At 38.5% G+C, this 144,179-nt stretch overlaps 1 protein-coding gene and 1 pseudogene across 2 annotated transcripts; one reads left to right on the forward strand and one right to left on the reverse strand.

Annotated features, from left to right (window-relative positions):
- The first annotated feature begins 2,594 nt into the window (after positions 1-2,594).
- Positions 2,595-101,659, forward strand: Arhgap20 (Rho GTPase activating protein 20). 2 transcript variants are annotated; one of them, XM_004666431.3, is made up of 15 exons: positions 2,595-2,778; positions 23,692-23,774; positions 49,443-49,607; positions 55,399-55,548; positions 65,684-65,725; positions 66,642-66,726; positions 68,061-68,138; positions 70,020-70,086; positions 72,416-72,604; positions 80,084-80,262; positions 81,368-81,529; positions 84,268-84,377; positions 95,051-95,240; positions 96,345-96,459; positions 97,717-101,659. In XM_004666431.3, exons 1-15 carry the CDS (start codon positions 2,674-2,676, stop codon positions 99,564-99,566), a joined length of 3,570 nt encoding a protein of 1,189 aa, XP_004666488.3. In that variant the 5' UTR covers positions 2,595-2,673; the 3' UTR covers positions 99,567-101,659. The 2 variants fall into 2 exon arrangements, with proteins under 2 accessions (XP_004666488.3, XP_045001149.1); XM_045145214.1 differs by lacking the exon at positions 55,399-55,548.
- On the reverse strand, positions 60,713-62,968 carry LOC105944627 (annotated as a pseudogene).
- Positions 101,660-144,179: the final 42,520 nt, after the last annotated feature.

The raw sequence follows: 144,179 nt of genomic DNA on the forward strand, positions 1-144,179 counted from the left end.
GCTACTTTGAACCACTACTAACATCCACTGGCTTTTTTGCCACCTGTAAAAATGGGTAAAAAAGGAAATCCACCTGATAGGATTATCATAAAAATAAAAGTGAAGTATATGTGTAAATTGCTTAAAATACCATCTGGCATAAAGTAATTATGCAATAAATGTTTTGTGCTGTTGCTAAAGATGCACTTGACCTTGTAGATTTCTCAAAATCGGGCATTTTCTATGCACTGGGTACTAGATGTTTAGGTATAAAGTAATAAATGTTAGAAATATAGAAGGAAAACTTCCCAGGCAATGAGAGTATCAAGTTCGAGGTCATGACAGTGTGGAAAGTTAAAGTGAGTTCTTAGAAGTATGAAGAATTCAGTGGGCTAAGAGCTGAAGAGGGGAGAGAGATTCAAGAGAAAGAAATGAGGGGTGGGGTCTCAAATCGTAGCGCAGCTTTTCATAGTATGGCATTTGAATTTCTTCTATAACATGGAATAAAATAAGGGTTATAGGAGAAAAGTGATGTAATCCGATTTGTGTTTTGAATATATTACATTCGTGATATACTAGGCCAACTTAATTTTATTGAGTGAGTCATACCTCAAAACTTCTAATGAGGGAGGGGTGGGACAGTTTACATGCAAACCAAAACTAATGGACTGGGAATAAAAACAAAAAGAAGTGAAAGTGGATATATTTTTCATATAGGCAGTAAAACAATACTTTGATTAGGAGCACAAGGCATGCATTACAAAAAGAAAGAAAGGAAGGAAGGAAGGAAGGAAGGAAGGGAGGGAGGGAGGGAGGGAGGGAGGGAGGGAGGGAGGGAGGGAGGAAGGAAGGAAAAGAAAAGAAAAGAAAAGAAAGAAAGGCTTCATAAGAAATGAGACTCTGAGTGAAAACCAACTCTAGCTATCCCTATTGAATATTTCTCATATCCATTCATTGTATGCTTAATCAATTCACTTAATTAACAAATGTGTACTGTCAACACTGCTTTAGATATTGGGATTCAACTGAGAACAAAGACAAAATTCCTGCCCTGTGGAAGCTTACATTTCTCTGAGATACAGAAGATAAACAAATATAGTACGTTACATGAAATATTAATATGTAGATTAAGAAAAATTAGGGATGTCCATATACAATAGTAATTTAAAGAAGCTTGCAAGCCATGAGATGATGTATTCAACAATAAATGAGAGAGGCTGTCTAACCCTCTGTAGGGCAAAATACATAATAAACTATGGTGGGTGCAAAGTGGGGTAGCTGCACACAGGCCTTGGTTGTTACATCATCTAGATGTAAATACAATTATTTATGTAAGATTTATTAAATTTCTGTGGACATAGCTTGAAATGAGCTGGAACATTATCTCACGATTATTTCCACAACAAATTCTGGGGTTTGGGTTGTTGGTATAGGGGGTGGGGTGTGCTTTGGACAGCATCCCCACTTGGAACAGAGCCCCCAGAGTTCTATTCTTCTATAACCTACCCCAATGACAGTGGAACCTGGCAGGAACCTCACTTTCTTTTATTTTTTCTCACAAAAACAAAACAACCTAGTATCACGGAATGGTGTCCAGTAATCGGCTGCCTAGTTTTCCTCCGTCCTGATTCCAAGGGAAGAATGCCACCTACCGAATCATTCACACCAGCAAACCAGTATTGCAAAGCTCAAGCACTCCCCAACTCATCCAGGGTCGGCTCCAAATCCCCTCCCTCTGATTATTCCTTGGCCTTAAAAGAACGCCACGATTTGAGCTGGCAGGAAGTTATGCTCTCAGGGCAGATATCTGATAAACGCTTCCACATATTGTCGCCTTCTAGGTAGCTAAGCCAAATTTCAGAGTCCTCTGTGCCTGCGTTTTCCTTTGAATTGCGCTTTCGCGTTCTGAATGCCCCGAGTCCCCTGCAGCCTGCAGAGAGCGAGAACCGCGGGCGCAAACGTGCTGGGGTGCTGACGGCGGGGGTCACCCGGACGGGCCAGCTTAAGCGCTCAGAGATCGCCCTAGAGGTCAAGCGATGCTATGCGGCTTCCAAATTTGTACCCGAGCGGTACGCGGTGACGTCCAACTGCATCCCCCACCTCCGGGCCTCGGGCGGGCCGTGGGGGTGGGGGCTCCCCTCCGCTGTGGGCTGGAAGCGAGGCCGGAATCACTGCAACTCCTCCGCGTGGGCTACAGCGGCGCCTTTCCCGCGGGCGGGCGCGTGTCCGTGCGCGCTGAGGTCCCCAGTGTGTGACCAGGGCCGGTGGGCGAGCTCCCACGGACAGAGCGCGCTCCGAGTAGCGGACCGAGGTCAGTGGGCCGCCAGGAGCTCTCGGCGTCTATGTGCAGAAAGGCCGCTAACCGCGCGGCCGGCGGAGGGCGGCGGGGGGCGGGCCCGCGGTGGCGCCCCGCGCCGAGGGGCGGGCCCTGAGGCTGGGCGGGCCGTGGCGCGGACGGCCAGGCGCGCGGGCGGTCGCCGCGGTATTCGCCTCGGGCCGCGGAGCGCGGCGCAGCTCCAGGCAGGCGCGGCGGCGGTGCATGGCCCCGACGGGAGGCGCGCCGGCCGCTCGCGGAGCGCGGCGTGCTCCCTGAGCGCGGCGGCCCGGGGCCTCGAGGGTCGCTCGGTCCTCGCCCCGCCGTCATGCGCGCCTAAGCCTCCTTCCTGGGCTGGGATTGACGCGCAGGTTTTCTTCATGGAAGCGATGTCGCCCCAACAGGATGCTCTAGGGGGACAGCCGGGGCGCTCGGCATCCCTGACGGGAATGTCTCGGATCGCCGGAGGCTCGGGCACCAAGAAGGTGAGGACGCTGGGCTCAGAGAGACCCCTGTTGCCTCGAGCCCCCACGCCGCAGCCCCCACGCCGCGCGCGCCAGCCCTCCCTCGGTCAGGCCCCGCGAGCCCATCGTGGCGCCGGGGATGTAACGGTGGTGGTCCCCCCGGGGCGCCGTCCCACAGGGTTCCCCGCCTGTCCCGGCGCGCTGCCCGCGGGTCACCCCGCACGCCCACTGAGCCACCCGGCCAGTTGCTGGTGTCGGGTGTGAACCGCTCTCTCAGCTGACCCCGCAGCCTCGCTCTGCTCCGTCTCCATCCGCGCCACATCCGCAGCGGGCTTCTGTGGGTCCGGGAGGGCGGTCCTGGGTTGGGGTGCTGGGGGCTCGCCTCTCCGCGGCCCCCGCGCTGTGGGTGTCCTTGACGAGGTCAGCCCCGCAGGCACCGCGCTGGGCGGCGTCCGCGGGCGAACGTGAAGGTAGGAGGCCGAGCTGCTGCGCCCGCGGGCCCCACTCCCTCACCTGGGCGCGCGGGTGGGGCCGGGCTCCGCGGCAGCTGCGGGGTCCAGGTGCCCTGCATGCCAGTGGGATGCATGGGGTGGGGGTCGAAGGTGAAGAGCCCATTGAGAAGGGCGGATGTCTAGGTCCACACCTCGGAACATGGAGGTTCGTTTGGGCCTAGAGCTAGGCAGGTGGGTTTGTCTTTGGGAGAATCGTGGCTGGTGAGGGGGAGGGCCACGCTTGGTTCACTGCTGGTCTCAGCTCCTGGGGACCAGCGCGGGGCTGGAGAGGCGACCGTGGGCGAGCGTGGGGGCGGCGCCCTTGTTCCTTGTCAAGGCTGGAGGACCGATAACTGGCAACAACTTGTAGCGTCCGCTTCCGATAATGCGGCGGCGGTGCGCAGGGAGGGTTTTGATGGAGGTGGGGTGTCTCTGGAACAGTTCCCTGAGCAAGTGCACGTGGACTTGAGCTGCCTTGCTCGGCTGGTGGCCTCTGGCAGGAACTGATTGGGATGTGCTTAAGCCCTGTCTGCCTCTTCTGCCTGCCTTCAAGCACAGAAACCTGGCCATTTTTGTTCCTTGTGGTTCCTTTGGAGCTTTTCTGGGAGTAAGTTGCAATGAAAGGAATCAACATCTTGGCTCTTCCTGTAGAGATCTACAAGGCACTGCATTGCTACAAATAGAAACTCAAGGGGCTACACAGGATTCCCTGCTTGTCGGGGATTTTAGGGCCTTTCATAAATTTTCACACTAGGGCCAGATGAAAGAGAGGTGAGATGGGTGTGCCAGGTATGGAAATGTGTGGGAGATTTCCAGAACCTTCACTGTGAAGCAGAGCCACCCAGGGCTGTCTGTGGACTTGATGTATGGGCTGTCCTGCCAGCTCAGCCTTTGGCAGCTGCTGTTTGTCCTTGTTCCTTTTCTTCCTCCTTCATCAGTGGACAGTGTGTGTGTCTGTCATCAGATCTTTCCAAATAAAAGGTGAAATCACTAGGTTAGTGGTACAGTTAGTATGGTGAATGAACATTAAGTAATTGGTAGAGATATAAAGCATTTTCTATTTTGGTAAACTTAAAAGAATTGAGGGGGGGCTGGAGAGATGGCCTAGCGGTTAAGCGCTTGCCTATGAAGCCTAAGGACCCCGGTTCGAGGCTCGGTTCCCCAGGTCCCACGTTAGCCAGATGCACAAGGGGGCGCACGCGTCTGGAGTTCGTTTGCAGAGGCTGGAAGCCCTGGCGCGCCCATTCTCTCTCTCTCCCTCTATCTGTCTTTCTCTCTGTGTCTGTCGTTCTCAAATAAATAAATAAATAAATAAAAAGAATTGAGGGACTGGAAATGCTTGCATGCAAAGCCTAAGGACCCTTGTTTGACTCCCTAGAACCCACGTAAGCCAGATGCACATGGTGGTGCATGTATCTGGAGTTCGTTTGCAGTAGTGCACCCATTCTGTCTCTCTCTGCCACACTATGCATCTCTCTCTCACTCAAATAAATATTAAATAACTCCTTTAAAAAAAAGAATTGGGAAAACATCAGTGATATGTTTTTCTTGAAGTGTGCCCCACCCCCTCGCTGATTAAGCCTGCTGATAAAGGGAGGAAGCATTACAGAATTGCTCCATCATTTGTCAAGTGGTATTTGTCCTTTCTCCTATGCACTTGACGACTCATCACAGCCCAGCTCAAAGATGGTGTTCTTCATTAGAAAACATAGTGGGCAACATTGCCATTCTATTGCTTAACTTTCCAATTGAGATTGTTGGGGAAAAAAATGTGAAATTGAGTACATAATGGCATATCATAGGCACATCAGTGTTAGCACTTACTGTGAATTTTCCTACCTCTATAATTCAAAACAATGAGTTTCAGTTGTTCAAGTGAAAATCTAGGATTGAGTTTCAACTCCTTTCCTCACTTGGAGCAAACAATCCATCAGAACAGCTGCTATATCTCCTTAGTGTCTTGAATTTCTCCACTCCATCTCCACTGCTGTCACTGCAGTCCAGACCAAGCCACCACCATCTCTTATTGTACCTGTGCAGAAATTCTGTCTTACCCTTTCTCATCCTTCAGTGACTCGATCTCCTTTTGCAGAACCAGTGATCTTTGTTTAAAAAAAAAAAAAAAAAAAAGTGAATTGCTCATGTTACCTGCCTGCTTACCATTCTGAAGGGGCTTTCTATCACATTTATAATAAAATCCTTGTTCCCGTCTTCTCCAACATATCTCTCTTGCCCCACTTCCCACCCCACTGTTGCTTGGATGTTCCTCAAGCCATGTGGGCCTTTTTTTCATTCCTATTTTGAGGCCTCAGTGTTGTCATTCTCTGTACTTGCTCCAGTTTTTTGTTTTTTTTTTTTCCATATAGTATCTTAGATCCTCACAGAGGCTTGGCCTTACTAGGAAAAGGAAGTCACTCTTCATTCATGCTCTGAGCCTTATGCTTTATTATAATTCTAACATTGTACTTTGCCTAATATTTTCTTATTGTTTCTTATCAGTTACCTGAATCCCTTGCAAGATTTATGAAAACTATGACAATGGATATGTTCTCAGCTGACTTTTCAGTACCACAGTGGTGCCTGTTATGTATTAACTATTTCATAAGCACTGGTCAAGGTATGTAGAGCAAAGAACTGGACTGATATGGCCCCTGTACTCAGAATTTATAGTTTAGAAAAGGACCAATAAACCTTTTAAAGAACCAGATAGTAAATATTTTTGTTCTGCAGGCAGTATGGTCTCTGTTGCAGGTCTTTACCTCTTCTGTTATAGTACCTAAGGCACATAAACAATATGTAAGTGAATGTACTCAGCTATGTTCCAACTAAACTTTATTTATTAAAAAATGCAGTAAGCTTTACAGGCAAGCCCCTTAACCACTAAGCAATCTGTTATAGTCAGGTTCATATTGTTGGCAGAAAACACCCAACCAAGAGCGGCTTGTGGGAAAAGGGGGTTTATTTTGGCTAACAGACTTGAGAGGAAGCTCCATGATGGCAGGGGAAAACAATGGCATGAGCAGAAGGTGGACAACATTACCTGACCAACATCAGATGGCAAACAGCAACAGGAGAGTGTGCCAAACACTGGCAAGAGGAAGCTATAGCTGTTAACACCCATAAGCCCACTTCCAACAGTACACTGCCTCCAACAGGCTTTAATTTCCAAATTGCCATCAGCTGGGGAGACTAGCCTCCAGCACACCTAAGTTTATCAGGGACACCTGAATCAAACCACCACACCATCTCTCCAGGTTCTATTCCTTAGGATCCACATAAGCCAGATGCACAGGTAGTACATGAATCTAGAGTTTCTATGCAGTGGCTAGAGACCCAGATGTGCCCATAGTCATTCTCTCTCTCTTCCTCCCTTCTTCCCTCTCTACCTCCCTCTCTCTCTCTCTCCCCCCTTCCCTCCCTCCCTTTCCCTCTTTCTGCCTGTAAAAATAATACTTTTAAAAATGCAGTAGATTATATAAATAAATAACAGTGTTTTGAACCATAGTCCACAGCAGTGGTGCTGAGTGGACTTGGTGATATAGTGTCTAGTTCAGTAGCCATTAGCAACATGTCTTTTGAGGTCTTAAAATGTGGCTACTACTGCAAGTGAAAAACTGAGTATTTTAACAGCTTCATCGAGGAAGTATGATAAAAAATAATTACACAAACCTAAGATTTGTAATTCTGAACGTTTGTTATAAGGATGTACCTGCCTATGAAACTTCTACTTTCTCAAGCAATCACCTGCCTGTTTTATGTTATTATAGGTTCATATTTTTCAAGAACTTAAGTGAACTCATGTTTTATATCATGTTTTGTATGCTTTAGTTTGCTTGATACCATTTTTGACCTCTATGTTTGTGTTGGTACTTTTCATTTGTAAAATGTTTAGCATACACAAGTTTGCAAACACAAGACTGCAGTCTTTTGGGCATTGAATGACTTGGTCATAATTAGGTGTATACTTAACTTTTCTATTTTTATTTTATTTTTTTGGTTTATTTTTATTTATTTATTTGAGAGCGACAGACAAGAGAAAGAGGCAGAGAGAGAGAGAGAATGGGTGTGCCAGGGCCTCCAGCCACTGCAGACGAATTCCAGACGTGTGCGCCCCCTTGTGCATCTGGCTAACGTGGGTCCTGGGGAATCGAGCCTCGAACCGGGGTCCTTAGGCTTCACAGACAAGCGCTTAACTGCTAAACCATCTCTCCAGTCCATATACTTAACTTTTAAAAGAACTGTTCAGTTCTTTTCCCAAGGTGATTTTCCATTTCCACTAGCAATATTTGAAAATCCAATTTCTCCAAATTTTTGCCAACACTTTTTGTGGTCTGCCCTTTTGTTTATAAATTCTAGTGGTTTGTGTTTGTACATCCTTGATGACTGCACAGTTTTTCATGTGCTTGTAATCTATTATATTATCTTTAGGGGAATGTGTACTTAAATATTGTATCTAGTTTTCAATGGATTGTTATAGTTCTTTATTATTGAATTTTGAGAGTAATTTATGTATTCTGAATTCAAATCCTTTATCAGATGTCATTTGCAAATTGTGTTTTCTGTCTGTAACCTTTATTTATAATCTTTCAAAGAATAAAATCTCTCTTTTTTGGTCCAGAGGAAGAGGCAAAAACAGTGGAAAATTTTAATAAATAGTCATGTTATTAAAGAAACAAGCATGACCCTTATATGGATCAATATGGATGTTAAGCTAGACCACTCAGTAGTAGGCTTTTCAGGATGGACTTTTTGAAAGTGATCCTTAACTCTTTCATAGATGAAAAAGATCAGGCTGTAAAAAGATTTCAGAAAGTAAGAGTAGCATTAAGTTCAAAGGTCCTCAGTTTGAGGAATGAGTGTATAGGGGCTCTATAAAAAATTAGACTCTTTACTTTCTAGTTACATTTATTATTTTAACCTCAGGTAGAGCTGTTTACTTGGATGACTTACCTTTGCTGTTTATGGTATTTGATTATTTCTAAAAGAAAAATCAAATTCACTATGAGAAGAATAAGATTTTCTATCACTGAGATGCTACAAGAGAATATCCAATAATTGTGCAGTGACCCTTAGAAATGGGACTCTGATAGATAGTATTAGCATATAGACAGTATTTTAAATTCTACTGGAATAATACATTCTTGGAGATATCCATATTTGTACTATACAGTTTTGGTACAGTCAAAGCATGTATTAAAATTACTTCAGTTCTAGGGTGACTTGTGTCAGATTCAAACACACTGACCTTTTGACTTCACTTAATAGCTAAAAAGTGTTTAACTAGGTGAGTGCTGGGGTAAGGAAGAGAGGCTTATAGCCAGTCCAGAGAAAATTTTGTTTGAAATAGCTTTGGTAATTTAAAATACGGAAGTTGCTGTTATAAACACCATCCTGTCTTTGTGTTGTGCATTCTCTAAGTCTAAATCTGTTTTTTAACACCTCATGGCACAACTTCCTCCTTAAGGGTTGTCTTTGACCAAGTCTAGTATGTCTAGTACTGGGCCTTGAATGCAACATCTTAATAATAACCTTGAGGCTGGGGAGATGGCTCAGAGGTTAAAGGCGAAAGCCTGTCAGCTCAGTTGATGTCCCTAGTACTGACATAAAATCAGTTGCACAAAGTAGCACAGAAGTCTGGAGTTCCTTTGCATTGGCAAGAAACCCTGGCATTCATTCTCCTTCATTCTCTCTCTTTCATCTTCCTTCTTCCTTGCCTTTCTCATGCTTGTAAATAAATACAATAAAATAATAAATTTTATGTTATTCTTTAATGCTAAGAAAAGCCATGCTCATAGTTAAGCTATATCCTACTTCCTACTGAGCCATCTCTGCTATTAGTCACAAAACGAATTCTGAAACACCAGGTATGTACATGTGTACACACACACACACACACACAGCCACCCCTTTGGCTTGAGAAGCAAAGACAGAAAGGTGGGCAGAGATAGAAGGGGTGCACCAGAACTTCCTGCTACTCCAAATGAACTCCAGATGCTTGCAACACTCTGTGCATCTGGCTTTATGTGGGTACTGGGGAATCAAACATGGACCTTTAGACTGCCAGCAAGCACCTAAAACGCTGATCCATCTTTCCTCCGCCATAAGATTCTTTTGTTAAATTCACTGTAGCTACTAGGTAAATGTTAGGTAAACATTGACTAATAGTGACAGTCAGTGAAGCTATCACTGCTTTGGTACCTTTCTGGATTTTTATGCCTTTATGTTTTCAGTTTTTGCTGTTTATGAAAGAAAGCAAGCATATTTAAGGGGCACTTGAGCCAGGCCTGATTTCTGAGCCAATGCCCAACCTTGCCTACTCTTGGAAAGCTTAATATATACTCATATTCAGGATTATATTTCAAAGTTGTATGTGGGTGCATTGACTCCTGTCCATCATAATTCTGCTGAGGAAAAGAAAAACATTCATGTCCAGAGTTATTCTTAAAATAAGAGCACAATAATCCATTTTAAAATGGCAAGAAGAAAAGTTACCCTTGTCAAGGTAAAGCTCATGTGTTAAAAGTGAATAAATGGTGGTTTGGTGCAGTATTTTATCTTTATGGATTTGTCTAAAAGGTATTTAATTTTAATATTAATTTGAGGCTAAAACAGGCAGCTATAAATCACAGACTGAAAACTCACAAACCACAGATACCTAAATAGCTTGTGCAGCTGTTGTTATTAATTCAGAAATGAAGATTGTCATGCAGTAATTCTTTCCCATGAGTTCAGTATTCTTCCAGGTTATAATTTGGTGAAAAGTCAGTAAGACAAAAGGTGGAAACATTTTGTCTTATAGTACCACACATAACTTACCAAAAGCATGTAACATACTTTGGTTGCCATAAAAATATGTTATACACTATGAAGTATTACAAAAAAGATCTGTGTAATGTCAAAGTTATATATGTGTGTATACATACACATGTGATGCATATAGTGCTTTAAGGGCATATGTATATTATTTTTGTGATTCAATAGAGTTTCATGAAATGTACTTCTGTATTTCCATAGACTGGAGAAAACATTTGTTTTCCTGTTATTTCTGTTGGTATCTCAAGTGTTCAAGATTATAGAATTCTATAGGTCCTGATGTGTACAAGAACCATGCAGAGAGAGAGGCTATATATGGAAGTAGTAATTATGACAGCTGTCTGAAACAAACTAAGTTGGGGTTAGTCTTTCTTGTCTGCTCTTGTGTGCCACAATGAGGGAGGCAAGTAAAGGATCAAGGATAACTGTCTTCTGTTGTCCACTCGTAATGCAGCTTGTAGGCAATACAGCCCTGCTTACATTTTGTCATACTTTCTTTAGGAAAAGTTTAAGTTAGACTCATCCAGCAAGCAAAAGAAGTAGCCCCATCAGCACTGTGTGTCAGTAGTGTGCTGAGCAGCCTTGACCTAATTTTGACAGACACCTAATTTTGACAGTCACATGGCACAACTGAAATGTAAAACCTGTTTTGAGCTGTCTGGGTGCTTGTGTGTGGGCTCTTCAAATGGAATGTCTCTGTAACCACATTAGCTCCCATGTCAGTGATCTGGAAAACCCAACTTCTTGATAGCCTTTTACTTTCTTTATTTCCCAGGGACATGATCTATACTAAGGAAACTGCATATATTCTCTCTTCTACCTCTTTAGTTCCTTTGAATGTTACCTTTAATGGTGACTGTTACTAGGGTTAGCTATAGACCTGGATCTGTCTTTTGTCCTCATTTGATAACCTTTGGACCTTTAAAAATATTTTTATTTATATTTATTTGCAATCAGAGAGAGAATAGAGATAGAGACCCACAGAAGAAAGGGAGGGAAGGAGGGAAAGAGGAGAGGGAAGAAATGGCATGCCAGGGTCTCCAGCCTGTGCAAATAAACTCCACTCCATGTGTATACACCAATGCATCTGGTTTATCTGGGTACTGGCAAATCAAACCCAGTTGTTAGGCTTTGCAGGCAAGTGCTTTAACTGCTAGGCAACCTCTCCAGCCCTTCTTTGGAAGTTTTAATCTGTATTTCCTTTGGATTTGACCAGAATACCCTTTCCCTCTGCATGTAGGAAATGAAAGACTACTGTAAGGTGCCACTTCCCAGTCATCACCGTATATCTCATTCTTCAACCCCTTGGCTCTCAGACAGGTGGTGTCCTGTGTATATCAGAGTGTGCCATGATTGTACAAATAATACCATTTTGTGTGGGCCACTATGTGAAAAACCAAGGTGGTAAGGCATTCTTAGGCAGAGAGCATTGAGATTAAGCCTATGGATTTAAGTTCTGCTGAGAGAGACTCATGACCATAGGCTGACAGGTGAATTTGCTAAAGAAGGTAATCCAGCCAGGCCCATCATAATGATAGTCCAGGTTCCCTAAGGGATTAGGTTGGAGGCAGAGGAACAAAGATACATTCATTCACAAGGTAAATTCTAATAGCGTGTATTTATTCACACATAGAACTTTAAATCTTATAGGCATGTTCCATTATCACAGTGCATTTTACTTCAGAAGCATTTGCTATGTATGTTTTCCTTTGTGGTGGGCAGAGCAGGTACCTCCATTTTAAAGAGAATCTGAGGAATTACACCTAGAACCAGGCCCCATACTTAAGGTCCATTATCTGCTAGCCTCAGGGCCCATTCTATGACATTATATAGATTCTTATGTTTGTTGTTATCAGTTTGTACTTATCTCATGGAAAGAGGAAAGAGCCACACATAAAAATGTTTCTAAAGCTTGGAAAGAATTTTAATCTGTTCATTGTAGTATGTACTGTAATGATATTTGTTTTTATTTTTATTTTATTATTTTTATTTTTATTTATTTATTTATTTATATTTAGTTTTCCGAGATAGGGTCTCACTCTAGCTCAGGTTGATCTGGAATTCACAATGTAATCTCAGAGTGGCTTTGAACTCATGGCAATCCTCCTACCTCTGCCTCCCAAGTGCTGGGATTAAAGGCGTGTACTAGCACACCCGGCTAACACTTATTTTAATTAAATGTTCAAAATGATCTGGATGGAACTTTGAGAGTGAACAGATTATACTTATCATAGGCCAAACTGACAATAGAGGGAAGCTTCAGCTTACCCTGTGGTGGAAATCTTGTGGTAATCAGAACCAGAAGCAAGGTGCAAAGTTAAAAATAATTCTTTTTCTCTTACAGAGCCAATATTTTGAGCTATAATTGTTCAGTGGCTTGAGCTTGTCCCCACAAATAAATACTTGAGGCATGCAGGGAAGACAAATGGTTTACTGGTCACTAGGTTGCACAGACTAGCCACAAAAAAAAAAACAAATAAGACTTAAAGAAGCCACTTTGTAAATTTAAGTATTTTTTTTAGCCTTGAACATCTATAGTTCTTTAAAATCTTTCGTCAAAGTTCATATCTTAGTACTGTGCTTATTAACATTAAAGGCTTTAAAGTGACTTTAGTACCATTTCAGTAAAATTTGATTGAAATGATTGGATTTTATTTCAAAACAAACTGTGAAAAATTGCATTCCCTGTCTTTCATCATGTTGCTTTCTTTAGATATACTTTATTTTCCTTTAATTGTTATGATAGCTAAAAATGACCATATACAGACTTGAAAGCTGAACAAGACAATGCTGTATCTCTTAGTTGACATGAAATTAAATTATAATGAGTCTTAATGAACGTTTTTATAAAAGTATTTTGTGAGTTACTAAAATAAAAATGCAGAGATTTGAAAATTAGTTATCGGTTCATATTTCCCTACATAAGTTTCATTTGTTAAAAAGAAACCTTATATTAAATGACATTAATTCATTAACTCAATACATAGTCCTTGATGATCTATTATATGAAATCCTAAACAGGGTCCGGGAGAAGTAGGGGAGAGATAGTGGAAAACCATAATGGGCAGGTGAGCCAATTCCTCAAATCTCTGAGGCATGTAAGTAAAAAATGATTAAACATTTTGTACAAAAATCATATCAGCAGTTTTACATTTTTTATATATTTACTTCAAATAATTGTTACAAAAAGATGAACCAGTGTTCTGAGATAGAGCCTGGTTTAGCAGTCAGGTAGTTAATATTTTGTTTTGTTCTTGTTTTTAACAGACTAAAATACCTTATAATTCACTCATTTATCATGCATAATTTATTGACTTTAAGATTACTTATGGAATTGTGCATCCATTGCCACAATTAAGTAGTTTTAGAGCATTTTTATTACCTCATAAAGGAGCACCACACCTCTTAGTCATCTCTCAATTCTCAAATCTCCCCAAACTCTGGACAAGTACGAATCTATATTAAATCTTTATACATTCACTTATTCTGGACATCTTATATAAATGAAATCATATGGCATCTGGTCTTTTGTGACTGTTTTATCTGAATTAGCATAATGTTTTCAGGGTTCAATTTTGTCATTGCATATACTAGAGTTTCATTTCTTTTATTACCAAGTAATATTTAATGTAAAGATAGACCACATTTTACTTATTTATCTTCCTTTCAGCATACTTTAGTGTTGTTTCCATGCGTTAATATTATGGATAATATTGCTATGAATATTCAGTTTTTTGAAGGCAGGTCTCATTTTAGACCAGGCTAGCCTTGAAGTCAGGATGATCCCCCTACCTTAGCCTCCTGAGTGCTGGGGTTAAAGGTGTGTGCCACTACCCCGACCATGTGTGTAAGTTTTTATGTAGATATATGTTTTTATTTCTCTTGAGTGTAGACCTAGGTGTGGAATTACAGGATCATACGTGTAGAAATGCTATGTTTAATCATTTTGGATCTTCTAAATGTTTTTTATAGTAGCTGTACTAACATAGAATTGACATTAGCATACAAAAATTCAATTTCTCCACGTCTTTACCAGTAAATTATTTTTCTTGTGTGTGAAGTAGTGCACATTAGACTTTTATTTCAATTTCCCCAATGACTATTAATGTTGAACAATTGTGTTTTTGAGGGGGTGGGGAGAAAGCCACTGCAAATAAACTTCAGACATGTGTGCCCCTTTGGCACCTGTGCAACATTGTGTGCTTGCATCACTGTGTGTCTGGCTATGTGGGACCTGGAGCCAAGCACCTGAGCTGCTAAGCCATCTTTCCAGCCCTTGAACAGTATTTTTCATGGGCTGTTTATGTGTCTTCTTTGGAGAAATGGATATTCAGATCTTTCACCTGTTTTTTAATTGGGTAATTTGCCCCTATTATTGAGATATAATAGAACTTTACATATTCTACATTAAAGTGACTCATCAGATACATGATTTGCATTTCTTTTCATTGTGTGAGCTATCCTTTCACTTTCTTTAAAGTGTCTTTTCAAGTATATAAGTTTTCAATCTTAACAGTGTCCAATTTGTCTATATTTGCTGTTGTTGCCTGTGCTTTGGGTTTAATGAATAGAAATCATTGATTGTTTTATCCATAATAGCCAGTATTTTAGTAAGATTTTTATAGTTTTAACTCTTATGTCTTTAGTCAGGTTTAAGTTAATTTGCATACATGGTATGGGTTAGAAGCCCAATTCTATTCCTGTAAGTACAATTATCCAGTTGGTAACAAGTAATTAACCTTTACTATATCATCAGTCAGACATTTACTAAGTACCACAAAGTGATGTTACTGTGTGTTTAGAATGCAGTTTACACAGGTTTGTTCCTGACTATCCAGTTCCCTAGAAGATACCTGCATTTCCAAACAATATCCAAGAAGGGTTCTTAAAGGCAAAATTCCTTCCTCCCTTTCCTTTCTTGCCTTCAATTCTCAGATGAGATTGCATGTATGAAGACCATGCTTGTTCTTTGTCTTTCTACATGTGGGTTTCAGCATTGTTGCAATTACTTTCTCAATGTTGAAAAACACCCAAGCAGAAGCAGCTTATAGTAGGAAAGGCTTTATTTCAGGCTTATAGAATTCAGGGAAAGCAGAAGTTGGCTCACTTCCATAGATGCATTACAGGGAGACACCACCAAACAGCTAGCAAACATGAATCACTAAGAGCTCAAACTGCTTCTGGCCACACACCTAGTGGGGCTAGACTATAAGATCTTCCCTTAGTGACACCTCATCCCAGCAGGGCTCTTCCCACTGGAGACTAATGTTGCAAACTTAATCTTAATCAGAAATTCCTGAGGCACATTCAAACCACTAAATTCTGTCCCTTGTCCCCCAGACTCACGATGATCTCACAATGTAAATTGTATTCTCTCCAACTTCAGAGTTCCTCATAGTCTTTACCAACTTTAACATTGTTCAAAAGTTCCAAGTCTTTTCTGAGAATTAAGACTGTCTCTTAACTGTGAGTCCCATAAAATCAAAACTTGCATTTTTCATATCTTTCAATTATGTACATTCTGCCAAGCCTACCAGTCCATTCATTCTAAATTAAACCTTGATCAAACTCTCAGAGAATGGGTGGAAGAATGAAACCAGCCTTTAACCAGTAGCCCATTTCCCTCAAAATTCTTTCCTTCCCCTTTGAAAGTTCATAAGCCAAGGCTTCACAGTCCATAATTCTCTCTGAATTTAACATTTTCAGACTTTCAGTAGAATCATCCATCAAGCTCTGCTTACAGCACTACAAGATTTCTCCAGTCCAAAGTACCAAGTCCTTCCACATTACTCTAGCATACAAATTCCAAAAGACCAAAGCCCACATGGTCAGGTTCATCATAGCAGCAATTCCTCTCTCAGTACCACTTTTTTGTTGAGTTACTTTCTCATTGCTTATAAAAACACTTGACTGGAAGCAGGGTATGGGAGTAAATGTTTTATTTGAGGCTTACAGAGTCCAGTGGAAACACCATCAATGGTGGAAAAAGCTGGCTTACTTTCATGGATGCACAACAGAGAGGCACCAACAAACAGCCAGAGCTTAAATTGCTTCTCTTCACACACCTAGCAGAGCTGGACTACAAGATCTGCCCCCAGTGCAACCTCCTTAGCAGGGCTCCACCCACTGGGGACTCAAGTTGTAAGTTCAATCTTAACCAAAAATTCCTGAAGCTATGGGGGACATACATTCACATTCCAACCACCACAAGCATGGTGGTTTTGATGTGGTGAATAATAAAATTCTAACACTCCTTTTGTTTGAGTATATACTGTATGCCAGGCATTATACTAAGCTTTTGCAATGCAACATAACAGTAAATCACTGTTAATGGAGGAAGGGAAGTTTGGAAAAGAGATAAGTTCATATTTTCTAAAAAGCAACAGGAAGATAAATAAAAAGTCACTTAACTGAGGCAAGTATGATAAGTAAGATATAAATGTAGACAGTTGCATGTATAATAAATACAACTGCATAAAAGTGGTTTGAGGTAGAAATCATCTTGCAGATTAGTGGGCAATGCTTTGAAATATAAGCTATAAACTAAATTACAAGCTTTTGGTTCTCCTCTTTATTTGTGACCTCTATCCACTTACTTTTGGGCAGTGTGTGTGAGCGTGTGTGGGGGGGGGGAAGAGAGAGAAAGAGAGAGAGAGAGAGAGAGAGAGGGAAGGGGAGAGAGAGAAGGAGGGAGACAGGGTTTTACATAGCTGATGATAATTCTCAACTTCTGAGCCTCCAACCTTTACCTCACAAGTGCTGGAATTACAGGTGTGTGCCACCCCACCCAGTTTATGAAGAGTTGGGGATCCACAACAAGGCTCTGTATGTGCTAGGCAAGTACTCTACCAACTGAGCTACACCCATAGACTTTTGACCAACCAATTAAATATAGCTTCAGAGAAGGTAGCATAATCAATCAAAGATATAGTGTCTCTATAATGTGCACATTATACTTCTAATAAGTTATAATTTGTAAAAAAAGTTTTTAAAATTTGATTGCTATTCTCTTTTGTAGAACCACTAAATTCAGTGGTTCTACAGTGAAGTAGACATATTACTTCCTGTTTATTTGAATTTTAGCACACAAAATTCGTGTTATATTTTGGGCTGCTTAACACAGTGTAGATGGTATGATATCAAGATCATGTCCATAATATTAATGCAGATGCTTTTTTATCTTTTGTATCTTAATGTGTAGTTTATCCATTGCTTTTGCTTATGTATGTGGTGCATGCACAGGAACGTGCTCATGCTGCACCTCGTGCCCTCACTCTGGAGCAAGGTGTATTCATTCCCTGAGTGGCGAAAGCTGGTGTCTGGCTCCATTGCTCTTCCACCCATTTTTATTTGACCCAGAGTTTCTTACTGATCCTGTAGCTTGCTGGTCCTTTTTTGTGCTTAATTGATTCTTGCATTTCTGCTCCCCACAAAAATGAGGTTACAGATGCACATGGTCATGCCCAACTGTTTATGTGGGTCCTGAGATTCCAACTCGGCTAGTCTCTCAGGTTTCCACTGGCCCTTACTCTTTTTTTTTTTTTTTTAATTTATTAGTTTTCTTTTCAGTAAATACAGGCAGTTTGGTACCATTATTTAGGCTCATCTGTGATCTACCCCCTCCCATTAGACCCTTCTTGTTAATGAAAATGGGTCGTGCATTGTGGAGTTAGCCCCCAGTTATTGGTATGATAAATGTCTCTGCAAATCATGACCCAACATGTGACTCTGACATTCTTTCCGCCCCCTCTTCTGCAAAATTTCCCTGAGCCATGTTGGGTTCATTTTTGGTCTGCTTCAGTGCTGAGGTGTTGGGGGCCTCTGAGGCTCTGGCTCTCTGATTTGGTAGGAGTTGATTTTTCTCTGTGTTGGTCTCCTTCCCCTTTGTGCTGGTATCTGGTTCATCAGGAAAACATCACCCTTGCTTATTTCGCCAGTTGTCCTTAGTTTCAGTTGGGCCCCTTTTGAGGTATGTTGGGGCAGCTCTCTTCTTAGGATCTGCATCTATCTGGAAAAGAGAAGCAGATTCTCCAACGGAGAGTAAGTTAGCACCCAGAAAATTGAGATAACACTTACTTTTTTTTTAAAATTTTTTATTTATTTATTTGAGAGCAACAGACACAGAGAGAAAGACAGATAGAGGGAGAGAGAGAGAATGGGTGCGCCAGGGCTTCCAGCCTCTGCAAACGAACTCCAGACGCATGCGCCCCCTTGTGCATCTGGCTAACGTGGGACCTGGGGAACCGAGCCTCGAACCGAGGTCCTTAGGCTTCACAGGCAAGTGCTTGACCGCTAAGCCATCTCTCCAGCCCAACACTTACTTTTTTGATAGACAGTATGGTAGGTTTAGGCCCTCTTATACCCCGTGATTGATGGTAGCTTGATATTGTAGAGTGGGCTTGTGTTTGGGTATGGTTCTGACTTGTTTCCCAGCTCCAGCTAAGGGTCTAGTACCACTGAGTGGATCAGTTAGCCAAATCAAGAGCAATTGATTCCTCACCATGGCTGTGTACCACTATTGCACTTGTGTGGGCATCACATCCGGTTATTTGCTGCTAATTAGGTTAAACAATGTGTTGCTTGGACAGATCTTGGTCATTTTCCCCAGTCGCCTACGTAGCGCCTTCTGGCACTAGACACGCTGACTGTCTGGGGACTGACTCTCTCCTAGCTTCCAGCCATGTCATTCCATTTTAGGCGTCAGCTGTGTATGGAGTCTTCAGCAATAGGGTCTTACCACTGGCCTTTGGTGGGTCATCAAGTACTCTGACAGAAGTCTGTCATTGTTTTGGGAAACCTTGTAGGTTTCTCTGATCAAAAGCTTATTGTGGATGGTAGGCCCAAGCTGGAAGTGGCGGTTACAGGTCAGTGTCCACTAAGAAATTGAGGAAAAAGATAACTAATATACAAGAGTTAGAGAGGAGAGAGATAGAGGGGAGAGGGGGAGAGGGAGGGAGGGAAGATGTAGGAGATTTAGGTCAGTTTTGATCCTACCCTCTCCAGTGTCTTGTGGTTCCGGTGTTTCCTGTAAGGGTCTAGTGAAGGTTCAGCCATTTGGTCTGTCTTTTAGGAAGTAGAATTTTATGGTACCATTGCCGTTTGGGTCCGGATTACTGTTTTCCACCCTTTGATTCCCTCCCCGCCCTCCCATCCATCTTATTGTCTAGTCCATGAGGTGCTTGCTGGGTATGTAAGGCATCTTGGGCAGATTCAGGTTAGGTGTTGCAGATGAGTGAGACTATGTGTCGATTTTTTTTCTGTGATTGGGTAAGTTCGCTGAGAATGATCTGTTCCAGGTTCAACCATTTTTCCTCAAATTTCTTTATGTCGTTTTTTCTTACTGCTGTATAGAATTCCATTGTGTAGATATACCACATCTTTGTTATCCATTCTTCTAATGATGGACATCTGGGTTGATTCCAGCTTTTAGCTATTACGAATTGAGCTGCTACAAACATGGTTGAGCAAATCTCTCTGGCTTTTGGTTTGAAGGTTTTAGGGTAGATGCCCAGTAATGGTATAACTGGGTCTGTTGGTATTTCTATAGCCAGCTTTTTCAGGAGTTTCCATATTGCTTTCCAAAGTGGTTGTACCGTCCTGCATTCCCACCAACAGTGATTGAGTGTCCCTGCTTCTCCACATCCTCGCCAGCATTTATTTTCATTTGACCTTTTGATGTTGGCTATCCTTACTGGGGTAAGGTGGAATCTCATAGTTGTTTTAATTTGCATTTCTCTGATGATTAGGGATGATGAACATTTTCTTAGGTGTGTGTTTGGCATTTGTATCTCTTCCTCTGTGAATTGCCTGTTTAACCTGTGCCCCATTTTGTGAGTTGGGTATTTGTCTTCTTATTGTTTAGACTTTTGAGTTCTTTGTAAATTCTAGAGATAAGGCCTCTATCAGTTGGATAACCTGCAAATATTTTCTCCCATTCTGTGGGTATTCTATTGGCTTTGCTTATTATATGCTTATCTGTAAAGAAACTCTTCAGCTTCATATGATCCCAATGATTGAGTGACTGTTTAAGAACTTGAGCCACTGGGGTTTTATTCAGGAAGTCTTTTTCCATTCCTATATCATGGAAAGTACTTCCTAAATTTTTTTCCAGTAGTTTTCGAGTTTCTGGTCTTATGTTGAGGTCTTTGATCCATTTGGATTTGAGTGTTGTGCATGGTGAAATGTGTGGATCAAGTTTTAGTTTCCTGCATGTGGTTATCCAGTTTGTCCAGCACCATTTGTTGAAGATGCTATCTTTTTTCCAGTCTATATTGTTTGGGCCTTTGTCGAATATCAAGTAGCTATAGTTGCTTTGGCCCTTACTCTTGTATAGGAAGTGTTCTTAACCACTGAACCATCTCTCCAACTTATGTTTATTCATTTTTATAAAAGAATTACCTTTTTAAAATATTTTGTCCCCCAATGGCATACACTTCTTTCAATGCCATCTAGATATAAACAACAAACACTTTGGAATTCTGCAAAATAGAATGGAATTACACACTGGATAGTGATTTTTAAACTACAAGGAAAAATACACATTGTTGGAAATTTGCCTCCTCTTTTCTATGAAGCAAAAAAAATCATAATTAACCCTGTCACAGAAGAGAAATTTGAGGTGGTAGTTTAAACATAAGCTCCCCCTGTTCTGATAAATCTGTAGAGAAATCAAGAGTATCATCTCTTTCAATGTATTTTATTTTATATAGTGTTATAGCCAAGTAAAACTTAAAGTCCTCTTGCTTGAGTAAAGATCAGTGAACTTGTTTTAAATTTATCATTGGACCTTTGTTCCATGAGTAAGAGAGATCTGTGTATTTTGAATAAATTCTTAAATTTATATGTTTCAGTTGTATCAGCTCCTCCTAAGATTTTTCATTACAAACAACATAAAATCCTTTAAATCTTAAATGCATTCTGTATATGTTTATTACTAATCCAGGAAAAATATCAGAAGTAGAAAGGACCTAAGAAACTATGTAGTACAAATTTTCTCATTTTGTAAACAGTATAAGCCAGAAACAGTGATTGCATTGCCTTGAGTTGCTGCTTTCATTAGAGGTAAAGTAATTCTGAGTACAAATGATAGGACCTTAAATGTGAAAAAAAAAAAATAGTATTCTCCTCGAAATCTATCACTTGCTCATTAATATAGATGAACTGGTTAAGGTGGGTGCAATCAATATTTGCCCCCTTATATATCTGAAAGTTTTATATTATTCAGAAACACAGTCTAATCAGTGTGTATACAAGTGATCTATATCATTTCCATGAATATTCCTATTTTTACAGTACCTTTACAAAGGAATATTTATCACCATTCCTTAATTATTCATTCTCATATTGAACACCTATCACTCAGATTTTCCTACATAATGAGTTTTCTTAATTCATGAATTCTTAAGTAATCTATTTTTGAGGACTTCAAAGCTCTCTGAAATTGAATGATAAAAAGTTCATAACTTTTCTCGAATATCTACCATGAAGGTTAACCTAGATTCTTAATTCTATAGCTCTATCCCCATTCTCTAATATCTCATCTTCCATGTGGATACTCATTTTCCTATGTAGTACTGCATTAATTTAGAAAATATTGCTATTTCCAAATGAAGAATATCACTGTTTTTTCATAAACTTTCTTTTCTAAACTTTAATTAATTTTATGGCTAACCTTTGAATCTGTTCTAAATTCTTCATAAAGCTGAATGCCAAGGAGCTCAGAATTAAAAGGCATCTATAAAGAGAGCACTTCTATAGGACTTTGATCTGCTGGTGGTGATGTCACAGGGATGGAAGAAACAGAAGGAAAGCTGGTGATAGAAGCCCAGGAATATACCACCCAAGACATATTAGGCAAATGCTCAAGGTCAAGACAGGTAGAAAATAAGGGGTTCAGGTAAAACTTAACAAGATTTGATATATTTCATATTTCAAAGTAAAAAAAAAAAGTTTCCCAAATAAAGGGAATTGGTATTAGAAAGAAAACTCAAAGCTGGACCTGAAAAAGAAATAGGATACTGCAAAAAAAAAAAAAAAAAAAAAGTATCTGAAACCCAGCTTGACACATATGAAAAGTGTCCCCTTTCTTGGTAAAATTATTCCCATCTTTCATGAGGCTGTTAATGTAGGAAGATATTGGTATACCTTAAAATAGAAATATTTGTCTCCGAGTTTCCTTTCTGCCTACAACCTCTTCAGTCACAGTAGCCTCAGAATGGTGGGTTCCTGGGCTTCTGAGGGATGTGAGTAATGGAAACAAAAACCTTGAATGCTTTATTATATGAACAAGGTTATTGACTCTTTAGAGTTGGAAAGATTAGACTTGAGATTCTGATGCCAACTATGTACTATTTGTATGTAAGTAAAGTACCAAATATATACAGAAAATTTTTATACATGTAACTTTGGCTATATAACTGAGTCATGGTAAATAACACTCAATTGAGGTATTTAATACTCTGTTTCTTAATTCACATATTTCTTGTCCTTTGTTAATGTCAGCTGTGTTGAGATGTGGGCATATAGTTACCATGTGAGTGAAAAGAGGGCAATACTGATAGAGGTCAGAGAAACATTACATAATTTATGGGATTAGGATTATGCCAAAGAAGTACAGTGACCCACTAGAATCTAGATGTTCTTCAACTCCTAGGTTTTACTAGCTAGTAAGTGGTTTAGTATTCTTATGACTCATATAATGGGTCATTGATACTGAGCCAGAACATTAGTTTTACTTGGTTCTTAATTAGAGCAGTATCCATAGCCCATGCTTACCTGGCCCAAGCCCTTAGGCACTGAGGAAGACCTGTGGCTAGGGTCAGGTGAGAGGATATAGCAGGAAGAAGGGCTATGTTGGTGTGGTCTGAACTTTAATCATTGTTGCCTTTTATTTTTAATTTACTCATCAATATCTAGAAACGGGCCTTGTGAGTATCTATAGCTATTTTAGTGGTTAATCTTAAACTTAGATAGTAATCCTCTGGAAAACTCAAGTTGGATCAGACCTTATCTACTACAGATTTCTGAGTATTGAAAATAAAGTACCTGAAGTATCCACTTTGTCTTGATCACGTAAAGAATAATTTTTTAAATCTTTTTTTCAGTCACAGTAAATAAGTCTACTTGGAAGAATAAATTCCCAAATGTGTCAACATTTAATTTTAAAATAATATTTAAGGGTTGACTAAACATTTATTAAGATTCTAGTCACTATGCCTTGGCTTTAACTAGTTTTCCTCTCTTGTACCTGACCTCTTGTAATCCTTTCTTCCATTGACACCTAGTTGAAGTAGAGAAAGAAGTATGCCCTTGACATTTTGGGATATGAATGTGATAATTACTGTCTAGCCTTGAACATTAGGACCTAATATGTAATAAGACTTACAGTTAAAATGGTGTTTTCCAGATATTCTTATCAACCTTCACCTTCTTTATTGCGTGACCATAAAAACGCTGCCTCTTCTGTGTTCTGATGTGTATTCTCCTATCTTAGATCTTATGGTTTCAGCTCCATAATGAGTTATAGGATCCTTATTAGTCAATACAAAACTTGCTGAATCAGATTGAAAATCAACATTTGATTACCTTACAAGTCATCTGGTCTTCATTTTGATATTTTTTTCCTCAACAGAAAATGAAAACACTAGCAGAAAGGAGGAGGAGTGCTCCATCCCTTATCCTGGATAAAGCCTTGCAAAAACGGCCTAGTACCAGGTAAACACAAAGCCATATGTACATTTATATTTAGGTGTGGCACCAGCATTTTTCTGTTTAATAATATGATTCATGAAGTTATTTAATAAGACCTTTACTGGCTTTAGAGATTCAAGATGCCTTTTGATTTGGTATTTATAGTAAATTACTTTAAAACTGATTCAGAAGTGAATCAAATCTAACACAACTTACAGGCTTCATGTTGTCAAAGTTTATTTATATAATTAGAAATCCTAATGATGAAAAATGAATTTTGGCCATACTCCAAATTTGCTTGTTTTTTTTTTTTAATCATTACCTGTGCATGGGTAAGGTGATGTATTTTGTTTTTTATTAATTTAGGTGTGAATAAACATAGTCATTCTAACATTATTTTAAAATGAAAGATTGAATTATCTATTATAATGGCCATTTCATTTATTGGACTACTTTGTCTGTGAAGTTGGTTTTTTTTTGTTTTGTTTTGTTTTTTTTTTTTTGGTTTTTCAAGATAGGGTCTCACTCTAGCCCAGGCTGACCTGGAATTCACTATGGAGTCTCAGGGTGGCCTCAAAATCACAGTGTCCTCCTACCTCTGCCTCCCAAGTGCTGGGATTAAAGGTGTGTGCCACCACGCTCATCTCTATGAAGGTTTTAAGGTATTTTATAATGTGTGCAAATATAGTAGATATTCAATTTAGTGATTAATTTATTCATTCATTGGGTGTGCATGTGTTTGTGTGTGCATAGGTGTGCATGCATGTGTGCATGTGTACATAGAAGCCAGAGGACCACCTCGGATGCCATTCCTCTCAGACACTATACAGATTTTTATTGAAACAGTGTCTCTCATTAGCCTGGAGCTTGCCAAGTAGTTTATACTAACTGGCAAATGAGTCCCAGAGATCAACCTTTTCCTACTTCTCAAGTTCTGGTATTACAACAGTGCCTAGTTTTTGTACATTGTTTCTAGGAATTGAACGTGAGTCCTTATGCTTGTAAGGCAAGCACTTTGCAAACTAAGCCACCTCTCTATCCTCTCATTTATTTTTAAATATTATTTTAACTCAGGAATAGAACGGCTGGTAGGATATCATTATTGTTTTGGGCTTGATGCTCCCTTCCTTTTTGGAGCTGAAAGCTAAGGAGTACCTCTGGCCTTTCATGACTGACTTAACCTAAGAACTGTTGAGAGAAATAAAAGGAAGCAAAAAAGAGTAGTTGTTACCACCATTGAGAATTTGCTGATGGTGGTTAAGAAACAGTGGTCTCTCACACCAACTTTTCTGGCTTTGACTTCTTGCAAGGTCTGAGAACTTTGGCAAGGTACTTAACCTCTTCAGGCCTAAATTTCCTCATTTGTAAAATGAAGGATGACTTATCGAAAGAGATACTGTTATAATGTAGTTTATATATTATTATTTTCATATGAGTTTTGCCAAGAAGTTTCTAACATATGCAAATTAATGTGTTTCCTGTCCTGTAATTTCTGAAATCTATGTGATTCAAGATTAGGTCTTGTTTGTCCATTTTGACTTAAGTGAAGGGCCAGTGTTTTCTACTTTTCTAAATCTTTATGTTCATTGTATAAATATTAGTTGAGTTGAATTCATAATAACTTACTTCCCCTAGCTAGGTAGGTTAGCCTTCTTTTGGAGTGGAAAGGAGGAAAGGAGCCCATGGCTTCCCCCAGACAATGTAAAGCAGTCAGTGTTACAAACCACCCAAAGAAATGTAAAATCTTGAATAATCAGATATCCGATGTAGGTTGACTTACTGTGCCTCTCAGCCCCCTGCTCCTAGTTTAAGAGAAGACACAGAAGTAGTAGTGTAATAGTGCTCTGGTACTGTGTGTCCTTGATAGACTTGCCTATCATTTCTATAACTGGGTCTTTTCTTTATCTGTCATTGATCTGACAGAATTGGAGTGGAGCATAAAGTTGTCCAAATCTTTCATATTCTTTCCAACCAGCCTCCAGTTCTAAAACTTTGTGTTTTAAAATTTTAATCAATAATTTAGTAACATGAAAAATTAAAATGGTAAGAATGTTCCTTGAGAAGTCTTCCTTTTTTCATGTAGTATTTTTATTTTTTGCACTTACCTTGTAAATTCCATGAAATAAATGTTGTATCTATATGAAAAAAAAAAATGCAGGGAAGTCAAGTTAGAGTCTTTCCATATCCCAGGTTGACCTGAAATTTACAATGTAATTTCAGGCTAGCCTCCAGCTCATGGCAATCCTCCTACCTCTGCCTCCTGAGTGCTGGAATTAAAGGTGTGTGCTACCACACAGTGCATAAAATTGTTTTTATTTACACCATCTCTTCTGAGACACTTATGTAACTTTTAACTTATCTCACATTGTGTCATACGACTGAAAAGATTGAATATTTGTCTATATGGGATCTTTGTTTTTGTTTGCCCAATATCATCCTTTTCATGTTTCTTATTATTGATATACACCCTTTGTCTTATTTCATCTTACTTTGGATCCAAATCAATCTATATAACCAATAGGTTTTGGTGAAAGTGGTGTGTTTATTCTGAGATTAGGTTATAAAAGACAGATTTTTCTTTTTTCCATCTTGACTGCTCTCAGATTCTTCTCCAATTATTTGTTTGGTGGGGGGAGGACCACATAAGAATCGTCCTATAGGGAAACACACAAGAGAAGGAACTTGGGAAATTCTCCCTCTTCTTTTTAAGAGAATTGAGAGGAAACATTATTTCTTAGTAAAATATTTAGTAGAAATTGATCAGTGAACCATCTAGGGATTGAGTTTTCTTCCTGAGAGTGGTTTAAATTACAATGTAGGTCTGGAGAGATGGCTTAGCAGTTAAGGCCCTTGCTTGTAAAGCCAAATGACCCAGGTTCTACTCCACAGGACTCATGTAAGCCAGATGCACAAGGGAGTGGAGGCATCTGGAGTTCATTTGCAATAGCTAGAGGCTCTGGCATGCTCCTTCTCTCCCTCCCTCCCCCCCCCACCTGCCTATTTCTTTTCTTTTTTTTATTTTTTGATTTTTCGAGGTAGGGTCTCACTCTAGCTCAGGCTGACCTTTCACTGTATAGTCTCAGGGTAGCCTCAAACTCATGGCAATCCTCTTATCTCTGCCTCCCAAGTGCTGGGATTAAAGGCGTGTGGGCACCACGCCCGGCTACCTGCCTATTTCTTTATCTCTCAAATAAATAAAAACATAGTGTAAAAAACTTACAATGCTAATTTCTTGAATAGTTAATATGTAGTATTACTGGATTTTTAAATTCTTCCTTGAGTCATTTTTTATGTATTTTTTGAGAATGTGCCCATTTCATCTTAATTGCCAACCTAGGACCATGTTACGCATAATATTCTTTTTGTTTTTAGGTATTTAAAGTATGTAAGAAATATAAAAACTTACTTGTTCATTATGATTGACAGTCTCCAAATTATCTGAAAGCATAGACATAGAAAGTTGTTCATAGTGAGTTTCTCTAGATAATAGAATCTCTAATTGTTCATTTTGATTTATTTATTTCAAAGTGACAGGGAGAGAGGGAGAGAAAGAGATGGATAGAGAGGAAATGGGTACACCAGGGCTTCCAGCCACTGCAAACGAACTCCAGACACATGCGCCCCCTTGTGCATCTGGCTAATGTGGTTCCTGGGGAATCAAGCCTCGAACTGGGGTCCTTAGGCTTCGCAGGCAAGCGCTTAACCACTAAGCCATCTTTCCAGCCCATGTCATTTTCTTTTAACATAGAATGGTTCCTGCAACATTTTTAAAGAAACTAGCCCTACAATTTAGATTTGTCTACAAAATAGCCAACATATTAATTATCTGTTTTGTGTCACAAAGTATCCTATGTTTAGCATGTTAAAACAAGAAGTATTTGTTATCTCACATAGTCTCTGAGGTAGAAGTAGTTTGGATGATCTCTCTTGTGGTCAGCCAAGATGTCAGTTAGTACTGTGGTCATCAGGAGGTTGATTGAAGATAGAGGAACAACTACTAAGAATGAACATTCATGTGGCTGCTAAAAAGAACTTCCAATTTTTGTCATAGTAGCCAACTTCCCCCACAATAGGATATCCAGAGAAAGACACACACACACACACACACACACACACATGTGCATATGCACATACATGATGAATACTATGGTTTTTATAGCCTAATGTTAGAAGCTTTTGGTACAAGAACCGACTCTACTACAGAGATGGAATGGAATATGTAGGAGCATGAACACAGTAAGCAGATACTGTGGCATCGTGACTTGACAGCTTCCAACCACAGCTGATATTCTGCATTTGTCTTATCTTCATGTATACTGTCATTTAACTTGTTCCTCTGTTCCTTCCATGTTTCTTACAGACTGGAAATTATGTCTATATTTTTAAATTTCACCAAATAATCATGTCTTCAAATGACTTCTGATATTTCTCAGGGCAGAGTGCTTTTTCACAAGTATAATGCCCTGAGTTTAATCCTCAGTAAAAAAGTAAAGCATTTCTAGTTGGAAAGACTTTTCAAAAAATATTTGTATTGATCTTTCAACAGCCTTTTCACTTTATGAATGAAAAATGTAAGACTGAGAAAGACTGAATGACTGAAGCCAAATGGCAAGGGAATATTAGAACAGAGTTGGGGGTCCTTTTTCTCATATCTGGACTTAAAATACAATAAATGCAAAAGAGACCAACATAATAATGCACAGAACTTTTATAAAGAGACTATCAATAGCTTTTGCTTATTTTCTATGGCATTGAAAATATTCACCTGGAAGTGGATAATTTTCAATTCTGATAGGAATGACCTCTGGGGAAAGGCCATAATATTTGTTCCTAAGGATTATGTTCCTAGAAATAACCACTCCATCTCTCTGTGTAGGAGGTAGTGTAGGACCACTGTGTGGGGGCTGGATATATTGGCTTCCTATCACCAACATCTAATGAAAATAATATGAAAAAAGTCTGACCTGCCAACACTTTGCACCTGTCCCTAAGTTAAGCTTGAACATCCAACTCCTTTTAAAAAGTGGCAGAAGCCAGGCATGGTGGCACATGCCTTTAATCCCAGCACTCCGGATGCAGAGGTAGGAGGATTACCATGAGTTCAAGGCCACCCTGAGATTACAGAGACTACATAGTTAATTCCAGGTCATCCTGAGCCAGAGTGAGACCCTACCTCAAAAAACAAACAAACAACAACAACAAAAAAAAAAAAAAGGTGGCAGAAGACCAATGCTAGCCCTTGCCTTACTATGTTATTATTTATTTACTTTTCCTGTTCTCACACTTCTGTGATAGGTCATGACAATTCTCTCTTCTAACTTGTCACATAACTAAAGGTCCTCCACTCTGAAAACAAATATCTCCTAGGGTAATGATTCTCAAAAGTGTGGTCCTGCCAACAAAAGTATCTGCATCACCTGGCAACATGGTTTTTTTGTTTGTTTTTTTGTTTTTTGTAAAATCTGTGATAGGATCCTGCCTCATTACTGAACCCAAAATTCCGGAACCAATAGCACATTCTGTGTTTTCACAACTCCTGAATGTGGTTCTGATGCAACCACTGACCTAGATCATTCTGTATGCAAAGCCAGCCTTAGGAAGCCTCAGCTAGATGGGTTAGCCCAGGAAATTAAATATATAGTTAAATTCTCAACAGTAATGGGTGATCAATTCCCATGGGTCTTTGTGATTTTTAAACAACTGAGAGCTGCTGGTAGTTCAAGTAATCAATAGTCTAAGGCTTAAATGTTGTAGGCATGCATTGGACCTTAGTTTTCAGTATAGAAATTAAGTCTTGCTGAAAAAAGTACAATGACTCACTAAAATTTTGTTATATAAACCTGAGTTTAACTCTGCCCTGTAACTAACTAAGAATGATTTTGGCATATCCCTTTTTTTATCCTCTTTCCCTCCCACATAGAGGCAGTGAAACAGATGAAATTGGTAGTTCTTCCTACTTGATAAGTATAAATTGTTACTTACTGTTTCTAAATAAGAGGAATCTCTAGAACTGCTCATAAATACGCATTCTAGTTTTGTGGTTGTAAAATAATAACTACCACATTTTGAGAGAGAAAATCCCTGATAAATAGACATTAATATTTAGATTTGACAAGATGGCTAAATGCAGCTTAAAGAACTGATGGAATTGCCCAAAGCCGTACAGCTCTGAAGTGGCAAACCAAATTTCAAACTCAGATCTGCCTGACCTAAATTGTTGCTCTTAACCTTCATCTCCTGGAATGCCATCCACACATTTCAGGCCTACACACACCTAAGATCTCTTGACTTCTCTTTATCTGCATCTGTGCTTGAGAAAGTGATGCCTTGTGGTACTTTTCCTTACAAGCTTTTCCTTTCTTCTCTCTCCACATTGACCCACTTCCTTACACTAAATTACCACCATGAGTTTTATTTAAGTTACATATCTCTTAGCACAAATCAGCAGTAATTTTTTTCTCTCTCTCAGTGCCCAGTGACTACCTCATAGATGATCCTAGTTCTTATTTGTCCTAATAACTTAAGCCCAGATTCTATTTCCCTTCTTATAATCTTAAAAGTTCTGTAGTGGACTTAATCAAAAGGAAATAAAGTTAACTCAGATTAAATGACTAAGGATTGAAAAAAAAAAAAAACTTAAATGGTCAGTCACTACTGCTCTCTTTAATAGAATTCCCAAGAGACTATCACTCCCACCTGAACAGTAAACAAGGCCACATAGTCTTTAAAATCATAACTTTTCTAGAACTCATTAGTTTAAGAAAGCATTTGTAAAACAACCTGCAAATAGAATCACCTAAGATAACTCTTCTGAAGAGAGAGAGGACTCAGACTTTGGAAGTTTGTTTACCTTTGGAAGAGCACAGGAGGTGAAAGTTTAAAGCAAGTAAAAAATAAATAAAAAGTAATGGATTTCTTGAGACTCCACCAGCTGTATGCCCAAGTATATGTTTTTATTTATTTATCTTTTTTTTGCAAGGAGAGAGAGAGAGAGAATGGGCACGTCAATGCCTCTAGCCACTGCAAATGAACTCCAGATGCATGTGCCCCCTTGTGCATCTGGCTTACATGGGTCCTGGGGAATTGAACCTAGGTCCTTTGGCTTTGCAGGCAAATGCCTTAACTGCTGAGCCATCTCTCCAGCCCCCAAGTATTTGTTTAATGTAACTTGGATCCCACAACAATAAAGGGGGTTTACATTAACATGGAAGCCATTTTCTATGGCCTCTTCCAAAAAAAAAGGGCAATTATTCACAAGAGGAAAGAAAAACCATCTCAGTAACAAGCAAAATTTGATTAGCTATCTCTGCAAGACGGGTGTGAAGCACTGCCATCTTCCTCAGAGAATACTCCTCACAAAGCCACAACCTTAACATTCACAAAGGAGAGGTAGTCAACCTTCTCCCAGGTAAACTTCCACTTGTTCCTGGGAACTAGTAGCTTTTGAAGAAGGAATTCCTTCCCTCAGCACAGGAGTCCAAGAACTAGCCACTGCTTCTCAACCCTTTTCATCCCAAGATCCTGTGCCAGTGTAAAGAAGAGATCTGCTGACCCTCAAGAGGAGTTGAAAACTCTTACCAAGAACTTCTACAGCTGTGAGCAGAGTTGCCAGGTCTGGGAGTTTAGAGGAGTAGGGATATGAGAAGCTTATCTTTCAGATGCCCGAGTGCACAGTCTGAATAAAGAAAACCAGTAATTCTGGACTGAAGCAATTGCTTAGTGGCTAAGGCACTTGTCTATGAAGCCCAAGGATGCAGGTTCAATTCTCCAGGTCCTACATAAGCTAGATGCACAAAATGGCACATGCATCTGGAGTTTGCTTGTATTTGCCAGAGGTCCTGGTGTGCCCATTCTCTCTTTCTCTTTCTGTCTCTAATAAATAAATAAAAATAATTTTTTAAAAGAAAAGAAACCAGTAATCCTGAGAAAAGTCAGTGGAAAATTTCCATTGTGAAACACAATGTGGTGGGATTCCAGAAGAGAAAGATGTGATAGAAGAGAAGGAAGAGTTGGTTATACTGTTTCAGGAAGCAGAAAAATGATGGATGCTGGTGTTCAGGTGTTCAGCTCACCTTCTTCATTTTGTACAGTGTATGAGGCCCAGTCCATGGAATAGTGGTGTCCTCACTTAGGGTGGGACTGGCTGCATCATTTAACCTAATCTGGAAATCTCCTTCCAGACAAACCCAGAGGTTTGTTTCCATTGTAATTCTAAATCTTATCAAGTTCAAAATTTAGTCATCATAAATGATAATGAAACTCCAAACTTCTACTTAAAGATTCTTTCTAACCCTCTGTAATCCCTAGATTTAAAAACTGCTGAAGGGCTGGAGAGATGGCTTAGCAGTTAAGGTGTTTGCTTGCAAAGCCAAAGGATCCTGGTTCTATTCTCCAGGACCCATATAAGCCATATGTACAATGTGGCACATGTATCTGGAGTTCATTTGCAGTGGCTGGAGGCCCTGGTGTGCTCATTCTCTCTATCCATCTCTCTCTCTCTCTTTTTCTCTCTCTCAAGTAAATAAAGATAAAGTATTTAAAAACTGCTGAAGTTTAAGTGCAATGTAATGTTATTGGTAGTAGAATTGGTAGCACACTTTGTTGCTAATTTCTCTTTGGAAGCAGGCCTCTATGACTGGAAACTTTGCTGTAACCCTGGTGTGAAAATGGTCAGAGTCCTTTATGGCACTGCACTAAAATGTTCAGTCTGGAAATAGTCAGGTCCACATGTGTTGTTGCTCAGCTCCACCAACACAACAAAGATGCATTGCACACTTTCTGCTTTGTTAGGGAATGATGTCAACTCTGTGAAAAATTACTTAAATTGTGGCTTAGTTTTAGCTGAACTGTTGATTTTTATTTTACCCAGCTTTTAATATATAGGCTTCACACATTAACATTAACCAGCATTTATTTGTAAGTGTTTATTACTAACATTTTTAGAAGACTGAGTAAAATATAAACCAAGACACCTGTTACTTAACATTGTGAGATCATTATGGTTAAAGTTGACAACTTACGCATCAGGGAAATACATGTGAGAATAAAGAAATGACTTTTAATATGTTATATTATGGTTCCTAATGACTGATAGCCAATTGATGAGTACCTTAATGTCTCCTGGTTTTCTTTAGTTCATTTTGGACTTTATTCAGAAACCATCATGCCTGTGTTTCTAACTATGTATTTTATAAAAGGCAAAAGTGAAATATTTCTTTTCACCTGAGGGTTTTAGTGTTTCAAAATCAATTTAAGCATCTTAGCATATGCTGTTGTATGTGTGTACACAGCTTTTGAGAGGGGTGAATCTGAGAATCTATGGGCTTGGGCAAGAAAGGCAATTGACTCAGATTATTTCTAATACTTTTAGCCTTTTCATGTTTGTCAGGGTACTTTAATAATTTGAAAAAATTTCCTGCCAATATGAACTGATTTGCATGAAATCAAATACCTTTTCAGAATTCTCTCTACCTTTTCTATTCTTACTTAGAATCTCTAAGTAAGAAATTTCAGAACTATAGGATACATTGTAACTATAATCCTGTAGAAGCACATAGTTACATGGGTCTTCCCGACCAAGAGAGCTATTCTAGTTGCCCTGTGCTTCACCAGGCTACTGTAGCTATGGAGATCATCAGCCCAAGAGAGAAAACCTCAACAAATCTTTCTTCCACCCCACCATAGCCTCAGGTATTTTTGATTAAGCTTTTATAGCTGGTAGTGTCTGGGGGAGGTGGAGCCTTGCTATAGGAGTTATATTCCTGTGGCTAGATTTTAGGATTGAAGAGTTCAGCCCTATTATGTGTTCAGAGCCAGCTTGCACTTGATATTCTATCTGTGCTGTGGATGTATGCTGAAGTGAGCCAGTTTTCTCCATACTGATGAAGCCTCCCTTTGAAACTGTAAGACTTAAATAAACCCTTTCCTCCCGTAAACTGCTTCTGCTCAGATGTTTCGACCCAAGAAAAGAAAAGGTAACTGCTGCAATATGCAAAATATATATAACAGCCATAATTCAGATGCTAATATATCCAGGCTACAGTGATTTTTGTTTGTTTGTTTGTTTTTGAGGTAGGACCTTACTCTGGCACATGCTGACCTGGGATTTGCTATGTAGTTTCAGAGTGGCCTTAAACTCACAGCAATCCTCCACCTTTGCCTCCTGAGTGCTGGGATTAAAGGTGTGTGCCACCACGCCCAGCTCTCCAGTGATATTTGTAAGGTGTTTTTTTTTTTTTTTTTGTGTGTGTGTGTGTGTGTGTGTGTGTGTGTATATATATAATTTGTTTTCAGGGAGGAAAAAAATATCAAGTAATGTGGATGATTTAAGCAAAAACTATGAAATTTCATGTGTCCTCAGTATCCTTTTAGCACATATGTTCACTGAAACCTCCTCTAACCAGAGAAATAGGAAAATGGGGATCCTTTATAGAATAAAACTAGAAGAAGACACTACCAGACTGCTGCTTCTAGTCAGCTGTTCTGCCTAATTCAAAGCCTGCTTGCTTTAGGTGTCAGGGACCACTGTTCCATGACTGACTTTGTAGTAAATGGTTTCATGGTCTTTAGCAGAGACACTGATCTTTTTATGCTGCAGTTTTCCTCTTGTGCTCACTAATTCTAAAATACTGAGGTCCTGACTGACTCCGTGAAGCTTTTTCTGATCTCGTGTCTGCCCCTCCCCTTACCCCTTACCTTCCCACTTTACCACGTGAAGGTGCTTTCTGTACTAACTCCCTGATTGTTTGGGTTCTCTTTTCACTTTTAATGTTGTATCATTCCATATCTAATTATAACACCTTTGTTACATATTGATGGCAATCAACATGGGCCTGCACAATTTAGGGAATTTTTGTTTGGTTTTCTAATTTGGTGGCATTGAAATGAAATTAAAGGTGTTAAGATTGTAGTGGGTAAAAACAGTTAATTAAAATTCCAGGTCTTTACAATATACAGTGATATCATGCCATCTAGATATTTGCATGAGGTGAACAGCAGAGCAGAGATGTCAAGGATACATGAAGCTATCCTCTCCAATATGAAATACTTCTTATAAATTATAACTATGTTTATCTGCTATAGTAAAATAAACAGCAATTGGAGCTTTGTCAATATCTCTTCTATATGATGGCCAAGCATACTTTATTAGCATGTCCTTGAATTTGGAAAATTCTATATTTTTATAATTTTATTTGACATATTTCAAATAATTTCCCCCAAAATTATATATAGTGACTTGCATATAAGATGATGCCAACAAAAAACCAAATTGGAATTATTTCTTTACAAATACCCATAAGAATTGTTTTGGAATAATTTTTTTAATAAATACTGATCAGAAAGAAGGACTTGGAGTCTACATAGTTTATGTGGAAATCAGCTAAAATATCCTTAAAATACAGAGGGAGTCACCAGTAACTACTGCCATACATTCTTGGTGAGAATGCACAGAGATAGCTATGGTAGTAAAGCTCAGTAGTTCTTTAGTAATCAGCATTGAATTACCATACAGTCCTGTAATTCTACTGTGAAACACATCTTTAAAAACAGATATTTGAAAAGAAATATATACATGAATTTTCACAATAGTACTATTTACACTAGACAAAAATTACAAACAACCCAAATATATCTCTGCTAAGGAACTGACCTAACAATTGGTATAGCCATACAGTGTGACATATTTGACAATAAAAATGAATGGAACACTGAGGCACAAAATAGTATATGCATGAACCTTGAAACTATTATTGCTAGGCTAAAGAAACCAATCATTGTATGATATAAAATATCCAGTGTAGGCAGACCCATAGAGAAAGAAAGATGCTATAGTTGGAAGGACCTGCATGCAGGGACAGAGTTGATAGAAATGATGCTTACCAGGTTCAGGATTTCCTTTGTAGGTAATAAAAACAGGAACTAGATATTGATAATGGTTGCACATCATGAATATTGTAAATAATACTGAATTGATGCATTGTAAAATGATTAACATGGGGAATTTTCTCTTAGGCATATGAAGCTTAATTTTGTACAACAGTGTAAAAAAAAATCACAGACTTAATGCTTTTTAGGGCCCAGGGAAGTGCAGCATACAGAAATGGCAAAGGAATGTGGTGAACTGAGAGTATTCAAAAGCAAATGGTGTTTGAGAACTCTGTGTGGGACCCAAACAAACTAGGTCTGCGAGCTCTGATTTTCCACTTCTACTAGAAATAGATCTAAGCAAATAGTCCCAAAGTTTCATTTCATGAATAGAGAGTAAATCAAACATATTTATCTCATTGTTGCCAATTAACATAATGCCTACGAAACATTTATAGATGCTTAACAGATATTTGTTGGATTAAAAAAATAAAATAAATAAACCAGGTCTGGTGGCATAGGTCTATAATCTCAGCTACTCTGGAGACTGAGGCAGGAGAATCACAATTTTAAGGACAGGCTAGGCAACTTAGTGAGACCCTATCTCAAAATAAAATGTAAGAGGATAACTGAGAGGATATGTTCAGGTGTAAAGCGCTTGCCTGGTATGCCCAAAGCCGTAGGTTCAGTTGCCAGCATGGCAAAAGAAAAGGGGGGGGATTAGATAAATGAAGATTGAGTGGGGAAGCTTACACTCATCTTGGCGAATTGTCTTCATATTACCCCTAAGCCAGTTAATTAATTTACATTTTAATAGTCTTTGTTGGCAATAATATTAAGTGAGTTTTCTATCCTTTTTTTTTTCTCATGGTGGCCTTGAGTGCAACAATTCTTGCCCAAGAATACTGTAACGGTTGCCTCATAGTCCCCTTTCCTCTAAGGTTCTCCTCTTTCTTTTTTTTTTTAAAAAATTTAATTTATTAGTTTTCATTTCAGTGAATACAGGCAGTTTGGTACCATTATTTAGGCTCATCTGTGATCTACCCCCTCCCATTAGACCCTCCTTGTTAATGAAAATGGGTCGTGCATTGTGGAGTTAGCCCCCAGTTATTAGTATGATAAATGTCTCTGCAAATCATGACCCAACATGTAACTCTGACATTCTTTCCGCCCCCTCTTCCGCAAGATTTCCCTGAGCCATGTTGGGTTCATTTTTGGTCTGCTTCAGTGCTGAGGTGTTGGGGGCCTCTGAGGCTTTGGCTCTCTGATTTGGTAGGAGTTGATTTTTCTCTGCGTTGATCTCCTTCCCCTTTGTGCTGGTATCCGGTTCACAGGAAAACGTCACCCTTGCTTATTTCGCCAGTTGTCCTTAGTTTCAGTTGGGCCCCTTTTGAGGTATGTTGGGGCAGCTCTCTTCTTAGGATCTGCATCTATCTGGAAAAGAGAAGCAGATTCTCCAACGGAGAGTAAGTTAGCACCCGGAAAATTGAGATAACACTTACTTTTTTGATAGACAGTTTGATAGGTGTAGGCCCTCTTATACCCCGTGATTGATGGTAGCTTGATATTGTAGAGTGAGCTTGTGTTTGGGTATGGTTCTGACTTGTTTCCCAGCTCCAGCTAAGGGTCTAGTACCACTGAGTGGATCAGTTAGCCAAATCAAGAGCAATTGATTCCTCACCATGGCTGTGTACCACTATTGCACTTGTGTGGGCATCACATCCGGTTATTTGTTGCTAATTAGGTTAAACAATGTGTTGCTTGGACAGATCTTGGTCTTTTCCCCCAGTCGCCTATGTAGCACCTGCTGGCACTAGACACGCTGACTGTCTGGGGACTGACTCTCTCCTGGCTTCCAGCCGTGTCATTCCATTTTACGCGTCAGCTGTGTATGGAGTCTTCAGCAATAGGGTCTTATTACTGGCCTTTGGTGGGTCATCAAGTACTCTGACAGAAGTCTGTCATTGTTTTGGGAAACCTTGTAGGTTCCTCTGATCAAAAGCTCATTGTGGATGGTAGGCCCAAGCTGGAAGTGGGGGTTACAGGTCAGTGTCCACTGAGAAATTGAGGAAAAAGATAACTAATATACAAGAGTTAGAGAGGAGAGAGATAGAGGGGAGAGGGGGAGAGGGAGGGAGGGAAGATGTAGGAGATTTAGGTCAGTCTTGATCCTACCCTCTCCAGTGTCATGTGGTTCAGGTGTTTCCTGTAAGGGTCTAGTGAAGGTTCAGCCATTTGGTCTGTCTTTTAGGAAGTAGAATTTTATGGTACCTCTTTCTTAAATATAACACAGCATCTTGCTTAAAAGTCTATAGTGCTTTTGGATGCAATCCGAATAAGGTCTTACATGACAGGAAAACATCAGTGATCAGGCAGTTCCTCAACTGCTGCTACTTCTTCAGGCTCTGCTTCTCTAGCCCTCTTGAACTTCCTTTCTACCATTATGAAAACATGGTCATGTTTGACATAGTCTTCCCTAGAGTGCCTTTCACCCTTGTTGCTCTGTCTGTTCATTCCTTACTACTCTGAGTCTTCCTTGAAGCTTTCCTAACCAATACAGTTTTAGATAGGGACTCATAGATTTTTTGTACCCCAGCACTCTGCTTTTCAAATCCTGTCCAGCCTCACTGGTATGTCATTGTGTTTACTTGTCTGATTCCCCTATGAAATTGCTAATGCATTGAGGACAGAAATCAGATCTGTCTTTCATGCTTGGAACATGGCAGGTACTCAAAAAAGGCAACCTTTACTGTTAATGCAAGTAATGTATTATATATACTATGGCCATAAAAGTTGAATGAGAATATTCAAGAGGTAGAAAGCATAATACAAATCATGTGGGAGATCCCACTCAAAGACTGACTCACAAAGAGAGAGTTTTCCTGAAGACATTACATTTGGAATTGGCTTTGAGATAAGGTCAGGATCTGAGGAAAATAAATTCTTTTCAGATTTTCAACAGTTACTGAATGGTGACCATGTACTAGTTACTATATCAGGACTTACGGCTATTATAATCTCTAATTGATTATTACCAATAAACAGAGACATTCTCAAGTAGTGTTCTAAGTTTTAGTCTCCTTTCCTTTATGACTTACATGAAGAAAATGTACTCTAAAACTGTACCTAAGATTTGACTCAGTTTTAAAATAAGCCTTAGTAACTAACAGTAGGAGATACTGCTGTGGCCAGGTTCCATAAAAAAATTATCTACTTTTATTAGCATATGATTAAGGTTTTAAGACTCTTTTTTTCCTTTCAGAAACAACTTTGTAAATCCATTGGAAATAAAATACTAATATGTAAGATGTAGTAGCAAGTTCATTTATATAATCTTGTAATTTTTGTTAGTAGTTTTAGGTTTATACTAATTACAACTTGCAAATTGTAATCAGGCTATATTAAGCAAAATAGCAAGCATAATAATACCCTCCATTTCCATACTATGAGACTAAAATAAGCACATCTCCATTGCACTCATAATAAAAATTAATACTTCCAGTCACATAGCAATGAAATACATTTTTAAGTAGCAAACACTAATATTGTAGTTTTTTAAAAAACACAAGGGTTATTTGTATTTGTTTCTTATATAAAATATTTTAATTATATGAGTGCTGGAATTTTTTCATTCCTGTGTATTACAACATTTTTTTTTATTAGTTTTGTACTCGGTGAATACAGTCAAGTTGGTACCATTGTTAGTCTCTTCCCTGACCACTCCCCTCTGCAGGGAGCCTCCTTATTGGGGAATATGGGTTGTGCTTTGTGGGGTTAGCCATCAGTTATGAGTAGGATGCAAAGTCTCTGTGTATCATGACCCAACATGTGGCTCTGACATTGTTTCTGCCCCCTCTTCCACAAATTTCCCTGGGCCATGTTGGGTTCATTTTAGGTCTGCTTCAGTAATGAGGTCTTGGGAGCCTCTGTGTCTCTGGATATCTGGTTTGGTAGGAGTTGATTGTTCTCTGTGTCTATCTCCATCACCCTTGTGCTGGTACCTGGTTCACCAAGAAAACAGTACTCTTGCTTGTTTCCCCAATTCTTCTTAGTTTCAGCTGGGGCCCTTTTAAGGTATGATGGGGTGGTTCTCTCCTTAGGATCTGCGTCTATCTGAAAAAGAGAAGCAAATTCTCTGACAGAGAGTAAAGTTAGCACCAGATAAATGGTATAACTCTTGCTTTTTTGTTTTTTAGAGAGAGAATGATGTTATATGTGTAGGCCCTCTTGTAGCCCGTGATTGGTGGGAGCTTGATAATGGAGAGTAGGCTCATTTGGGATATGATTCTAACTTGTTTCCAAGCTCCAGCTATTGGTTCTGTTCCACTGAGCTTAAACAAATGCTTAGCTTTTTAAGATCTTGAAGTATCTCTTATAATACATACATGTAAATCTTTAAAATGACAGACTATAGACATGTATAATGATAAATTACACAGAAAAAATGTTTTAGTTTTAACTTCTTTGTGGATTCTTCAAATACCACCACGAAGTCCCCTTACTTGAAAGTGTTAACTAGGATAGAAAATTGGTTAGTATGTATAGAAATTTTTGGAATTACTTTAAAATATAAATCATTTTAATACTTCATTTACTTGTTTGCTTACTTAGTTATTTAGTTATTTGCATATGTGTTGGGAGTGGTGTGGGATGCCAAGGTCTATTGCCACTGCAAACAACACCAGATGTGTGAACCACTTTGTACATCTGGCTTTATGTGGATACTGGGGAATTGGACCTGGAGTGGCAGGCTTTGGAAACAAGCACCTTTAACCACTGAGCAATCTCATAAAGCTCTTAATCATTTTTTAAAATTTTTTTCATTTATTTTTATTTATTTATTTGAGAGCAACAGAGAGAGAAAGAGGCAGATAGAGAGCAAGAGACAATGGGCGTGCCAGGGCCTCCAGCCACTGTAAACGAACTCCAGATGCATCTGGCTAACGTGGGACCTGGGGAATTGAGCCTCGAACCGTGATCCTTAGGCTTCACAGGCCTAACTGCTAAGCCATCTCTCCAGCACTCTTAATCATTTTTTTTTTTTTTTTTGGTTTTTTGAGGTAGGGTCTCACTCTGGTCCAGGCTGACCTGGAATTAACTCTGTCATCTCAGGGTGGCCTTGAACTCATGGCAATCCTCCTACCTCTGCCTCCCGAGTGCTGGGACTAAAGGCGTGCGCCACCACACCCGGCTCTTAATCATTTTTAAAGTAGCCTAAATTAGTCTTTGGCTTAGGCTAATCTCAAACAAATGTTGATAATAGTTTCTTAATTATTTCATGTTAGCCTTTATTTTTATTTATTTTATTTTTATTTTTTATTGCAACTTCCATAATTGTAAACAATATTCCATGGTAATTCCCTCCCTCCCCCCCCCTCACTTTCCCCTTTGAAACTCCACTTTCCATCATATCCCCTCCCCCTCTCAATCAGCAAATTTCAGAAGTATTGTTTAAACCAAAGGTTCAATAACTATTGCTCAGACAAGCTGTTTGTTTTTGTAACATTGTACTGGAACAGACCCACAGCTGTTAGTTACCTTATGAATAGTCTATGACTGATTTTGTTGCAGTATGAAGGCAGAGTTGAATAGTTTTTACAGAGACCTGTATGGTCCAGGAAGCCACAATTTGAGGATCCCGCATCAACCATAATGTTCTGATGTTTTGTTTTATTCAAAACAGCTATTGGATATTTAAGCCAAAATACAGAAGATGATATTTCCCTTATAGGTTTCCTGTCATGCAATAAAGAAATTAAACTATGTAAAACTCATTGTAACGTTAACACTTTCCAGGAAGACCTAGCTTTGAGTTTGTGGGCATTACATCAGAAACACTTGGATTCTGTTGTAGTACTTCATCAGTGCTATAGTCTCATGGAAATCATTTAACCTTGCAGTATCTGTGTTCTTTCTGTACATCAGACATGATAAGGGTTTGTACTACATAGCATTGTTCAGTGAAGTACTTCAAATAAAATATTAAGGCTTTTGGCACAATATTTTAATAACTCTTTCATGCATTTGTTGAAGGCCTGCCTTGCCATTACTTAGTTCTCACAAGAGCAAGTCAAGCTGTATTCTTTTTTGGTATAGATTTGAAGGTTACTGCATACTATTATATTCCTTCCACCCACAAAAGAACTTGAGAAGTATTTTTCTCTATGATACTGAATGTGGGCCTTTTCTTTGCTTAATTCTGATTCCATAGTATCATGCATATAAATTCACTTTCTCTTTCATATGACTGATTTTCTTGACTTCCTGTTGATGTATATTTATGGTATAATATGGGTTTAATTAGTAATTAGTCAGCAGTGGTGAGAGTGGGCACCCCTGTCTTATTCCCAATCTCAGTGGGAATTCCTTGAGTCTTTCCCCATTAAGTATTATTTGGGCTTAAGTGCTTAATATATAGTCTTTATTGTGTTGAGACAAAACCTCCATGCCTGTTCTTTCCAGAATTTTGATCATGAAGTGCTATTGTATTTTGTCAGGGGCCTTCTGTGCATTAATTGAGATGATCATGTGGTTCTTATGATTAAGTTTATGTATGTGGTGTATTACATTGACCTTTTTCCATATGTTGAACCATCTCTGCATCCTTGAGATGAAGCATGCTTGTTCAAGGTGGATAACGCTTTTGATGTGTTGTTGGATTTGTTTTGCATGGATTTTGTTCAGGATCATTGCATCTAAGTTCATTAGGTTAGCCCTATAATTTTCTTTCCATATTGCATCTCTGTCTGGTTTTGTTGTTAGGGTGATGCTAGCTTCATAAAATGAGTCTACAATTATGCAGAACAGTTTAAGAAAAATTGACTTCAGTTCTTCTGTGAAGGTTTGATCAGATGGTTGAGAAGCCATCTGATCCTGGACTTTTCTTTTTAGGGAGGTTTTTATTTATTACTTTTAATCTCAATGGATGAGATAGGTTTGTTTAGGACATTCATCTGCTCTGAGTTTAGTTTTGGTAGGTGATATGTGTCTAGGAATTCATCCATTTTTTTCCATATTATTTAATTTTGTGGAGTAGAGGTTTTGAAAGTATGCCCTGATTGATCATTCTTCCAATTTCATTGACTTCTGTAGTGATCTCTCCTTTTTCATTTCTGAGTTTATAATTTGAGCCTTCTTTTTTTATTTTTGCTTGATCAAATTGGTCAGGAATTTGTCAATCTTGTTTATTTTTTTCAAAGAACCAGCTCTTTGTTTCATCAATATTTTAAATTGTTTCTTAGTTTCTAATTCATTAATTTCTGCTCTGATCTTGATTGTTTCTTTCCATCTGGAGCTTTTGGGGTTGGATTCTCCTTATTTTTCCAAAGCTTTACATAGACAGTGAGTTTATTAATTTGGGATGTCTCTGTCTTTGTTATGAAGGCATGTAGTGCTATGAATTTTCCCCTTAGGACTGCCTTCATTGTGTCCTGTAAATTTTGTAAACTGTGTTTTTATTATCATTCAATTTCAGGAATTTTACAATTTCTTTTTTGGTTACTTCCATGAACCATTCATTGTTTGAAAGTGTGTTGTTCGGTCTCCAGGAGCTGGTGGAGTTATTGATGTCTCTCTTGTTGTTAATTTCTGGATTTCAGATTGTGATCTGACATGATGCAGGAACTTACTGCAATTTTCTTGACTTTATGGTGGCATGTTTTATGACTTAGTATATGGTCACTTTTGGAGAAGGTTCTATGAGCTGCTCTGAAAAATGTGTATTCTGTTGAGTTGGGGTGGAAAGTGCTATAGATATCCATTAGCTGTACTTGATCTATGATGTTGTTGAGCTCTATTTTCCTGTTGATTTTCTGCTTGGATGACCTGTCTATTGATGATAGTGGAGTATTGAAGTCTTCCACTATGATGGTATTATAATTTATTTCTGTTTTATTGTGAAGTAGATTTTGTTTTATAAACTTTAGTTCACCTGTGTTTGGCACATATAGATTTATTATTGTGATGTCCTCATGTTAGATTGTTCCCTTGATGAGTAAGAAGTGGCCTTCTTTGTACTTTTTGCTTACTTTTGGTTTGAAGTATATTTTATCATGTATTAATATAGTGACACCTATTGTTTCTTTTTTCCATTTGCTTGGAATATCATTTTCTTGCCTTTCACCCCAAGGAGGTGTCTATGTTTAGTGGTGAGGTAGATTTGTGGGAGACAGCAGATGGAAGAGTCCAGTTTTTAAAACCCTAATTTAGGGGAGAAATTGTGTGTTCCAGCTAATAAACTAGGTATATATACACATACATACATACATACATACATACGTACATACACACACACACACACACACACACACACACATATATTTATATATATATGTGTTTATATATATTATATATATAATAAATATATATATATTTTATTTGAGAGAGAGAAAGAGGCAGAGATAATGGCATGCCATGGCCTCCAGCCACTGCAAAAGAACTCCAGGTGCATGTGCCCCCTTATGCTTCTGTCTTATGTAAGTCCTAGTGAATCAAACTGAGATCCTTTGGCCTGGAAGGAAAATGCCTTAACCACCAATCCATCTCTCCAGCCTGAGTCCATTTCTTTTTTTGATCCATTCTTTTAACTTGTGTTTTTTGATGGGTGAGTTAAGGCCATTAATGTTTAAGGTTATAACTGAGGTTCATTTTTAATCCCTGACGTGATAGGATGCTTTATAGGGTTTGATGCTTTCCTGTGTTTTGTAGTTTTTGAACCTGGTCTAGTTTTGGTTATTGTGGTATTCTTCTTATAGGATCTTAGCTGTTTAACTCTTCTGGGTGGCATATTCCCTGAAGAATTCACTGTAGGCTTTGTGGTCATATAATCATAGAGTTGACTTTTCCTGGAAAGTTTTCCTTCCACCATCTATTATGAAGGATGCTTTCACTGGGTATAGTACCTTGGATTGAAAGCCATAATTTTTTAGATTTTTGAAGTGTTCAATTCTAGGCCCTTCTTGGTTTTGGGGTCTCCATTGTGAAATCTGGGATAAGTCTGTTGTGATTGCCTTTGTATGTAGTGAGTACATTCTCTCTTGCTGCTTTTAGCACTGTCTGTTCTCATTGTTGAGTTTTAACTATGATGTGCTTTGGAGATTATCATATTTAGTCTTGTCTGTATGGTGTTCTGTGTACTTCTTGTATCTGATGGGCCTCTTTTGAAAGATTTGGAAATTTTTCCTCAATAATTTTGTTGAATATGTTCTCTATGCCTCTTGGCCTGGGTTTCCTCTCCTTCTGGTATACCCATGATCCAGATGTTTGGTCATTTTAGGGTACCCCACACTTCTCTTGTATTCTGTTCTCAAGATTTTTTGAACTTAGCAAAGTTTCTGGCATCACAATCAATTTCTTCTGTCTTGTTTTCCACCTGAGAAATTCTGTCTTCCACATGAGTAACATTGTTAGTGGGAGATTCTAGAGAAAGTTTTAAAAATTCTATTTGATTTTTATTTTCTATTGTTTCATTTTGTGTCATTTCCATCTCTTTTTTTGAGGTATGATTACAGTTCAAGGTCTTATTTTCATGATGCTTCCTGGAATTCATTCTTGCATTTCATCAAGTCTTAAGTAAGCTTGCTCTACTGGTCATTGAAATCTTCTATTTTTTACACCACCATATATATATATATATATATATATATATATATATATATATATATATATATATATATATATATATCTTTTGAGGCTTCTACAATTTTCTTCAATTAAGTTAAGCCTAGTATCAAAAGCTGCATGCTCTAAGAGATGATTCTGCTCAATTTCATTTATGCAATTATCGTGCTTTTTGATGGCTTGCTTCCAGTTTAGCAGTTCTTTTGATTAGGGTCATATTTGTTGTTGTGTTTTCACTTTGGGATTCAATTTGTTGACTTCCTTATGATTTCATTGGAAGCTTCCATTGTGGGACTAGGCAGTTGTTTTTTTTTTTCTTTTGTTGTTTTTTTTGCATTGTGATCTAACCATCTTGGTGAAACATTTTATTCTATTGAGGAGGAAGCAGGTATTTGTCCTTGTAGAATCCTCAGTGGGTGTTCTGTTTTAAATGTTAACCAGATTGTGTTGGGATTATAATTACAGATGTCTAGATTGTGGAGAATGCAAGTACATCGAAGGTACCTGAGGAACTGGGAAGCAGGGAACAGGGAGTTCTAGCCTATTCTCTCCATTTGCACATACTCTTCAGCACATGGTGACCAGGGAGTTGGGGAACCAGGATCGAGGAAACTGGAGAGCCAGGGGCAAGAGGCCAGCTTCTACAGTGGCCTGTATACCCTCTGGCTCAGGGGAATAGGGATTTGGGTACCCAGGGGCCAATCAGGAAACCAGAGCAAAAGACCTGCTTCCACAGCCCACATGCAGGGACCAGGGAACTGGGAGGTGGGGAACCAACCAGAATCTCTGGCCTACACACTCCTCAGGTGCAACCTCTGGAGCAGGGGATCTGGGAGTTGGAGACCCATTCAATCAGGAAAGCAGAGCAAGGGGCCTGCTTCTGCAGCAAGCTCACAGTGTCCAGGAAGCCCCAAGCCAGCAGCAGGGGAACCAACTGGAACCAGGGAACTGGCAAAGGGGTATGGGGAACCAGGGAGATCTGGCCTACTCAACCCTCAGGCACACCCTCCGGAGCAGGGGTTCTGGGAATTGGGGAATCAGGAAGGCAGAGCAAGGCACCTGCTTCTGCAGCAAGCTTTCAGGATCCAGGCAGCCCCAAGCTAGCAGCAAGGAGACCACCCGGGAACAGAGAGATCTGGCCTACTGTTCCGGGGGTGCCCAATCTTTTTTTTTAATGGCCAAGAGCTATGCATGTCTGTTGTTAATGCCTGTGATACCAGCACATGGGGGTCTAAGACAAGGAATTACCATTTTAAGACCAGCTTGAGCTATGTATCAAGGTCTTCTAAGCAAATAAATGCAAAGGATTTTACAAATGAAAATACACATATGGCTAATAAAAACATGAAAGAAATTATTTATCAGAGAAATGCAAAATAAAGCCTTAGTGAAGTGCAACAATATCTGTTGGAATGGCTAAAATCCAAGAGTGATATTACCCTATGTCGGTAGAAACTATGTGGGTGAGAAACTTGAACTTGCCTTTAGTGTTGTGAGAATATAAAACAGTACAACCACTTTGGAAAACTAACTTCATAGGTACTTACCTGAGAGAACTAAAACTATGAGAGATAAAAAAGACCAGTTATATAGTTAGTTGCAGTTTTGTTGATAATAGGTAAAAATTGGAACTAGCCAGGTGTCTTATCAAATGAGGAATAAATAACCTCTGATGTATTTATACCTTGTGTAGTATTCACTAAAATCCTATTATGGATTACTAACTAATGTTACATGAATGAGTCCCTAAAACATGCTATTAAAATACATGTTTTGGCATCATGTGTATACAAAGGGAACAACTTATCTTCAGTTGGAGAAAAATTTTGTGTAGTAGTTGCCTCTGGTATGATAGATAACAGTAGACATTGACTGTCGTAAGCAATAAGAAGGATTTGGGTGCTTGCCAGAGAAAGAAACGTGACCATGAAGTAGTATTTCATACAAAAGTGTGGGGGGGTGGTAACAACATGAGACTGTCACAGGCATGTGGTGTGGAGCCACCACCAGAAAGGGAGAGAAAGGCAAGAGAACTCATGGGGAAAAACATCTTTGATGGCTACACATGTAGTCTGATGTTGCTAGCAGCATGGCAGGATGAGACTTTAGCGGCAACTTCTTTCATGCCCATGGATTCTTTATTGGCCACCAGATGTTAGGTGGAAATAGCAAACAGACCAATAATGGCCCAAAGTCTACTTATTTGAGCTAATTGTTAAATAATTGAGTATGTAAAACATTTTGAACTTGGGATCAGTCTCATCCTGTAGACTATCTTGGGAAATTCATAGGACAACTGAGATGGAGGCACAAGAAAGAAAGTTTTGGATTGATAATGACATTTTGTATCTTGGTGTATTCATTACCTTCTCATTGCCGGGACAAAATACACAACCAGAAGCAGCCTGAGAAGGGAAGAGGTTTATGTTCAGCTTACAGTTTCAAGCGGAAGACCAGCATCACAGCAGCAGGAATCTGGCTCACATTCTCACATCAGCAGGAAGTAGTGAGAGATGGATGCTCCATGCTTAGCTAGCTCTCTCCTTTCTACAGTGTTGGAACCCAGCCCATGGGATGATGCCACCCACAGTTAGGGTGGGTCCTCCCACCTGAATTAGCTTAATCAAGATAACCTTTAATAGACATTACCAGAGATTTGTTTCCATGATGATTCTAAATCCTGTTGAGTTGACAACCAGAGATTAACCATCACACTTGTGTAGGAGTTCAGATTTCACAAATATCAAATATTTCACGTGCATCAAAACATACTATATATACACACTTAAAATGACTTCTTTTGTGCATTTCACCATATATGTTTCATATGAAGGGAAAATAATACACATATTGAACTGTAGTTAATGATATGCATAGTAAAGCATTAAGTTGAATATTTGCTGCTTTAAGTAATACTAAAATGAAAAAAATAAAATGAAGCCAGATGTGGTTGCATACACCTTTACTCCCAGCACTTGGAAGGCAGAGAGGCAGGAGGATTGCTGTGAGTTTGAGGCCAGCCTGAAACTACCTAGTAAATTCCAGATCAGTCTGGCCTACAGCAAGACCCTACTTCAAAAAAATAAAAATAAAATGAATTTATGAATATGTAATTGGATTATGTACATTTATGAAGCAAATATAGTAAAGTTTTAGTGTATGTGTGCCACCATGTGCATGTGGAGGTCTGAGGACAACCTCAGGTATTTGTTCTCTTCTTCCATTTTGCTGTATACTAGTCTAGCTGACTTGTGAGCATTCTGATTTTCTAGTTCTGCCTACCATTGCCATAGGCAATGGGTGCTAGAAATTGAACTCATGGTATTCTTGCAAGTAAGCATCTTTAACTGCTATGCCATCTCCCCAGCCTAAGTATATTTTTAAAAATTTGGGTGTAGGGATTGTGGTAGGATCTTGTTTTAGCCCTGGTGACCTGGAATTCACTATGTATTTTCAGACTGACCTTGAACTCACAGTGATCCTCCTACCTTTGCCTCCCAAGTGCTGGGATTAAAGATGTGTGCCAACGTGCCCAGCTAAAATCTTAATAGTAGCATCTAGGTTAGATTATAAATGCCTTTATTATGAAACAATTTCAATTTGTTTTATGCTTAAAATTTTCATAATTAAGTGTTAAAAATCTGCTGTGTTTAAAATCATCAGGGATACTAGTAAAGATAATGCCATTGTTTTAAAATATTAGAGCTCTGGACTAGGGAGATGGCTCAGAAGTTAAAGCACTTGCTTGCAAAGCCTGATGGCATGTGTTCAGTACCCCAGTATACCATATAAAGCCTGATGCATAAGGTAGTGCATGCATCTGGAGTTTTTTCACAGTAACAAGATGCCCATGATGCCATATTCCTACTCTTTCATATACAAATTAATTAATTAATTAATTTAAAAAAATTAGAGCTGTGGGCTAGAGAGATGGTTTAGTGGTTAAGGCACTTACCTGTGAAGCCTAAGGACTCAGGTTTGATTCCCCAGTACCCATGTAAGCCAGATGCACAAAGTATTACATGTGTCTGGAGTTTGTTTGCAGTAGTTAGAGTCCCTGACATGCCCATCCTCCCTCTATCTGCCTCTATTTTTCTCTTAAATAAATAAAATAAAAAACAGTTCTGTTTCTTATCTGTTAGCTATAGTTATATAACTTTGCCTTAGATGATCACTTGACTAACTGCCCTGTGATACAATCTATTTCAGAGACAGCCCTTCTGCTAGCATCGACACGTGTGCATTTCTATCATCGTTTGTGTGCTCCAGTAGGACTTTACTGATTGATGGCCCAGTAGAACTCAAAAGAGGCCTACAGAGACAGGAGCGGCATCTTTTCTTATTCAATGATCTATTTGTTGCTGCCAAAATCAAGTAAGTAAATTGTGGACACTCTCCTAGTAAAAATTATAGAATCGCAGTGCTTACTGTAAGAATGTCTGGACTGTATTATAGCTAGTATCTGAAGTGAGTTTTCTGTTTGTTTTCACAAAAGAAACTTTAGTTGTTTATCACAGTGTTCCTGTTTGTGCCATGACCTGAGTAAATTTATGGGGAGATTCAGAATGTGATTAGTACTATGAACACATCAAGGTGTGTAAGGTGAGGTAAAAGTGATATATGTCAGCTAAAGTAGTTTGGGACAAAAAAATGATGAAAGGATGAAAAGCAACTAACTTTAAGATGCTGAGAGGATGAGCTGTTATACATTCCTGCAAAATATAATTTAAAATTACAGATACCTCATGTAAGTTGGTTTATGGTATTTAATTGGGTGTTTACAGCTCAAGGGCCTTCATGTGCTTGCAGTCATCTTGAGGCTTGACTAGAACATCCACCTCCAAGTTGCCTCAGAATACTGGTAGCTTCAGTTGTTCACTGACTATTGGCTAGTGGGTTTGCTTTCTCCCCACTGGAGCCTCTGTAACTGGTAGTTTGTTTTCTTTGCAGTGAAAAACACCTTTCAGAAGTGGTATGCCATCATTTCTGATCTATGTTGTTGACCTCACAGACCTACCACATCATGGGGTCACAGCGGTATATTAGGAAGTGGATACTATTGGGGGCCATCTTAGAAACTTGGAACCTTAAAGGTTATACTAAAGAGTTTGCATTTTATTTTTCATGGTTTTAGTTAGTTCCATATTTAACTCAAAAAATTTTTAATATTGGGGCTAAAGAAATGGTTCATAGGTTAAGGCTCTTGCCTACAAATCCTAACAGCCTCGGTTCATTTCTCCAGTACCTACATAAAGCCAGATGTACAAAGTGGCTCATGCATCTGAGGTTCCTTTGCAGTGGCAAGAGGCACTGGCATGCCCATTCTCATCCCCCCCCCCTTTCTCCCTGCTGGGTATGATAGTGCACACCTTTAATCTCAGCATTCAGGAGTCTGAGGCAGAAGGATCAATATGAGTTCAAGGCCAACTTGAGACTACATAGTGTATTCCAGGTCATTCTGGGCTAGAGTGAGATCCTACCTCAAAAAGCAAACAAAATTTGTAAAATTTTTGCCTGTAATCTTTATCAGACTCTTATTTTGAACATTTCTTCTCACATAAAGTCACATGTTTTCTTCCTGCATACTACTTTTGAGATGATGCTGTGTCCACTTGAATAAGTCTTATGAAGAGATAAACTGTATCAGTTATTTTAAATGCAACTGTTATTTAAGGGACTTAGTTCATAGATATTATTTTAAGTATTTTATATTTCCATTAGAGATATTTAAAACTGTAAATCCTTTAAGTTATAATCTGTTTTATTCATTGGCATAAACTAAGGACCCTTGAAATACAGTGAGCATAGATAATTGGGGATATATCTATTACTGAATTGTAGTACCCTCAATTGACCTCAGTTTTTCAGGAAATTACTTATAGGTTTTCCTCATAAGTAAACATTTAGTTAATGTTCACACATGCTTTTTAAATATTTTATATTTATTTGTTAATTTATTAGAGAGAGAGAAAATATATGGGTGCGCCAGGATCTCTAGCTACTGCAAACAAACTTCAGATGCATGAGCAACCTTGTGCATCTGACTTACATGGGTACTAAAGAATCTAACTTGGGTCCTTAGGCTTCTCAGACAAGTGCCTTAACCACTAAGCCGTCTTTCCTGCCCCTTGCATGTGCTTTTTTTAAAGAGACGGAGAGAGAATTGGTACGCCAGGGCCTCAGCCACTGCAGTTGAGCTCCAGACCCTTGCACCACCTAGTGCACATGTGTGATATTGTTCTTATGTCATCTTTGTGCATCTGGCTTATGTGGGATCTAGAGAGAGATCAAACATGAGTTCTTAGGCTTTGCAGGCAAGTGCCTTAACCACTAACCCATCGCTCCAGCCCACATATGATTTTCAATATGAAGAAATTTAATTTTTCCTAAAATAAGCAGCTACCAGAAGACATATCTCTCTATAATACCAAACCAATGTCTGTTCTGTCATTTTATTAGAGAAGGATTGGGTAGTAATCTGGATTATTTAACTTATTGAAGTAATCTGAGTCTAGCATTTAATATTTCATACTCAGTACTTAGTCTTAGGTGTGGGAAGGAAGGACATTCCTTAGGTTCACTATGAAATTAACTCATTTTTTTTGCTTCACTTGGAAACTGCTTCTGGTCCTTAAGTTGAACTTATAAAAATAAATTCAAGTGGTCTAAAAAATTGACCAGCTGCCACTGTTATTATATCAAACTAAGAGAACTTTAGTTACACAACAGTAATTAAATGTTTCCTTTTATTTTTTTAAAGTATTGTATTTGGGCTGGAGAGATGACTTGTGATTCAGGCACTTGCCTACAAAGTCTAAAGAACCAGGTTCAGTTTCCCAGTATCCATATCAGCCAGAAACACAAGGTGGTACATGCATCTGAATGTTCATTTGCAGTGGCTGGAGGCCCTGATGCAAACACCTTCTCCCTCCCTCTCTCTCTCTCCTTCCCCCTTTCTCGCTCTCAGATAAATGAAATATTAAAATATTGTATTTGCTGTACTTTGTGCTGAGTGTTGAAGTGTTGTGGGAAATTGTTATGAGTTTTCTGTGTCAAATTAAAGGAAGTATTAAAGCCACATGGAGCCTTTCAGACTACTTTTGATAGTATTAAGAAAATACATAAAGTATTTTTTCCAGTAAAGTCATATCTTTATATTTTTAAAAAATAGGTTGCTTTATAAACATTCAAGCATTTAGAAAGAAGTTACTATTTTCTATATTAATGGCCATATGATAATCACGTGGAACTTACGGCAAAGAAAATATTGTGCTTCCTTCATACCCTCTTAAGTCATTACTGTAGTCCTTGTTTTCCCTTGTTAAATGGTAAACAAAGAGCTCTACTTACATGTAAAAAGTGTTTAACAAAGTTATTAATTATCACTAGAATTACCATTAGATACTGTGAATTATCTCATGACTTCTACATCAAAATATAAATGTGGGAGGGTGAGAAGTTTTCCATAGTATCCTGTGTATTTCATAGGTCACTGGAATTTTTGCAACAGAGTTCAGCAGGTAGTAAAGCAACATATGTCAGTTTTGTGATAATCAAATACATTCACAAACAAAAGAGTGACTTGGGGGCATTGTTGCTTTGTTTTTCCAGCCAATTCACTTTAGACATATACTCAATTTCTACTGGTGGAGTATACTATTGGATATAACATTTGCCAGTGGGGACAGTTTATATTAGATTCTTATTTCCTAGTTTGTGTAGCCTAATATTATTAAAATTAGGGAGGAAAAGGTTAGAAGTATACTATGGTCCTAGGACTATCCAAATTATCATAATGTTTACTGGAATACCCATTTTGAATACTTTCAAGTTAGTTTATCTAGTTTTATGTACATAGATGCTCATGAGATTTTTTTCTTCTCCCCTCCATAATAAGCAAACAGTCCCATCAAAAAGCCTTGGAGTTTTCTGAGAGACAAAAAAATATATATAGAACAAAAATAGAAAAGTTGGGAGAGGGCCTGGAGAGATGGCTTAGTGGTTAAGGTATTTGCCTGCAAAGCTGAATGACCCAGGTTTGTTTCCCAGTACCCATGTAAGCCAGATGCACAAGATGGCTCATGCACCTGGAGTTTGTTTGCAGTGGCTAGAGGCCCTGGTGTGCCCATTCTCTCTCTGTCTCCCTCCCCCCCCCACAAATAAATAAAATGTTTATTTTAAAAAAAGAAAAGTTGAGGGAAACTTCTGAAAAGATATTTCTATCCAAGTGCTTTATAGAAATAGTGGTTTCTAGGAATTTTATGAATGTGTCGCAATTGAAAGCACTAATAAGCTTGGGGGTTGGGGTTCTACTGTCCACCAGTTCAGGTTCTAGTTCTGCTACACAAGCTATTTTGGTGACTGAGTCTTACTATGACTCCACTTTCTTATCTCTAAAATGTTTGCAGGTTAAGCAAAACAATGTATAGTAATGCCTTTGGAACAACTAACATGAGGTAAATATTAGCTACTTTTAACTTGTTTTTAGTATAGGAGAATGAATATTCTTTTACCTTTAGAGAGTTCCTTCTTTTTTTTTTAAATACTTTTTTTTTTTTAATTAGAGAGAGAGGAGAAAAGAGAGAGAGAGGGAACAGGCATGGCAGGGCCTCTACCCACTGCAAACAAACTTCAGATGCATGAGCCCCCTTGTGCATCTGGCTTACATGGGTCCTGGGGAATCAAACCTGGGTCCTTTGGCTTTGCAGGCAAGTGCCTTAACCACTAAGCCATCTCTCCAGCCTAGAGAGTTCCTTCTTTTGGCCACCAGGAATATTTTACATTGTTACTTTTACAGTTGCCATCAAGAAATAAGCTTTTAGCTGGGTCTTATGATGTAGGCCTGCCTGGACTACAGAGTGTGTTCAAAGCCAATCTGGGAAATTTAGACTGTCTCAAAATAAAAACAAAACCAAAGATGTAGCTCAGTGGTAGAGGTTTTGCCAAACATGTGTAAGACCTTAGGTTTAACTACTGAAATAAAGGTTTTACCTGTAATAAGTCTATTTCTCAAAAACTCTAAACATTCATAGCAATAGGATAGGAAATGCTGAAATAAAACACAGAAAGCAACAAGTGTGACACAAGGAACTTTTCTATTCCACTTGAAGTCAGTGCATCCTATAGGAAGTAGAGATTAGGCTTTGAATCTAGATTGGCCTTTGTATACAGTTCATGCAAAATCTTTTTTTTTCCATGTTATTAATTCCAGTTAAGTTTCAACTTAAATATTCCATGAGTTAGAGGGTTCTGGGGGCTACTACTATATGAGGTATCTTTGGTTTCATTGTAGTTTTTATTTACACATATGGTTCAGAAAGCTAGCAAATCCCATTTCCTGGGCATTCTCTTTGTTCTTTATAATGCCTTCTATCTGCTTAAGTCTCAGATTCATCATGATTATTAAATATCAGTTAGGTCAAAATATAAGTTGTTTCCACATCAAAGGTCTAAGGGAGATAAGAGAATGTACCAAAAGGCAATTTTACTGCCAACTTAAAGTAGGCTACTGTCTAGGTCCCCAGATGTGAATGTCAATTGCATTAACCCTACTTTGTTTTTCTTACCTAATTTAGGTTCTGTATTTCAGTTATATTTTTTCAGTTTTTATAATAGTATAATGGAAAATTATTGAAAATATTTAAAAGGAAAATTTAAGATAACCTATGCTTCTAAAGATTGGAAATCCTTTAAACCACTCAGTCGAAAATATGTTCATTTAAATTTCTCTAATTCTGTGATTCTTTTAAGTACATCCTAAAATGATACCTTTGTCAACATCTTATATATCATGTTTTATGTTTTTCCACTGAAATAATTTTAAAAGCAATTTACAAATAATAAATTAGTAGCAGGATATTGGATTTTTTTATCCAAATTTGGAAATTAGACATATAGAGAAATAAAGTAGTCAATTCATGCATGATTGCTGTCATAAATGCAGGAATGAAGAATAAATATTTCTCCAAATGTTTCAAAAGTCATCTAAAAGTTGTCTTGGACTAGGTAACCAACTCTGTTTTCCACTGTGCCAGGGACTGAAGATAGATTAGTGGAAATTAATAGATGATTAGTGGAAATTGTCTGCTTATAATAGATACAGAAGCTTCTGGAAAATTTAAGAAGCAAAATAACAAGAAGTCCTGTTTGATTTTTATCTTTCCAGATACAACAATAACTTTAAGATAAAAAATAAAATTAAATTAACTGATATGTGGACAGCAAGCTGTGTGGATGAAGTGGGAGAAGGTAATACCAATGCCATGAAATCCTTTGTCTTGGGTTGGCCCACAGTGAACTTTGTGGCCACTTTTAGGTAAGAATTACAGCTTGTTTGATATTTACTGGGGTTAGCTCCTAGCATAATGTCTAGGATAAATAGAAAAAAAAATGGCAAAATTTTGATCCCATCTTTTAAAGAAAAATACTTTGTTCAAAAGTCAATACTTCATCTTGAAGTGTAAACACACAGCAAAAATATTTCTGTGCTTTCTTTTCGCCTAAAGTCTTTTGGTTTAAAATGTATGAAAATTAGTGATAAGTTCTGAGAATTGGTGAACTCAGTTTCCTTGGTTTAGCCAGTGATTCTTAAAGGGGCTCTACTGAAATAACTGGAAGGAAAGGTAACTTATGGGAACATGGAAGTGGAATAGAGTGGTCAGTCAAGGACCCTCTTGTAGCAGACAGCTTTAGGTTCACTGGGATGAACTTACAGACCAGGCACAGTTATGGAAGAAGGGATTTATTGAAACTTACAGATCCAGGGGAAGTTCCATAATGGCAGAAGAAGCTGGCCCACTTTACAGGTTCAAGCAGAGAGAGAAAAAGCCACAAGCCACCTATGCTAATACATGTTACCACACTTTTGGAACTCCAGGTTAGGCTGAAGCACTTTGCATATCTTTATACTGGAATTCCAAATCCACCACCACACCTCAGGGCTGGACAGTAGGATCCCTTCAGTGACAACTCCTCCAGCCAGATGGCTACAGATCTAAATAACAAACTTTAATAAAATTCTGAATATACTGGGGCCATTCATTCAAATTATCACATTTAATCTAGGGCCCCTCTGCCTCACACTTCATGTCTAGTTTTGTTTTGCATGTTGAGCCTTTCAAGCATTATCAGTCTTGCTACATCACTAAAATACACCTTCACTGAAGTAATTTTTGTATCCCAATTTTGCTTAAATAATTGGTAGATTTGAATATTGATTCACTTGCAGATCTTTCTAAAGAAGAAGCTTTTTATTATATAGATATATCTGTTAGGTACTGATTTGAAATCTTTATAGATGTAACAATGAAAAGCAAATGTATAATGGTGAAAATTAGTTTTCCAAGACTCATTCTAGGCCAGCATATGGTTGGACAATATATAAATACAAACCATTTGTTCTTTTAGCCTCAGTAAAAATCAGGAAGCACTTACCATTTAACAGTGAATCTACTAAAATTCATATTTTATTTTATTTATTTGAGAGAAAAAAGGCAATGGGGGAGGATGGATATACCAGGCCCTCTAGCCATTGCAAACAAACTCCACACACATGCACCACCTTGTACATCTGGAATGTACTGCGGAATTGAATTGTACCCCAACTCAAGTATTTGTTTTACACTTAGAGAGTTTTCATCACATACACACAAGGCTTTTTATTCCACCCCTCTTCCCACTGCTACCAGAATCATGCATCGTCCTGAAATCAGAAAACTACAACTTCCCAAACAGATAAACATGCCATTAAATTTTTCTATGCATTACTGGCCTATTACAAGAGTTTTAGGAACTCATTTGGGAGAAGCACATTTTTGTATAATTTTGTATCTTTTTCTTCATAACAGATTTCTAAATATATTTCACTTCTTATTGTTTCATCTTCTTGGTAAAAGAAAGTAATTTCAAGTGAAGGGTGAAGACAAAATATGTTTAACCAGACATCTACTGCATTTTAAGAGAAGGAAATATAGGAACATTTTGCCTACTCAAAATAATGATTTAATAAAATTAATAATTTTTAAAACCAGTAACATCACCAGTAATTTTGTGTGGGTATCATATACACCTTAATATAATTTGAAGAGAAAAGCACTTCAATTCTGTATTCCCCCACCAAAAAAAAAAAAAAAAAAGAAACCCAATACCCTAATCTAATCATTAGATAAATATCTGATACATACAAAGTGAGGAAGATTTTAGAGAATGTTTGACCACTACCTCTCAAAACTGTCAAGGTAAATCGCAACAGCAAAGACTGCGAAATTATTATGCCCAGTTCCAGGAGGCATAGTAGCTAAATGGAATGTTTTGTTATGGATTGGCTCCTAGAACAGAAAAAAAGATCATTAATAGAACAACTGGTGAAATCTGAAAAAGTGTCAAGAACTTAGTTGGTAGTAAATACTAATAATGTCAGAGGATAATGCTAGAGGAAACTGAAACTGAATGACATATATACAGGTATGTTCCATGTAACTTTTCTAGAAATGTAAACTTGTTTCAAAATTAAATTTTTTTCTTCAAACATGACTTCTGCTTCTGGTATGATACAGTGTGAAGTTAAATTTAGAGAGGGATAGTTTGGACAACTTTAAAATCTGAATAAAACACAAGTAACAGCAGCTACCTGAGTATCTGGAGAGTCAACAAAAGTTGGGAGATTTCGAAGAGGAATTAACACTTGGAAGAAGGTACCGATACTTAGTGGGTTTCCCATTTTTAAGGCTTTAGCTTAAAGGCAGGCTGCAATCATGTAGGGTGCTGAGTAACTCAAACTCAGAAAACCCTGAAGAGCGAGCAGAGTACAAAGTCTGAGTTGACCATTGGTACTGGACGGCACTGATGGGGAACATCTCACAAAGGAGTATATAGGGAAAGGAAGTTCCACGTTCTTGTTCAAATCTCTAGGTACTCGCTGAGTCCCACAATCAGGGATAGGCTCAAAACAACTAGAAACTAAGTCTGAGGAGGGGAATGTAGCCTACCATAGGTGAGATAGTTTGGTTTGATTCAGCCACATTAGTTTTTTTTTTTCAAAACAAAAGCACTGTTTGAGAAGTTAAAAGAATGAAGTCTCTGAAACAAAGCATACCTGTAACTGTCCAGGATGCAATCTAAGATTCCTTGATATGCAAAGATCAAGATGAGAAGAAAGAGGAAATTGAAATGAGGTAAAAGAAAGAATTGAAAGAAATAATGGTTAATGCTCCCCAAAATTTGATGGATACAAATGTACAGAAACAATAATCGCAGTGAACCCCAAATAGGATAAATAAGAAGAAAATGCACCTTGTCATGTTCTAGACAAACAACTGTTAATCAAAAATATGAGGGAACTTTTTGAAAGCAGCCAGAGGAAAACAATGTATTGCGTACAAGAGAACAACAAATACTATGGAGTTTTCATTTAAAACCATGGATAAATCTAGGGTAAAGTGCTTGCCATGCAAGCATGAGTTCCTGAGTTTGCATCCCAAATATCCACATAAAAGCTGGGTGTTGGGACACATGCCCATAATCTCAGGTCTGAGGAAACAGAAACAGAAGTTTCCCAGGGCTTTTTGGCTAACTAGTCTAGCCAAGTCATTGAGCTCTAGGTTCAGTGAAGATCCTGCCTCAAAAAGTAAGATGGGGCTCTTCTTGGATTTTCATCTGTCTTGAAGCTTAAAGCTGCAGGACCCTGCTCTGGATAGGTCTCTCCTCATGGCACCCAGCCCAGTAAGCTGAGCTGGGATATGGGCAAGGGACCTTTCCTCTCATAAGAGCTATCTACCTCTCCCTGCCTTATACATAGCAGGAGTACTCTAGACTTCCTTCTCTTTCCTCCTCTTAATCTAATAAAGTCTCTCTAAACCTTGGTAAACTGGGCGTGGTGTCGCATGCCTTTAATCCCAGCACTCGGGAGGCAGAGGTAGGAGGATCGCTGTGAGTTCAAGGCCATCCTGAGAATACAAAGTGAATTTCAGGTCAGCCTAGACTAGGATGAGACCCTACCTCAAAAAACCAAAAAAATAAAAATAAAAAAGTAAGGTAGACACTCCATCTTCACCAGCATTTGTTGACATTTTTTTTTTTCTTAATGGTAGCCTTACTGACTGGGGTGAGATGGTATCTCAATATTATTTTAATTTGCATTCCCTAATGGCTATTGATGTTAAACATTTTCTCATAAGTTTATTGGCAACTTGTAGTTCATCTTTTGAGAACTGTCTATTCATTTCATAAGCCTATTTATTGATTGGATTGTTTATGGGGTTTTGGTTATTTAGTTTTTTTGAGTTCTTGGTGTATTATATATTTAAATTCTCTGTCAAATGTATAGCTGGCAAAGATTCTCTTCTATTTAATTTTGTAGGCTGTCTTTTTGCTTACTTTTTTCCTTACTGTGCAGAAGCCTTTTAATTTCATCAATTCTGGAATTTATTTCCCAAGTCATTGGAATCTTTTTCAGAAAGATCTTACCTATACTGCTACTTGTTAGTGTTTTCTTCGAACAGGTTTTGCCTTTCAGGTCTTACACTGAAGTCTTTATACATGTGACTTAAGATTTTTACAAATAAAAAGATATAACTCTCATTACATTCTTCTGTATATAGATATCCAGTTTTCTATCATCATTGTTGAAGAGGTTGCCATTTCTCCATCTATGTTTTCATCAGAAATCTTATAGTTATTTTCATTGAATTCTGTGTCCTGTATTCTGTCAATCTGTATGTCTGTTTTTGTACCAGTACCATGCTGTGTTTGTTACTATGGCTCTGTGATATAACTTAAGATCAGATGTTGTGATGCCAATAGCATTATTCTTATGGCTCAGAGTTTCTTTGGCTAGCTGAGGTATTTTGTTTCTCAATGTGAATTTTACAATTTCTTTTTTTTTTTCCTGGTTTAATAAGGACTGTTTATTTTGAGAAAAAAAGGTCCCAAACATCAAGATGTTCACAAAATAACCCACAGTATCAACTTTAGAAAACAAGTATTAAGACTATTACACTATTTTTCTAAAGGATGCCTTTGACATGCCAACTCTCATTCACAAAAATACATTGTTACATATGTGTTGAATACTCAACCCCAGAGTACATGGGGAAGGTCACACATGTACTGCTAACTCAAAGATGCTGTGATGCTATAAGTAAATGAGAATGCTTTTGCAGTCAGGGAAGCAACTATTGAAACCATGTATGAATGGAAGAACTGTACTCCCTGCATAACAAGAGATTATTTTGGAGACAGTTGATAAAAACCATACATTTTTTATTGTTAAGTCATAAAGAGGTATCAAAATCAAAAATTACAGGGTAAGACTTAACACAACTACTTCGAGCGTCAAAGGAAGTGAAAATGGAACTTGGCATTGGGCAGTATAGTATGAATTAATGAACGTGGGCAGGACAAGGTAAGGGAGAACAACAGTGAAAATGTGCTGAAGATTCTAGGGGAGTGAATCTGGTGTAATTTTGATCTTGGACAAACGCCTAGGTAAAGACACAATTGGTAAGATTTCTAAAGCTTGAAGAGTCATCCTCGCCGTTGGCGCTGTCTCTGTCATCCTCTCCTTCCTCAGCCTCTGTTTCATCATCTTTGGTCAATTCCAGCTGGTCTTCTCCCCGATCTTCATTATCATCATCATCCAGAAAGATCTCCCTCTTCAGCAGAGTCGTCTGCACCCGCCTCAGACCATCTTCACTTTAGTCTCATCTTTCTTCACAGAGGTACTAGTTTGCTCCTCTTCAGTCTTTTCATTCTTTACCTCTACTGGGGTTGATAAGGACAAGTCTGCTTGTTTGCTCTGTTCCTTTTCTATTTTTTCCAAGCTTTCCAGTAGAGAATCCACTTTTTGTTTTATCTGGGTAAATTCCTTCTTAATGGCTTGAAGGTCATCTCCTTTTTACTTTCAAGACTTAGAAGATGATCCTCGCTGTCCACTCTTAGAATTAAAGCCACTTTTGCCCCTTTGTGAAGTGTTTCCAGATACCCGCTGGCGTTTAGAGGGTACCACAGCACGAGCAATAGGAGGAGGTGGAACACGTGCTGGATAACTGTACATCCTGTCATAATAATCACACTGAAAGTCATAATCCCAGTCAAAGGAGGAGCCGTACATCTCCGCTGCAGATCGTTTCACACCTGCTTTTCCTCGGTTCACTTTTGGCTCTGCAGCCAGATTAATATCTAAAACCTGGCCAGCAATCATTCTCCCATCCTCTCCTGCCACAGCAGCTCGGGCATTTCTCTCATTAACATACTGGACAAAGGCAAAGCCCTTATGAACAGAGCAGCCAACAATTTTGCCATATTTTGAGAAGATGGCCTCCACATCAGACTTCTTGACCACAAGAGTGTTGAGATTCCCAGTGAATACACGGGAATTCATAGAGCAAGGATCTGTCTTGTTGGTAACATTGCTAGCCATTTTCTTTGAAGTTAAGGTTCTTCACAAAGCTGAAAAACATCACCCAGGAAAGGTGTGCATCTCTTCCGAAGGCCCTCCTGGCTCCAGGTCATCCTGGCTGATGCTGCTCCAGGCTGGACATCCATGTTGCTGAGGCTTGTGGTTTGTGAGGGGTAGTGTACAGGAAAAACAGGATGGGATTCAAGGTAAACAAGAGGAAGATGGCTTTCTGGGGAAATGCCATCACCATTCTAGGTGTTAAGTAGTACCACACACATTTTATTGCAGGACAGTTTAAAAATTTAACAAATGAAAGATTAAAAATAAAAAAACAAAAATTAAAAAATTAAAAATACAGAAGTCCAGAGATGCTCTAAAACAGTTAAGTTAAAGATCAGGAAAAATAAGGTCATAGACTTAACAGCCAGTAAAATTATTTCCAGTTTGGGGAAGGGGTTGAGGGCAAGGGTGGGGTTGGGAGAGAAAAGGTTTATATGATTGATCAATCTACTTAAAAATGCCAACGCCTTCACTTTCTCTCCCAAGATACAAAACTCCAAAGTCAAAACAGGAGGCCGAAGAAATTCTTAACATTCAGAAAAACTCTTTTAATCGGGTTAAAAATCATCATTTATCATCATCATCATCACCACCATAAGTATAATAATAACTAGTAACAACAATAAAAAGCAAATCAGCGGAAAGTCAGGAAAAATGTTTAAAAAAAATTACAATAACTTACTGTAGCTGAAGATCAAAAAAATCTCACTGTAAAAAAACAAAAATAAAAATAGGCCAGATTAGAAAAACTGGAGGTGCAAAAATGTTAAGTCAGTAATGTTCATTTCTTTTTTTTTCCTTTTCCAAAAGCAGTTTCAACAAAAACCGCAAGGGTAATGATCTCAATAAATAGCAGACAAGCAAAGCCCTTTCCACATCAATTAATCTTAAAAATACACGAGGAAGTAGAGAGGTCAGTTTATGAGGCTCCTCTAACCTAACTGCTGCAGAAAAAAATAGAAATTTAAAAATTACGTCTTAAATCCAGGTCCCGTTTCTTTTTTGGAAACAATTTAAAAAAACACCTGTACATTTGCTGTAGTGCACACCAAGTTGCATCACCATGTTTAAAATGTCTATAAAATCAGTTTTGGAATGGGAATGTGTGTGTTCTGGAAGGGTGGAGAAGGGAAGTTAAAAATCAAAGCTGAGCTCCAGTGAGTAAGGATGGGGTTCGCCTTGCTGCCCAGAGTGAAGGAGATGAGATTCGACCCTGAGTCTCCTACTCGGGAGTCCTATGTGAAGAGACTGGGCAGGCCAGAGACGCGCACACAACCGTCCTGACTTCGTCTCTTCACAAAAATGGAATTTTACAATTTCTTAATAGGTATATGAATAAAACCATTGAAATTAAAAATAAGGTGGAGGGTGATGGAGTAAGACAGGTGATGTCCACTTCTTGTCTCTGATGCACACACACACAAAGTAAAGCTATGGAGCTCAAAAAAACTTCAAAATAAATAAAGAATAAAATTCTTAAGTATTAATATTTTTACTGTCTTTTAAAAGATACATTTATGAAACCATGAGATCACCATTGGCTTTAGAATATAGTATTTGTATCCCATAATCATATCTGGGATTATGAATTACCAAGGAAAAAGAAGTTGTGAATTCTTAACATTGAACAGGGTAAAAGGCAAAACACAGTAAGATTACTGTGGTGGTTTGATTCAGGTGTCCCCCATAAACTTAGGTGTTCTGAATGCTAAGTTCCCAGCTGATGGAGATTTGAGAATTAACACCTCTTAGAGACAGTGTATTTTGGGGGGTGGGCTTAGGGGTATTGTAACCAGTTTTCACTTGCCATTGTTTGGCACACTCTCCTGTTGCTATTGTCCACCTTATGTTGGCCAGGGGGTGATGTCCACCCTCTGCTCATGCCATCATATTCCCCAGCCATCATGAAGCTTCCTCTTAAGTCTGTAAGACAAAATAAATCCTTTTTTTCCCCAAAAGCTGCTCTTTCTCTTGGGTGATTTCTGCCGGCAATGCAAACCTGACTGCAACAATTACCCAAATCAATCTCAATAAACTATCACATGCACAATCAAACAACTTATTCAAACAATAAACATTATATATAAGAATAATCTAAAATTACCTAAACTGATATGGATAAATTTTAAAAACATAATATTGAATGAAAGAAGTCACATGTAAAATAGTGTATACAGTATGGCTATATTTACATATATCTCCAAACATAAGAGTTGTAACTTTCTTTTCCTATTGGAAAGCAGTATAATGAGAAGTGGTGTCCAAAAAGAAGCACAAAGCCAGCTTTCCAAGATGATTTTCTGTTTCATAATCTCAGTGTGGACTGCACAGGGATAGACAATTTGTAAAAATTGTTAAAGTTATACACTGAAAGTGTTTATGCCAATTAAAAGCTCAAGAACATATAAAATATCTTAAAGGAACAATTTATCCAATTTATTTTTTTTTGGAAAAAGTTAATGGGTCAAAAGGAACTATTTTTTCAACACAGATTATTTTTCTAAATCAGTATTTGATACAATTGGATCTAGAAAATGGGTTCTAAAATAACAGAATACACCAAAATGTCACAAGGAATTGTCAAATATGGAAATTATATGATAAGATACAAAGATAAATAACATGCTTTTTTGATTTCCAAACCTTGAATATGTTATAGAAAAATAAGCAAGAAAGTTAAAACAAATTACAAATATTTACTAAGCATTTTCCTCAAACAAGTTAATGATTTCAACTTCTCTAAAGAGGTTGAGAATATGATTTGAGGGGCTGGAGTGTGGCTTGATAAATGCTTGCCACTCAAGTGTGAGAACATAAGTGCAAATCCCCAGTACCCACATACATGCCAAGTGGGCATGCTGGCTAGTGCTTAAAAGGCAGAGAGGGGTCCTCCAGAGCAAACTGGCTAGCTGAATGAGCTGAATCAGTGAGCTCTGGGCTTATATAAAAGATCTTGTCTCAGTAAATAAAGTGGAGAGTAGTTAAAGAAGACATTCAACATCAATGAAAAAAAAAAAAAAAAACAAAACAGGGCATGGTGGCACATACCTTTAATCCCAGCACTCACTGAGACTACAGTGTGTGGAGTGAGTTCCAGGTCAGCCTGGGCTAGAGGAAGAACCTACCTCAAAAAATAAAATTGAATGTATTTGTGACAAGTGGATCATATTAATCTGGAGGTTGTAGTAATTAAAAATTACTTAAAAATGTTTCTATGAATAATATACCAAATCATAATTTTTCCTGTGTATATAAAAACTGTTAATTTTCTAGGAAGTAGAATGATATGTGGACTGAGAAATTTCTGTACATGTGTAAAAATTCTTTCATCTCAGTAGTAAATACACTTTCTATATGTATAAGACTTGAAACTGAAAAAAAAACACTTAGAATAATCAAAGCAATTTTACATGTATGAAAACAGACTTCGGTTAAGTGATTTACCCATGATTATCTAGTTTGTATGCAATTTCAAAAGCTTATGTTTGGATTCTAAATCAAATGTTCTTTTCAGTAAAAGAGCTACCTCCTCCTGATACAATACTACTTGTGAAAGAGCAGTAAAGTTTCAAAATGGGTCTGTCTTGGCTACATCTGAGAACTATATTTGACTCTAGTTTTTCCTAAGAGGCTAAAAATGCCAACATATCCAATGTACAATTATATAAGATTGCATCATGCATGCATGACTACATTAATAATAGCAGGCAATTGATATAGTCATGTAGGTTGGCAGTCTTAAAATGTTGACATATATTTATTTTTGGCACGTGTGTGTGCGCGCATGCACACACTGGTGTGAGTACTGACAATGACTACTGTGTGCATGTGAAGGGCAAAGGATAACTTTTGGGTGTTGGTCCTCTCCTTCCATCTAAATTAAAGCAGGATCTCTTATTCACCGTTCACTCTGTTCTCCTTTCTTGCTGTATCACAACTTCTGGTAGAAATATCTATGTTTTAATTTTTTCTTTTTTATTTTCTTTGATTGTAGTTCTCCAGAACAAAAGGACAAATGGCTGTCTCTGCTTCAGAGGTATTTTTTTACTGCACTTGTTTTTAATCCTTTTAGTATTCACCTATGGTTAAACAAATTTAAACCTTTTACTGCAGATATGTGCCCCAAGCTACTCTGCTTTTTAATAAAAGTTACTTATTTATGTTCAAAATAAAGTGTTGTTTAGATTGTACATCAGCTAATACTAGATAATGTTCTCTTACTACAAGTATTTCTTCTTTCTAGGAAGGAGAACATTGAGGTCTAGTTAGCTCATTTTAGAAAGAAGGTAGTCACTGATTTCATCCACCTCTTTCTGTTGTCTCCAAGCAAACAATTGGTGCTAACAGCTTTTTGAGTGTTTTAAGTTTCAGTAAATGAAGAACTTTCTGTAGAGCACCTCAGAAATGAATTATCATCCAAACAGTGACTATATAGACTAAAATGGTCAACTTAGGCCCATCATTTGGGCCCATAGTCCTTCCCACCTTTCTTTCTTTTCTGCTTCCCTATACAGTGGAATAATCAAGATTTATACTCTATTTATGAGATAAGTGAGAAGTCAAAGGTCATTTCTCTGGGTTGACCCAGTAAAATATTTTATTTGGTTAAGTACTTATCATCAAGGTGCCTGTCCAGAGAAGGCAGGAAGACTTAGGGTTAAACCATCACTCAGAGGCACTTTAACCAAATTGTGCTTCTCAAACCTTATTTGATCAAGATGTCCCATTTTTTTTTACACATGCCTAATGTCCTTTAAAAAAAAAACAAAAAAACTCTTTCAACCCATAATGTAATCTGACTTTGCTGAGTCTTTCGTGTGTCTTTAAAAAAAAAACAAATAACATATAAGTGTATTAAGAGTAATATCAAAATAAGTTGATTTTTTTAACAAAGCCATTAGTGAATTAGATCTGACTCAGTGTTGTTTTGGGTTGTTGTTGCATTTGATTAGATACATCAATCTAGAGAAAGAGAAGGACTTCCCGAAGAGCATTCCCCTCAAAATCTTCGCCAAGGACATTGGGAATTGTGCCTATGTAAGTGTTTCTAAGTCAGAAAATTAAATTCTAGGTCCCCGCATAAAATAAGAAAACATCATGGATAAAAAAAGAGACAGATAGGCAGATTGTGCATGTGCTATGACAGGCAGGGATTTAGAAATTCCACAGGGGGACATGCATTTCCTAGATGTATCATTGTATGTATGAAAAGCAAACCCTAACAAGAATGAAGCAAGAAAAAATGTATATTAAGTACAGTATTTAATATTAACCCTTGAAAAGGATATTGTTGGTCATATGTCTCTTTATTCTCAATGCCATATTTCTCTAGATTGTTTCAATAACAGCTGTATAAATTTGTACTAAAGTCATAAGGAGGAATTTCTTATTAGTAGTATTAAGTCATTTTTCCCAACTTGTCACTTCTTTGGTCATGTGCTTTGGAAAAGTTATTCATTCTTTAAGCTTTTAGACATTAAATTCCTCACATTAAAAAATTGTTGATCCAAAAGAGAGAACATTATTAAGAGGCCAGCATATTCTATCTCACAGTGCCTATAGTATTGTCCAGTAAAGTTTTTAGCCTCAGTTATATGTAATTTGTTGACTGAAATTATAGTATAAGAGCAAAAATGTTATCAATAATGAATAAGATAGAAAAATACTTTTGTGATTCCATACCTCACAGGAGCTCTAAGTCACATAATAGTTCTGTGTGAGTACAAAACTATGTGGATAAAATAATTATTTGATTTAGTCAAAAGGAAAAGCTACACAAGTATTCTGACTACCTTCTGAATGTCACATCTTACTGCTTAAAGGAAATCCTCAAATTTTTATGGTAAGAGACTATAGAAGTCTCCTGGAGCAACACAGAAAAAATAAAATAAAATAAAACATTGTGTGGTTTTGCCTGCTTTTATTCAGTTTGGGGGCAGTTGTTCACATTAAGGACTTTTAGGAAAATTCTAGTTTTTGTGTATGGGAAGTCTATGCTTCACAAGGAACGAATGCTGTAGTCAGGTTGGGGTGGTCTGTTTCTTGCAGGCACATCATGGACAAGCAAAAAAAAAAGTGGCCCATTCCATTTTCTTCCCTAACATAGATTCAGTATCAGAGTCTAGCTCATGGAGCCATGCTTCCAGAAAGAGTGATTCTCCAATTAGGAGTGCATGGGTGGGAAGTAGTTATCCTTGTAAATAAGTGTGATATAATTGAATCTAGAAAATGGGTTCTAAAATAACAGAATACACCAAAATGTAACAAGGAATTTTAAATATGGAAATTGTATAAGATACAAAGACAATAATTTGTTCATCATTTTTAAATTCCTTATTTATGTGTGTATTTTTATTTCTTTTTTTCTACAGTTTAAAACTATAACAGTAATGAATTCAGATACAGCGAGTGAAGTTATCAGCATGTCATTACAAATGTTAGGGATAACTGTAAGTTACTCTGCTAGATTTTTGTTCTCTTTATATATAAGACATGATCTCACTTTGTAGGCCAGGCAGGCCTTGAACTTGTGATCTTCTTGCTTCTATCTCTTAAATATTCTTTATTATAAACAAACTTTATTCTTTAGAGTCAACATAATTTAGATGTAAATATTATCCCTCCCATCATATGGTAACTGATTATTAGATATATCAGAGTTATATTTTGCCCCCAAATGTAGAAAACAAAGATAGGCTATGTAGAATTTTTATGTAAAGAATGCTGAGCGAAAAGCCACCTTGGTGGGTCACAGGTCCTGAGGATGAGATGGCTTTAAATTCTGTTCTGTACTTGAAGAGCTTTAGTGTCCAAATCCTGCTCCTTTCTATTTTCTTTTTATCTCTGCCTCTTTCGTTTTCTGGGGCAGAGGTGAGTTGTTGAAATTTTATTAGTAGAAGAGAAGTAAATGAGATCAGAGAAAGAAAACTTTTCTTTTATTGCCTCACTATTAGCATGACACATGGTATTTTTCTCAAAGGAGGGAACTTTTAGAAAGATGTATACTAAGGAAAGAATGTGAATAGAATTATTTATTTGGTGAGATTATTATTAAAAATATTTATGGGACATTAATATTTAAGACATGTATTGATTATATATAAATTTGCTCTTATGCAATGCTCTACTAAACCCATAAGAACTCAGAAAAAAACACAATTTGGAATAAGAAATCTGTTTAATAAAAGTTTAGAAATTATTTGTTAAATTTTGTATGCATTAGGTAAAAGCAGCTACCTGAGCATTGATTTTTAACCTATATAAACATGTCTTAGATGAGAGTGTGTCATTAGGGCTAGGAAGGAAGATTCACTGTCTTATCAGCTTCTCACTTAAAGTTTTCAATCATCTCAGACTAAAACATATAATTAGTAATTGAAGCTAATGGCTCATTGTCGTAAGGGACTTTTACAGTGTTTTTGACACTGTCCTAAATATGTTTGTCAGATTGTTCCTCCTCTTTAGACAGGATAAGGAGGACATGACAATTTTTGTGTATATGAACATGTGGCAGCAAGCAAACTGTGAGGCATTCACTACAGCCAAGACCCTTCATTATAATTACAGAACCATGGTTTTTAATTAAAGCTAAATGCAAGAATATGAAATACTTCCAATATGAATATTCTACCCTAGACTATTATATCTTTATGTAAAGCAGTTTGTCCCTCTTAGAGAATTTGGCAAAATCTGTATAATTTAGTGTAGTGGTTCTTCAAGTAAGATTTATTATATTGCTAGATTATAATTCTGCTATGGAGCAGTTTTGTTGTTTTCCATGACTGGCCTTATTTTCTGGGTAGAATTCTTATCCTTTTCTGTATCCAGAGTGGGCTTGCCCAAACTGAGGCCAGCACAGACTGTCCCCACAGGCTTTCTCCCTTTGGTCAATCTCCTAGTCAGAATGGCTGAGCTAAAGCTTTGTTGACTCTCCAGATAACAAGGCTATCTTTGCAGGGGCCTGTTGAAGGTTGAGTCCAGTACTCTTTGAGAACTCCAGACCCACAAAACTTAGGATAAGCTGTTTATAATCAGAAAGTTTCATTTTCCTTTCCAGCAGAACTTTGTAGCAACTTCACATTTTGCGGTTCTTAATGGTAGGGAGGGTCTGATTCCACTGTAACCTGTGGATCCACTGCCAGTACTTGGGAAGTCAAGGGAGTACGAGTCATAAGCAGGTGTCAGCACAGCCATGCAAAAATAACCCCATGTGCTTAGTAGTAACATTTACCATGGTCTCCAGGCTTTTCTTGTATAATACATAACAACATCCCAAAATGTGTTACTCAATTATGTAACATGAAAGACTTAATGTGACTTCTGTCTCCAAGGGCTCTGAGAAAGATTACCAGCTGTGGGTTAATTCTGGAAAAGAAGCAGCACCATATCCACTCATTGGTAAGTTTCTATGAAAATCTAAGAGCTTTGTGTTTTAGTTGGCCATACGATCCTAAAGCTAAATTTTATTCAACATGCTTATTGTATACCAGACATTGTAATTCTTTCATTTTCAGTAGAGGTCATAATTGAGTAACTGAGTATTTCAGGTGATCTAAGTAGTTTGAAACCCAACTTTTCCTGTGCAGGGTCTTCGAACAGAAAATAGGAAGCTTTCATACAGAGTTGAGGGCAAAACAATCTGAAACAGGTTTTTTTTTTTTTTGTTATCATCTTGTTTTTTGAGGTAGGATCTCACACTAGTCCAGTCTGACCTAGAATTCACTATGTAGTCTCAGGGTGACCTTGAACTCACAACAATCCTCCTACCTCTGCCTCCTGAGTGCTGCGATTAAAGGCATGAGCCGCCATGCCCGGCTATTTTTTGAAGTTGCCATTTTTGTAAAGAAAGAAAGAAAGAAAGAAAGAAAGAGAGAGAGAGGGAGGGAGGGAGGGAGGGAGGAAGGGAGGGAGGAAGGAAGGAAGAAAGAAAGGGGAAACAATGAAAGTTATAGGAATTTAAAATAATTTTAATAAGCTAGTTAAAACTAGGTAGATATTAACTTTTAGGCTTATTACTACTTTATTTCTCTCATAACTATTTTAATTATGAGCTCTTAAACTGCCACTTTTCAAAGTATAAAATCAAAAATTTCTCCTGATGTGTTTCAAAAAACAGTTATAGATTAGCTTCTAGCTTTTTGCTAGATGAATTTTAAGTTATGGGACCATTTTTGCCTTCTTCTCTACTAGTTAGTATAATGTGTAAAGATTAATAACACATTTACATGGTATGCCTGTGTCAGGTTGAAAGGAAGATTAAGAGGTTTTGAGTTACATCCTGTGATACATGAGATCCAAGTTTGTACTTCAAAAAAACCTAGGGCTGGAGAGATGGTATAGCTGCTAAGGCGCTTACATGCAAAGTCTAAGGATCCAAGTTTGATTCCCTAGTGCCTGCCACATAAGCTAGATGCAGAAGGTAGCACATCCATCTGGAGTTCATTTACAGTGGCTAGCAACTCTGGTGTACCCATTCTCTATCTACCTCTCCTTCTGTGTCTATCTCCCTCTCTCAAATAAATAGTAAATAAATAAATATTATTTTAAATCTACATTATAATAGTATTAAGGATTATGCCAAGGCAATATAATTACTAGAGTACTACAGAAAAAAATATCTCATGTTATAATAAGATATTTAAAGTTTAGTTTTTCTTAGTTTGTAAATGCATGTGTAGATCTGTTTCTATGTTTTTAATCTATTAGAGTTTTCCTTCTAATTATTGCCTGTGAATACCAATCTCAGAGGAAGGCAGTACAAGGAGAACATAAATCAAATAAACAAGTCTGAATGCTCTTGACAAGCTAATTATATAACTGATAAAATGCCAGGGCTGAAGAGATGGCATAGCAGTTAAGGCACTTGCCTATGAAGCTTAAGGACCCAGGTTTGATTCCCAGTACTCAACATAAGCCAGGTGCTCATAGTGGCTCATGTGTCTGGAGTTCATTTGCAGTGGCTAGAGGCCCTGGCATACCTATTCTGTCTCTATGTTCCTCTCTCTCTCAAATTAATAAATAAAATATTTTAAACTGTAATTAAATGCCTTCTAAAGACAGTAATAGTGATTCTTTTGGAACTTTTTGAGACAATGCTTTCATTTTGTAGCCTAGAACTGGCCTTGAGCTATGGAACCCAAACTGTCTTCAGACTTAGAGTTACCTTTTTGTATTGGCCTCCTAAACACCAAAATTTCAGACAGTTACTAACACACCTCACATAATAGTGATTCTTGTCAGATGTGTATGTTTTTGTTTTTATTTGTAAGTACTTCTACCAACTAGTGTTTACTTACCTGTCTCTTGTAATGATAGGTAGGTTACTAATATCTTAATTCATGGACTTGATACAAGTAATATGAATTTACTGAAGATTTATGTATAGATCTAGTTTGAGTCAAGGGAAAAACTAGAATACCCTTAAATGTCCTACGATGAAAAAAATCAACATGATACAATTCACAAGCTAATCTGTGCAATCATTCCAAGTAAAATATTCTTTGAATACTTTTTCTTTTTTCCTTCACCCACTATCTACTGCCATAAAACTACTTTGATTTGGTAGGGCCACCTGCATTGTGCAGTAGTCTCCTACTTTAAGAGCATATGTGCTGGTCATTCAGTCAACAAAGGGATTGCTTATACAAGGTATCCCAGGGATAAATCCAGTACATTCCAGTTTGTGGCACAAAACAGGCTGCAGTTGAATCAGAGTTTTCTCTTTTAGGGCATGAATATCCTTATGGAATTAAAATGAGCCATCTCCGCGACACTGCCCTCCTGACACAGGGATCAAAGGATTCTGCCACTGCTTCCAACTTCCAAGAACCCTTCCTCATGGAACAGCTGCCCCGAGAGATGCAGTGCCAGTTCATCTTGAAGCCCAGCCGCTTGGCAACAGCCCAGCAGCTGAGTGGTGAGTACGTGTTTCCTCCTTCACAGACCCCTTCTTTCAGCAAAGGCTTTCATTCCACACAAACACAGTTCAAAGGCAAAGTCCCAATCTCCGGCTCAGCTGAACTTGCTACTAAGAGCTTTAAAAGGGAAATGTGGGATTGTAGATAATTTTATAATTCAACATAGGCATCATGGACTAATATAGCCAGCAGTAAGTGGCAGCAGTCTGTCCCTTTTCTCCTCACCATTCTGTCCCCTTTAGCTGTATGCCCACTGCAGAATCAAGGGCTCAGGCAGTGCTTCCAGTGCTTCAATGCCTTCTTTGTACTGTAACACACTCCACCATGTGTCCCTCTAAATGACCGCATTATAAAAGGAGGCTGTCAGTGATGGTTGTCAGCACACTGTGATACCTTGGCCTGGATCTTGGTACTGATAAGTATGTGAAGAATAACATGATTTCTATAGAAGTCTTTCCTTAACATGCTAGTCTAATGTGAACACAGATGTTTCTTTGCCACCTAAAAGTAAGGCTACTATATTGTAGCAGTGATGTTCAATGTAAGGTAGTACCATGATTTGCCCTTGCCCAAGCTTGAGTTACAGCTTAATGCATGAAGTTATTATTTTTATTTTTATATAATAGAAAATTACATCTGCCTTTGTCAGTTTGAAACAAATAGTGGATTCAGTGAACCATGAAATTTACTTTTACTAATAGGCAAAACAATAATAAATTTCAAAAGAAGGTATGTGCTTTGACAAAGATCACTGAGGCCATAATAGACTTCTGGCATCACCTGAATGTCAGATGAAAATTTTTATCTTTGTCTGGTTCATTAGAAACAGCATGATTGAAAAAAAATAGACTTTTCATTTTCTCAATTTATAACCTCCTTGCTGAATGATCCAATTTTATGAAGTATCTCTATGTAACTATCCAATGCAGAAGGCAACATATTAAATACCATTCACAGTGAAAGCTTTTTTTGCTTAAACATTAATACACATCAAAGAACCTTTTAATCAAAACCTGCTTGAATATGTTTATTTTATTTGTCATTCAAAACTATCTGTAGTTCTATAATGAATGGCAGGGCTGGACAGATGGCTTAGCCATTAAGGTGCTTGCCTGCAAAGCTAAAGCACCTCATTTCAATTGCCCAGGACCAGTGTAAGCCAGATGCACAAGGTGGCACATGCATCTGGAGTTTGTTTGCAGTGGCTGGAAGCCCTGGTGTGCCCATTCTCTCTCTGTGTCTCTATAAAATAAATAAAAATAAAATATTTAAAAATAAAATGAGGGCTGAAGAGATGGCTTAGCGGTTAAGCATTTGCCTGTGAAGCCCAAGGACCCCAGTTCAAGGCTCGATTCCCCAGGACCCACGTTAGCCAGATGCACAAGGGGGCGTACTTGTCTGGAGTTCGTTTGCAGTGGCTGGAGGCCCTGGCGCGCCCATTCTCTCTCTTTCTGTTTGCCTCTTTCTCTCTCTGTCTGTCATGCTCAAATAAATAAATAAAAATTTAAAAAATAAAATAAAATGAATGGCAACATCAATGTAATACTCCAATTCTAGATTTTAATATTTTATTGGACAAAACAATTATAAGAGCCTTCTCTTTTTGAAACAGTCTATTCATTGTGTGTTCCCCCCCACCCCCAGGGGCCCATACTCCTTTGCCTAGTCTATTGTTCTACCATAATTCTCTTCATTTGAATTCCAGGAGTTATGTAGATTTTCCAACCACAGCTCCCTTCCATTCCCAAACTTGAATTATATGTTTATTACAATAATCACCTCAGCATTTTTGATCCTCCTTCCTAGTTCCTACTTTCCTACTATATACCTATTATAATTCCATCTCTACATGAATACCAAGCACTTATTGAAAAAATTATACCACAGATGGGTACTTTCATGTCATTGATAACCAACCTCAAATAGGCACTCCAAGCTCGCTGAGCAATCTTAACTGTGTTTTTCTAAGGGGTTTTCTTCTAGTGTTTGAATCACCTGTTTTATACGGATTCTTCCACATATACACAGTCAGCCTTGTCACTTGTGTGTGTGTATGTGTAGAGTTTGTGTATTGTTTTGTGATATATGGTATATGCACGTGTGTATGTAGATACATGTGACTCATTCACATTGGAGACCAGAGGAGAAATTCAGCTGGGGAGGATGCTTAATGGTTAAGAGCACTTGCCACTTAACCATGAGGATCTCTTAGGCTAGAGGCTGCCAAGTTCAACTCCCTAGATCCCGCATAGAAAAGGTGGGCATGAACACACACATCTATAAATTGAATCTGCTAGGTAGCAATGATAGGGTGGGAGGGACTGGAGAATCAGCAATAGAGAACCTTGCCATTTTCTAAAGATGACCTAGCACCAATCTTTGTAATATGCTGAAGTCATCAACATATCAGTCATGAAGGACTCCCTTGCCAATACCAGCTGCACAAACTTACTTTTAATTTGCACTAGCCATCCTTTTCACATGATGGTAAATCATATTTGAGATTCTAAGACTGCTTGCTCACATCTTTGAGCCATTTTGATTAAGTGCTACCAAGATATTAAAGATTTACATCCACTGAGAAGGTAGAGATTTGGATCCTCTTATTCCAGCACCTGGGACAGTGTTAGGGAGTATAAATAAGTATTGTTTGACTGGGTGAATAAATAAAAATCTAAAAATAGGGCTGGGAAGATTGTTTAGTGGTTAAGGCACTTGTCTGGGCTGTCTATTCTAGTCTATTAGTCTATATGGCTGGTTTTGTACCAGTATTATGCTATCTTTATCACTGTTGTTCTGTAGTATGATTTTAGGTCAGGAATTGTGATGCCTTCAGTAGGGCTGCTTGTTTGCTTTGATTATGTCTGGTCTTTTGTGTTAATATAATTGTTGGGTTTTTTTCTAGTTTTGGAAAGAATTTCATTGAAAGCTTGATGGGAATTGCATCACATCTATAGACTTTTTTTTTTTAAAGCTGTTTCACAATATACTGATCCAGACACAACAGAAGGTCTCTCCAACCTTGAACATCTTTTGTTTCTTTTTGTAGTGTTTTAATTTTGTTCTGTTGTTGTTTGGTAAGGTTTATGCCTCACCTCAGTAACATTTGAAGCTGTTGCAGATTTTTCCCCCCACAAATTCATGGTACTATATAAAAGCTAAGAGTTTTCTGATAGTCTATAGGGTCACTTAAAGAGAAAATTTTGTCATCCACAAATAAGGTTAGTTTCATTTCTTCCTTTCCTATTTTCATCCCTTTTATGTCCTTCTTTTTTCCTATTTCTGTGGCTGAGACTTGGAGAACTATGTAAGTAAGAGTGGAGATAGTGGGCACACATGTCTCATTCCAGATTTTAGAGGAAATGCTTTCAGTTTTTCCTATTCTGCATACTGTTGGCTATATATACTTAAAGTTAGCATTGACTTCTTGAGCAGACAATTGACAGTGTGAGTGTCCTTTACCAAGAAGTGAGGAAAGGCACTTTCCATGTTAACTAATTTATATTGGTATTTCTCCTAATACCCTCAAGTGTTCAACATGCATCAAAAGACTTATAATCTTAAATATAGCTCCTGGGGACATATTTCATCATTTACTGAAAGAATACAGAATTTAGTTGACTTACCACTAGTAAATAGCTGTCCTGAAACTGTAGCAAATAAACATACTTCTGCTGCAGTCTTGTTTCCATGTTTTACTTTTGTGAAGGAATTCTACAATGATCAGATATTTCTATTTTAAATACTCTAATTTTTCTAGTCACTGCTTTCCCATGAGTTGGAAATACTGTGACAATTGGCTTACTTTAGTAATGTTGACTTACTGATATCTGCTTAAATTTAGAGTGGTGTTCTTTTTTTTGGTTTTCTGAGGTAGGGTCTCACTTTAGCTCAGGGTGGCCTGGAATTCACTATGTATTCTCAGGGTAGCCTTGAACTCATGATGATCCTCCTACCTCTGCCTCCTGAGTGCTGGGATTAAAGGCATGCACCACCACGCCAGGCTACAGTGGTGTTCTTTTATTAAGTTTAAGGAAAATATCTCTGTTAACCAGCATATTCTTAGGTGAGCATTATTATCCCAAGCTATTAAGGTTCTGCTTCTGTGTAGAGAAGATCTACTACAAATATGCTTAAACAAAAGGCAGAATGATAAGAGGCCTCTCTAAAAGCCACCCCCAAACTTGGATTATTGAAACTCATCCTAGGCATTATTGGTGTCCAATGAACAGCTCCTGCATAAGGGGGTGCTCCAGATATGGACATTAAAATATCCAGTCTCAAGGAAAAACTCAAATATATGATTTCTAGTAAGATTTTGTCCCTTTAAGATAGTAGTTGTCCTCCTCTGTGACTCTAGAGCACTTTACATGAATCGCCACTGTAACACACAGAAAGTCTGTCAGGTGTATTTATATGTATGCATGTGAATCTAGACCATAAAATTTTCAAGACTTGAATGCTCATCCTATCAGTGTATATAATAGAACATAAGTTGAATAAAAGATTAGATGACTTGATTATCCCTAGTACGAAGAAACTGGAGTGAAACAGTTTGGATGTGGTCTGAAATAGCTTGCTGGAGCTTCCTGGGTTCTAGTCTATTGCCAGTTCCCAGTTCAGTCTCACTCTCCATGTGTGTCAGACTTATTGCTAAATTGAAACTGAACTGAACTTTGGTGGTAGATGGAAAAACACGAGACACATCTTTTTGTTCTACTTTTTTGTTATTATGACTATTGTTCTCTAACCACAGTTATTCAAATTATAATTTTTAATATTTAGATTTATAAAAATGAAATTTTTTGCCTAAATCATGTTAGGTTTACTTAAAGCTAAATTCATATGAATCTAGTTTATTAGCCATTTATATCACCTTTACATTTTTATGGCAATAGCACATTTTATCATCAGCTTTTGACCTTTAAAAATATGAAGTATACATTGAAAGCTCTACAAATAAAGTAAGTTGAAATCAGTCTTTTTCTTAGCACCAGAGGGAACATAAACTCTCAAAGTGAATGCTATGTACAACAAAAGGCATGACTACAGCTGAAACTATTTAAGATAAATAAAACAATTTCTACTTTATCCTCTGTCTACATTTGTAAGACAGCTAGGTATATAACTCGGTGAAAAAGCATTCTTCTTAAGTATATGAAAGCTAAGAATGAATATTATAGTTTCAGGAAAAAAGTAGGCTCAGTATGTGCAAACCAGACTGAGTACAATCATTCAACGTACATAGTAGCAGCGTGCATGTTACACAAACATCTGCACAGCTTGTTACATAAAAAGGAACTTGGATTTAAGAATGGGTCCTAGGGTAGAGAGACAGCCTAGTGGTTAAGACATTTGCCTGTAAAGCCAAAGGACCCAGGTTTGATTCCCCAGGACCCACATATGCCAGATGCACAAAGTGGTGCATGCATCTGGAGTTCATTTGCAGCAGCTGAAGACCCTGGCACACCCATTCTTTCTTGTTTCCTCTTCATCTCTTTCTCTCTCTCAAATAAATAATTAATTATTTTTTAAATGGTTCCTTTTCTATTTTTTTATATTCTTACAGAAGTATATATAATATGTGAAGCTCCCCATTACCAACAAAGAAAATTTCCCATTTTGTTTTTGTTTGGGTGGTGGTTGAGAATGCCTAAGGCCCAAAGGCAGCTCTGTAGTTGAAGAGAGACCTTTCTTGTTTTGTGTGTGCATACCTCTCAGAGGCAGTAAAGAGGTACAAAGAGGAGTTCTCTTTGTGGGAAGGAGCCTGGTGCCACAGCAGCTTTGATCAAAACCATGACCAGGGAGAGTAAAACTTTTCACACATTATTCTCATAATACTCTCAATAAGTCTCTGACAGATAGGTAATATGCTTTACACTTTAAAGTTAAGAGAAGAGTCCAAATGAGTGTGTGAACTTATAGAGAATTTCTTTCCTCAGTGTGTACTACTTGCTAAGGAAGAGAAGTGTGGGCAATGGTAGGAAGGCTGGTTAGGAAGATGTTGCCTATCCTCCCACAATGTAGCTTCTTTCATATTTGGTTTAAGTACATATTTCTGAAGAAAAAAAATGCTGTTGCTTTGCAGGCAAACAAGATAATGAGTTCTTTGAAACTAGCATTTGATACTGCTGCCCATGCCCTCCTTGGATCATCTCCTGCATTATTCCTTTATCCATGAATACTGAAGAATGAGTGTTCATTTTGGATAGAAATACCATGTAGCCAGAGTTGAAAGTCAACCAGTGGGAGTTCTCTAGGTATTGTGGTTCTTCAAATCCCAGTTCTGTATAACTTCAATTGCAAGCTGTTTTGAATCTTCCCTATGAATGTTTGCATCAGGTGCCTGTCAGAAGTGAGGGAACATCTAGGATATGGGAAGCTCCCATTAGCAGTTTTCCTCCTTTCTGGCATCTACCTCATTATCCAGCTGCTGTGGCTACATACATCTCTATCCTCTAGGTCTTCATACTATAAGAATCAATATCCAGCTGCTGTGGCTACATGCATCTTGGCCCTCTAGGTCTTCATACTGTAAGAGTCATTATCCAGCTACTGTGGCTACATACATCTCCGTTCTCCAGGTCTACATACATGAGAGTCATTATCCAGCTACTGTGGCTGCCTGTGTCTCAGTCCTCCAGGTCTACATACCGTCAGAGTCATTATCCTTCTGCTGTGGTTACCTGCATCTCCATTCTCCAGGTCATCAGACCATAAGTGTACAGGCTTCTCTTCAGATTTTTTCACCCCGCCACCTCAGTGCCTATAGGTCTCACTTATGTTTGTATCCATCCATGCTGGCTTAACATACTTTTGAGGTTTTGAACTTGAAAAGATTGCATAGCGCTTTTGTAATGAGCCACAAAAGGGAAAATGCAGGACACTGGCTTCTCCTCTCAGTCCGTAGGAGTATAGTGACATGTAGACCATAAAGCACTATGTTTCTAGAAAATAATTCAAAAGAGACAGCTTTCTTCTTGCTCCTCCCCTTCCTTTCTCTCATCTTGTCCTCCTCTTTCCCCTCTTAACTTTGTTTTCTCACAGTTTTATTATGATCTAATTGAATCTTCAGCTTTTTAATGCTTGGCACACCTTTAATGTTGATAACTGAGTGTGTTAGCATAAAGTACCCTTTGCTTTAAGTTTTTATAGTTCACTGAAATGGGGCTTTTTTTGGTGTGTGTGTGTTGCAATGTTGAAGATGGAACATTGAGCCTTACTATGATAGGCAAGTACCGTACCACCGAACTGCATATGCAGCCTGAGAGACCTATGTTCTACATCTGAAAATTAGTATCAAAGCTCAAGTGAACAGCTCAGTGCTGCCCCCAAAATTGACAGAACTCAAACACTTGATTAATATATAAGCAGCTCTGTGTTTGAGCCATTGTAACACACATGCTATAAAACAGAAATTGTAGATACAAGATTGAATGAATAACATTGGTTTTCACCATAGTCTCATTTCCGTTTAGATTCAGGCCAGAAGGCATTTAAAAGGAGAAGATCTATTATCAACTGGGCCTTTTGGCGAGGCTCTAGCACTCACCTGGACAGCTTGCCTATGTCGCCAACGTCTCCTATGCCAGGACAGCTCTTTGGAGTTCCTCTACCAGATATATGTGAGAATGACAATCTGCCCAAGCCTATCTTAGTAAGTCTCATTTCGGTTTGTAAATTAATGGGGGAGGAAATTTTGGGAATAAAACACTCTAGGAGGCAAGTCTACATACAGACAGAAAAATATGAATACCCTTACCACTGACTGAAAATCTTTATTGTTCCTTTATAAAATAAATATCAGATTTAGCCATTGAGCATCTTAAGGAAGACAAACTAGGAAGAGATGATCTAATATACTTGTTTTATGAAAGCAAAAGAAGTCCACTTGGATCAATCACAATGTGCTGTGCTGCCATAAAATCCTTTTTTGTTTAACTGTGATGTTATGAAAACCTTGTATTGCTTTGAGCAACAGATTCTTAATCTTATATTTTTTCAAGTTTTTAAAACCAGCTTATTTGTATTTCAGGCATTTAAAAATGCACCAACATATGTTCTCTGGCATTTAGCTATCAGTTGTGTATAGAATGGAACAGAAAGTATCCACAGAGTTTGTGTTGCCTCCAGCTAAGAAGTTCACTAATCTCTATTAAGCAAAATTTGTTCCATATCCAGTGTCCTTCAAGCACTGTGCTTCCTACACTTTGGAACCCTATGTTGTGTTGTCTGTAAGTGCCAAACAAACACTCTTACAGCCACCCAATTGTTTGTCCTTCACAACAAATTTTGGGGTTACTTTTTACCATCCCCTTCACTTTACAAATTCAAAACCAGCCTGGGGTTGCACAGTACATAAGTGGTGCAACTGGTTTTCAGACCTCATGGATTTCTTGTCAGCATACCTACTGCAAGTAGAAGACAGATAGATAGAAAACAAAATTAGAATCCTTAAAGTACCTTCAGGATTTTAAAGACTATAGTACATTGTTTTGTCAATAAATCTCACTAATTTGTTCTTCCTAAGTGACATTGTGTACACTGTGACCAGTCACTAAACCCCCAGCCCCACCATGTCCTCAGCCTCTGAGAATGAGTGCTCTGTGCCCACAAACCTGACTTGAATCCTTCTAGAGATCCATCGAGCTCCAGGCCTGTTCTTTTACTCCGGCCTCTAGCAGCTAATGAAGGCAAGTACCTGCTGGCTGGCTGAGATGTGTGAAGTGCCACTTTAATTTTTTCTCTTTGCTTCCTTGCAGGATATGCTTTCCTTTCTTAATCAAAAAGGTCCACTCACAAAAGGCATCTTCAGGCAGTCGGCCAATATAAAATCCTGTAGAGAGCTAAAAGAGAAACTGAATTCTGGAGTCGAAGTACATCTAGACTGTGAATCTATTTTTGTAATAGCATCTGTCTTAAAGGTAGGGAAAGTTCACCCTCTACAACCCTGTCATTTAGGTCTGGAGTAAGATACATAATTTGTATCATTATAAATATTATTCCTATCTGAAAAGAAGCATGATAGATTTAAAAGTGTTAAAAAAACATTGCACAAAGTCACCATTAGACTTTAAAAGCCACAGTAATGATATGACACATCAGATATGCTTGAGTTTCGTTTGTTTCCTTCTACAGTAGGTAACTCATCTTCACCTCTACCATCCCTAGCACAAAAATCAGATTTATGATAAGATTTAACAGCAAAGAGAACATGTTTACCAAGACATGCGTCCTGCTTATGGTGATTTCCTCAGTATTTGTCTTCCTAATGGAAGTACGAGTTTCAAAAGTAAACTATGGCATTTTTTAAGTTACCATAATAAATAAACATTAGTCTTAAACTAAAGCAAAAATTGCTGACATTACTGAAAATTTCTCTTACTTCCATAATTACTATGCCCACAAATATTCTTTCCCTTCATCCTACACTGCCTCTACTTGGAAAGGGGCATGGGGATGATTCTAGTGTCTGAGCCTTCCTTTGCCTTTACCACATTTGATGTGCAAAGACATGTGGTTCCAGCATACCAAATTGTGTTTAAATTACAGGAATATTACTTGTCCAAAAACAAGCAAAAGGCAAAAATGATGCAAATGATTGAAAAGCCTGGTTAAATGAGTTCCATGCAACTAAAGTTTTATCATTGTGTAAGTGGCTTTTTATTCCTACCCAAAATGGTTTTGGAAAAGAGGATAAAGGTATTAATTTTTATATTTAGCTTTCTTATTTTTAAAACTATGTAAAGTATAATTTAAGTTTTCCTGTTACATATCTGGTTTTGCTTAGACATAAGTGTAACTCTTCAAACTAAATGGACAAAGGCTGCTCAAAATAGCATAATTTTGATCCCTGATACCCTTGAGGAAAGTTCACATATAATTCACACAAACTCATCTCAGATGAATTAGAAAGTTCTGATGGCCTGGGATCTGTGAAGGAGAATAGAATTTCATTTGGGTGCTGCAAGTTAGGAATTGTAATTCAGAGTCAGTTCTCATATCCCTCACAGCTTGGATGGTGTCTCTATTTCGTAACATGTTATTCCAGCTGTGGGAGAGTTCACTGGGATGTTACAAGTTATTATCTTTCAAGTGTAGGTTTAAGATTTAATGATGTTTTCCTTTAAGACAGATCATAAGTAGTTTTTTCCACTGAGATTTAAGAAGAAATGTGTTATCACTATCCTAGTTTGAAATAATAGATTTTACCCCTCCCAAATCTTACTTTTAAAGTAGTGCTGCAACTAAAATTGATTTGGAATCATGAAAGCTTGGTGGATTTCACAAAAGAGGGGCAGTGTATATGGTGCTATATCCAAATACAAGTATCTAAGTGCATTTGTACCAGGAGATATAAAACAGAGGAAGACTAACTCAGTCCACCTTTCTTATTAACCAGTCCAAGAAGAAAAACAGTAAAGTTTGTGACATTACAACAAAGAACTTCTTAAAACTATCATAGCATCTCAATCACAGCTTAGCAAACTGCTCTTGTCCCTCAGTATTTGGCCATATGACACATTTTATCAGTTCAGTAATGGACTCTACCTTGGCTGGGCTATGCTTTATGTTTTCATATACAAAGAAAGTACAGATCTCTCCTTTCCCCAAAGGAGCTTATAAGTAGCTAGAGAGATTTCCATACAATTCACTAATATAAATAAATATACATATATATGTGTATATATACAAGTTATGAGGCATATAAAGTTACTGATTATAACTTCAACATTACCTAATTTCAGACTTTGACTTGTCTCTATTTTAAACAGATATTTTTTGAAGTTAGCCAACCTCTATTGAGGGTGTTAATGTACTTAGTCACTAAATTAACTTCTCTCTGCCTAATATTTATTGAGGTGGTACCTTGAAGCATTTGCCCACCAATACCAATGGAAATGCAGTGTGCTAAAATAACAGGGATTTTCTTTTATTAATTTCTATGAGGAAAATGAATAAATACATGTAGAATGTTTATTATTCTATTTCTCACCATTACCTTTGTACATTTCCTTGAATGAGGGAAAGAATTTAGGGTGGTTTACTGCCATATCCTGTCTTGTTATTGAACTAGTTTACTATAATGTTTACAGGCAAGAGATTTCAGCCAAAACAGACTGTAGTTTAGTTTTCCCACAGTAGTCCGGATAATCAGATACTGAGTTCAAGATAGAGGAACTGAAGCAAACTTTTTCTTGAGTTCAAGACTTCATTGTAATGAGAGAGAAGATGGGAGAGCAGAGAGAGAAAATTGCCAGGGAGCAAAAGAGTCAAAGACAGTGAGGAGAGAGAGAGAGAGAAGGTATGGAGGACAAAAAGAGAAACTGCCCTTCCTTGGGTGTTATGACCAGGCGAGAGCTGAAAGTAGTATTTTCCTCTTTTCTTCCCACAAGTATCATCAGTTACCATATCAGGAGGCAGGAGAGAAAGGGCTGGGGGAGAGCACTCTGGAACTTTTATCAACTTCCTTATCCCAGTGTTTTGTTTAGACAAATATCAGCACACGTGTTTCTATGTGCACAAGTCAGGACAGAGTTGGCACAGAGTTTTGTGTACTTTGAAGAAAAGACAACTTTTCAACAAAATGTTTTCTGATTTTTCAAATACATATTTTGTGTGAGAATAATGCTTTCAAATATTTGTTTTTATTTCATCTAAGGATTTTCTGAGAAATATCCCAGAAAGCATTTTTTCTTCAGATCTCTATGATCACTGGGTCTGTGTAATGGATCAAGGAAATGATGAGGAGAAAATAAATACAATTCAAAGGTAATAGTTTTATGTCTCAAAAATACTTATGAAATACTTCTATTTTTAAGCTTGTCTGCTAAAATAATGACAGCTACCAAAGTTATATACATGAGAAGAAGTCTGCAAAGAGATTTTCTGCTTCTGTTATTGCTGTTGATTTTTCTCCCTCGTCTTATTAACATGAAATAGTTAAATTGAATTCCTCTGTGTATGTGAATCTGATGGGAGCTGAACTCCAATAGTCCACTAATTAGTGTTGGATCTTAACCTGGGGAAATATTTACCTAATCAGTCCTTTTGTATTCATTCAGTGACAAGTTATGCAGATAGAATTACCTGTGTCCTTCTCTCTGTGAAGCTACAGGTCTAGGAGAGAAAATGGGTAAACTAACTATGATAGCCACATGCAACATACTCAGTGCTCGAGGAGTTATTTGGAGTGTTCTGTTGTGTAACTGTAGAAGGCTAGTTAACTGAAATCTCATATAAAAGAGGATTTACAAAGCCTCCCTCTAATCATACAGAATGCAGTGTCTAAGCCAGGGTGTGGTGCTCCAGGCCTGTGATCCCACCACTCAGGAGCCTGAGGCTGGAAGATAGTTGCAAGTTTGAGACCAGCCTGAGTTACATAAGACCCTGCCTCAAAACTTGAAAAAAAAAGGTGCAGTATCTGAGAGAGATTATTAGTAGTAAAATTGATGACCTCACCTGCCTGAGTAATTCCTGCAGTATAATAATAATAAGGAAATGTCTACTGTTCAAAAGCAATATGCAGAAGCCAGGCATGGTGGTACACACCTTTAATCCCAGCACTTGGGTGGCAGAGGTAGGAGGATCCTTGTGAGTTCAAGGCTACCCTGGGACTACATAGTGAATTCCAGGTCAGCCTGGGCTACAGTAAGACCATACCTTGAAAAAAAAAAAATCAATATCCAGGTTTTGTAAAAATGCTTGAATCCCACTATCATTTGCTTGTATGTGTTTATTTTTTTCCAAGAGCAGCTTCAAAATACGAATAATCACATCATCATAACATTACACTTCTTTTCAGTTTCAGGGTTCCAGTAGGACTGAGAGAGAGAGTTTCTTGGTTTTAAGACTTACAGTAATGGAAGGAAAGAAAAGAGAACAAGGGAGATAAAGAAGGGGGTGCATGCACCTGGAGCAGAAAGGCCAAAGAGTGGAGAAAAGTTATGAGGAGAGAAACTACAAGGGAGGGGTCATGGGTGGTATGCTGAGGTTTTAGTTGGAGGAAGGAAATGAGGTGGCATTCCCTCCTCTTAGCCTGGAGGTATCCTCAGTGACTGTAATGGAAGGTAGTTCCAGAATCCCAGACTTAGAGTGTGGCTGGATGGGAGTGGGGATGAAGGGAGATGAATAGAGAGCTCTGGGACTCTTACATTCCATATCGGGGTTTCTTTTTAACATTTATTTAAAAAAAGAACACAAGGGGCTGGAGGGATTGCTTAGTGGTTAAGGCATTTGCTTGCAAAGATAAAGGACCCACGTTAGCCAGATGCACAAGGGGGCACATGCATCTGGAGTTTGTTTGCAGTGGCCAGAGGCACTGGTATGCCCATTGTCTCTCCTTTCTCTGTCAAATAAGTAAATAAATAAAAATATTTTTTTTTAAAAAATTGAACCCAAGGAATACTTTTGTAAGGGGGAGAGAGTGATGTAGGATTTGGGGGCTCAGGAGGAGTTCCCTAAAGTTTATGAACTCCAATTTTGGGTCTTGTCCTGTTTTAACAAGAGATTGATAAAATGGACTCAAGAAGGATAAATTATGAATTATTAAGTTTATTTAGGGGAGAAATCATAAATTGTGGGGTTTATTTAAGTGATATTGGGATCTAGGGAGAAAGCTAGAGCAGAATCATAAGCATGTGAGAAGCAGGAAACCCACAGTCATGTGGAAAACACAGCATAATCCATGAGATGCATTTAAGAGAAATGGCTGGGCAGAGCCATAAACACATGGGCAATAGAACCTAGGTGCTTATATAGATGGACTGAGAAGAAGTACAGCATCCGCCCTGAGCTTCCCCAAGGAATAACGTTAAGAGGACAAATGGTGATGATGTAAGGAAGAATGGTGGGGGAAAATATCAAAACAGAGACTGTTGAGAAATGAGTTACACAGGTAGCAGGTTCAGAGTTTAGAGAAAGTGTCCACATGGTAGATCTAGAATGTAAGAGAAATACTCATGTTGTAGACTCAGAGACTACAGGAAAATCATACAAGTAACTAAAGTGAGAAGATACCTCAGAGGCAAGCAGAAAAACTCAAACCAATGAACAGTACTCTGCTCCCTCTCCACACCTAGCTAGGTAGGTTAGGGAAGCTAGACTCAAGTATAGCCAAGCAGCACTGTGTATAGTGAAGAGAAATAGAGAGGGAATTGGAAACAGCAGAGACAGGCTTTTATAGTTCATTGAAAATGGATTCTTTCCTCAGATTAAGGTATGCTAAGGGAGATCCAAATTTTGTAGATTTGATAGGGGCAGGCTTCAGGGCCAGCCCACCTGGGTAGTGAAGGCCCTCTGTCTATGTAGCATGCTAGACTGTGTGAAGCAGGGGCACTGTGAGGCTGTTGTAGATGAGTCTGCATCAGACATGAGTTCCATTCATGCCGGGGTGAAATGGCGTCAGCTCTCTTTGGGCCTCAGTTCCTAACTGAAGCTGCCTGAAAGCAGCTAGCTTCCTTGTCTTGCTCCAAGAGGAAGGGGAAGCCTTGCGGGGTGGTGGACATCATGATCACACCTGTAACTGCTTTGTTTGAGCTGAGATAGAGACTTCCCCATTGCAGGGTTTTTGAGTCAAGGGCTCATATTTGTACTTTTGTATCAGAAGGAGAAAGAAACCATTGTGGCATGCTGTAATGATCTCGATGAATCAAGTTAGCAGAGGGCTGGTGGGGGGGGGGGCAGTCTATGACATGGTTATTAAGAAAGTAACAATATGTATTTTTGAAACCATTTTGAATTGAATCTGCTTATAGGAATAATATAAATGGAAAATAAAAACCTGAACTGGTATCATCAAAGAGGTATCTGTACTTAAGACATTGCAAAGCAGAAAATTCTCAGTAAGCATGAGGGAGCCCTGGCATGCAAGAGAACCTGAAACAAGTAAGCAAGGCTCTATGCCCAGGTCTAGCTTACAAAGAGTATGTCTAGAAGAACTATAACCCCAAACCAGACGTGTCTCTGCTGGTTACAGAGCTGTAATTTTGGCTCTGGACCTGTAATATTTAACTCTCCACAGTTACTAGAATTCATCGTTCAAGTCCTAGTAAAACAGGTGTGGCTTCCAGGAGCCTCAGGTTTTGGTTCTGTTTTATCCAGGCAGCAAATCTCCCTCTGTACACATAACATGCTGTTGTCCCTGTTTGCTAGGAGGCTTTGTCCTAGGGTCTTCCATGTGAGGCTGAATAGGCAAGAAAGAAAGCAGCTCTTCAGAGAGAAAAAGGTGGCAGCCTTTAAGAAAGAACGTGCTAGAGGCTGGAGAGATAGCTTAGCGGTTAAGCACTTGCCTGGTTCGAAGCTCAATTCCCCAGGACCCATGTAAGCCAGGTGCATAAGGTGGCACATGCATCTGGAGTTCATTTTCAGTGCTGGAGGCCCTGGCACGCCCATTCTCTCTCTCTCTCTCTCTCTCTCTCTCTCTGTCACTCTCAAATAAATAAATGAATATAAACAAAAAGGATTTTTTTAAAAAAGATATTGCTGGATCACATCAATCTAATTTTCCATTCTGTTCTAGGTCTTAATATATTTATGTAGAGAGGATAAAAGAGCATCAACACAATGAAATTTTATACAAACTTATCTATTAAAATAAGTTTTCCCATAAAAAAATAAAGCTTTTACCTAATGGGAAAATATATGGGAGCAGAACAATATTTAAGAAAACTTTATTTTTGGAAACAGAAACAAGTGTTAAATCAAACAAATAAAAGGATTTACCCAAGAAGAAAGCATAGAAATTTAGAAGTTGGGCCAGGCATGGTGGTGCATGACTTTAACCCCAGCAGTCAGGAGGCAGAGGTAGGAGGATTGCCATGAATTTGAGACCTGAGACTACATAGTGACTTCCAGGTCAGCCTGAGCTAAAATGAGAACATTCCTCAAGAGAGAGGGAGAGGGGAGGGAGAGAGAGAAAGGAAGAAAATCAGCAGTTAGATATAATTTAACTTTAGGTTTTATAGGCCTCATTTAGTAAAAAGATAAAACATAAAAGTCCTTGTTTTTAGGACATTTTTATAAGGATTAGTAAGAGCAGAACACTATTTAAAAAATCTTATTGTTATAAACAGGATCAATTATATCAAGTAAAGGCTTGATGGAAAAATGTAGAACATAAATTTCCTGTCTGTAAGTTACTTTGTAAACATTAGTAATAGGAAAGTAATATTAAAAAAAAATTAAACTAGCCAGGTGTGATGGTGCACGCCTTTAATCCCAGCACTCAGGAGGCAGAGGTACAAGGATTGCCATGAGTTCGAAGCCATCCTGAGAATGCAGTGAATTCCAGGTCAGCCTGAGCTAGAGTGAGACCCCCACCTCAAAAAAACAACAACAAAAAAAATTTAAACTTCTGATCTTGAAAATGTAATAACCATCAATAACACTTGGTGTTCCCTTTTATGTAACAAGTATATACATATATATAATACTACGTATATATAATACTACATATATATATGTATATTACAATATATATAGGTTACAAGTATATATATAATATAATATATATAGGTTACAAGTACATATATAATACAATATATATATATGCAACAAATATATATAATATAATATATATGTAACAAGTATACATATATATTTAAATATATATATATAAACTTTTTTAAAAATGAAAACCCAGAAAACTGTTTAGAAACACTTTAAGTGAAAACTCAAGATACAATATGCATATTTTCTGCCTTTCTTCACAGTTATAAATAAAGAAATAAACGGAATATATTAACAATTTGGAGACATTTTATTTGCATATTTAAATTAATCACTTAATAAAGAATTAAGCATATATAAACTTTGTTTAAAAAGGCAGTCAAAGCAGGATATAAAGTCTTGGTATCTGTTTTAAAACATTTTGGGATAATCTGTATACCTCTGTAGGTAAGGATATTAATTACTCAAGGAAAACTAAATCCAAAAATAAAACATAGGTTTGCAGAGTGGGTTCAAAAGCAAGATCCTTCAATTTGTTGCTTCTGAGATACAGCTTTCTACAAAGGATGGACACCATCTTAGGGTGAAAGGTTGGAAAACAGTGTTTCAAGCAAATGGGCCTAGAAAAGAAGCAGGGGTTGCTATCCTAATATCTGACAGAATAGACTTCAGACCAACATTAGTCAGGAAAGATAAGGAAGGTCACTTTATATTGATTAAAGGCATACTCCAACAGGACATTACAATCCTAAATATATATGCATCTAACATGGGGGCTCCCAATTTCATCAAACAGATGCTATTAGAACTAAGGTCACAGATAGCACCAAACACAGTTGTAGTGGGTTACTTCAGCCCACTCTCATCAATTGACAGGTCATCCTGGCAAAAAATAAACAGATGGGTCTGGATTAAATGAAGTCATAGAACAAATGGACCTAACAGAAACATACAGGACATTTCATCCAAATTCTGCAGAATACACATTCTTTTCAGCAGCACATGGAACATTCTCAAAAATAGAACATATATAAGGATGCAAAGCAAATCTTAAGAAATACAGGAAAATTGAAATAATGCCTTACACCCTATCTGATCACAGTGGGATCAAACTACAAATCAATAGCAAGAAAAGTTATAGAGCATACACAAAATTATAGAAACTAAACGGTACACTACTAAATGAGGAACAGGTCAATGAAGAAATCAAGAAGGAAATCAGAAAATTCATAGAGTCAAATGATAATGAGAATACAACATACCAAAACCTTTGGAACATAATGAAGAAAGTTCTAAGAGGGAAATTTATAGCTTTAAGTGCCTATATTAAGAAATTAGAAAGATTGTAAGTAAATAAATTAATGCTTCATCTTAAGACCTTGAAAAAGAATAACAAGGCAAACCAAAAATCAGATGGGAAGAAATAATAAAGAGTAGGGCAGAAATTAATAAAATATTAACCAAAAAAAAAAAAACCAAATCGGAAGAATCAATGAAACAAATAATTGGTTCTTTGGAAGGATAAACAAGATTGATAAATCTTTAGTTAATCTGACCAAAAGAAAGAGAGAAGTGATACAAGTTAATAAACCTAGAAATGAAAAGGCACCATTAAACCAGATACCAGAGCCAGGCGTGGTGGCACACGCCTTTAATCCCAGCACTTGGGAAGCAGAAGTAGGAGGATCACAATGAGTTCAAGGCCACGCTGAGACTACAGAGTGAGTTCCAGGTCAGCCTGGACTAGAATGAGATCCTACTTTGAAAAACCAAAATAAATAAATAAATAACAGATACCAGAGAAATTCAAAAAATTATAGGGACATACTATAAAAATATATAATCCACTAAGTTTGAAAATATGAAAGAAATGAATGACTTCCTTGATTTGTATGACCTACCTAGATTAAATAAAGATGAGATTAACTGCTTAAATAGAGCTATAACAAGTATGGAGATTCAAGCAATTACCATGGAAGAACTAACACCAATGCTTCTCAAACTTTTCCATAAAATAGAAAAGAAAGGAACCCTACCAAACTCCTTGTATGAAGCCAGCATCACCCTGATACTAAAACCAGGAAAAGATAGAACAAAAAAAGAAAATTACAAGCCAATCTTCTTCATGAACATATATGCAAAAATCCTCAACCAAATATTGGCAAACAGAATACAAGAATATATCAGAAAGATCATTCACCCTGGCCAAGTAGGCTTTATCCCAGAGATGCAGGGATGGTTCAATGTACATAAACTGGTAAATGTAATACATTACATAAATGGACTGAAGGACAAAAATCACATGATCATCTCATTAGATGCAGAAAATGCATTTGACAAAATCTAACATTCCTTCATGATAAAAGTCCTACAGAGACTAGGAATAGAAGGGACATATCTCAACATAATAAAGGTATTTATGACAAACCTACAGCCAACATGATACTAAATGAAGAAAAACTTGAAGCTTTTCCACTAAAACCAGGAACATTACAAAAGTGTCCACATCTCCACTTTATTTAATATAGTCCTGTAAGTCTTAGCCATAGTAATAAGGCAAGAGACACATATAATAGGGATAAAAATTGGAAAGGAAGAGATCAAGTAGTCATTTGCAGATGACAAGATTCTACACATAAAGGACTCTAAAGACTCTACCAGCAAACTCTTAGAGCTATTAAGTACATATAGCCATGTGGCAGGATGTGAAATAAACCCACAGAAATCAGTAGCCTTTCTATATGCTAACAATAACACACAGAGGATGAAAACAAATATTTGAGCTTATTTAATAAAATTGTTACTTTGTAATTTAATCTGCAAGGCAATGTTTTCAAGTAGGGTTAAAGTTTAGACTTTTGTTTACCTTTAAAATCTACCACTGTAGAAAACAGGAACATTTTTCTTTTAAAGCCAAAGTCATAGAAATGAATCAATTTTTTCTATGAATGGTTAGAGGAATTGTGGAAGCAATGAGAGAAGGAGAGAAGAAAGCAGGCAGGGAAGTTGTTAGAGTATGATGAGGACAGAACAGGAGATGTGCACTATAGCAGAGTGTCCTGAGTATAAAAGTAACATGTTTTTTTTTTCTCAGCAGCAGTAAGTTTGCTGTGTTTTTTCCTTTCCCCCCATCAAGGCAATTCATCTTGTGCCTAAGTCGATATGGCTGCTGCCATTATGACTTGTGGGCTCATGTTAGAAAAAGTGAAATCCTGTTTAGTGGCAAGTCAGGAGAAACTGGAAATCTTGTTTGATCAGAGAGGGCAGAAGCTGTATCAGGCAGACACCCTTTCACAGCAGAGAAAAATTGCATTGCAGTGAAAGACTTGCAAAGGTAGAAAAAAATACTGGAAACTGGTTTAAAGTAGAAGCAGCAGAGCAAGAAAGAGAATAATGCCCACAGGTTAAAGAGGAACTTAGAAAGGGGACTGGAGTTGACATTTTGCAATTGCTTCCTGATGAAAGAATACTGTGAAGAGAGAACCACTGAGGGTAACTTCTGAGAGAAGTGTGGAAAGTACTAGCAGTCGGTCAGGTTAGGAGAAATAAGGGGGTATAAGTACCCTTATACTCCCTTAAATCTCCCAAGTGTGTGATTCAAGGCCACAGAGAAAGTAATCACAGGGTAGAGAGAACAAAATATTTATACCTCTCCTGGGTGAGAGGCAGTGGGCTCCCAGACCCTGCTCAGGGGATAGTCAACTGAGTCAACATTGAGGTTTCCCAAACACAGGTGTCCTGACAACCTAATTCACCAAAGAATGGGGCTGGTGTTGAATGCCAAAAAAGCCATGGCAAAGAAAGAAAGAGGGAAGGAGATGACTAGGGCAAGAAAGCAGTTTGTTCTTACCATACCTCTGTATCTGAGGTGCACACAATATGTCAGTTTTGGGGTTTGCAAATAAAAAACAGACAATTTCTTGGTTTTAAGACTTTATTGTAAAAAGAGAAAGAAAAAGGGATAGAAAGAGAAAAAAGATGGGGTGCTTGCACTTGAAAGAAGAAGGGACCAAGACAGTGTGAGAGAAAGAGAAAGTAGGGGTGCATGCATCTTGCCCCAAATCTCACTCTTTCTCACTTGGCATTAAATAAAATCTTGGGACCAAGAAACTGTCTGGGTCCTATCTATTGTAAAACTCAAACCTTACAAGTTTGATGTAAAGTGTTCAGAGACAGCATAAAATTCGGAACTCTTTGCTCATTGTCTAAAACATTATACTGCAAAAGCACTTAAATGATTTAAAATTTTTTTTGTTTTATGTTTATTTATTTGAAAGTGACAGACAGAGAAAGAGGCAGAGAGAGAGAGAGAGAGAGAGAGAGAGAATGGGCACGCCAGGGCCTCCAGCCACTGCAGATGAACTCCAGACGCATGTGCCCCCTTGTGCATCTGGCTAACGTGGGACCTGGGGAACCGAGCCTCGAACCGGGGTCCTTAGGCTTCACAGGCAAGCGCTTAACCGCTAAGCCATCTCTCCAGCCCTACTTAAATGATTTTTAATGTGAAATTATTGCCCTCTGCAACAATGACTTCCTCATTGCTGGGACAAAACACCCAGTCAGAAGCAATTTACGGGAGGAAAAGGTTTATTTCTGTTTACAGTTTCAAGGAGACGTTTGTCACGGCAGGGGAAGCATGGTGTAACAGACAGCAGGCGTTGCATCGCGTCACCGTGGCAGGCAGGAAGGACTCTGAGTCATCTGCCACTGAACATTTCGTGGGCTGAACTAACAAATTCAAGGTCTACCCTCAGACACACCTCCACCAGCAAGACTCCATAACCTTCTCAGACTGCCACCAGATTGGAACAAAATATTCAAAACACATGAGGCTGTGGGGGACATTTCACATTAAAACCACCACACCCTCAAATAAGCATGAAATAAACGTAGATAAAAGTTTTATTTAAATTAATAAAGAATAAATAGCATAACCCACTCACAGGAGATTTCAGAGTACCACAACTTATTAAAGTTAAATTGGCAATGCTAACATTTACAAATCAATATAAAACTGGTGTTTTCTCAGGCTAGTTAGGCTAACCAATTGTCCATCCACCACACAAAATTGAATTTTATAGACAAGGATTTAGTACACCACTATCAGTTACCTATCAGTCAGTTGTAAAATACCCTAAAGGCTTAGCACCCTTATAGAATCAGATAACCTGAAAGCATATGCTCTATGCTTTATTTTCCTCTGAATACACCTAGTCATCTTTTGGTCTATGCCCATCTTACCCTTATCAGCTAGGGTCACCTTTAGTCTATTTTATTGAATAATGGCCTCAGCTATATGTGCAACAGGCAACAAATTACCTTCTTTCCCAAGTTGTGGGTTCTTATAGAAAAAAAGCATCTCTGTATCATTGTGTGTGTGTATTTTGTCTGGATGGTAGTAAAATTATATTTGGTAAGTGATCATTTAAAATCTTTATCATCTATAAAATGGACAGTGGAAAATATACTACTGTACTACTCTAAGCTTGACTTATACATGAAAGTGATACCAGTAAGATAGATTTGGAACATGACCTTGAAGCCAGCTGGATCAGTGTATATCTCTCACAATGGACCTAAAAGTCTTAATGATTAAGGCTAAGGTTCTCCACAATATGCAGCATTCTTGCATTGCTACTTGGAAATGAGGGAGTACTTTAATCTTATCAGAAGGCTTTTGTGCATCTTGTTTGAGAATATTATAAAATGTTGCAGGATTTTCCTAAGCTAAAATACATTGTACTAGTGTTCTTGGAAAAACATCAGGCATTATATTTGAAACATTTTCTGCATTCTTTTACATTTTTGTTGAACTACAAGACTAAGTACAAAAGAAATCAGTGCATATTTTCTCTACATCTGAATGCTAGTCCTTACTTTGCATGACTCCACATTAACTGAAATGCTGATACATCTGAACAGTGTTCTTGATTTGCCTTTTTGATTTATAGTTCTCCATGCAAAGTGAGAGTTATCTTGTGTTTTTCTGTCCTCAGGCTATTAGACCAGCTTCCCAGAGCCAATGTTGTTTTCCTCAAGTATCTGTTTGGGGTGTTACACAGCATTGAACAGCACTCCATGTCCAACCAGATGACTGCATTTAACTTAGCTGTATGTATTGCTCCAAGTATTCTTTGGCCTCCTGCTTCTTCCAGCCCAGAAGTAGAAAATGAATTTACAAAAAAGGTAAGGAATTTCTTTTTTGTTTTGGTGTGTGTGTAAGAGAGATGTCTTGGGGAATCAGTTTCCATTTTGAAACTGAAATTCATGGCATTTTGCAAAACATTTTTTAAGCATTATTTTTATTTATTTATTGAAGAGAGATTGGGCATGCCAGCACCTCCAGCCCCTGCAAACAAACTCTAGATGCATGTGCCCCCAGCCTTGCAAAATGTTTCTTAAGTGACTATCCCTTCCTGAGAGACTATAGGAAGGTGATGCTAAACAGAATAACATTGGTTGTTACTTCTTTTTTCCTTTCAAGGAAACTGAACAATAGACCTAATTCAAACCAGAGAGTGACAAGAAAGCAGGTGAAGAGAAAAAACTAGGCCCTGAATTTAGATAAGCCAAAGTCCAATTCTTGGTCCCACCATTTGCCATATACATTGTTGGGTGAAGTTAGTTACAGTAGTTTACTGTCCTCATCTGAAAAATAGATGGTGATAATGTGGAAGTTAATTGATTATTATGCCCTTCCCATGTCTGTTAGTAGGGTTTTTGAAATACAAGTTCATTTCATTTCTAGAATTGCTCCTGCCTTGATCCCTCAACTATGGGAGCATGATGATAAACCATGCAGGGACAAAAATATCACAAGTGTTCTTTCTACCTATCCTTCTCGTTCATCTTATACTATAGAAAAGCCTTCTTCCCAAGCTTGTGCCAGTCTGCCCTTGACACAAGAAATATTTTCATTAGTCCTTATCAATAATACTAGACTAAAGTTTTAATAACAAAGTCTATTTTTTTGCCCAAAACACCCTATGGATAAACTTAAATTACCCTCCTTTTGAAGACAGAGCTGTTGATATAAAATATTAATGTTATACCAATGCCACAAGTAACTTTTGCTTACTATTTAAAATTAATGCTTGTGCCCAGTCTACTTTTGTGTTACAGGTTTTTAGAGAAAATTTTATATACCTTTTTATTACCTTTAAAATATGAAATTTTTCTCCATATTTTTTACATTATCAGTTAAAAATCAGGATTCATATATATGAATGTGATTTACAAGCCTATTACATGAAAAGTAGTACTTTAATCTTGTCTTTTTTGTATATATAGGTTTCACTTCTTATACAATTTCTGATTGAAAATTGCTGTAGAATATTTGGAGAAGAAATCACTTCTCTCTTGGGAGAGGTTTCAGTGAGAAACGACATTAGAGAGAATGCCTCAGGTATTTTGAAGAAGTAGACTGTGTTTTGTAAGAAAGTTGTCTGTAATGATGTTGGGCCTGCTGACAGGACAGAGTGTGTTAAAAATGTGGTGGGAGCAAGGTGTATATGTGTATAAGATGAGGTCCCAGCCTTGAGAAAGTTGTCATTATGATAGTTTGAACCTTTTTCCCAAATAAATTTTATGAATAACTCTAGCACAAATTAGAACTGCAGTAGTTGAAACTGGAGTAGAAGGTCTAAAGGCAGTAGAAAAAGGCCTGGGGTTTCCCTTTCTTCCTCCTCCTGGTGGACCCTGTGAATTCTAGTGTACTATGAAACATTTTGAAAACTAGTAACATTGTTGGGGCACTCTGCATTCACAGATAAACAACTTCCAGAATAATTTTCTATAGCACCAATTACTAGTTGTAGCAGTTACCTTCTTGTTGCTGGAACAAAACACCCAAACCAAAAGCAAATGATGGTAGGAAAGGGTTTATTTTAGGTTTTCAATTTCGAGGAGAACTTTCATCATGGTGGAGAAAGCATGGCAGAGCAGGCAGCTAGGGTGTCACATCTTCACACAGAGCAGGAAGTCAGTCATCTGAGTGAGCCAGTGGGATTGGACTAATCAACCTAAAGACCCACCCTCAGTGACACACCTCCTACAACAAGGCTCCACTGGCCAGCTACTGAATAGGAAGCTTAATCACATACACTTGAGGTTATGGGGAACATTTTAGATTTAAATCAACACTAGTTATAATTTCTCTGACCAATTCTTCTATGCCACTTGACACCAGTACTTCATGTATAACAATAATGTTTAGCTTTTATGGCAGTTGTAAAGCAAAGCAGTGATTATGATTGTAAAGTTTTGTAAAAGAAATTGGTAGTAAATAGTTTCACCAAAACTAGAGTTTTTCTCTTTGTATTTTAACATGGATTGTTCTGTGGGTAATTAAAGACGTGCATAAAATCTAGGTATACTATCATTTACTTGCCATTTCTTGGTCTTGTGGCATATTCATTTCTTTGAGAAAAATCTTCCCTAGGAAAACCCGTTGCATTAGCAACTCGTGAATCTAGGACATACCAACACACTTTCTGTCTTCTGCAATAATAGGGGATGACTATGAAGGATTCTTCCCTTCTTAACAGCAGGAATTTAAACATTGTATATGAATAAAGCATTAAATTATCATTGTTTTTAAAGGAAGCATGAGCTTTATTTGTAGTGAGTAAAAATATTTACCATAGTTTGATTTTGTTTGCAGATATTTCTTGCTTCCAAATGAATGACTCTTCCTATGACAGCTTGGAGAATGAGCTAAATGAGGATGTTGATGCTCCATGTAGTGACTTGGTGAAGAAACTTGGCCAGGGGAGCAGAAGCATGGATTCTGTTTTAACTCTCAGTGACTATGACCTTGACCAGCCAGAGGTGGAAGGCCTTTTAACACTGAGCGATTTTGACTTAGATCAGTCCAAAGACGAACATATCCAACTCAACCAACCTCTTGAGTCCAAGCCAGGGAATGTTTTTGTAACCTGCAGAAAAGTTTCACTGGGGGAGCATTCCAGGACTCCATCTGGCATGTGTACACCCAGCTACCTGTCCACAGTGGCTGCAGATACTCCAAAAGTCCCTCGGCGACATCGGCGCTGTTCAGAGCCCAGCATTGACTATCTAGATGCAAAGCTTTCCTATCTCAGGGAGTTTTACCAGAAAAAACTACGCAAGTCCAGCTGTGATGCAGTACTCTCTAAAAAAGATGAAGATTTCCTTAAACAGAATCAACCCCTCAAGAAAGGGGACAAGACATGTGTTAAGCAGAGTTTAGTTGTGGGCACTGATAACAGCAAGAAAAATGGCACTAATGAAAATATCAAGGAGAAAACTTTATCTGGTACTGAAGGCTCTCATATGACTCGTTTTACAAAGTCCAAGCCAGTGGCTATTTCTGTGGCATCTTGCAGTCATATGTCCTCCCAGAATCATTCCAGGAACCGACCTTTTGATGCAGATACATCTGGATACTCACCACCACATACAGCAGATGCCCTCAAGAGCTCAAGGGCATACCGACGCTGTTCAGAGCCCAGTATTGATGATCAGAACTGCAAACTGTCCTATCTCAGGGGGATTTATTCAAAGAAACAGCATAAAACCAACTGTGAGGCTGGTTTCTTACATGGAGAAGAGGATTATCTCAAAAGGCACAAGTCTTTGCAGATGGAGGGGCAGAAGCTTATTAATCAAAGTTTGGTCATGGGCATTGAGGTGGGTAAAAGTAGTGCTACAAACCAAAGCACTGAGAAGGTTTTACCCCCACGACTAACACTTTGTCCAAGGACTAGCTATTCTAGTTTGTCGTCCCCAGGCACATCCCCCTCCGGTTCATCAGTGAGCTCCCAAGACAGTGCATTTTCTCAGATTTCTGAACACTCTGTGTTTACGCCCACTGAAACTTCCTCGCCAGTAGATTGCACTTTTCGGACTCAGAGAAAACAGGAAGAGCTTTCTTCTGACTTAAACAGTTCCAGCCTCATTTCTAGAATGCCTGGCCCCTCACGAGGACTGGCCAGCAGCCATCTGACTTACATAAAAAAGGACCCTGTAGAGCAGTATTCACAAATACATTCTGTAACTCTTCACCCTAGCGCATGGTTGAGAAGTGGTTTGGTCACTTTGAAAAACTGGTCCCTAAAAAAGAAAACAAAAGTAGCCAGACCAGAAGCAAAGAATATTGGCTTCCTAAAAGAATCTCCAGAGTCACCTTCACACTCTTCTGGGATTCAGGAAGCCAGCTCACTACAAGAGAGGCAGAAAGACATAGACCTGAGAGCAGCTGGAGGACTTGTAACTGTGCAGACAGCCCCTGGGTACAGTTCCTGTGCCTGTCAGGACTCAGAGCACCACTCCAGCTCTCCATTGAGTCCAGTGGAAAGCAGACTCAAGCTTTGTATGAAGGCACATGAGGAAGGAGAGAGTGGAGGGCAGTGCTCTTTTGACAACCCTTGGGAAGGAGCTTCATCCAGCTCTGCGACTGTGGATGATGGGACTAGCACAGATGCAGGGCCGACGGCAGTTTGTGATGACGACAGCGACGGGACAGACATTTGACCAAAGACTTACTCAGTTAGAATCTAATGTCTGAGTACAGGAATATGGCTAATAATAACACAAAGACAGTAATTCTTATGGCCCCTTGTAAACATATCTGGGATAGGTAGCATAAGGATAATCGTTGCTAACACTTAGAACAGTCTCATTGTTGAGATTACTTGGCAAAATGTTACACTAAAAAGTTTAATCACCTAAAATTTTGGAAGGCTTTCTGTGCACTAATAGGAGGCTAGAGAAGCATCTTCCATAGAATAAACCTGCTTATGTCAATAACCTGTGAAATGAGTGTCTTGAGGATACCAGGATATCATAAATGAAAAGCCAGGGACAGAGAAAGGGGAACCGTAGAGTTCAACTTTTTCTGTGCCACGGGATGTCCTTAATAAGTAGTTAAGAACCGAAGCAGTAAGAAGAAAAGATGTATGGTCATTAGTGAAATCACCTAAGACTTTTCCCAAAGTCAAAGGCAGTGGTTGCTTCTGTAGTATTTGCTAGTCACATGTTTTTACCAAGATCATCCTAGCAATGAGCACAGTGATACTGCTAGAGTACATGGATACCATGACACCAGTTTTTTAACTTGATGTCTTGGTTGGTTTATTTTTCATTAGTGTTGAATTGATTTTTTCAAAGTCTCCAGGAAGCAAAGCTGTAAAGAAAAGCAAGGAAATGCCAGCTTGTTTCAGTTTCCTTCCCAAAGACAACTGTGCTAAGAACATGCTACAGCAATATGAGTCTTCATTTTAGGAAAGTGACCTCCTGATAGTACTTGTTATCTTAGTGTAGAAAAAAAAAGGCTGTCTTAAAAATTCAATAAATGATATTGTAAAATAAATTTTCCCTGGGTAACCAATCTAAGAGGCAGGATTGCAGAGAAACAATAAAAAGATGCCATGTTTTTCCATGTTGATAGCCATATTTAGTAATTAAGAAAAGTCTGTTACTGTTTTGATATTAGCAAGAAAATGCCACTAGTAGAAACAAGTTTATATGAAGGAAATCATGTAAAACTTTTCATAATTTCCCATACAGTGGGTAGAGATTATCCACACTAAAAAATTTGTGTCCTAGCAGGACATGAAGATGCCACAGAAATGGCCACTCTGCTTCTGAATTCCTTTGACCTTCAATACTACACAGGTATATTTTCTCACCTATAAGAAGTTGCCTGGCACTTATGTGATGTCCTCACTTTCCCATTAAAAAAGGGACTTCTCTCTAACAAGCTAACTTACTCCAAACTGTCATGTCAGTTGTTCTTCCCCTCTCCTAAAGGTTGCATTAACAGTTGTAAGATAGAAAGTGTTTAAGAAGTTATTTCAGTATTAGTTATAGGTGCTACCTACCTCTTGGGGACATGGCCCTGTTTTCCCTAATCATTATAATTAACTTTAGAATTCTGTGTCCAAAGAGTGCTTCATTACACTGGCCATCTCAATCAGATGTGAAAAGATTTCACCTTATAACAAACCACTTCCATATTAAGACTAATATGTGCCCATATACATCTTTTGTAGTATAATATATAAAGTTAGCAGGGGCTACCCTTCCCCCTTAGGGCATACTACTGTCAGAATTGCAAGATGTGAATTAAAATCTTATGGCTTGGAATGCCTTTCTGGAAGAAATTATTTCTTACCAAAAATAATAAGTCTTAACAGTTTTTTTTTTTCATATTGGCAAATATAAAATCAGCCACCCAATTTGAAGCATAGAAGAAAATAGTTGGTAAGTTTCTTTGACAACCATCCCCACTCTGTGTTCTTTTAGATACTTCTATAATAATGTGAATAGTCTGTTAATATTGCTGTAAAGTATTGTATGATTTGAAGACCGACAACATGTTTTATTATGCTCCATCAATCTATAATATATTAGACTTATTCTTTATCTAAAATGCTTTGAGTTTGTATAATATATCAACAAATTTTATTACCATATGTTATGTAATAAATGTGTATTTTTGTACTTGCAGAAACTGCTGCTAACTTTTAAAGTTGTTTGGTTTTCAAGGCACTGATAATGGATATGTATGAAGTCTATGCTGTCTGTTAAATAAAATGACATTCTGCAATTAACAGTCCCACAAAGCAGTACTGACTTTGCAGCATTGTTTTGGTCAGTGAGCATTGATATTACATACAACTGTTTCTCTCGACAAAAAAAACTATACTTCTTGTTACCCTTATATTTTTAAAAATATTATTTGCCAAACAAGCTATTTTGATAAATAGTCTTGATTTTGTCAGGAAATACATTTTCATTGCTCTGCTGGAGGGATATACATTACTATATTCATATGCCAAGACAACTATTAGCTCAGTTTAATTGTATGAGATTTTTCTCTCAAGTTTGACCAATGTGACTAATGAACCCTGTTGGTATTAGACACACATCAGGACATCATTTCTGTTGGGGTAATATAATTTGGTTAAACATGACTGCTTTCTTATGACTGTTGCATATTTGCCTTCTTGGAGTTCAAGGTCTCCTCTGCATAATCACCATTTCAAAGGTAATCAGAAAATACAGCCTTAGTCTATCAAATTATTTGCTTACGCTGGTAAGGAAAGACTACAACTCCATTTTCACAAATGTTAATACTTACATTTTGGCAATGTTTACACACATGGATGTTAATTTCTATCTCAATGTTAGATAAGCACAAAGATAATTTTGCTTTTAATGATACCTCAATCTAATTGTAAATTAAGCTATCTTCATGTTCTTCTACTTTTCATGGCATAACATTAAATCATAAGGACCTCATATCCTTAACCCAATAACAAATTTCTTTTAGCAAATTAAGCTTCATTCCCTGAATGATAAAGTTGAGTCAAGCATTTGCTTTTTTAAAATCACTTAAATTTCTTTAAGTTTGTCATGAAGCTTTCTCATAAGCCAAATTCACTATTGAAAGAAAGAGTACTTGTGTCTTAACACTACCTGGCCTAAGACCTACTGTGCTTCTGAGCCACCATAGTGTTTGTTTTTTTCTATTTTTAATACAGAAAACACCTTGAGCTTCATCTTTATCCATAAAGTGTCAAACATTTTAGGAGAATTGATAGGAGGCTCTGGGTGGTAGTATTAAGTTAGGATGTTGTTCTTTAAGTGTTTCTCATTGTGCAGCAGCAGGGCAAGTATAAAGTATACATTTTTAAATAATTCAAAATGTTTTCCTAACATTTTCAATTGCCAGAGGTGCTTTTGAGAATCTAATTTCTCCTGAAAAATATAAAATACTGGCTGTGTAGATATTAAGATTTAAATACCACTAGCTTTATTCTATGTTTTAGGTTATAATAACTTTGAATTAAATTGAGAAATTTTTCTTTTGTATCCCTGTATAGCTCATCCAGGCAGTGGTAGGGTTGGTTCCTCTCTGGTAATTAACTGTGGTGCCTGTGGAGAATCTAGGCTTCAGGCTCCATACCATAGTTCTGCCTCTGTCTCCAAAGCTTGCATTGTTCTTGGTGTGCTTCTGAACATACTCTATCTAGACCTTGGTTGAATCTCTGCAGCCCAGACTCTCCAGCTTATTGTTCCCAGGGTGTTTGTGTCCAGGAGGGGAGAGTATCTCCTTGGCAGCCACTATTTACCTGAGATCCTGATTCTTCTACTTTCTTCAACAGGAATAGGCTCTATTGCTGTTTACCCTGCTTGTATTATGTTTCACTGGCCACATAGGTGGCTTCTAATCCACATTCTTATGTAGAAGTCCTGCTGTTTCTCTCTTGAGCTCAGTATGATTACCTTTAATGAGTAATTCATCTAATACTTTCCTCTCCCTCATTTGCTACATCATCTAGTAGGAAGATTCTCAGTATTCATGGATTTTGATATCGTCTGCTACTCAGTTACTCCACTCTTATGCAAAAATAAAAAACATTCCTGAAAAATTACAGGCAGAAATGATCCCATGATGTGGTAGAGATGAGGAATTTCTTTAAGCATCAATTTTGTTTACCTGGAGTAATAAATTATATCATAATTTTAGAGCTAATTTAATTCTTATAAAAAGGTTATAAGAGGAATTTCTAAATAAACTTCACAATTTAATTCCAGCCTATTTTTTTTTTAATCCGGGTGTGGTGGCGCACACCTTTTTTTTTTTTTTAATTTTTTATTTATTTATTTGAGAGCGACAGACACAGAGAGAAAGACAGGTAGAGGGAGAGAGAGAGAATGGGCGCACCAGGGCTTCCAGCCTCTGCAAATGAACTCCAGACACATGTGCCCCCTTGTGCATCTGGCTAACGTGGGACCTGGGGAACCGAGCCTCCAACCGGGGTCCTTAGGCTTCACAGGCAGGCACTGAACCGCTAAGCCATCTCTCCAGCCCTCCAGTCTATTTTTTGAAATGTGAACATACTTTCTCATACTTCTGACTCTTCATAATTTGGTCCTTTTTTTCCCCTCCTTTTCCCACATAATTCTCCTTCACTAACTATTGATACTTTTATGTCTAAATCTTTGAAATACTTTTTTTTTTCCCCAATCAGTACCTTAAGTGCCTCTGTCTCTGAGTCTTATGAAAACATATGTGAAGTACACAGGTATTTCTACTGCAAGTTAACAAGACTGCTGACAAATTTTAAGTTACTGGTCAAACTCCTCCAAAAATCTTAATGGAGACCATTGATTTAAATAAGACAACTCATCAGAAAGAATGGGGAGGGGAATAAAAATTGGAGCATGTATCGATCCTTGCAGATGTGCAAAAGGGAACAAACAGACAACAAGCCACAATGACACTTCCACAAGCTCACAACTCTTCAGTATTAGAAACAAAATACAAGATTGCTGACATAGCAGAAAAATACTTCAGCATACTACCTTTAGGGAAAGTTTGATAATCATATAGAGGACCCAGATGAATAAAGTTAGGAAATTAAATAAGAAAGCAAAACGAATGATATGGTGTGGTGGTTTGATTCAGGTGTCCCCCATAAATTTAGATGTTCTGAATGCTAGGTTCCCAGCTAATGGAGATTTGGGAATTAATGCCTCCTGGAGGGAGTGTATTGTTGGGGGCAGGCTCATGGGTGTTATAGCCAGTTTGGCACACTCTCCTATTGCTGTGGTCTACCTTATGTTGGCCAGGGGGTGATGTCCCTCCACCATTCATGGCATCTTTTCCCCTTGCCATAGTGGAGCTTCCCCTGGAGCCAGTAAGACAAAATAAACCTCTTTTTCCCAGAAGCTGCTCTTGGTTGGGTGATTTCTACCAGCAATGCAAACTGGACTGCAACATACAGTAACTTCAAAGAGAAAATAGAAAACATGGAAGAAAAGCTTGAAACAGACTGGAAAAGTACCAAATACAAATATGGAAAGTAATCCAGCCATAAAAACATCGCCAGAGGTGGTGGTTCATACTTTTAGTACCAGCACTCAAGAGGCTGAGAATCACTATGAGTTTGAAGCCACCCGAGGCTACAGAGGGAGATCAAGGCCAGCCTTGACATGATACTCATTCAGGCTGTCTTGAAATCACAGTGATTCTCCTACAACTTTCTCCAAAGCACACTACCATGCTCCGCCTACCTGACTTTTTAATTTTTGTTCCTCAAGGTCCTTTTTTTCTACTCATACTCCCCTCTTTTTTTCTATATTATCCCAAACTAATTGTTCTGTACTATCCAGAGATACTTATTATTGTTACAGGCAGTATCCAATTTGAAGGGGAACAATGGGGATAGAGCCTGGTACCTGAATACTAGCCTAACAGAAGAAAACCATACCTCAAATCTACAATAAGCTATTTCCTCCACAACTTATCAAATGCCTCTATTGAAAGAAGAAAGATGACCTAAAATTTTAAAAAATTTCAACAATCTAACCTCTGATGTGAAACTTTCAATGCAATTATATATGAAAGATCCAAACATGTCCCTTCTAAAATATTCAGATCCCCAAAGGATGACCTTGAAGACAAAAGACTTAGATAAAATTTCAGAATGATGATAAACACATGTATAGAAATGAAAGAATTCTGAGAGAATCCAATTAGCTAAGTGAAATAAGGAAATAAATGGAAAAGAATCAAATGGAATCCAGTAAGGACATAGAAATATACATATAAAACAAGCTGGAAATGAAAAATACACTGTAACAGGGTGCTAAGGGTCCAGGTAAGTCCTTGAAGCCCAAACCCTAGGTTTGTTTCTACTTTTAGTCAAAGAATTGAATAAAAAAAAAAACTGGTAAGGATAACTAGTAAATTATTATATTTATTGAGGGAAGTACAGAGCCAAGGAAAGGCACCCATGTGGCTAGAGATCCCATGTGGAGGGCCTGGAAAGAAGCACAGAAAGAAAAAAGGAAATTCAAGGAGCTCCTGCCATGTGGGGAGCTGAACAGGATAAAGAACCCAGGTGGAGAGTAAGGGCAAGGGGACCAAGCCAAGGGAAAAACTCACCCACAGCTGGAAGTTTCCAAGAGGTCCAAGAGCCTTCCCTCCCCTTGCAAAGGTATTTATAACCTTAGGGCTGTGGGCTGTCTTTTGGATACTGAAAAGGACAGCTGGTTGGTTAGGGATAAGGGCTGTCTCAGGAAGCGAGTCCAGAGGCTGAACTTGACAAACCACAGTGTTTAAATCCTATGACAGACCTCCCTCCCAGGAGGGGTCCTGAGTGTGGACAAACAGAACTAGGCGAGAGAAATGAGAAGTCAGATCATCTTGGATTTTTATCAAGTGCAATCTTTCCTGCCCTTTTTACCTTCAAGAGTTCCAGTCACTCTTAACTATCATCCCAACACTATATCAAATAACTTCAATGGAAAGCCTCACCAGCAGAATGGATCATGAAGAGACTAGAACATCGGGGTTTGAAAACAAAGAATTTGTATGGTTAGTCAAAGAAAATGATAAATTTAAATTGTATATACATATTAATAGAGCATGCAAAATCTACAAACTGTGGGATTTGAGGAACACTATGCCAAAGGACAAGAGATTATTTCCTATGTGCTCAGCAGAAAAATTCAAAAATGTAGTAAAAAAGAGAAGACCATTCAAATTAAAAAAGAGGCATATAGGGCATCAAATAAATAGGACCGCAACAGTAACTCCACAAGTCACATAGTTACATCATGAAATTTACAAAACAAATATGGAGATCTATAAGAGAAGCACCAAATCACAAATCAAGGCAGGCATCAGAACCAGAGCTGCCTTTTGTTGAATGGAAACTTTAAAAGCCACAAGAGCTTGAAATGATGCATTTCATCCTGAAAGACCACAACAGACAACTATAACCAGAAAAACTATCAGTCATAATTAAAGGAGAAAGAATTACTTTCCATAATAAAAGAAGACTAAAAGAATTCATGACCATGGGCTGGAGAGATGGCTTAGTGGTAAAGGTGCTTGCCTGCAAAACCTAATGACCCAGATTTGATTCCTTAGTACCCATGTAAAGCCAGATTAAAAGGTAGTGCAAGCATTTAGAGTTTGTTTGCAATGGCTACAGGCCTTGGTGTACCTTTTCTACCTCTCCCTCTCTCTCCCTGCCCCCTCTCCCTTAAATAAATGATATTTTAAAAAAGAATTTATGATCATCAAGCCAGCTATACAGAGAATACTGGAAAGAATATTTCAGAATGAAGAGAATGATAAACACTTTGAAGAAGCTATAAGAAAAAAAAGTGATAGGATAGTTCTGCAATCAAGGACTAAGAAAATATCAAACACTACAAAAAATGGCAAGAATCAATGCACACCTTGCAATAAAAATTTGGATATTAATGAATCCCCAAATCAAAACATACACAGATGGCTCAGTGGTTGAGGTGCTTAACTACAAAGCCTAACAACCTGAGTTCGATTCCCCAGTACCCATGTAAAACCAGATGCACAAAGTGGTGCATGAATCTGGAGTTTGTCTACAGTGGCTAAAGGCCCTGGTGTACCCTCTTCCTCTGATTGCAAACAACAACAAAAAACAACAACAACAAAAAAAAACTACAGCAGATTGAATTGGAAAAAATATACATCTTTTTGCAATCTCCAAGAAACAGACCTCACAATGAAAGAGAAACACCACCTTAGAGTGAAGGATGGGAAAAGATATTCTATTCAAATGGAACCAGAAAACAAGTAGGCATTACTATTCTAATCTATGATAGAATAAGCTTCAAAAAAATTAGACAAGAAAACACTCAGAAGCCCATGGAATTTTCTCTGAAATAGGTCACTTGTTAGGACACAAAACAGGTCTCAAAAATATAGGAAAATTGAAATAACTTCTTTTGTTAAAACTGAACTCAGTGGAATGAGACTAGAAGCCAATGTCAATAGAAATAAAGTCCATAAACTCATAAACACATATTTGAATGATGAATGATTCACTAAAGCAAATAGGAAATTGAAAAAATCCTAGAAGTGAAAGAAAATGAAAACACACTATACCAAAACTTCTGAGATATAACAAAGGCACTCCTACACAGGAAGTTTATATCTCTAAGGGACTACATTTAAAAAATCTAAACAGCTGGGTGTGGTGGCACACGCCTTTAATCCCAGCATGCGGGAGGCAGAGGTAGGGGGAGCACCATGAGTTCAAGGCCACCCTGAGACTACAGAGTTAATTCCAGGTCAGCCTGGGCCAAAATGAGACCCTACCTCCAAAAACAAACAACAACAAAAAAAATCTAAACAGGGCTGGAGAGATGGCTTAGTGGTTAAGCGCTTGCCTGTGAAGCCTAAGGACACTGGTTTGAGGCTCAACTCCCCAGGACCCACGTTAGCCAGATGCACAAGGGGGCTCACACGTCTGGAGTTCGTTTGCAGTGGCTGGAGGCCCTGGCGTGCCCATTCTCTCTCTGTCTCTATCTGCCTCTTTCTCTCTCTGTCACTTTCAAATAAATAAATAAATAAAAATAATTTAAAAAAAAATCTAAACAATCAACTATCAATGATGCAACATAAGGCATTGAAAAAAAAGCAAACCAAATCCAAACTCAGCAAATGATAAAGACCCTAATTAAATTATACATGAAAAGAAAAATACTAAAGCACACACAAAAAAAATTTTAAATATAAGGACATAACTTTAAAAATCTACATTCAAGCCGGGTGTGGTGGCGCACACCTTTAATCCCAGCACTCGGGAGTAGGAGGATTGCATGAGTCTGAGACCACCCTGAGACTCCGAAGTGAATTCCAGGTCAGCCTGGCCTAGAGTGAGACCCTACCTCGAAAAAAAAATAATGCAGTCAACCAAACTGGATAACCTAAAAGAAAAGGATGAATTTCTGGATGCACATGACCTACCAAAATTAAACCTAAATTAGATCAATCATTTAAACACTTATAGCAAGCAACAAGACTAAAGTTATATTTTAAAAATGCAAATTTAAAAAGACCATGTCAAATGGATTCACAGTAGAATTCTACCAGACCTTTGAAGATGAAATAATTTCTCCAATTGTTCCATAAAATATAAAGGGAAAGAATGGTCCCAAACACTTTCTATGAAACTAGTACTACTCTGAAACAAAAACTAGAAGCAGAACAACCAAAAATGCACACTAATCTCCTTGTTGAACATAGATTTAAAAATCCTCAATAAAATACATACTAAATTCAAAAGCAGATCAAGAAGATCATACATATGCCACAATCAAATGGGGTTCATTCCAGTGATTCAGGAATAGTTCAGCAGATGTAAATCTATAAATGTAATTCACATGATCATCAAAATAAACACAGAAAAGGCCTTTGACAAAATCCTACACCCTTTCATAAAAGACTTGGAAAAGCTAGGGATAGAAGGAGCATATAAGCATAATAAAGCTATATATGACCAACCTATAGCCAACATCATAGCAAGTTGAGAAAAATTCAAAGCTTTTCTAATAAAATCAAGAACATGACATCAAAATAAGAGTGAAGCTGGAGTAGTGGCTTAGCGGTTAAGCACTTGCTTGTGAAGCCTAAGGACCCCAGTTAGAGGCTCAATTCCATAGGACCTACATTAGCCAAATGCACAAGGGGGTGCACTAGAGTTCATTTGCAATGCCTGGAGGTCCTGGAGTGCCCATTTTCTTTCTATGTGCCTATTTTTCTGTCTATTTTTATTTTTGTCACTCTCAAACAAAAAAATATAGATTAGATGCATAGATGATTGATAGATAGATAGATAGATAGATAGATAGATAGATAGATAGATGATACATAGATGATACATAGAACAGAGGGCTAGAGAGATGGCCAAGCAGGTAAGGCACTTGCATGTGAAGTCAAAGGACCCAGGTTTGATTGCCCAGGACCCACGTAAGCCAGAAGCACAAGGTGGCACATGCGTCTGGTGTCTATTTGCAGTGGTTGGATCCCCTAGCACACCCATTCTCTCTCTCCCACCCCTTTTACTCCCTCTCTCAAATAAATAATATTTTAAAAGGGACTGATTGAGAGGGGGAGGGGATATGACGGAGAGTGGAGTTGTGAAGGGGAAAGTGTAAGGGGGAACTAACATGGTTTATTGTCTATAATTATGGAAGTTGTCGATTTAAAAAATGGCATCCACACACTCTACTACTATTCAATATAGTTGCAGGCTTAGGTACAGCAATATGACAAGAGAAGGAAATAATAAGGTATACAAATATGGAAGTATTATTTGTAGATAATATGGTTCTATGCATAAGTGACCCCAAAGACTTTCTGACTCCACCAGAAAACTGCTAGAGTTGATATACATTTAGCAACTTATATTGACACAATCAACTTTAATTGCTGAGCCATCTCCCCAGCCCCAAGGGAAAGTTTAAAACACTGAATAAATCAAGGAAAACTAGAGATAAAAAGGCCTCTCGTGCTCATGGGTTGGACGAATTAATATTGTGTGAAAAAGGCCATACTTCCAAAATAATCTTAAATTTCAATGCAATCCCAATGAAGATGTCAGCACTAATCTTCACATAAATAGAAAAATATAATTGTAAAATTAATACAGAAGCAGAGAAGTCCACATATTTCCAAAACTATCCTTATTAAAAGGAATATTGCTAGTGGTAACATCAGATCTGATTTCAAGTTGAAATACAGAATCATAAAAATAAATGAAACAGGAGCCAGGCATGGTGGCACACCTGTAATCCCAGCATTCAAGAGGCAGAAGTATTATCACTGTCAATTTTGAGCCACGCTGAGACTACATAGTGACTTCCACGACAGCCTTGGCTACAACAAGACCCTACCTCAAAAAAAATAAAAAATAAAAATAAAACAAGAGAAATGAAAGCTAATGGAGAAGAGTGGATGGGAAGAGGAAGATTAGCAATAAGGGAAGAGGGACAAGGGAGGATAATGGGGGCAAATATGACCAAAATTCATGATGTATAATATGAAAATGTCCCAGTGAAACTGATATTGTATAGTTAATTTCTGTTAGTAATCATTTTTAAAAGAAGACAAATAGCAAATGCTAGGTAGGATGTGGGAAAATACCCTTATTCACTATTAGTGGGGGTATAAACTGGTTCAAATATTGTGGAAATAAACACACACAGATACAACTGGATGATTTTGAACAAAGGTACAAAAAGCATACATGAAAATAATCCCTTTAACGAATGGTGCCAGAACATCTGGATATCCTCTTAGAGAACACTGGGGCTAGATCTCTATCTCTCACTCTCTAGAAAAAAAATCAATTCAAAATGTGTCAAAGACCTGAATGTTTAGGACATAGGGGGAAGCATTTCAAGATCTAGATAAAGGCAATGACTTCTTAAACTGGTCTCCAATTGCTCAGAAAATAAGAATCAATAAATGACATTGCATCAAATTACAAAAATTCTACACAGCAAAATAAGTAATTACCAGAGTGAAGAGACAGTCTACAGAATAGGAGAAAAATCTGCCAGCAATCTCAAATCAATGTGACACCAAAAAACAATAATCCAATCAACCAATTGAGCAAATAAACTGGATACTTTTCAAAAGAAGTACAAATATCCAATGACTAGTTGAAAAACAAAAAATGTTCAACCTTTTCAGCCATCAGGTAAATGCAAGTTGAAAGTGCATTGAAGGGGCCATGCATGGTGTTACATGTCTATAAATGTAGTGGTCAGATGGCTAAGGAATAAGGATTGTGAGCTCAAGGCCAGTCTGAGCTACATAGTAAGGCCCTTCTCAAATAATTAACTAAAGCAAATTAGACTTAGCTATCATTTCAACTCAGTCAGAATGGCTATAATCAAGAAAATGAAAAAAAATGCTTGCCTTCTAAAACTTAAAATACATCTATCAAAGCCTCCATCACTCTAAAGAATCAAAATCCAGCATATAAATAGAAATACCTCTATACCAATGATTTCTGAGACTCTATTCATAATACTCAGGCTATGGAATCAGACTAGATGCATGTATATTGTTCAATGTATTAAAAACATAGTATATACGTGTCCAATAGAATATTACTAATCATAAAGAACAATCATATAATTTGAAGAAAAATGGATGTAACAAGAGATTATCATGGCATTAAAATAAGGCAGACAAGGCTGGAGAGATGGCCCAAAAGTTAAAGCTCTTTCCTACAAAGCCTAATGACCTAAGTTAGATTCCCTACTACTCACATACACATGTACATTCACATGTACAGAGTGGCACATGCATCTGTAGTTGGTCTGCAGAGACTAGGTGCTCTGGTGTGCCCATTCTTTCTCTGTCTTTCCCTTTCCTTGCAAATAAGTAAAATGTTTCAAAAATAATAACCCAGATTAATACAGTATTATATATTTTCTCTCATATGTGGAATTTAGTGAGAATAAAGATATAAAAGCAATGAACAGAGTATTAAGGAAGATGAATGTGGAAGGTGAAGGGAAAGAAAGGTTAATGTGAGTGAATATTAAGGTATCATGGATTTATGAAATTATTCTGAGACTTATTATTTTTATACACTAATATACAATAGTATAAAACAACCAGGAAGGGGTGAATATAATCAATTACATTATATACATATATTGAAATATTATTAATCCCACTTTGTATGATAAATATATACCAAGTTAAAAATGTAAAGACCTATGAAACTCATATCAATGATAAAAAGCAACTGATAACATCATTGAGATTTTTGCTAAATAATTTTTAAAATATGTCAAAAATCAACACAGTGTAATGAAACAAATTAAAAAGCCCTGCAAAGAAATGGAAGTTACATACAAGCACCATACCTAAATTGTTGGGGTGTGTTTTAATCTACATCCCATCACTATGACTAAATATGTGAGAAATCAGTTTACAAGAGGAAAGGTTTTCTTTGGCTTAGAATTTAAAATTGTCTGGTCTCATCACTGTGTATTTGTGGCAAAATAGCACAGCATGGTGGAATAATAGACTTGCACATATCATGATAGTCAGAAGTAGAGGGAAAGGAAGCAGTTGGATAAAATATACACATCAGGCCTGGAGGAACGGCTTAGTGGTTAAGGCGTTTGCCCTGCAAAACCAAAGGACCCAGGTTAGATTCCCCAGGGCCCACGTTAGCCAGATGCACAAGGGGGCACACGCATCTGGAGTTCATTTGCAGTGGATGGAAGCCCTAGCATGCCCATTCTCTCTCTCCCTCTTTCTCTGTCAAATAAATAAATAATAAAATATTTTTGAAAGCTTTAAAAAATATATACAGGAGCTGGAGAGAAGGTTTGGCAGTTAAGTGCTTGCCTGTAAAGCCCAGGACACACATTAGCCAGATGCACAAGGGGGCGCATGTGTCTAGAGTTCGTTTGCAGTGGCTAGAGGCCCTGGTGTACCCATTCTCTCTCTCTCTCCATCTGCCTCTTTCTGTCTGTCACTCTCAAATAAAAATAAAACAAAAAATTAAATATATACATACATACATATGCATATATACACATATATCAAATTTATGGCCAAAGTAAACTATTTCCTCCAACAGTCCCCATCAGTAAATACCCCATTAAGCTATGGATTCTCAATGGGATAAGGTTAGAGCCTTCATGATCTAGTCATCTCTCAGTGGCCTCACTTCTAAACACTGCTGCCCAAGTTAAGCAGAATTAAACAAATATGCCTCTGGAGGATTCTCCAGATGTGGACAAACCATAACAGACTAAAAGGTAAAATAACATTCAATGAGTGGGCTTAGTAACAGAATGGGAAAGAAGGGATAAAATCAATGAACATGAGGGCAGAGCAACAGAATTTATTTGATCATAGACTTTATAGAGAAAACACAGTACAAAAAAATGAACAGAAGCTCAGGAATAAGTGGAATTGAAAAACAAAATGATATAATATTTATATCATTAGAGATCCAGAAAGAAAGAACAAATAGCATTCAAGAAAGTAATAGCTAAAAATCACAAATTGTGAAGACACAAACACATCCAAGAAATAGTGTGGGCAGGGCAGATGATTCAACAGTTAAAGGGGTTTGCTTATAAAGCCTGTCAGCCAGAGTTCAATTTCCCAGTACCCCTGTAAAGCTGGATGCAGTAGCATGAGGTTCTCTTCCCTCCCTTTCTCTCTTATATGCAAATAAAAATATTTTCAACAGCTGAAACTAAGAATAATTGGGGAAACATGCAAGAATGCCGTTTTCTTGCTGAACTGGGAACCAGCACAATGGTGAAGAAAATAGACACATAGACCAGCCAACCCCTACCAAACCAGATATCCAGAGACACAGAGGCTCCCAAGATTCAGCACTGAAGCAGACCTAATATGAACCCAACATGGCACAGGGAAATTTGAGGAAGACAGGGCACAAAGAATGTCAGAGCCACACGTTGCATCATGACATGCAGAGACATTTCCTCCTACCCGAAACTAAAGGCTAACCCCACAATGCATGACCCATATACCCCAACAAGAAGGGTCCCAGTGTAGGGGAGAGGACAGGGAGGAGGCTAGTAATGGTACCAACTTGACTGTATTAACTGACTACAAAATAAAATAATAATAATAAAAATTCTTGCAAAAATATTTTTAAAATAAATGAAATTTTAAAAAAGTTAAACCTAAATAGGATAAATACAAAGATGTATCATTTTTATATATCTTAAAAATCACAGGAAAAAAAAATGTTGAAAGTGGAAAAACCTTAGCTATAGGAGAACACCAATTCAAATAACAGGGCAGTTTCAAACTACAGAAGCTAAAAGGAAGTGACACTACAATTCAATCCACAGTCCTGTGCCCTATGAAACTGCCTTAATGAATACTAGGAAATCAAGATATAATCATATAAAGAGAACCTTTAAACATTGGTCACCAGGAGATATGCCCATAAAGCTTGACAAAAGAAAGTTCTTTATTCAGAAAGTGAATATAGCAGAATTTTGTACATCAGGAAAATACAAAGGAAAACAGAAATATGTTTGATAGAAAATAGTGAGTTGTATACATCATATTTGATAATTGCATCAAAATTTAACAGCATTTGATACTCAAAACAATTTCATTTAGCCAGATGTGGGACAAACATGGGTAATACCAGAATTCAAGAGGCTGAGACAGTGGGACTGTGAGTTTGGTGGCCAGCTGTGAGGTGGATTACAAGCTGGCTAAACAGAAGGTACCACTTCCTTCACAAAGAGCCAAAATAACAGGTGGACAGCTAAGCCTTGAAGTGAGTTACTGGAAGAATACTGCAAGGGAGAGTCTGAAACCTTCTAAGACTCAGACCAGGGATGAAGTCTAGAGATGAAAAAGATAGCAACTGCCTCCCCAGCAGAAGCAGAGGAGACTCCCCTTTATAAAGCAAAGGATGAATATCAGAACTTGAAGAATCTATCAGTTCAAATGTAAGCACTATCTACAATAAAGTTATGCATTCATCACAAGCTTACAGCCCAGCTTAGGGAAATAACCTGGAATTAGCACCATAGCTTTGCTTTGTAAAAGGTACATTACTTCACAACCAGCCTAAAAGGTCCAGACTGCTGTAAATTGATGCCATTTAAGAGAATTATGGTCTAATTTCATAGTATTATAGGAGGTAGAGATTCTTGCATATCCAAATTTATAGGATCCCACAAACCAAACTTAATCTACATCAGAAATACATGAAATACAGATTACATTAAAACATACAAAAGATCAGCAATGCAAAGTTTTTCTTAGAAAGATAAGCCTTTAGCTAGACTAAGAACAAAAGGGAAGGTCCAAATAAATAAAATTAGATGAAGACATTATGAATGATATCATAGGAATGCAGAGAATAAGTAGAGACTATTACACAGACAACAAACCAAAAATTCCAGAAGTTCTAGATAAGGGTGCCCTACCAGAATTGAACTATGAAATCATATAAAAATCTACACAGACCAATAATAAGTTTTCTCAGTTACTTTCTCATTGCTTTGACCACATACCTGACAAGAAAAAACTAGTTTATTTTTGGTTTATGCTTTAAGGTTACAGTCCATTATGGTGGGTAAGGCATGGCAGCAGGCACTGGAGACAGCTGGTCACATCCAGTTCTCAGTGAGGCAGCAGAGTGATGAATACTGGTGGTTATCTATATCCTTTCTGTACAGGTCAGGACCCAGCCCATGGAATTATGACATAGATAAGGCCAGTCTTCCCTGATAATCCCTCACAGACATGCCCAGAGGCTAGTTTCCTAGGTGATGCTAGTCCCTGTCAAGTTAAAATCAATATAAACCATCACAAACATACTGCAATTAAATCAGTAACAAAAGGACTTTCTGAACAAAGAACGTCCAGGATCCTATGGTTTCAGTGTGAATTTTATCAAACTTTGAAAAGACCAAACACCAGATCCCAAACTGCTCCAAAGAATTTAAAGTAACCATCATTTCCTTCCTCCCTGCCTCCACTTCACTGAGCCCCTGTTAGTGGGATTGCTGTTACTCACCATAGAGTAGGGGGTTATGAGTTATGAGAGCAGCAGTCAGACATTGTGTATAGTGATGGGGTGTGCAATGTGTTTGGATATTCCTTCTAACCCTGTGGCTCCTACATTCTTTCCACCCTCTCTTCTGCAAAATTCCTTGAGCCTGGGTGAGTGTACATTAAGTCAACATTGGTGTTGAGCTCTCACCAGCTTCTGGTTTTCAGTGTTGGTACGTTTTGACTTTCCTCAGTGTCTATCTCTATTACCAACAAATAAGAAAGGAGAAAGTCAAATTATTACTGCTGAACATATTTCTATATATAGAAAAGGCTCAAGATTCCACTAATTTTTTATTTAAAATGATAACTAAATTCAGTAAAACTATAGAATATAAAATCAGCATACAAAAATTAGTATTAGCTGGAGAGATGGTTTAGGAGTAAAGGTGCCTGCCTGCAAAGCCTAAGGACCCATATTCAACTCTCCAGATCCCATGTAAGCCAGCTGCACAAAGTGACACAAGCACACAAGGTCGCACATGTGTACAAGATGGCACATGTGTCTAGATTGATTTCAGTGCCTAGAGATGCTAGTGCAAAAATACTTACCCCCCTTTCTTTCCCTCTCATGAAAAATCATTAGCATTTTATATACCAATAATGAGGCTGCTAAGTAAGAAATCATTAAACATAACCTATTCACAATAATCACATAAAATTAAACACCGACAAATGACCCTTACCAAGTAAGCAGAACACTTCTACAATGAAAATAACAAAACTAGCCAGGCGTGGTAGCACATACCTTTAATCCCAGAACTCAGGAGGCAGAGGTAGGAGGGTCACCATGAGACCACTCTGAGACTGCATAGTTAATTCCAGGTCAGCGTGAGCTACAGTGAGACCCTACCTTGAAAAAAAATAACAAAAATGTTGACAAAATATTGGAGAGGTCACAAAAAATATGCAGAGACATCCATGTTAATGGGCTGAAATATTATCAAAATCTCCATACCTCCTGGCTGGAGAGATGGCTTAGTAGTTAAGGCTCATGCCTGTGAAGCCTAAAGACCCTGGTTTGATTTCCAGGTCCCCACATAAACCAGATGCACATGGTGGCACATGCATCTGGAGTTCGTTTACAGTGGCTAGAGGCCCTGGTGCACCCATTCTCTCTCTCTCATTCCTTCTCTCTCTCTCATTCCTTCTCTCTCTCTCTCTCATTCCTTCTCTCTCTCTCTCTCATTCCTTCTCTCTCTCTCTCTCTCATTCCTTCTCTCTCTCTCTCTCATTCCTTCTCTCTCTCTCTCTCTCTCTCATTCCTTCTCTCTCTCTCTCTCATTCCTTCTCTCTCTCTCTCTCTCTCTCATTCCTTCTATCTCTCTCTCTCTCTCTCATTCCTTCTCTCTCTCTCTCTCTCATTCCTTCTCTCTCTCTCTCTCATTCCTTCTCTCTCTCTCTCTCTCATTCCTTCTCTCTCTCTCTCTCTCTCATTCCTTCTCTCTCTCTCTCTCTCTCATTCCTTCTCTCTCTCTCTCTCTCATTCCTTCTCTCTCTCTCTCTCATTCCTTCTCTCTCTCTCTCTCATTCCTTCTCTCTCTCTCTCTCATTCCCTCTCTCTCTCTCTCTCTCTCTCTCTCATTCCCTCTCTCTCTCTCTCTCTCTCTCTCTCATTCCTTCTCTCTCTCTCTCATTCCTTCTCTCTCTCTCTCTCTCTCATTCCTTCTCTCTCTCTCTCATTCCTTCTCTCTCTCTCTCATTCCTTCTCTCTCTCTCTCTCATTCCTTCTCTCTCTCTCTCATTCCTTCTCTCTCTCTCTTTCTCTCATTCCTTCTCTCTCTCTCTCTCTCTCTCATTCCTTCTCTCTCTCATTCCTTCTCTCTCTCTCTCATTCCTTCTCTCTCTCTCTCTCTCTCATTCCTTCTCTCTCTCTCTCTCTCTCATTCCTTCTCTCTCTCTCTCTCATTCCTTCTCTCTCTCTCTCTCTCTCTCTCTCTCTCTCTCTCTCTCACTCCTTCTCTCTCTCTCTCCCTCCCTCCCTTCTTTCCTCCCTCCTTCCTTCTGTCTGTCTCTAATAAATAAAAATAAAATCTTACAAAAAATCTCCGAACCTCCCAAAACAGTTTAGAGAGTCAATGCAATCCTCATCCAAGTATCAATAAAATTCTTCATGGAACCAAGAAAAAATGCTCAAGTCTTATGTAAGCACCAAAGACCTCAGACTGACAAATTTTAAACAGAAAGTACAAATCTGAACATATCATTCCACCTAACTTCAAAAATACTACACAATGCTGTAGTAAGTAAAATAGCACAGTATTGGCATAAAAACTGGCACATGGACCAATGAAACAGAATAGAGAAACCATGTATCTATAGCTAAGTGATTTTCAACAAAGGGGCTAAGAACATAGAGTGTGTGGGGGAGGTAGACAGCTTTTCAATAAATTGTGTTAGGAAAATCAGATGTCCACATGTAGAAAAATGGGAATAGACTCTTCTCTTTCACAGTTACAAATCAACTGAATATGAACTAAAGGCTTGAAAGGGTTGAAACAATGCTACAATAGAAGAAAACACATGGAAAGTGCTTGTTTAAAAATATTTATTGAGCTGAAGAGATGGTTTAGCTGTTAAGGTGCTTGCCTGCAAAGCCAAAGGGCATGGATTCAATTCCCCAATACCCACGTAAGCCAGATGCACAAGATGGCACATGCATCTGAAGTTTGTTTACAGTGGCTAGAGGCCCTGGCATGCCCATTCTCTCTCTATTTCTTCTCTTTCTCTCTCCTTACAAGTAAATAAGTAAATAAAATATTTATTTATTATTTAGTTAGTTGGTTGTGAGACAGAAAGGCAGACAGAAAGAGTATGGGCATTGGGAGGGCCTCCTATCACTGCAAACAAACTCCAGATGCATGTGCCACTTTGTGCATCTGGCTTTATGTGGGTCCTGGGGAATCAAACCTGGCCCACAAGGCTTTGCAAACAAGCACCCCTCACCATAAAACCATCTCTCCAACTCAAAAATGCTTCTTAATATTGGAATGGACAAGATTTTTTGTGACAAGACCCCAAATGCAGAGGAAACAAAAACTAAATAGACAAATGAGATTTTTAAACTAAAAAGCTTTTTCTATGCAGCAAAGGAACTAACCAAGAATGAAGTAGGATATGGGGATAGAGCACAGTTGGTAAAATTCTTGCATCACAAGTGTGAGGACCTGAGTTTCATTCCATGTGAAAATATCAGGGGTGCTGGCATGTTCTTATAATCCAGCACTAGAAAGGTAGAGACAGGTGAATCACTGAGGCTTTCTGGCCAGCATGTCCAGCCTAATTGTCACATTGCAGACCAATGAGAAATTCTATCAGAAAAACGATGGATATCATTCCTGAGGAATGACTCAGATTGTGCTCTGGCCTCCACATACATGTGCACACACACACGTGCACCAGCACACACATGTACACACATGCTAAAAAAAATAGTAAAGAGTACTTACAGAATGAGAGAAAGTAGTTAGTTGTAAGCTATGTATTTGACAAAAAATAGGTTGATTTCCAAAAGATAAAAAGAACCCAAAAACCCAATGGCCTCCCCCCCCCAAAAAAAAAAAATCAAACTTAAACAGGCATTTCTCCAAAGAAAGTCAAATACCCAATAGGTATAGGAAAAAAATGTTCACCATTTCTGGTCATTAAGGAAATACAAACCAAAACTGCAGTGAGATAGTACCATACTCAATAAGAGCAACTATTATCAACAGACTCAATAATCACTATCAGTGAGAGTATGAATTAGCACAGCCATTATAGAAAACAGTACAGAGTATGGATGTTCCTAAAAAATTAAAAATGATCCACAAGTCACAATGCTTGGTATTTCTCCTATACAGTATATTAAAGAGACACCTATACTTCCATGTTTACTGCCAAACTATTTACAATAACCAAGATATGGAGTTGACCTATATGTTTATCAATTGATGAATGAATAAAGAAAATTGGTTCATACAATGAAATGCCATTCAGCCATATAAAACAATGAAATGATTATTGTTTAAATATGAAAGTGGTAAATACATTGGGAGGAGGGGGAGTATGCTTTTGAAGATCATATACTCTAATTCATTCTCCCGCTCTTCCTGTCTATCATGAAGCAAGTAGCACCTGCCACATGTTCCTGTTCCCATGATATTCTGCCTCAAAATCACAATCAATGAAGCCACTGAATGTAAAATGAAATTATGAGAAAAGAAGAATCTTTATAGCCTTTATTTATGTCAGAGTTTATATTGCTGAATCAAAATACTTAACATAGAAATACTATCATTTGGGACACATGGGTTGAAATGTAGTTTGTTATAAGAAAATAAACCAGGCAATAAACATAAGTACTACCTAGTTTCACTTATATGTGGCCTACAAATATATTGACCTCATAGAAATTGAGAGTGCAATGATGATATCCAGAGGCTTGTGAGAGTAGTGGGGATAGAAGGGACAGAGAAAAATGATCAATGAGTCATTACAGTAAGTAACAGCAAGAGTTAAGAGCTTTGGTGTGATATTACATAGGAAACAACTATATACTATATATCTTAAGAGGGTAGAAGAAACTATATTGAATATTTTCACCATGAAGAAAAGATAAATGAAGAGACATATTTATTCTGGTTTAAGTATATTTAAACATATTAATTATATAATAAATAAGCATATTAAAACATAATATGGTACTTTTTATTATGAATAATTTTTATGTTATCAGATAAAAAATAAAATCATACTTAGAGTAACACACATAAGATAACCCAAGAAAAAGTGATGTAAACTTCAAAGTAGTAAAATGCTATGACTAGTAGAATGTGATACAAAATATGTATATTTGAACACCCAGTACAATTACTACAAAATGGAACCTAGAAGATGTTTAAGGAACCAACAGTAAGTTAAAAAATGGGTAACAGAAACATGGCTGCTTGGAAGAACTGAGGCTGCTTTCTCAGGGGAAAGCCCAGCTCCCTACCCAGCAAACACTTAGTCACTGGAAGTAGATTTTCTAAAGATGTCTAGAGTCAAGAGTATAAATATACTCTGCTTCCACTTCCTCATTTGTAAGATAGTGTGGTAGTTTGAATCAGATGTTCCCTGTACACTCATGTACTTTGAATGCTTGGTCCCCATTTGGTGCCAACTTGGGAGATGGAGCCTTGCTGGAGGAGATGTGTTGCTAGAGGTGGCCTTAGGAGTGTTATAACTAGCTCCCTATTTGTAGAGCTCAGCTCATTCTGTTGCTGCTTTCTATCAGTTGCTGTGGCAAGAAGTGATGCCTAGCCTCTGTTCTACCATCCTTTCCTTGCCATGCAGAAATGTCCCCTCAAGAATGTAAGACAAAATAAACCCTTTCCTCCTATCAGCTGCTTTTAGTCCACTGTTTTGTCCCAGCAATGCTAAGGTAGCTACAACAGATGGGGATATCTACTCAACTGAAAGAAAACAAGTGTCATTCTATTCACTCAACAAACCAGTAGGATCCCTCATTTTGTCAGGTGCTGTTCTTGCAGGGTACAGTGGCAAATGAGTCATATACCAGGGGAAAACCCCCTTCCTTGTGGAGGTTAGTGTAGCAATGTTCACAGACCACACTATACTCATGTATTATTATGGCAAGTGCTGAGAAGAAAAGGGGAGGGGAGTGACAGGAGACACAGCACTGTGAGGAGATCTCAGATCAGGTGTGTAGGAGGAATCAGTAAGTTCTACAGCTCCCTGGGGCAAAGAACATTACAGCTAATGTGAAAAAGAGAAAATTGCCCAAAAGCTCTTGGTGTGTGTGTAGATGAGGGATAATTTATCTGACACCTTGGGTATTTTGTAGTCTTTTTTCTTCTTCTTCTGTTGCTTCCAGATTTTGTCAAAAGAATTAAAAATAGCATCTCAAATCAGAGCTACTGGATGTATCCCAAACAATCAATAGGTCAACCTCAAAAAACCCAGAGAGGCTGTATTGGCAAACATTTTTACAGTTAGGAAGTGGCAAGACATTTTGCACATTTTCTCCAATATCCATATCCATCCTGGTATTTACTGACCTGAGAAGCTGGTCACTTGATGCTTACTTAGAATTCAGCACTGGGTAAACCATGCTCAGGTTTGACCTGAAGACTTCTTCCCGCAGACATTTCAATAGTCTTAACAGAGGATCTGAACCTGTTTAGCTTTAGCTTTTAATTCTCAGTTGAAAGCCCAGTGCTGTTACTTCTCTAGCTTCTGCACAGCATTCAACCAGGGATATCCACTGGTGTCATACACCAGAGTGACAGAGTTGTGGCAATGAACAAAAATGTTCTATCCTGTAAGTCCTGGCACACCAAAGAAGTGCTCCAGCTCCAGGCAGTCCAACAAATGGATGGTTGGGTCTGGTTCTGAGGACTTCTCTGCATGGCATTGCCAGATCTCCACGGGGTCTCAAGTGCAGGCTACATCCAATGGACAAGCAGCTGGGCTGCATTCAAATGGCTCTTAGCTCTGAAACGCACAAACCTAAACAATCATTGGCTTGATGTCATGTAAACAAAACTGTTCGGGGTTGCTGCTGGCATGGACCATGAAGAGACCTGATTGGAATCTGGAGGAGAGCTAGTCCCCCCAGACCATTAGCCCATCTAGTGCTGGAAGGCGCCATATGAGCTACCAGGGGAAAGTGGCCAATGCCCAAGCAATTCAAAGTCTAAGCAACTCAGAAGCAAACAACCAGACATGATGTTCACACAAGAGAAATAGTGGCCCACAGCCATTGTGGGTAACCAACTGCTCTTGGATTGGCTAACAGATCCACTCAGTGGAAGGAAACCATATCTGGAATTGGGGAACAAGTGAGAATCACATCCAGATAATGATTCTGCTGTCCATCGTCAAGCTCCCACTAACCTTAGAACATAAGAGATAATTCTCTCTAAATTAATAATGGTTATCCCATTTAACTGGCGCTGACTTTACTCTCCATCACAGAATCTATTTCTCTTTTTCAGATGGGAGCTGGACCTGAGGAGATAAATGACCCAGTGCACTCCCTCCTGGCCCCAGCTGAAACCACAGAGGAACTGCGGAAATGAGCAAGAGTGCTGCTCTCTTAGTTAAGCTGACAACAGCACAAGGGTGATGGAGAAGACACTGAGGACACTCAACACCTTCCAAACCAGAAGTGCACATGCTCCTAAGTGCCCATCACTGAAGCAGACTTAAAATGTTCCCCAGTTGGCTCAGGGAATTTGCGGAAGAGGGGCCAGGAAGATTGTGTTAGAGCACAAGTTCACAAGTTGGGACATTTCACACAGAGACATTGCCCCTCCCATCCTCCATAATGCATGCCCACAATCCCTATGGGACTGACCTGTGTCCCCATTGAGGAAGGCCTCTTCAAAAAAGGGGCAGGGAGGAGGGAAAGGATGGTACCAACATATAATGTTTACATACAAAATATGTCCTTTATCAAGTATAATTTTTTTTTAATTGGGGAATCAGACTTCCACTTTTCACACAGCTCAAGGTGGCAAGAGTCTGGGTGGGATGTGCCAAATACTGGGTCTGCTGGGCTGTACACTCATTGCTGTTTGGAGATGCCTTCCTTCAGGGAGTGGGGGAGGTGCATTGTTTGGAAGCCAGGGCAGCAGAAGCAGGTTAATTTGGAGAGGCTGATAAGGAACTGACAGCTCCCATCCTACCTAACATAGGAAACCTTCCATGATCCCCAGGACTGGCCTCTGGTCCTGAGTAACTCTATCAAGACGGACATTCACCCCAGCTGGTGCCTGTGTGTGACTGGCCAGTTTACAACAAAGGCTTTCTCTCAGATTCTGAGGTTAAAGAAGATGAAGGACCCATGCCGCCTGTCTGTCTACAATGGACATATTGCATAATAATGGCTTTCTCTGATCTTTCTTGTGAGAGTTCATAGTTGCCACACATCTTCCTTTCAACTTGTAACATAACACCAAGTCATGGTTTCTTATCTTTGCTGTCTTCCTCCCCTACCTCCCACCTCTCTTTCTCTTTCAAATACACACAGAAAACTGAGACTACTCCTGCTTTAAAGCCTTAAGGGGTCAGGCCATTACCCTTAACACTTTTATGTGCTGAATTATGGTTTAGTGATGCTGTGGTCATGAAAAGACCTTACCCTGCCTGTCCCTTCTCCCATGGCTTTAGCCCACCTTCATTTTCACTCTCTTACATAGGAGGTATCTTAGGCAGAGGCAGTCAGGCCCATGGCCTGATAGTTCTAGAGGCTTCATCCCAGGGTAGATATAGAACCTGAATTTGAATACTGGGACTTTAGTTTTTCCTGCTATTGTTAAACTTATAAGATTTTAAAAACAAGAGTCTTGGCTTTCTTAGCTTTTATACTTTGTAAGCATATTCCAGGGATAAAAAGCCCTGAACTATCAGGCTCAGCCCAGGAAAGATGGTACTTTCCATGTGTGAGGAAGCTTCTGGAGTGTTTATCATCTGCTGGACCCCAGGTTTGGTCAGGTAGTGACAGTTGGATGAGCTATGCATGTATGCTCCAGTTTGACATGTTTGGATCTCTAGATCCCCAAGTCACCAGTCCAGCAGAACAGTCATAATGTGAGTGTTTTACAAGTATCCTAACCTTTAGAAAAAGGTCATTCCCATCATAAGTTGACAATTTGCCTCATTGAAAGATCCACTGTATTTATTCCTTGTTCTTTCCAAGAAAGATGAGGGGGGAAAGTAACTCTCCTACTTGTTTTCTGGTTTCTATCACTTCATGTAGCTCCTTTCAAAGACAGCCCTACAGAGAGCAGACCCTCTTCTGCAGAGGTTTCAACTTGTTCAGGCTTCTCAGAGGCATAAACAGAGATAGCCATAACATTTTCAACATTGGGCTGGGGAAGTGGTTCTGTGGATAATAGTGCTTGCCACAAGCATAAGGGCCTTAGAGGGCCAGAGTTCAGTACCCCAGGACCCACATAAATAGCTGGGCATGGCCACATATGTCTATAATTCCAGCCCTGTGAGCAACAGAGACAAGAGATTCACTGGGGCTTATAAAAATGGCAGCTCCTTGCAGTTACTCACAGTCTTTCTTCAGAGAGACTATGTCTCAAGAAAATGCATGGATGAGTGATAGAAGAGTACCTGACATTCTCCTGTGGTCTCCACATGTACACACAGGCATGCACATCTGCACATACATGTCCATATGCCATACACATCACACACTATACATATTATACATGTAAAAAGTCAACATTAAAAAACCAATTGTGAAACTTCACAGGTTACTGGCAATTAAGTTGAGTTTGAATTGTATTTCATTTATTAGCCTTATGCGATAACTTGTGGATAAATAAACTTGTGTCTCCTCAAAAATAAGCTACTTAAATCATTAAGTAACTTTTTTGGTGAAAACATATTAAAATGGAATTTATAGAAGGGAAGTTAAGAAAGGCAGCCATCATGGGTGAAAAGATGAAATGCCTTTGGTAACTCGATCAGGAGTCTGTTGTGGATCCCTATTAGCTGTGAACCTCTCAGGCTCTCATATGGTCCTCCAAGTTCAATGCCTGGCTTCCTATTCTATGGGAATAGCAAGAATAATTTTCTAGAAATGCAAACATGTGACAAGAGCTATATTTGAGTTTTTCAATCTTTCCTTTCTACCTTTCCTCGACCCTTCCTGAAAAAGAATGGTTTTGAACATTAGATGCTCAGTAGTGAGGGATGAGGGAGGGATTATACACTGTGAACAAGTTCATGGACTGCTGTGGGGCTATTGACTAATCAGTAAGCTTGAGCCTTCTCAGGGTACCACACTGAGGACCTCCTGTATCCTTGGAAAGTTAAAGTTCTATCACCCCATTCCACTCCCAGGTATCACAAGTTCTTCTGGAAATCCTAACCCACAGTGTCTTGTGACAGAACACAGCTTCTCACAGTAAAATGTGTCCAGCCAGTACTAGCCATGAAAGGAAAGAAATATCAAAATTAAACTTGTCTCATTATAAAACAAAACCACTAAAATGATGCAGAGTGTCAGGTGTAGTGGCACATACCTGAGTTCTAAATACTCAGGAGGCTGAGCCAGAAGGATCACAACTGCAAGGCCAACCTAGGCTACATATCCAGGTTGAGACCAGCCTGAGCTATGTCACAAGACACTATTTTTTTTAAAAAAGCTTATGAATAAATCAGTCCACAAATAAAAGCAATGCAAATTATAATGTGGGCAAAACACCTGAAAAGATATTTCACCAAAGGAGTTATGCAAATGGACAATAAGCATTTGAGAATATCATTAGGTATGAGAAAATGCGAATAAAAACCACAGTGAAATAGCAAGATAGCATTGCATTGCATGTCCAGTGGAAGGGCTGACTGTGTAAGATCATTACAGGATATAGGGAAACTGGAACCAGCATACATTGCTTGGCCATGGTATAAAATGGATATTTTGGAAAACTGGTAATTTCTTATAAAACTCAACATATATTTATTCTAGATACTTATCTAACAGCAATAAATGTATTTTCATGCAAAGACATATACAGAAAGAATAACTGCAGCTTTCATTCATAAGAGTCAAAAACTTTAAATAGCATGAACATTTGTTGATAGAAATTTAGATCGATTATGGTATATTTATGAAATGGAGTAGGCATAGTCGCCAAAATAGAAGAACTGGGCTGGGGAGATGACTCAGAGGTTAAGAGCACTTGCTTATAAGGCCTGTCAGCCTTGGTTTGATTTCCCGGTATCCATGTAAAGCCAGATAGCCAGATACATAAGGTCATACATTACATGTATCTAAGTTCCTTTGCACTGGCAGATGGCCCTGGCACCTTGTACATGCACTCATTCTCTCTCTCTCTCTCTCTCTCTCTCTCTCTCTCTCTCTCTCTCTCTGTCTCTCTCTCTCCCCTCTTCTCTCTCTCAAATAAACTTTTTTTTTAAAAAAATGAACTGTTAATACAACAACATGCTAGAATCAAAACCACTATATTTAACAAAAGATAGGCCCCCAAAATATACTGTATGACTCACTTATATGAAGTTCAATGATAAAAAGTACTAATATACAGTGATGGAAAGCAGGTAGAGGGTGATGGGATAGATTTAGAAAAGACTCAGTGAACTTCTATTATAGAAACGTTGTTCCGTTTATTTTGGTTACATAAGCATCTATAAGTGCAATAGCTTTTCTAATTTAGCCAGCTATGCTGGAAGACTGAGGCAGGATTGTGAATTTGAGGCAACTTGGGCTATATAGAGATGGCCTGTCTCAAATAAAACAAAATCTCCTAACCTCACCCTTAAGATCTTTGAATGTTATTATATGTTAATTACAGCTCAATAAATTTTGAAATGGACCCTGCTGAGTTAGTTACAAGGGTCATGGCTTTATTCCTTACAGGTCAGTTTCTTCCTCTCTGACTGAAACCTGAGACCAGAGCTAATGAACTCTCCAAATAGCTTGGTTATGGTGACCCCTTATTTATTATCTTCATCTGTGAAAACACAGTAGGGGATACCAGTGTCACTTGTCAGTCATCCTCCAAGAAGGAATAAAGCACAACTCTGCAGAAGACAGCTGGTCTAACGTGTTTGGGATCACTGGTTATGTTGTGCAAGCATGTCCCTCATTGCTGGAATAGATGTCAGCTCCAATGACAGACTGGCTCCTAATTTTAGAATTCACTGGACCACACACAGAGGTTGAGTTTGAAACTTAAGAAAGGAATAATAAAAACAGGGCTTCAGGTCACTCCTATATGTTGCTAGAACAGGGCATCAGAGTTCCTCACAGGCATAGTCTGACAGTATCTGAAACATCTGGGAGCCAGGGAGTTCCTATCCCACAGAAACTAAGTCATCAAAGGTTTGGAAACCAAACAAGTGAAAGAGTTGCAAGAACCACAGTAATGCCATTACTAAAGAGAAAGTGTGAGGAGACACCACACCATTCAAATGCCTGCAAAGCTGGCTAAAGATAGGAGAAATATGATGGTGATTCTAAGCAGCATGATTATAACAGCTGCATACAAGTCACAAGACTTGGGGTTTAAACACAAAATAAAATAATTCTGTTGCTCTGGTTCAGTTTCATATTGTCGAGTTCTTCATCTCGTGACTATATAATTTACATACACAAAGGACAGAGTGTGAGTAAGGCGAGGGAGATTTATGGAGAAAACCATGGAAAAGCTCCAAAGTGTCAGGTCAGCATAATTAGGACTTTGGCTATCATCCAAAGAAAACAGAGGGAGGGAAAAAGGAAAGGAAGGAGGAAGAGAGGGAGAGAAAAAAAGAGAAGAAAGGAAAAGCTTTAGAACTCAGGAAAATGGACAGCCCCTGCAGGACCTGTGAGCAGCTGCCCTGTGGGAGGGGCTTCTGGGGTGCAGTTCATTATCTCATTAAAGGTATTCTTCCTACCTCTTAGCAGGTTTCTGTAGGTGAGTAATTGGCCAGGAAAGTACAGGTTTCACTCGAAATCCCCTCTGCTCAGGAGGAAGTGGCTCTTCTCTTTCTAATATGACCAGAGAATCAGGAGGTAGGGTCTGTCCTTCCATGACCTCCAAACCTGCCTACCCACAGTAACTCCAAAATGCTTAGAACTCCCTTCATGTATGTCCATTCATTCAGCCCATCATTCTGATCACCTAATGTGTTGTTTGCACACAGGAATGGATCCGTTGCAGACTTGGCCCTGAAAACTGCTCAGTGCATGAAACTGGACATAAGAATAAAGAACTTAGACATGAGGCATTAAAAGACAAGCATAGGTGACAGGGCCAGGTCAGGGGAGGGACAGATTGCTTCCAAGCACAGCTGAACCACTCAGGATACTCGGTCATTTTGCTCCTTCTCACTCTTTCCTCTGCTCATAAACATCTTCAATGAGCCCTACTGGGTACCTTGACACTGTTGTAAATACTGGTAATCCAGAGTGAACAAGATGACTTCTCATATCATAATAAGAAAAGACATCCAGGAGGCACAGTGGTACAATACTCACATCATGGTGGGGAAGTCATGCCCCGGGAGCATAAGGTTCCTTACACACACCTCAGTGCACCAGAAATGAGAGAGAGAGAGAGAGAGAGAGAGAGAGAGAGAGAGAGAGAGAGAGAGAGAGAGAGAGGAGGGAGAGAGGATCTCCCTCCTCAGTTAATCCTTTCTGGAAGCTCCCTCACAACATACTCATAGGTAGGCCTTACATGGGGCCTGGGTATTTCTTCAGACAATGAATTGACAGTCAAAATTTGCTATTACAGGTGTTCTTGGTGAGACTTGGCAGATCCGTGCCACCCCAACATACTCAAATCTGTTCCTGAACTTCTTAAAAATACACGTTGAACTTCTTGCCTCCCCTGCTTTCTCTTTATTGCCTACTCTGCTGTGCTTCTATCAGCTGGGACCCATTGTGCAAAGATCACCCAATAAACACCTAATTGCTAGCAAAACAGCTTTTCCCTTGTTGTATTCAATGTCTTGTTGGCTTAAGCATGCCAAGATTATGTTCTCAGCACTCTGTCCAACTTCCTGTCCTTTCTTGAATCCAAATCTAACTTGTCATCTGGAGATTTCAGCATTGTGGTAATGAAACATTGAGCATCTTGAGTGTGACAGGGTGTGTCTATGATAAAATTACATAGAATGATATATGTCCATACAAATAGGTGGAACCTGGTCAAATTCTTTGCATTATACTGATGTCAATTTCTTGATTTTTGATACTGTATTATGGTTGTATAAATTATTAACAGTGGGAGAGCTTGGGTAAAGGATACAAGGAACTTGAGGGAGACAGAAAAAGTGGAAGGAGGGAGGAAGAGAGAGAGAAAATGGGCACACCAGGGCCTCTTGCTACTTCAAAGGAACAAACTCTAGACACATGAGCCACTTTATGTGTCTAGCTTTATGTGGATACTGGAGAATCAAACCCAACCTGCCAAATTTTGGGAGCAAGTGCCTTTAATCACTGAACCATCTCCTCAGCCCAATACATCTCTTTAAAAAAAAATTAAAAAAATCAGTAAGAAAACCTCCAATGGCTTCCCATAAATTTTCAAATCAAAAATGCAAACTCAATTGCTTTGCATTCAAGGCCTTCCATTCCAATGAAGCTTCATAGAGCCTGTCTTGTTTCTTCCTCTTCCTTACACCTTTCATTTATTCATTATTAAATAAAGAACCCACGATAGACTGAGATATTGAAAAATATAGCAGCTAAACAATATAGATAAGGGCCCTGCCCACAGAGACCTCGTTATCGGGGAAGACAAGCAATTAAGAGCAATGGCAAAGGGATGTGCTCAGTACCACATGGGATGTGCAGGTGGCTACTGAGGCATTCTCCTCCTCATTCCTTTCCACTTGTGCTGTTCCCACTGACGTTTTCATCACTCATGAACCTCTACTCTTGACTCTTTAAAAATCCTCCCATCACTCATCCAATCTCACCAGACATTTGCCTGAGTCTTGGCCTTGCTGAATTGGGCTGCAGCTGGGAACCACAGAGCATGACCTTTACTGCATGGATCTTATGCTACTGAGAGAAACAGATGGTCCACAGCCAGACAGGAAAATAGCTAAAGATATGATTCAAGAGAGTGGTCCCGGTGCTGGTTCAGACTTGGGTGGGTCAGGCAAGTGTTCCCCAAGTGGGCAATATTTAAACTCATGACTATATTACAGGAAGGGCATTAGACATGAAGATATGGGTTCAAGTTCTTAAGGGAAGTGTCCAATCTGCTTAAGGAGAAGGGCTAGCATAGTGAGGCAAAAGAAGAGGAGGAGAAAGTCAGAAAGGTGGACGAGGCCAGCTTCAAAGAACTTTAAGAGTCAGGACAGGACAGGTGTGGTGGCACATGTCTTTAATCCCAGCACTCAGGATCCAGGATGCAGAGATAGGAGGATTGATGTGAGTTTGAGGTCACCCTGAGACTACATAGTGAATTCCAGGTGCCTGGACCACAGTGAGACCCTACCTCAAAAGAGAGAGAGAGAGAGAGAGAAAGAGTCAGAACAGTGAACTTAGATGCTACTCACATCCTCTGGCCACAAGGTTATGGAGGTCCTTGAGCTGGAGAGAAACACATCCGCTAATCAACATCTGCAATTATGAAGATCGACATCAAGGTGGGAGGATGTAACAGAAAAAGATTCAGCGGAGATGCTGGGGCCTCTGTGGATCCCTACAGGCCCTGTTCTCATGGGGTCATCTCACTTGTCCCTGTGGCTTAGGATGTTCATTTTTTGTGTTTGGCCTTCCTGGCTGGACAGGAGGTGCTGAAAGAACATAGAGACCATGAGTGATTCTTATTTGGCTCCCTCGTGCCTACCAAATTCAGTAATTTCTTAAGTGAGTTGAATAGTTGTATCCTATTTAGGGAAGAAGGAATGCAGGTCCATAACCCTTCTAGAATGTAAGTGGCATTTGAGGAAAACCATGAAAGACAGGGCAATTGGACATGTGAGAATGGAAAAGCCAAAGAAATAGCATGATGAAAGAAAAAAAAAGATGAGAAAACAGTGACTATAGGATAAAACCAGGTGGGATGGAGTGTTATAAGTAGGAGAAAAAGAATTAGTTCTTAAAGTTCAAACAAAGAATCTGATCTTTAATCTTCAGGTAACATAGGAAGCTGTGAAATGTTTTTGAAAAAAAAAACAAATGATAAAATTTGGGTTACATCAGAAAAATAAAATTGGAAGCCACTAGAATGAAAAGGAGAGAAAGGAGTCTAGAGTTCAAGGTAAAAGCTGGCCTATAACAGCTTTTGTCCTTCACCTGAAGCAGCCCAGTGGACCCTCAGAGCACTCCGGCCATTTTAGCATAAGAATTCATGAGGAATATAAATAAGAAAAGAATTAAGACACAGTTCCTACTATTCCTGTGTCTTAATGCATTTCTGTTGATACAGCAGAATTCTTAAGACTAGGTATCTGATGAAAGCCAGAAATGCATTCCCTCACAGTTTTGGAGTCCAGAATTAAGGTGCTGGCATCTGGGGCGCTCTCCTGCTGCATCCTCACTTCACAGAAGGGCCAGAGACAGCAAGTAAACACACATTCTCAAGCCTTTTTATAAGGGCTTTAACCTCATTCCCAAAGAAGGACTCCCTGTGATCAGATTGCCTCTTAAAAGCCCCACCTGTTAATAGTATCACATTAACCATTAAGTTTCAACACCTGCATTTTGTAGGGGCTGCCAACGGTGAAATCATATCAATCCTGAAAGCATGGGGTAGGTGGGTGGAGATTGTTCAACAGAAGTGTGTGCTGTCCCCTGAAAGAACCTCAGTTGCAACATGTGAATGGCTGATTCAGGGGCTGAGAAGCCCAGGAGAGAGGCAGGGATGTAAGGCAGGGTTGGCTTTCAGTCTAGGATTTGTGTTCTATTTGCATTTCCTTCCAGGAGTATAAATGCACTTTCTCTGTTGAGCTCCTTTTGCCAAGATTCCCAGCTCGTTCCATTGGGTTGGGTCTCCCGCCCATAGCTGTGCTGGGTTGCTCTCATGCGCACCTCTGTCACGAAGCACTAGATATGAAGAGAACTCTGATTTGTCTTCCTCCCTGCCCTCCCTGGCCTACCACCTTCTACTGCTGCCCTTTGCTTGTGCTTCCTAAGCCTCAGAAAGAGAGCAGAACTAATAGTCTACATTGTTTATCAGCACAAAAGTATAGACTAGGTAATGTAAACCAATTGCATAACAACATGATTCAACCCCCATAGCAAGTCTGTAAAATGGATACAATTATTGTTCCCATTTAACAGATTATGAAACTGATGTTCAGTTTACACATATACCTGTGGTAATATAGCTCACAGGCTGAGTTTGATCCAGGTCAGTAACCCCAGACAAAGTTCATCTGCATCACCAAGTGATTTTTTTAACCCTCAAGGCATTGATTTAAAACTTTTTCCAAGTAAATCATTACAGAATCGGCTGACCTCCTTGCTACACCATCTTTCTTGTTCTTTCCTCTCAGAGATAACCACCACTTGAAACTGATACACATCCTTCAATATGTTTTAAAACTCTTGCCATACAAATCATACATTTATTAAAATTCACATGGTTTCATACTGCATATATCCATTTGCTACTTGCTTTTCTTTACACTCAGCATTGTATATTTGAGATTTATCTGTGGTAATAAATTTTATCTAATTAACTTATTTTAATTTATTTTATTTAATGAAAATATATTGATATATACTTAAGACCTTTTTGATGTTTTGTTATTAGCTCTATGTGCCATGTGAAAGACTTTATTTTAGCTATGTACCTGAAAGTGAGATTTCTCAGCATTTGAGGGATTTGTTTGTTTTTCCACTACCCCCTGAAGACAGGGTCTCATGTGGCTTAGGCTGGCCTAAAACTCCCTATGTAGCTGAGGCTGGTCTTGAACTCCTGATCCTTCTGCCACCACATCCCAATGTGCTAGGATTACAGGTGTGTGCCATTTGGAATTCTCAGTTTATGGTATGGGTGTCTCTATCTTTACTTCACTTGAATTTTCCCCATCCTCTCTTCAAAGTGGCAGTACTGGTTTGTACACTGACCAGCATGCTGCATTCTGACTATCATATGAAATTATTAAATTCATAAGAATCAACAATAAAAAAAATCTGGGGCTGGAGCAATGGCTTAGCTATTAAGGCACTTGTCTGCAATGCCTAAGGACCTAGGTTTGATTCTCCAGGACCCATATAAGCCAGATGCACAAGGTGGCACATGCATCTGGAGTTTGTTTGCAGTGGCTGGAGGTCCTGATGCACTCATTCCATCTGCCTCTTTCTCTCCAATAAATAGATAAAATTTAAAGACAATCTGATGGTGGTATCTGAGTGTGTCATTTTTCTTCTACACTTCTCTATACATTTTTTTAAGGGAGGAAGGTTTATTTTGGCTATGTCCTATGTAGATACAATCAGTGATTGGGGGTGGGAGGAGAAGGCATGACAGCAGGAGCAGGGCTCTGTTGATACATCGATACATATATATTTGCTTGGTGCAGTTGTTTCTCTCTGTTTGCATGTTTGAGCATAAGCATCTTCTTCCTCTATTGATACAGTTTCCCCTGGATTTTATAAGTCTGAAGTAAACCCCCTCCTCCCATAAACTGTGTCTGGTTGGATGTTTGTCCCAGCAATAAGAGGCTGACTACAACAGTTGCTTCCACAATGTCCCCTTAAAGCCAAATTCACAAAGTGTCACATGTGTTTAGGGTTCATTTGCAATGGAAAGTGGCCCTGGTATTCTCTCCCTCTCTCTCTCTCTTTCAAATAAATAAATAGTTTTAAAAAAATAAAATCAACAGAAACTAATCACACAAACAAAATAAAATTTGATGGAGATACATGAGAGGTTAAAAATTTAATAATAGTCTTGGAACAAAGAAGTTGGGTGGAGTGGTGTAGGAATGGGCTTTAATGACTAGAATGTCAACATTAGCCATGAGTGTGAAATTTAGAAGAAATAAAAAAAAAAAAAGAAAAAAGAAGAAAACATTAAAAAGAGAGATAGAGGAAATGTCTGAATGGACCAGTATTCTTTGGTTGCAGACAATAGAAACTAGCTTAACAGAAAATATATTGGAGAACTCTCTCTTCTCTGAGTTGAGAAGTTTCTACAGAGCAAGGTTGGTGATGGAGAGTACCTGGAAGACCAGGTAGTAGAAACCAAGAACAGATCTGGTAGTAGGAATGACAAAGGCTGAGCCCCTGCTGTAGCAGAGACAAGGCTAGGGCCAGAGAATCAGTGTTTTGTTTTGTTTTTTAAGTTTTGTTGTTGTTGTGCATTATCACTTTGAGATCGACAGACACAGAGAGAAAGGCAGAGATTGAGAGAGAGAATGGGCGTGTCAGGGCTTCCAGCCACAGCAAATGAACTCCACATGCGTGCGCCCCCTTGTGCATCTGGCTAACGTGGGTCCTGGGGAATTGAGCCTTGAACCAGGGTCCTTAGGCTTCACAGGCAAGCACTTAACCACTAAGCCATCTCTCCAGCCCAAGAATCAGTGTTTTTTTTTAACCAAAGCTCTCAGTGTCCATCTTCTTCTTAAAGGACCAAGCGCAAGTCAGAGTGGAACATGTTAAATGAGAACCTGGCTTCCTTTGGGTATTCAAACAGCTTAAGTCTTCAGTAGTGGTGGTAGATATCAGCCTCTTTATCTCACAGAATCAAACTATGGACAAATAGTGTAAGTTTCAAAGCGACAGAGCTAAGAACAGTATGACTAAGACTTTTTCTTTCTTTTTTTATATATATTTTTTTAATTAATTATTTATTTATTTGAGAACGACAGACACAGAGAGAAAGACAGATAGAGGGAGAGAGAGAATGGGAACGCCAGGGCTTCCAGCCTCTGCAAACGAACTCCAGACGCGTGCGCCCCCTTGTGCATCTGGCTAACGTGGGACCTGGGGAACCGAGCCTCGAACCGGGGTCCTTAGGCTTCACAGGCAGGCACTTAACTGCTAAGCCATCTCTCCAGACCTAGAAATACTTTTTATAACTTTTTCATTAAGCTAGCAGACCTCCATGATTTTCAGGTTGTTGGCAGTTGCACCTGCCCAGGGAGGAACTGAACTCCCTCTGATGAGGCACAAGAGAATCCTTGCATTAAGGAATAGGTTGCATGACCCATAAGACTTCTCTCAACTCTTATTGGTGATTTTTTTTTCCTCAAAGAAACTTATAATAATTTTCTTTTTGAAATATTTATTTTTATTTATTGATTAGAGACAAAGTGAGAGAGAATGAGAATGGGCATGTCAGAGCCTCTAGCCACTACAAATGAACTCCAGATGCATGCACCACCATGTGCATCTAGCTTATGTGGGACCTGGAGAATCAAACTTGAGTGCTTAGACTTGGCAGGCAAGTGCCTTAACTGCAAAACCATTATTCCAGCTTCTTTTAAAATAATTTTCTGCTGGGCGTCATGGCACACACCTTTAATCCCAGCACTCAGGAAGCAGAGGTAGGAGGATTGTGGTGAGTTCGAGGCCACCCTGAGACTACATAGTTAATTCCAGTCAGCCTGGGCCAGAGTGAGAATACCTTGAAAAATAATAATAATAATAATAATAATAATTCTATCACTTGCCTATCTGCAAATTAGTTTAAGCAGACAGACAGGCTGTTGAATTGCTATATAGATATGAGATTATAGATGCAAAAACATCTTCCTCTAGAAAACAACCAGTTCTGTCTTCTTAGAAGTACTTATTTTTTTATTTACCCATTATTAATGTCCTAATCTGATGGAAAAGAGAAAAAATACTTCTACCATCTCAATTAAAAAATGTGATTATTTTCAGTCTCTTTCCTATTGCTTATTTATGTGCATTTCTTTCTTAAGGAAAATGGTGAGTTTCTTCTAATTGCAGAAATTGCATACTGTGGATACTTTAAATCTACACAGGGCATAAAAAAGAATAAGGGAGAACTGGAGAAATAGTTTAGTTGATGAAGTGCTTCCCGTGTACGCATGAAGACATGAACCTGGATCACCAGCATCCACATAAAAGCTACCCATGCAGCAGTTTTGGTGCTCTTGAGTATTCAGTCAGGAGGTGGAGAATCCCCAGGGCAAGCTGACTACCTAGACCAGACAAATCGGTAACCTCTGGGTTCACTGAAAGATGTTGTCTCGATAAATAAGGTGAAGATACCCAATGTTGACCTCTGGTCTCCACATGCATATGCACACACAGGCCCATACATCTTCACATATACATGTACCATCACACATAGGAATAGCATATATACATACATACATGCCACACACATGCACAGGCAAGAAGAGAATAAAAGGTTATCTAAAACATCACCACTTAACACTTTGGAGCATATCCTTTATGATATTACTCTGTACATACACATGTATATATGATACATTTTATTATTATAAATAAATCAAATGCAACTACAAGTGTATTATGTGTTTGTCACTCTGCAATATATCATAGAGTTTACATGCCAGTGCATATGTAAATATTGCCTTCTTTTTAGTGACCTCATGACATTCTTTTGATAGCTATTGGTGAGCTTTTAGAACATTTAGAATGTGTCCAGGTTTTTGCTTTCTGAATAATTTTGGAACATCTATGACTGGGCTGGGGTATGGCTCTGCAGTAGAAACAAAATATGTGTACCCATATAGCTGTGCACCCTCACATATAAGAAGATTCATAAACATATGTATACACATACATACCCATGTGAAAACTTTTTGAACTCTGGATAGCACTTAAAATTTAATGTATGCTTCTGCATATAATCAGTTCCACATCACTGGGACAAATATCCAGTGAGAAACAGTTTATGAGAGGAAGTGATTTATTTCAGGTTTAGAGATCCAGGAGAAGTTTTATCAGTGTCAGAAAGAGGCTGTTTGCTTCCATATATCCAAGCATAGACACACAAGTGCAGCATGTAAACACCAACACCAGCAAACACAAAATGCAGCAAGCAAGCACAGCCAGACTTCAAAACTGCTCTCCACATACCTTTGGGCTTGAATTCAGATATATTCCCAGTGACACACCCTCTGTAGTAGTAATCTGCCTGCTAGAGGCTGAAACTGGAAACTCAGTTTTAGCAAAACACCTGAGTCTATAGGGCCATACATTCAAAGTAGCACATTCCACCTGTGGAATAGGGTTATGACCATCTCACACTGCAAATTGCATTCAAGCCAATTTAAAAGGACCCCATAAGCTTTACCAATTTAAGACTGTTCCAATGTCCAAAGTCTCATCTGAGATTCAAAATTATTTCTTAACTACAGGTCCAGTAAAATCAAAACAAGTTTCACACTTCCAGCCCATAATGGCACAAAGGAAAAAGTTCCATTGCTATAAGACATAACCAATACAAAATTAATAACCATCTGTTAAGCATCAAACATCATCTGTTCAAGTCCAGCATTCATAATCAGTGACAACACTCTTTGGATTTTCTATTTCTGTCCTTCCAGCTGGGTTGAATAGCCAGAGGAAAGCTTTCATCTTGAGTGAACAGCACTCCACGGTAGCCTTTGCATAGTCCTGGTATATCCAAAACATTTTCAGTTTCCCACTACAAATAAAAATCCATCTTTAGCTCCATACACTGGTCTTTTTGGCCTTCAATATAGGAATATCATCTTGCTTCCCATGTCACATCTCAGCAGAAGCTCCTGGTACCATGTGTACTTCATGACCCATTTCCATGTATTTTTCATATTTCCAAAACCAATACCAGTTGTATAACAACACAGCCGTTGTTAGTCCAGAAGGAAACCTTGGTCTTGATCCTTTGCCTCCAGAATTGTTTCTTTCAGTCATATCCTTATAAAAGAGATTGCATTTCTACTCATTAAGCCTTTCCCAGGTTGACATCACTCTAAGGAATCTTTTTCATTGTTTTAATGTAAAGTTTTGGTCCACCCTTAATGGTGAAAATCTGTTTAATAATAGCAACTTTAGCAATCTAAAATTAGTCTCTGCACCAGTAATTTGAAATTTGCTTGGATTTTTCCAAGTGTAAATCTTATATTTTTCAGTTTTATATACTTTCTGCCAAATACACCAGGCTATTTTAAATTAAACCTTGATAAAACTCTCTGGACATGGGCAGCAGAATGCAACCAGATTTTATGCCAATAGTCCAGTTCCAACAAAGTTCTCTGCAGTCTCTCCATCCCCTTGAAAGTTCATAAGCAAGACTTCCAAATACAATTCTCTATGTATTTGTCATTTTCAAACTATCACCAGAATAGCTCATAAAATTTGGCTTACTGAACTGTGAGGCTTCTTTAGTTCCAAGTACTAAATTCATCAATATTTCTCCAGCACACAAGTTCTAAAAGACCAAAATCCAAATGGTCAGATTTATCCTCACCAACACCCCACTCCTGGTACAAAATTATATTAGAGAGAGAGAGAAAAAAATTGGACATGCCATGGCCTCTAGCCACTGCCAACGAACTCCAAACACATGTGCCATGTTGTATATCTGGCTTACGTGGGTATTGGAGAATTGAACCTGGGTCCTTAGGCTTTGCAGCCAAGTGCCTTAACCACTAAGCAATCTCTTGAGCCCAAAATAGAAGTAATCTTAAATGAAAGTTTAGCAGTTTACTTCTCATAGCCTGGATAAAACACCTGACCAAAAGCAGCTCATGGGAAGAAAAAGTTTATGTTAGCATACAGTTTTGAGAAGAACTCTCCCCATAGCAGGGAAAGCATAGCAGGAGCAGAAATCTGGCTCACCTGACAGGAAGGAAGTAGTCTGAGCCAGCTCTGAACACTCAGTAGGCTAGACACATAAACCTCAAGATCTGTCTGCAATGACACATCTCCTCTAGCCAGGCTCCACTTCCTAGAGGCTCCATAGCTTTCCCAAGTTTCCACAAGCTGGGGACTAACTATTCAATACCCACGAGGCTACAGGGGACTTTTACATTCAAACTACCATAGAGTGAACAGAGAGTAGACAGAGTGAGCATGAGAAAGCCATTAGAGTCTCCTGGATTCTCCATCATACACTTACTTATTTCAATGAAAAGGCTGATCTCTCTACATGGTATAACAGCAACAACAGTACCAGGTTTCACAATACAATGTCCTTACCCTTGATCCAAAAATAACTCTGAATACAAAAGGCAAAGGCAGCTAGCTAGCTATCAAGAGAATGGCCCATGTTGCTTCATCTGTGCCTCTGCCTCACCCCAAGTACACTTTGGAAATTTCATTAACCCTTCCTACTTGCTAAGCCAAGATAAGTGCTAAAGAGCAGAAAGGCTGTTATGATGCTATATGAAGGGAACCAATCTTTGTCATGTGTTGTTCACAGGTCAATGAAAAAACTCAGCCTCAACAGCTCCACCTCAAAGTCACATGATAGAAGCCTGCTCCAGCATCCCAGATGAATATACTCCTCAATTGGATGAGTTCTCAAGTACAACTTGTTCAGGACCAGCATATGTTTAAATATCTTAGTAAATCTTTGTGAAATTAATTATTTGCTCTTTTTAAAGCTTGCATGTGTATTGGTCTACATTGAGTATTTACATGGTAAATACTTGCTTCTGAGAGGAGACTGCCCTCATCAAGCAGCTTCAGTTCTAGTTCCTAATGCTTCTAATCAACAGCTGCTCCCCACACAGTAATTCAGGTGGATTTCACCTGCACAGCCTGACAGAGGCCCAGGTTTCCTCCCTCCGTCTTCCCACCCCACACTTGGCCAAGACTGTGTGCCTAAATCATCATCATACTCCTTTCTGCACAAAGCATGCCTGTGCCCCACAGTTTCCTCCCCATTTCTCCTTCCCCTCTGGAGAGAGAGGCGCTGCATTCTTCAGCAGACAGGAGGCATCCCACAGAGCCAGCACAAGTTGGCTGCCCTTTCCCAGAGCACTGAACATCTTGAAGATATTTGTAATTCTACTCGCAACTGGAGGATATAATTCATTGCTTGCTGAATCAAAGTCTGCTAGCTGCCAGGGGATTCCAGAGACCATTTGTGTGATACTAAGATGTAAAAACAAAAGAGAATGGTCTGTTCTCCCTTCTTGCTCACACACAAGTATGTGCATTCACAATCAAGTCATGGGCTCTTAATCTTAGAGTAAGCCACACCATCTCCTGCTTATCTGCAGGAGCACACCCCTTGATCTCCAAGGAAAGATGATCCAACTTACTTTTGGGACATACAGATTTTGTGGATACAAAGCAGGTGCAGACAGGCAGCAAGGCTAAGAGTGAAAGATTGTCAGCTCTGAGGGGCTTGGGGGATCTCAACTGAGGAGAGGGACGCATACTAGCTCTCCTGTGCCATTAATCTTCCTTCAGTGCAGTGACCAATAGGAAAAGGAGTGAGGCTCAGTGACTTGCTCAGGCTTTGCTTTCCAGCTGAAGCCACCGGGCAGCGCAGCTGGCCAAACCCTCCTCCATGACTGGGCCTTGGACCTCAGCAAACCAGATTGGCTCATCAACAGGAGACATGGAATCACGGTTTCCTCCCTGCCCATCAGAGGCTAGCAGACCCTGTCGTCATCACACCTGCTCTAGCTTCCCTCCCTGTTACTGCTACATGGAGGGGTGGAGCAAGCCCAGTAACCTTCCAAATTTGTGAGATGTCTTTCAAAACCTGCTTGAGTTCAATAATAACAGATTAGCTGGGTATGGTGGAGCACACTCATGATCCCAGCACTTAGAAGGCTGAGTCAAGAGGGTCATGAGTTCAAGGCCAACCTGAGCTATACAGTGAGTTCCAGGCAAACCTGCAATACCTAGTGAGATCTAGTGAGGCTAGGGATTTGGCTCAGCAGTTAAAAGTAGTTGCTTGCCTTCTGGGCCAGTTTTGATTCCCCAGTACCATGTAAAGTCAGATACACAAAGTGGCACATGTGTCTGGAGTTCGCAGCATCAGGAGTCCCTGGCATGCTCAGACACCCATTCTCTCTCTCTCTCCCTCATAAATAAACATGTTTTTAAAAAGTAGACAAAACAACAACATGGGCTGAGGAGATGGTTAATCAGTTAAAGGCACTTGCTACAAGCATAAGGGCCTGGGACCACCTGAGTTCAATTCTCCTGTACCCACACCAGCAGCTGGTTGTAGCCATGCACATCTGGAACTCCAGTCATGTGGAGAGTTGAGGGCAGAGAATGGAAACTGCAGCTCTCTGTTCAGACAGTCCATCTCAAGAAATTATTTGGATAAATTATAGAATAAAGATACCTATCTGGGCGTGGTGTCACACACCTTTAATCCCAGCACTCGGGAGGCAGAGATAGGAGGATCGCCATGAGTTCAAGACCACCCTGAGAATACATAGTGAATTCCAGGTCAGCCTGGGTTAGAGTGAGACCCTACCATGAAAAATAAAATACCTGACATTTTCCACTATCTTCCACATCCCGACAAGTGCATCTTAACATACATGTGCGTACATCACACAGAACTATACCACATACATTATACATGCAACAAAACAAGTGTTGTCACTTACCAAGGACTAATTACATAGCTCGCAAGTTGCGAATTTTGATTATATACAAGTTCAGTTAATCCTCTCTGGAACCCTTTGAAGTTCAGTATATTTGACTACTGCCCACCCTTTTTTTGTTGTTGTTTTGTGAGGTAGGATCTCGCTGTAGTCCAGGCTGACCTGGAATTGACTACGTTGTCTCAGGGTGGCCTCAAACTCACGATGATCCTCCTACCTCTGCCTCCCAAGTGCTAGGATTAAAGGCATGAGCCACTATGACCAGCTCCTGCTTATCCCCTTTTGACAGATAAGGAAAATGAGGCTCTAACTCAATGATTTGCCCAAGGTAAAGCAATTGTTGAGTGATAGATATATATTGGATACAGGATTTGAACTCCATTCAGTCTGACTCAGAAGCTATTATTAAAACTACCAGACTGCTGCCTCTCCCCTAAAACTAAAATAAATAAATAATAAATACCTTTTAGGAACTGAGAACAGAAGAAATTTTATTCTCCTGAACCAATAATAGTCTCTATTTTAATAAAGATAATTGTAAAAAAAAAATCCTCAAAGAGCACAAATTTGTGACTCAACTATAATATTTATGTCTTTTCAACATAGTCTTTTATTTCCTTCTTCCCATTTTCAACTTCATTTCCTAACCCTTTCTAATCCCCCCTCCCTCTCTCTCTCTCTCTCCTCTCTCTCTCTCTCTCTCTCTCTCTCTCTCTCTCTCTCTCTCTCTCTCTCTGTGTGTGTGTGTGTGTGTGTGTGTGTGTGTGTGTTTCTATAATTCATTGAAAATATTTCACAAGTAAGATAAGAAATGGAAACATGAAGGGGGAAGATTAGTAAACACATTGAAGTGATGAAGTGGTAGATGAGTAAGTGGATGGGCATACATATAGATGAATGAAGAGATGGACAGACAAGTGAACATATATCTGAACACAGAGTTGGACAGTCCAGTTTACAGACCAAAGGATAAACAGATAAATAAATAGATGGACAGAGCTGCCCTCACCCACACAGAGCCTAATTCTAATACCCATACAAACTGTTGGGCTCTTCTGAGAGAAATATAGCCCACTACAAAGTACCACCCCATTTGGGGGCCAAGGAAGTTTTCTGAAGCCATACCAACTGGCCCCTGTCACTTGGAGTCAGCAAGGAGAGGAGAGGAATGCCTTCATACAAACCCAGGCACCTTAAGTCAGTCCACCACCCCTGCTGGCCTTGCTCTGTAGCCCGGGTCTTTCCGCCCCCCATGCCCATGCTCTATCCTATCCACATGGTCAATCTTACCACACCTATTTTTATCTTTTATGAATAGACATGCACACTCCTCCTCCCACCTACTACCCCAGCCACATGGTACTTGTGCTGAGGGCAGAAAGCATCTCTCTCACCTCTCTTTGCCCCTCATTTACCTCAGTGCCCTATGATGACAGGATAGAAACCCATCCTGTGAAGCACTTCATAGAAGTTAATCACAGGCTTCTGTACTTGGGCCATTTTTAGCTCTTAGAGATTCCATCATAAAAATATATGTGGTCTAGAAGATTGCATTATAATAGCCTGGATATCTGTGACCTTGCAATATCTGGCATTACCTGCACAGGACCTTCATAATAAGAGGAAAAGATGAGGACATCAAAATAAAAGAGAGACTAATTGAGAGGGCCAGGTGATGTGATGGAGGTTGGATTTGAGAAGGGAAAAGTGAGGGAGGA

Source organism: Jaculus jaculus, chromosome 3, assembly GCF_020740685.1.
Source record: "Jaculus jaculus isolate mJacJac1 chromosome 3, mJacJac1.mat.Y.cur, whole genome shotgun sequence".
Lineage (NCBI taxonomy): Eukaryota > Metazoa > Chordata > Mammalia > Rodentia > Dipodidae > Jaculus > Jaculus jaculus.

Bases quoted from the DNA above. Each gene is read 5' to 3' on its own strand.
- Arhgap20 (XM_004666431.3), top strand. From the start codon at position 2,674: ATGGAAGCGATGTCGCCCCAACAGGATGCTCTAGGGGGACAGCCGGGG. The intron at 80,263-81,367 runs GTAAGTCTCATT...GCTTCCTTGCAG, and splicing joins ATCTGCCCAAGCCTATCTTA to GATATGCTTTCCTTTCTTAA. The intron at 96,460-97,716 runs GTATTTTGAAGA...TTTTGTTTGCAG, and splicing joins CATTAGAGAGAATGCCTCAG to ATATTTCTTGCTTCCAAATG.